Here is a 144,179-nt window from a genome sequence, read left to right as displayed (position 1 = left end):
ACCAATAAGAGTTAAGCTTAAAGCAGGAGCAGTAATTCCCAGTAGACCACAATACCCCTTAAAGCCAGAAGCTGAACAGGGGGTGTTCCCAGTAATCCAAGAATTACTACAACAGGGGGTGTTGGTTAAAACCCAGAGCCAGGCCAATACGCCCATCTTCCCTGTGACAAAGAGTAATGGGCGTGGTTATCGCTTAGTTTAGGACTTGAGGGCAATTAATGCAATCGTTGAACCCTTGCACCCAGTGGTACCAAACCCAGCTACCATATTAATGCAGATCCCCGCAGACAGCACTCATTTCTCAGTGGTTGATCTGTGTTCAGCATTTTTCTCCATACCAATACATCCAGACAGTCAATACCTTTTTGCATTTACCTATAGAGGTAACCAGTACACCTGGACAAGGATGGTCCAAGGCTACCTTAATAGCCCTACAATTTTTAGCCAGTCCCTTGCTGAATACCTTCAAAAACTCATCCTACCAGGTGGATCTACATTAATTCAGTATGTAGACAATTTGTTACTTTGTTCCCCAGATTTTGAAACATCAATTAAAGACACAGCTGAGCTCTTAAGGTTCCTTGCAACAAATGGACACAAGGTGTCAAAAGATAAATTGCAACTATGTCAAACAAAGGTGTCATATATAGGCCACTGTTTATCTGAAGGCCTCAGACACCTGTCCCCAGATAGAATTGCAGCCATCCAAAACATAAGGCTGCCCATCAACAAAAGGAAGCTAAGGGGTTTCCTAGGAATGGTGGGTTACTGTAGAAACTGGGTACCTAACTACTCACAGCTAACTGCACCCTTGTATGAGCTGACCAAAGCTTCTGTGCCAGAGCCCCTCATACATACAGAACAAACAACTATGTCATTTCAACAACTTAAAGATGACCTGACAGCGGCCCCTGCCCTGGGCCTGCCTAACTATAAACAAGTATTTTCTCTCTTTTGCCATGAACACCTAGGCCATGCCACAGGTGTCCTTACACAGTTTCATGGGGAAAAGCAAAGACCTGTCGCTTATTACAGTGCCCAATTAGACCCAGTACGTGGCCTACCTGTTTGCCTGCGAGCCATAGCAGCAGCTGCACTGCTGGTAGACAAGTCAGCAGACATAGTATTGGGCTGTGATCTAAAAGTTTATGTTCCCCATGCTGTAGCAGCCCTGCTTACCTGCCAAAAGACAAGACATGTCACTGCAGCACGCCTGACAAAGTGGGAATTAGCCCTCATTATGCCCACAAACATCACCCTCATTAAGTGCAATATTTTAAACCCTGCAACACTTTTACCGGTAAATGAAACTGATGAGTTTCAGAGAGAGGAGTGGGGGGTGGTAGAACAACATGTCCCACATGATTGCTTAAAATATGTTGATGAGCAATCCACCCCTAGGGTGGACCTGGAGGAAACACCACTCCAGAATCCTGATCTGGTTTACTATGTTGATGGTAGCTGCCACAGACAAACAGAAACGGGTGCTACTCAATCAGGATATGCTGTGGTGGATGATACACAAACTGTTTTTTCCTCCCCACTTCCACCACCACACTCAGCCCAATTGGCAGAGCTCAAAGCTTTAACTAAAGCATGTCAAATAGCTGAAGGAAAGACTGTAAATATATATACAGACAGCAGATACGCGTTTGGTGTTACACACGATTTTGGTGAACTGTGGAAACATAGAGACTTCCTAACAGCAACAGGCAATCCAATTGCACATGCAGAGGCAGTAAAAGAATTACTAGATGCTATACAACTGCCCTCACAGATAGCAGTTATTAAATGTCAAGCTCACATGACTGGCCATGATGAAGTTACAAAAGGGAACAGAAGGGCAGATGCTGCAGCAAAAGTGGCAGCCCAACAAAAGGTTATAGTGGAAAATGTTTGTATGGTAACAGAACGGCTCATATTGGGAAAACAGAGGCTCTGTTTGTCCTATGGGATCTGAACATGGGGCCTAATTCTGAGTTGATCGCAGCATCAAATTTGTTAGCAGTTGGGCAAAACCATGTGCACTGCAGAGGGACAGATATAACATGTGCAGAGAGAGGTAGATTTGGGTGTGGTGTGTTCAAACTGAAATCTAAATTGCAGTGTAAAAATAAAGCAGCCAGTATTTACCCTGCACAGAAACAAAATAACCCACCCAAATCTAACTCTTTCTGCACATGTTATATCTGCCCCCCCCTGCAGTGCACATGGTTCTGCCCATTTTCTAACAAACTTGCTGCTGCGATCAACTCAGAATTACCCCTATGGTTGGGGCTACTGCTTCCAAGCAGACTATTGCGCGCTGGATCTGTGCTGCGATTCAGCAGACTCATTCTATGGCAGGATTGCCGTTACCGAAATTGGGGAAGACCCATTCTACTAGAAAGGTGGGCTCATCCTGGGCGGCTGGCCGAGGGGTCTCGGCATTACAGCTTGGCCGAGCTACTACTTGGCCGGGATCAAACACCTTTGCGAAGTTTTACAAGTTTGATACCCTGGCTGATGAGGACCTCTTGTTTGGTCATTCGGTGCTGCAGAGTCGTCTGCACTCTCCCGCCCGTTCTAGAGCTTTGGTATAAACCCCATGGTTCTTGAAGCATCCCCAGCATCCTCTAGTACGTATGAGAAAATAGGATTTTAATACCTACCGGTAAATCCTTTTCTCTTAGTCCGTAGAGGATGCTGGGCGCCCGTCCCAGTGCGTACTGTATCTGCAGTCATTGGGTATGTTTACACACATGGTGTGTTGTGTTTAAGTCAGCCTGTTGCTGATGATGTTCATGCCCTGGCATGCGTTGTGCTGTTATTGGTTGTGTTTACACACACAGGTTGTGTTACGCTTTCTGTCAGCGTATTGCTGCATATTCTTCATGCTGTCGGCTGGTGTTCTATTGAATGCCACGTTCTGATGCATACTGAGGTGTGAGCTGGTAAGATGCTCACCGTGGTTTAACAAAAAATTATTTCCTCGAAATGTCCGTCTCCCTGGGCACAGTTACTTAAACTGGAGTCTCGAGGAGGGGCATAGAGGGAGGAGCCAGTTCACACCCAATCAAAGTCTTAAAGTGTGCCTATGTCTCCTGCGGATCCCGTCTATACCCCATGGTTCTTGAAGCATCCCCAGCATCCTCTACGGACTAAGAGAAAAGGATTTACCGGTAGGTATTAAAATCCTATTTTCAGGCTTCAAACTTTTTCATAACAGTATTACACTGTGGATATAATTATATAAGACTGAACTCAAATTTATTACCATTTCTGATATTTTCACCAATATTAGGAGTTTTATTCTATTTGTTAATCTTTATGTGAAATTTATCTCAGAGTCTATGATATATCTATTCTAACGGTATTTAATTAAAAGTTTTAATTATTTAATTCTTCATAGACAGGAGTGCCCCAAACAAGAGAGTTTCTTTCTGTCTGTTCTGTTTATATTAAGGACAGACTGGGTGGTCTTCAGTATGCCGCCAGCCGGGATCCCGGCCACCGGCATGCCAACACATTCTCCCTCTTGGGGGTCCACGACCCCCCTGGAGGGAGAATAAATAGTGTGGGTAGTGCGCCACCATGCCCGCAAGGGGCTCATTAGCGCTCGCCCAGCTGTCGGTATGCCGGCAGTCGGGATCCCGGCTGTCGGCCACTCATACTACACCCGACAGACCATGTGTATATACAGACCATGAAATTCCAAGGTGTCCATAGATATTCATATATACTACAGGTAAGGGAGGAGGAGGAGGAAACATCTACAACACACTCTCATTTGGAAGGCGATCTTCATATCCAAGTGTGTTGTCATCAATGACTGGCAGATACTCCATCATAAACATAAAACGGATATCATAGACCTCAAGGCATTCTGCCATTCTTAGTGCTGGCCTGAACCGTTCTCTGTCTCAATATACTTACTGAACATATAACATGCTTCCAATTTTTTACTTAAAAAAGCAACCATTTACATTTAAATGTATTATGGTTATATAAAAGTATGCACTTTCCTGGTTTGCAGGGATGCCAGAAATTCTCTAGAAAAGTGTCTAAGGGAAACTAATAACACTGGAGATTACTCATTTCACAGGACAGGGATAGGAGGAGATTCAATTAAGTGTGATTTGCCTCAGGGCTATCCAATTTAATTACTTTCAACACACGTAAACACATGTGCAATATAACTTGAAGACAGAAGAATCACCCCTGTAGTATGCTCTTTTTGCAGTGTACATGCTCCCATTGGGCGAAATAATCAGGCGCCATGGCCTGGTCTACCACTGCTATGCAGATGATACACAACTGTACTTGTCCTTTGCTCCGGGCACTGATAACCCAATAGCAACCCTAAATGGCTGTCTAGCTGAGCTACAGGAGTGGATGAGCGCCAGTTGGCTGCGACTGAACCCGGATAAAACAGAGGTCCTTATGATACGACCGCAACATCAAAGGACAAGACTGCAGCATAGCCAACCAACTGGACTTACACTCGGGGATTCAGAATTACAGACCACTGATCGTGTGCGGAATCTTGGCGTTGTCCTGGATGGTGGCTTGACACTTAAACATCAGATATCAGCCACAAGCTTGACATTGTGGTTTACGAAGGTCTTATACGCACAGGGGCGATAATATCAATTGCAGCCATAACATCCCTATTATAATAACGGACTAGGGAACAGGGATCTTCACAGGCACCCAGTATAGCAGAGAGATCCAGATTTGCTGCAAGAGCCTGGGGAGTCATAACCCTCCTTGGACGATATATGGTCAACTCCACGGGCAGAGATCTTATTTGAGGGCAGAGGCGTAACTAGGGTTTTTGGAGCCCAGGGCAAGATCAATAATGGCGCCCCCCCCCCCCCCAAAAAAAAAAAAATAATAATAATAATTTTTTCTTAATAAAAATAATAAATTAATAAAATGATAATAAAAAAAAAATACAAAAGGAAAGTATGTGCAGACGCCACCGGTGTGTATGTATGTGTATGTAGGTGCAGTGGTCGAAGTTGAATTTTTGAAGGTGGAATGAAAGAGTGCAGATAGCAATTATGCGCGCGCCTTCGGCGCGCGCGCTCCGGAAAAGGGGCGTGGTCACTCAAAAGGGGCGTGTCCTTCAGTGTAGTAGGACCCCTTATACTATCTAGTACTGGTGCCCCTTTCACATTATAGCACACGGTATGAGCCGAAATTCACATTATAGCACACAGTATGAGCCGAAATTCACATTGCCCCACACGGCATGAGCCGAAATTCACATTATAGCACACAGTATGAGCCGAAATTCACATTACTCCACATGGTATGAGCCAAAATTCACATTATAGCACACGGTATGAGCCGAAATTCACATTATAGCACACGGTATGAGCCAAAATTCACATTACTCCACATGGTATGAGCCAAAATTCCCATTATAGAGTTAGGGGATCCTACCCCCAGAATTAACATGGCCTGTGGGGCACTATGATGATGGGAGCCCACCCCCTTAATAGACTAATTGCAGAGTTTAGCAGCGGAAGGGCTGCAGCGGTTTCTCACCCCAAGCTGCGGCGCTTCTGCCACCTCCGACACTCCACATCTTCGGCACCACCCGGGATGCAGAGCACCGCACCGGGTATGCACCCTTTTCAGTGTGGCCTGCTGCGCTCTGAAGGGGTTCTTGTTTCATGCTGCAGGATCCCGATGTGCGCCTTCCTCCCCGCTGTTACTGTCACGGTAAGCATTAGTATCGTTTACCGCAGAGGCCATTTTCTGAGGCATATGTGTTAAACCTCAGGAACTGAGATGCCCTTCTCACCATACAGCTGTGTGGCCGAGCCGGGCGGGGGACAGCCAGCAGCAGCATGCCGGATATCAGCAGCAGAGGGTGCGGGCTGTACATACTTGAGGCAGCTGGATATTCAACAGTGCTGAAAGCCTCCGGAGCCCGCACCCCCGGAGCTGCAGTACACCGGCAGAGGACACCCATCCCCCGAACCCTGCGTAGCCCAAAGCCGGAGATCAGCAGCATGTTGAACGCGGAAGCAGAAGCTGCTTATTGCCGGTCAGCATGCTGCTGATCTCCGGCTTTGGCCTCCGCATGTGCATTACAGCCCCCACCCTCGGCTGCTGATATCCGGCATGCTGCCCCTGCTGCTGGCTTTCCACCCGCCCGGCTCGCCCACCCAGCTGGATGGTGAGTGAGAAGGGCATCTCAGTGCCCGTGGTTTAATACATATCTCTCTTCGGTAAATGGCCATTAGTACATCCCACACACACTGATTACACACACACAGACTGGCCACCCCCAAATCCTACACACACCCACTCAGACTACACACACACACATTCTCATACTTTCCTCTCCCCCACACACACACTGGACTGCAAAAATGTACACACACTGACACTGTTCCACACACACACAATTAACACACACTCACACTGTCCCACACACACAATTAACACACACGCACACTGTCCCACACACCAGTGGCGTGCGGTGAGGTCAGTGGCGTGCGGTGAGGCACTACAGCCATAATGTCCGCCGAATCCTGTCGATGAACCCTACCGCCACCGAGCCAATGCCCGCCACTGCCTCTGAGCCGATGCCCGCTGCCACCACCAATGGCTTACAAACTCGCCCACCATCAACTGACCCAGCCCTCCGCCACTAATTTGCAACTCAGTCCAAAGTCGCCAATGCCCGCTGCATGCCTGCTCATCATACTTGTGATATATTGTACATTTTTATAGAAAAAAATAATAATCAGTGTTTGGGACTGGGAAGGGAGTGGGAGGAGGACATGAATGCAATTTTGTTGTCCAGGGTTTCCATTAACTTAATGGAGAAGGGTCTGAATGGGTTAAAAATGTAAAAAAAAAACTGCGTGAGGTCCCCCTCCTAAGTATAACCAGCCTCGGGCTCTTTGAGCCGGTCCTGGTTGTTTAAATACTGGGAAAAAATTGGACAGGGGTTCCCCATATTTAGACAACCAGCATCGGGCTCTTAGTCCGGTCCTGGTTTCAAAAATACGGGGGACAAAAGATGTAGGGGTCCCCCCGTATTTTTAAAACCAGCACCGGGCTCCACTAGCCAGGGACATAATGCCACAGCCGGGGGACACATTTATGTAGGTCCCTGCGGCCGTGGCATTACCCCCCCAACTAGTCACCACTGGCCGGGGTTCCCTGGAGGAGTGGGGACCCCTTAAATCAAGGGGTCACCCCCCCTCCAGGCACCCAAGGGCCAGGGGTGAAGCCCGAGGCTGTCCCCCCCATCCGTGGGCTGTGGATGGGAGGCTGATAGCCATGTAAGTAAAAAAAGAATATTGTTTTTTGTTGTGGAACTACAAGGCCCAGAAAGCCTCCCCCGCTTGCTGGTACTTGGAGAACCTCAAGTACCAACATGCAGGGAAATAACGGGCCCGCCGGTACCTGTAGTTCTACAACAGAAAAAATACCCAAATAAAAACACAACTCACACACCGTGACAGTAAAAATTTATTAAAGCACACTGACACACTCACACATACTTACCTATATCCCACGCCAGTCACGTCCACTTGTCCAGTAGAATCCAATAGGGGTAGCTGTAAAAATGAGAGACACATTACTTACCTACATCCCACGCCGGTCACGTCCACTTGTCCAGTAGAATCCAGTAGGGGAATCTGTAAAAATGAGAGACAGATTACTTACCTACATCCCACGCTGGTCACGTCCACTTGTCCAGTAGAATCCAGTAGGGGAATCTGTAAAAATGAGAGACAGATTACTTACCTACATCCCACGCTGGTCACGTCCACTTGTCCAGTAGAATCCAATAGGGGTACCTGTAAAAATGAGAGACAGATTACTTACCTACATCCCACGCCGGTCACGTCCACTTGTCAGTAGAATCCAATAGGGGTACCTGTAAAAATGAGAGACAGATTACTTACCTACATCCCACGCTGGTCACGTCCACTTGTCCAGTAGAATTCAATAGGGGTACCTGTAAAAATAAGAGACAGATTACTTACCTACATCCCACGCTGGTCACGTCCACTTGTCCAGTAGAATTCAATAGGGGTACCTGTAAAAATGAGAGACAGATTACTTACCTACATCCCACGCTGGTCACGTCCACTTGTCCAGTAGAATCCAGTAGGGGAATCTGTAAAAATGAGAGACAGATTACTTACCTACATCCCACGCCGGTCACGTCCACTTGTCCAGTAGAATCCAATAGGGGTACCTGTAAAAATGAGAGACAGATTACTTACCTACATCCCACGCCGGTCACGTCCACTTGTCCAGTAGAATCCAATAGGGGTACCTGTAAAAATGAGAGAGAGATTACTTACCTACATCCCACGCCGGTCACGTCCACTTGTCCAGTAGAATCCAATAGGGGAATCTGTAAAAATGAGAGACAGATTACTTACCTATATCCCACGCTGGTCACGTCCACTTGTCCAGTAGAATCCAGTAGGGGAATCTGTAAAAATAAGAGACAGATTACTTACCTACATCCCACGCCGGTCACGTCCACTTGTCCAGTAGAATTCAATAGGGGTACCTGTAAAGATTAAAATGATACTTACAAACTGCAAATCCACAGGAGGAGAGAGAGAGAGAGAGAGAGAGAGAGAGAGAGAGAGAGGGGGGGGGGGGGGGGAGACTAACCTGCTGCTGCTGCTGGGGAGACCGGCACACACTGCAGGGCCACGACGGGAGGACGGAGCCGGCGGAGGAGGGGGAGAGCCGCACACCGCCGCTCCTGTCAGCGGCAGCGGAGGAGGATGGGGCGCACACTACAGACGCCAATAACCGCCGGGACAATTAACACACACAATTAACACACGCACACTGTCCCACACACAATTAACACACACGCACGCACACTGTCCCACACACACAAATAACACACACGCACACTGTCCCACACACAATTAACAAACACGCACTGTCCCACACACACACACAATTAACACACTCACACTGTCCCACACACACACACTTAACACACGCACACTGTCCCACACACACACAATTAACACACACGCACACTGTCCCACACACACACAATTGATACACACGCACACTGTCCCACACACACACAATTAACACACACGCACACTGTCCCACACACACACAATTAACACACACTCAAATTGTCACACACACAATTAACACACTCACACTGTCCCACACACACACACCCACACAATTAACACACTCACACTGTCCCACACATACACAATTAACACACACGCACACTGTCCTACACACACACAATTAACACGCACTCAAAACTGTCCCACACACACAATTAACACACTCACACTGTCACACACACACACACACAATTAACAAACACACACTGTCCCACACACACAATTAACACACTCACACTGTCACACACACAATTAACACACACACACTGTCCCACACACACACACACAATTAACACACGCACACTGTCCCACACACTCAAACTGTCCCACACACACATTAACACACTCACACTGTCCCACACACACACAATGTCCCACACACAACACACACGCACACTGTCCGACACACACACACTTAACACACACACACAAAATGTCCCGCACCCCCTTCCCGCTCACCTGCACTCACTGCTGTTCAGGGCAGGGGCCGCACGCCCCCCCGAGGTCGCGCACGCGCATGCGCGCACCTCCGCGGTCGCGATCGCGCACACGAACGCGTACACACAGTCACTCACTTTGCAGGGGGAGTAGGGGGAGGCTCCTGGCTGCCGCTGCCTGTCTATTGTGACAGGCACAGCAGCCGGGGAGACAGGGAAAGCGCCGCGGGTAGCGCCGGCGGAATCCCTGAAGCATGGGGCGAGTGGGCCGTGCAGGTGCCGGTGGCGCCCCCCTCTGTTGGGGCTGCCATGGCGCCCAGGGCACGTGCCCTGCTCGCCCCGTGCTAGATACGCCTCTGTTTGAGGGGTTGCAACTGAGAACCAAAGGGAGTAGTGGTCTGACCAGATGACTGGGTTTATTTTTAGGTCAGTGACTTCTAATCCAATCTGAAAGACAAGATCGAGAGTGAGACCATTTTATGTGTGGCAGAAGGAATGACCTGTGTGAAGCCCAGACCATTCATTGTGCACAGGAGGTCTTGGCCAAGGTGTGAGAGCTCATCATCCACCCATGCATTAAAATCCCAGAGGATGAGCCATCTTTGATGTTCCAGAACCAGGCCAGCAACAGTGTCTGCAATTTCTTGTATAAATATCTTTCCATCTCCAGGATGCCGGTATATGAAAAGTACTCTGAAACCTAATCCTGTCGAACTCCGGGCAGCAATGCACTCGAATAAGCAAGTAATTTCAATAGGGTGGACCCTAAGTTTAAGTTCTTTTTTGAAGCAGATAGCCACCCCGCCACCCCTGCGGTCCAGTCTTGGGTTGTGGATGACAGAGTAGTTTGTTGGTATCGCAGCCTCCAATATAGGTGCTGCATTTTCATCTAGCCAGGTCTCTGTAATACAGGCTAGATCTGCAGATTCAATAAGGTCAGCAATTGTTGCAGTCTTGTTTCTTATAGATCTGGCATTACAAAGGACTGACCTGATTGGGCATACCAGAGGGCCTTCAGTCTTCTTTATGATAAGTGCAGGAGGTCTGGGTATGGGGGTCACAAAGCGAGAGTTGACAGTTCTGTTCTTCCAAACACAGGGCCATCTCTTGGGTATCACTTATATTTGATTGTTCTTTGAATGTGGGGGTGAGCAAGTGGGCAAAGGACTTAGATGGTTACCGGGGGGAAAACATTTCCGGCCTGCTCGCTTCCCACAAATGCGCCTGTTTTCTTTTTAAAATGCCAAGGGATTGGAGAATAGAAGCCTGTGATGGTGTGATAGGAACTGCGGAACATGGTGGGCGGATTGAAAGAATGAAGCTGGATACATATACATTTGTTCATCAATGACAGATTACTATAAGTATGAGCTGCATATGATGATGAGAGAGGGAGAGAAAGCAAAGGGGTTTTTTTGTGTTTTGTTTTCCCCCAATTCAGTATGTGATCCAAAATTATAATGGGTTTATGAACAAAGTTATTGCTATAACCTATTGGGTATATTTAAAGCAAGTGATAAATAAAATAACTGCTGATTTAGTCAATTATCCTAGGATAGGCAGTCTTGTGGAAAGGTGTCAGAAGACAATTCTTACTGTGTAGGTGTGAAAAGTCTCAGTGTTAGAGGCCTTTGAAGTAGATTTCTTGTGGGGGTAGTGATAACGTGTCCTGGGGAATGGATCCTGATTTGAAACAGTGAGCCTTCAGCAATTCAGAGCCTGAATATGCTGATATTAGTTGATTAATGCAATAAGTCGGTTATTTGTTGCTCAGAGAACAGAGGTGAATGATGTCTAAGTGAGGGGCTGGATGGAGCCAAAGATAGGTTGTAGTCCACAGTACCTTATCTGGGATGTCCAATGCAGAGTACAGCAGCTGCTAAACTGAAGGACTTCTCAGTGGAGGTATGCAGAGGATTCAATCCAGTGTGTATCTCAGCGCAGGAATGCAATCCGTTGGTTTTGAGATGTCCGCGTAGAGTAGTACAAGTTAAAGGTAAGTCCTTGGATATTCATGATGATTCATAGGTCGGGTGTGGTGAATTTAAGCTGTTTTATGGAGATGATCAGGAGCATGCAAAAGGTGAGGCAGCCATCTTGGGTGCCAGTTTACCAAATCAGCCCTTTATACACATAATGTCCACAGTAGTAGTGGCCCTTACATATAATGCACACAGTAGTGGTGCCCCTTATAATCATAATGCCCACAATAGTAGTACTCATTATAAACATAATAAACACCACAGTAGTAGTGCCCCTTATACACAGTGCCACACAGTAGTGCCCCCTAAACATAATGCCCACAGTAGTAGTGCACCTAAAACACATAATGTCCCAAGGACTGGTGCCCCTTTCACATGATGCTAACTGTACTAGTGCCCCTTACACATAATGTCCACTGGAGGGAATGGAAAAGGGGGACAGTGCTGAAGACTGAAAGTGCCTGCCGCTGCTGCCTGTCATTCAGGTGCAGGGGAGAGAGGAGGCCAGGGGCAAATTCAGGATAGTTAAAGGGAAGTTTCCAAATCTTCACACACGGAACAAAGAAAAAAACTAGGGGTTGTGTAGGACAGGTGCCAGCGCTGCCTATTTTCTTAAAATGTTTAAAAAAATCATAGTTATTTTAATTTGGTATGAATAGAGATAAGCATTGAGGCAGATCCAAAGCCAGAACTGCGCTGTAAAGAATACTATATCCTCCATGTTTTTCTTTTTGTTAGTTACTGCCATTAAAGCTCACTTACTAGAGTACAAACAAATAATACTTTGGTGCGAATGCCTTTGTAATTAAAATCAAGCATATTGCTAATACTGTCTTATACTCAGCCCACTTTGTCCATCATGGTATGTGAAAATTGTGTTCATCATCATCCTTGCGTGTGCAGGGAATCGGCAAGAAAAGCAGGCGGTCATTATATCGACCCCGGCATCCCGATCACAACAAACCCGACTTTTCCTACTCCTTAACCCTCCCTGTCCGCAGCCTAACCTCCCTTATTGGTGCCTAAACCTAATGCTCCCATTCCTGCAGCCTAAACCTAACTCTCCACACCTTAGTGCCTAACCCTAACACCCCCCCCCCTCCGTGGTGCCTAACACTATCCCCCCTCTCTGCAGCCTAACCCCCCCCCCGCCCGCCCCAATCCCTCCCTGGAGTGTGCCTAAAACTAATCCTCCTCTGGCAGCCTAAACCTATGCCAGTTGTTAATACATACCTTTGGGATCTAGCCTGTCCGGATTCCATCATCGGGATCCTTATCCTTTTGGGATGCAGTTGTCAGTGTTGTGACGGCTGTTGGGATTCCGCTGTCGGTATTAAACATAGAATTTGACGGTAGATAAGAACCACTTGGCCCATCTAGTCTGCCCCCTTTTTTTTTATCCTTTAGGTCAGGGGTGGGGAATCTCCTGCCCGCGAGCCATATAAGGCCTGCAAAGCCGTTTGTTCCGGCCCACCAGCTTGTGTCAGCGAAACACGCCACTGCTCAGTACGACGGCGGCGGCGTGTCTCAGCTGTCAGGGCAGAGAGGAGAGCGCAGCTACATGTCCGGCGGCAGCGGCGGGTAGGATCTAAATCCAGCCGCCGGTTTGTGAGCCAATCAGAGCTCGCGGACCGGCAGCCAATCACGGAGCCGCCACTGCCAGTCCACGAGCTCCAATTGGCTCACGAACCGGCGGCTGGTTTGAGATCCTACACGGTGCCGCCGCCCGACATAGACACGCTCTCCTCCCTGCCCCGAGCCCCGACAGCTGAGACACGCCGTTGCCGGACGGAGCAGCAGTAGTGGTGAGAAGCACAGTGGGGTGGGGGGCACTGTGGGGGCATTTGTGCATCTATCACTGAGGGAATTTGCGGATCTGGCGCTGTGGGGTCATTTGTGGCTCTGGCACTGTGGGGGCATTGGTGGATCCGGCACTGTGGGGGCATTTGTATATCTGGCACTGTGGCGGTATATGTGTATCTGGCACTGCACTATTGTGGGCATGTGTGTATCACGTCCCATTTTATACATATCCAAATGGCCCTTGGTAGAAAAAAGGTTCCCCACCCCTGCTTTAGGTAATCTCAACCCTTTTTGAACCTTAATTCTTTGTAAGGATATTCATATGTCTATACCAAGCATGTTTAAATTGCTTTACAGTCTTAGCCTCTACCACCTCTGATGGGTGGCTATTCCACTTATCCACTACCCTTTCTGAGAAGTAATTTTTCCTTAAATTTCCCCTGAACCTGTCCCCCTCCAGTTTCAGTGTATGTCCTCGAGTTCTAATACTTCTCTTCCTTTGAAGAATGTTTCCCTCCTGAACTTTGTTAAGACCCTTGGTATATTTTAAAGTATCTATCATGTCCCCCTTTCCCTTCTCTCCTCCAAATTATACATGTTAAGATCTATTAGCCTTTCCAAGTAAGTTTTGTGATATAGGCCATGCACCATTTTAGTTGCCCTTCTTTGCACACTCTCTAATGTATTTATATCCTTCTGGAGATATGGTTTCCAGAACTGGACACAGTATTCCAGATGAGGCTGTACCAATGACATATACAGTGACATTATTACTTCTTTTTTCCTGTACCGATTCCTCTCCCTATGCAACCAAGCATCTGACTTTCCTTTCTCATTGCTTTGTTGCACTGCTTCCCTGCCTTTAAGTCACTTGATATAGTGACTCCTAAATCCCTTTCCTCCTCCGTAGTTTCCCTTATAGTACCCTTGATACTATGTTTAGCCTTTGGGTTTTTTGAGACCCAAGGGGGTAATTCCAAGTTGATCGCAGCAGGATTTTTTTTTAGCAGTTGGGCAAAACCATGTGCAGTGTAGGGGAGGCAGATATAACATGTGCAGAGAGAGTTAGATTTGGGTGTGGTGTGTTCAATCCTAACCTACCGGTAAATCTTTTTCTCATAGTCCGTAGAGGATGCTGGGGACTCCGTAAGGACCATGGGGATAGACGGGCTCCGCAGGAGACATGGGCACTTTAAGAAAGATTTTAGGTCTGGGTGTGCACTGGCTCCTCCCTCCATGCCCCTCCTCCAGACCTCAGTTAGAGAAACTGTGCCCAGAGGAGACGGACAGTACGAGGAAAGGATTTTAGTTAATCCAAGGGCAAGATTCATACCAGCCACACCAATCACACCGTATAACTTGTGTATCTATTAAACAGTTAACAGTATGAAAAAACAACGTAGCATCAGTCCAAAACCGATGAAACTATAACATAACCCTTATGTAAGCAAAACTATATACAAGTGTCGCAGAAGTAGTCCGTACAAGGAACGGGCGCCCAGTATCCTCTACGGACTGCGAGAAAAAGATTTACCGGTAGGTTTAAAATCTTATTTTCTCTTACGTCCTAGAGGATGCTGGGGACTCCGTAAGGACCATGTGGATTATACCAAAGCTCCCAAACGGGCGGGAGTGTGCGGATGACTCTGCAGCACCGATTGAGCAAACAGGAGGTCCTCCTCAGCCAGGGTATCAAACTTATAGAACTTTGCAAAGGTGTTTGAACCCGACCAAGTAGCAGCTCGGCATAGTTGTAGTGACGAGACCCCTCGAGCAGCCGCCCAAGACGAGCCCACTTTCCTAGTGAAATGGGCCTTGGCCAATTTTGGTAACGGCAATTCAGCCGTAGAATACGCCTGCTGAATCGTGTTACAGATCCAGCGAGCAATAGTCTGCTTTGAAGCAGGGGCGCCAACCTTGTTGGCTGCATATAGGACAAACAGTGCTTCTGTTTTTCTGGCTCTAGCCGTTCTGGCCACGTAAATTTTCAAAGCCCTGACTACATCAAGGGACTCGGAATCCTCCAAGTCTCGCGTAGCCTACAGGCACCACAATAGGTTGGTTCATATGAAAAGATGACACCACCTTAGGCAAGAATTGAGGACGGGTCCGCAATTCCGCTCTATCCATATGGAAAACCAGATAGGGGCTTTTATGAGACAAAGCCGCCAATTCCGACACTCGCCTAGCCGAAGCCAAGGCTAATAACATGACCACCTTCCAAGTGAGATATTTTAACTCCACCGTTTGAAGTGGTTCAAACCAGTGCGACTTAAGGAAACTCAACACCACGTTAAGGTCCCAAGGAGCAACCGGAGGTATAAAAGGAGGCTGAATATGCAGCACTCCCTTCACAAAAGTCTGTACTTCTGGGAGAGAAGCCAATTCTTTTTGAAAGAAAATGGATAAGGCCGAAATCTGAACCTTAATGGAGCCTAATTTTAGGCCCAAATTCAATCCAGTCTGTAGGAAGTGAAGGAAACGGCCCAGATGGAATTCTTCCGTAGGAGCATTCCTGGCCTCACACCAAGAAACATATTTTCGCCATATACGGTGATAATGTTTTGCCATCACGTCCTTCCTAGCCTTTATCAGCGTAGGAATGACCTCATCCGGAATGCCTTTTTCCGCTAGGATCCTGCATTCAACCGCCATGCCGTCAAACGCAGCCGCGGTAAGTCTTGGAACAGACAGGGCCCCTGTTGCAACAGGTCCTGTCGTAGAGGAAGAGGCCACGGATCTTCTGTGAGCATTTCCAGCAGATCCGGATACCAGGTCCTTCGTTGCCAATTTGGAACAATGAGAATTGTTCTCACTCCTCTTTTTCTTATTATTCTCAACACCTTGGGTATGAGAGGAAGAGGAGGAAACACATAGACCGACTGGAACACCCACAGTGTCACTAGGGCGTCCACAGCTACCGCCTGAGGGTCTTTTGATCTGGTGCAATACCTCTGTAGCTTTTTGTTGAGGCGGGACGCCATCATGTCTATCTAGGGCAGTCCCCACTAACTTGCAATCTGTGCGAAGACTTCCTGATGAAGTCCCCACTCTCCTGGATGCAGGTCGTGTCTGCTGAGGAAGTCTGCTTCCCAGTTGTCCACTCCCGGAATGAACACTGCTGACAGTGCGCTTACATGATTTTACGCCCAGCGAAGAATCCTGGTGTCTTCCGCCATTGCCACTCTGCTCCTTGTGCCGCCTTGGCGGTTTACATGAGCCACTGCAGTGATGTTGTCTGACTGGATCAGAACTGGTTGGTCGCGAAGTAAGGTCTCCGCTTGACGTAGGGCGTTGTATATGGCCCCCAGTTCCAGGATGTTGGTGTGAAGACAAGTCTCTTGACTTGTCCAAAGTCCTTGGAAGTTTCTTCCCTGTGTGACTGCTCCCCACCCTCTGAGGCTCGCGTCCGTGGTCACCAGGATCCAGTCATGAATGCCGAACCTGCGGCCTTCTAAAAGGTGAGCACTCTGCAGCCACCACAGGAGAGACACCCTGGCTCTGGGGGACAGGGTGATCCGCTGATGAATTTGTAGATGTGACCCGGACCACTTGTCCAATAGGTCCCATTGGAAAGTCCTTGCATGGAACCTGCCGAAGGGAATGTCTTCGTATGTTGCCACAATCTTTCCCAGAACTTGAGTGCAATGATGTACTGACACTTGTTTTGGTTTCAATAGGTTCTTGACTAGAGTTAGGAGTTCCTGAGCTTTTTCTATCGGAAGAAAAACCCTTTTCTGGTCCGTGTCCAGAATCATGCCCAAGAAGGTCAGACGGGTACCAGCTGCGACTTCGGGATGTTGAGAATCCAGCCGTGTTGCTGTAACACCCTCAGGGAAAGTGACACGCTGTTCAGTAACTTCTCTCGTGATCTCGCTTTTATGAGGAAATCGTCCAAGTATAGGATAATTGTGACATCCTGCTTGCGCAGGAGCACCATCATTTCCGCCATTAGCTTGGTGAAAATCCTCGGGCCGTGGAAAGCCCAAACGGCAACGTCTGAAATTGGTAATGACAATCCTGTACCGCAAATCTCAGGTACGCCTGGTGGGGCGGATAAATGGGAACATGAAGGTATGCATCCTTTATGTCCAGAGATACCATAAAATCCCCCCCTTCTAGGCTGGCGATGACCACTCTGAGCGATTCCATCTTGAACTTGAACCGTTTTAAATATAGGTTTAGGGATTTTAAATTCAAAATGGGTCTGACCGAACCGTCCGGTTTCGGGACTACAAACAGAGTTGAGTAGTGACCCTTTCCTCTTTGAAGCAGGGGAACCTCGACCACCACTTGTTGAAGACACAATTTGCGAAACGCATTTAACACTAACTCCCTTTCTAGGGGAGAAGTCGGTAGAGCCGATTTGAAAAACCGGCGAGGAGGCACCTCTTCGAATTCCAGCTTGTATCCCTGAGAAACAATTTCTATTGCCCAGGGATCCACCTGTGAGTGAACCCAGATGTGGCTGAAAAGTCGAAGACGTGCCCCCACTGGGGCGGACTCCTGTAGCGGAGCCCCAGCGTCATGCGGTGGATTTTGCAGAGGCCGGGGAGGACTTCTGTTCCTGGGAACTAGCTGTGTTGTGCAGCTTTTTTCCTCTGCCCTTACCTCTGGCAAGAAAGGACGATCCACGTACTCTATTGCTTTTATTTGAATGAAAGGACTGCATTTGATAATGTGTCGCTTTCTTAGTCTGTGAGGGAACATAAGGCAAAAAATTCGATTTACCTGCCGTAGCTGTGGAGACGAGGTCCGAGAGACCTTCCCCAAACAATTCCTCACCCTTGTAAGGCAAAACCTCCATATGCCTCTTCGAGTCGGCATCACCTGTCCACTGCCGGGTCCATAAGACTCGCCTAGCAGAAATAGACATAGCGTTTATTCTGGAACCCAGTAGACTAATGTCTCTTTGAGCATCTCTCATATATAAGACAGCATCTTTTATATGCCCTAGGGTCAATAAAATGGTATCCTTATCTAGGGTCTCAATATCCGCTGATAATGAATCTGTCCATGCTGCTACAGTGCTACAAACCCAGGCCGACGCAATCGCCGGTCTGAGTAATGTACCAGAATGTGTGTAAATGGACTTCAAGGTAACCTCCTGCTTGCGGTCAGCAGGATCCTTGAGGGTAGCCGTATCTTGGGATGGCAGCGCTATCTTTTTTGATAAGCGTGTCAATGCTTTGTCTACCCTAGATGAGGATTCCCACCGTATCCTGTCCGTTGGCGGGAAATGATACGCCATAAGAATCCTTTTGGGAATCTGCAGTTTTTTGTCTGGAGATTCCCAAGCTTTTTCACATAATTCGTTCAACTCATGTGAGGAGGGAAAGGTTACTTCAGGTTTCTTTCCCTTATACATGTGTACCCTCGTGTCAGGGACAGGGGGTTCCTCCGTGATATGCAAAATATCTTTTATTGCAATAATCATATAACTAATGCATTTTGCCACTTTTGGCTGTAACTTTGCATCATCGTAGTCGACACTGGAGTCAAAATCCGTGTCGGTATCTGTGTCTCCTATTTGGGATAGTGGGCGCTTTTGAGACCCCGAAGGTCCCGGCGACATAGGGACAGACATGGGTTGACTCCCTGACTGTTCCCTAGCTTCAGCTTTGTCTAATCGTTTGTGCAATAAATTGACATTAGCACTTAAAACATTCCACATATCCATCCAGTGCGGTGTCGGCGCTGCCGACGGAGACCTCACATTCATACGCTCCCCCTCCACCCTAGGCGAGTCTTCCACCTCAGACTTGTCGACACACGCGTACCGACACACCACACACAGGGAAACTCTTATCTGAAGACAGTTTCCCCACCAGGCCCTTTGGAGAGACAGAGAGAGACTATGCCAGCACACACCCCAGCGCTATATGACCCAGGAAAAAACACCAAATGTTTACCCAGTAGCGCCTTATTATATGTATAGGCGCCAATTATGTGCCCCCCTCCTCTTGAAAACCCTCTGTCACCGTGTCACGATCCGGGTATCTGGACGCCATTTCTTACCTATCAGATGCCTCCTAAGGCTGGCTCAGCGCTCCAGGACCGGATCCCATCTGTTATCCTGATGTGCACATTCCCGCATCCTCTCCTGTCTCTCTGGACGCAGTCACAGTAACGCCTTATACATCTGGCATGGCGTCTCCCGCGGCCTCCGCCGCCGTCCCTGAGCTTCTGCATTCAGAGTGGCGATTACGTCAGCCGCGGCCTCCGCTGTGTCCGCGTGGTCGGATGTGCATCTGTCAGCCTGGCGTCTCCTGTCTCCGGTGGCCGGCGCCGCCATTACTGTTTTTCTGACCACATGGATTACAATCCAAACTTCCCTCCAAGTGTCTGCATGGGCGCAGCCATCTTGGATTCTGTCAGCTGATCATTCCTACCAATCCGTTGTCAGTATTATTAATTTGCATAATTGCCTAGCCAATGCCTTCCTTGCTGCAGGTATAAATAGGTTGTGCCTGAGCAAGGAAGGCGTCAGTGCTTTGGTTGTCAAACCTAGTTCCAGTTTGTCTCTCTTCTGTGAATGTCTTTCAGGTTCCAGCTCCTGTCTCCAGACTTCTGCTATAGAGACCCGCACCAGCATTCCATCTGCGGTGTAGCCTGACTCTCCGATCCATTCTGGACTCACCTGTTTCCAGCTACAACATCACCTGCTTCCAGCTCAGCTTCCAGCAGTGTACAGCTTCTCTTAAAGGGCCGGTGTCCTTTCTGCAGTTTACCACTCTCCACCGGTATTATTATTTCTCCGCTCTCAAATTCTACATTTCATCTACATTGCATCGCTCTCAAGCTTTATTTATTATTTAACTGGTTCCAGCCAGTATCCACTCCGTGCCAACACCTGTCTGGTTTTAACCAGTACCCACAGCAGCATTTTATCTACAGCAGTCCAGCTTTCCCTGGAACACCAGCTGGTACGACCCTGGGCTTTCCTCATTGCTACAGTTGAGCCTGGTAAGGACTTTCCAACTTGCAGATAATAAGAACTGTCTCATACCACCAGAGCTCTGTGGCCCCTGCCACCCTGTAGTACCCAGGAACTGTATTATTATTTCTCTGCTGATTTTTATGTTACTTTTTACTGCTACTGTGATGCATGGAGTTTGTCATAAATAAATATCATTGACTTTTACTCAAGTTGTCGTGGTCACGCCTTCGGGCGGTTTCTCTTCATGTTACTTACATGTCCAGGGGTCTGATACAACCTCCCAGGTTCCGGTACATCTCAGCCCCTACAACTGAGGCTGCCTTCCATCAGCTCAGGCCCTCAGTTGTGACACACCGTGAGTAAGCAGGGGAGAGTCCAGGGAGCTTCCTCTCAGCGCTGTGCTGTGGAGAAAATGGCGCTGGTGAGTGCAGAGGGAGAAGCCCCGCCCCCTCGGCGGCAGGCTTCTGTCCCGCTCAAAATTCTTAAAAAACTGGTGGGGGCTCTTTATATACATGTACAGTGCCCAGCCGTACATGTATATATGTAATTTTGCCAAAGGAGAGGTTTATGTGCTGCCCAGGGTGCCCCCCCTGCGCCCTGCACCCTTACAATGACAGCCGTGTGTGAGGTGAATGGGAGCAATGGCGCACAGCGTTACTGCTGTGCATTACCTCTGTGAAGATCAAGAAGTCTTCTGCCGCCTCTGAAGTCTACTTTTCTTCTCATACTCACCCGGCTTCTATCTCCCGGCTCTGCGAGGAGGACGGCGGCGCGGCTCTGGGACGGACGGCGAGGGTGAGACCTGCGTACCAATCCCTCTGGAGCTAATGGTGTCCAGTAGCCTAAGAAACAGAGCCTTGAAACTCACAGAAGTAGGTCTGTTTCTCTCTCCTCAGTCCCTCGATGCAGGGAGTCTGTTGCCAGCAGGCTCCCTGAAAATAAAAAACCTAACTAAAATTCTTTCTAACAGGAAACTCAGGAGAGCTCCCTGAAATGTACCCAGTCTCCACTGGGCACAGTATCAAACTGAGGTCTGGAGGAGGGGCATGGAGGGAGGCGCCAGTGCACACCCAGACCTAAAGTCTTTCTTAAAGTGCCCATGTCTCCTGCGGAGTCCGTCTATCCCCATGGTCCTTACGGAGTCCCCAGCATCCTCTAGGACGTAAGAGTAATAAAGCAGCCAGTATTTACCCTGCACAGAAACAAAATAACCCACCCAAATCCAACTCTCTCTGCACGTTATATCTGCCTCCCCTGCAGTGCACATGGTTTTGCCCAATTGCTAACAATCTTGCTGCTGCGATCAACTCAGAATTACCCAAGTGCATGATTTTGCATTTGTTAGCATTAAACTGTAGTTGCAACGTTCTTGACCATTTCTCAAACCTAGCTAGGTCATCAATCATTTGTTTTACCCCTCCCAGTGTGTCTACCCTATTGCATATATTTGTATCATCTGCAAAAAGGCATACTTTCCCTTCAATACCATTTGCAATGTCACCAACAAAAATATTAAAGAGAACTGGTCCAAGTACAGATCCCTTGGGTACTCCACTGGTAACATTTCCCTCCATAGATTGCACTCCATTTACTACAACAGTCTATTTCCTATCCTGCAACCAGGTTCTTATCCATTTAACTGTTTTATAATCCACCCCCACACTTTCAAGTTTATTTAGCAGTCTGTAATGTGGTACAGTGTCAAATGCCTTACTAAAGTCTATATATGCTACATCTACACCTCCCGCTTGATCTATTATTTTCATCACAGAGTCAAAAAAGTCAATAAGACTTGTTTGGCATGATCTCCCACCAGTAAATCCATGCTGTTTTGGATCCTGTAAGTTGTTTGATTTAAGATATTCCACAACACTTTCTTTTATATGTTTTTCCATTACTTTCCCTACTACTGATGTAAGGCTTACTGGTCTGTAGTTACTTGCTTCTTCCTTGCTTCCTACTTTTGTACAGTGGAACTACAGTCGCTCTTTTCCAGTCCTCTGGAATGGCACCTGTATTTAGTGACTGGTGTCGAAGTCAAAAATATTACATAAAGAGAACATACAAACTACACACATTTAAGTCGCTATACTCTCAAATACGCGCAGCAAGCACAGCCATATATGGTAACGCACGCATTTACACGGACATGCCACAGAGATGGATTCGACACTTATTTCATACAGTACATAATTATAATAATATCAATCGCCAGACATCATGATGATTTAAAATTACCTAATGAATTAATGTCATGAATGTGTATTATTTGAACGGAACCAGATACACCTGTCATGTTTACTATTAAAACAAGCAGATTGGTGTGTAGATTAATTTGATACTTGTTATTAAGTTGTGGGACATTGCAGCGGATAATTAGGATTACATGTATAAAAGCTAAAATCACTTTGTTAGAACAATGAATGTTACAGTGGACAGGGAACTCAGGCCAGCCCTTTGGCAGTCTTCAAGGCTGAACCTGATCAGCATATACAAAGAGAATAGTGACTCATCATGAACCCCTCCCCCAGAAACTAGTTAACACATTTTGCTGGTCACACAGGAAGGTAGTTCCTGTTTCTTTTGGTCTCAGAGTTACTTGCTTTTTGGTCTCAGAGGAAGATGGAGTCCCAGCATTACTTACAGAGAGAGAGAGTGATATAGAAAGACAAATCTATATAACTTAAGAATAATGGTCTTGTATCGCTGGCATGTAACTGTATGTAACTTTATGTATTAACTGCTTACTCTATGAGTTGTAACTATAGGTATACTGTACTTTGTAATATATATTGAATCCATATCCTTTTTGATAACAAATATATACATCAATGAGCGTTGGAACTCAGATAATGTGTGGGTGTATTGTTTTCTCTTATGGGATGCAGTGTTTTGCAATGTATAGCGCACATTCATAGGATATGGTAATAAGAGGTGCAGGCATTTACAATATATATTAGAGCGGGCATTTTAAATATTTGTGAGAAATCAATTTGGCATTCTTAGATGAGGGCTCTTACGGGATATCAGGGTCTTAATGATGCACTGTACATTACAAATGTGGCTGTAATTGACCGGCTCCAATGGACGCATTGAGAAGCTGATGAAAATAACATTCACGTTAATGTATTTTTGTGTTATCAGTAAGCCAATGATCTGAAATTCAAGGGACAATGCGTTTCTCATAATATTTAAGATGCTAAAATGTATTTTTATTGTTGCAAAACAAGGTTCAAATAAGTCATATTGTGTTTGATTCAGATTGGATTGTTTATCTGTTTAAGTAGGTTTGAAAGTATATTTAAAAGTTGCTGCATAGCCTTGATATAGTGTTTTTTTTAACTCAGGCCTAAAATAACTTCAGGTGCTTGTATGATGTGTGATTTCTTTGTGACAAAGGAAGCCGCATGGTCTGTCCTCCATTTTGGACTAACCACATGGCCTGTCCACCATTTTGTGTAACCCTCATGGATGTGAAAGGGGGAGGGGCAGCGGCCATTTTGGGAAAGTCATTTTTCTAAATGGCGGATTTTCACTGCCCAGAATAATCAGCTCTCCTTGGTCACAGCAATCACCATTTATGAGTTACCAATGCATTTATTTAACCCATGCCATAGTCAATTACAAATAGTTTCCGCTGGGCCTAGTGAGAGTTAAGAGATTAATACTTAGTGTAAGAATTACACACAGAAAAAAAAAAGTTTTTTTTTCTTTTACCTCTATGATTCAGTTAACTCTGCTTGCTAGTTTAGGATAGACATTGAAATGTTAATTAACCTGTCCCACTACCCTCTTGAACAGGCATATGAACCTCTGTTGATATGCAAATTAGAGACTTTAAAGGAAATGCATTCATTCAGTAGGTGTGTACTGTGTGGGGGTTCTATGAGAGTCAAGTGATATATATTATATAAATATATATTATATATAATATTATTATAATTATGTGTATATTTATATCACTGTATGTTCTGCAAGATAGCTATCCAATTTGAATCATATCATTTAAATTATTGATTATTGCTAGAGTCATTATAGATCTGTGTGAAATAGGATACATTTGTTGCTATATAGGTAAATTTATAGGTACATTTGAAATAACAGTATTTTAAGGAAGTAAGCGTAAAGACACAAACGCAGTTCTGCATAAAAGTTTATACAGAACAAGTTGTGTCTAGTGGGCAATAGTAATTAGTATTGTTCACATTTATAGAGCTATGTGATTTACTGCGGACGCAGGGTTTTGTACACGTGTCTCAGACAAAGTACAGGACTGCGCACGCAGCGTAAGACAAGCACGGTCGCGTGTTTGCGCAAAGTGCGTAAGAATGCGGGCGCTAAGTACAAATTATACAATAGTGTCGTTTAGGTCAAAGGTGGGATAGTAGACATTTAATACAATAGCACATAACTATCAGATTTCAAAAGCAGGTTACTCTAAATTTAGTTTAAAAAAAACTGTATTGCCTCTGGGGTAAAGCTGCCTATCTGAATGAATTTACATTTTCTGTACAGAAAAACAAAGTATACCTGAGTGAGCGAACGTAGGAGTGAGTGAAATTCGAACCCCGGGAAATCGGAATCCCGTCGTTTGGTACATCAAGTGAGTGGAGATTTGGTGGCGTGAGGCGGCTGACTCACGTTAGTATAAGATTGAAATACGCAAATCGTGAGGTGATTTGTAGAGGAGCGTGATAGTGCATTGTAATGCGAAGTATTGAAGTTAAAAGGTTTTTGTATTACGCTCCAGACTGAGGGTCCCAGTTTGTATAACGACCCGTGGTCGTACGGCAGATAAATAACAAGTACCTATATGCTGTGCGATTGGACCGCGCGTTTGTGGGTGTGATAGATAGCGCAACTTGATATCCTTTTCACAAGCTTTTGCGTAAAATCGCGGTACCATTAGCGCTGTATAGAGCATATGCAAGTGTGATTTGTGTATAAGGTTATAGGGAGTTTTCGCTGGTCTCTCTCAGGAAAATCTCCAGCGGTGTATATTCATTGGAATAGGTAAGTCACTCCTAAACACTTCCAGTGAATAGAAATCAGATAGGGGCCTTGCTGGGTACGCGGTGTTTATTATTGGAGTGAGTCGTGGTACTTAGTGGAGAAGGAGTGGGTGAAAGCGCTCTAAGAACTTTCACAGTCTATTCGTATTGTGCATTGGGGATTGCGTAAAAGGAAAAAGTCCGCGATGGGATCCAATTGCACAAGCGGTGGACGTCTTGTAGCCAGGGTTCAGGTTGAAGAGCCGCGGCCCAGGGGGTCAGCAAAGTTAAAGGAAAAAGTATTATGTGTGGGAAATATGGTCCACACGCTGAAGACTTTTTGTCTGAATGGGAATGTATGACTGACAAAGATATGGTACCATTCCCTAGGGTGGACAGCTTTGAACCAGAGGTATTGCAGAACTTAAGGATAAGAATATGTCTGATAAAGTCCCAAAAACAAAGGGTCAGACATACAAATTGTTTAAACCTGTGACAGCAAGAGGAGTTGGTGAGTTTGATCCTAAGGTATTGCAGGTGGTATGTCTAACCAAAGTCATATAAGACAAGAATGGAAATATAAGAACTGTTTGAACTTGTAGCAACAATAAATAAGTAGGAAAAAAAAAAGAATGCAAGTACACCGCCGTATGTAGATGTGGAAGCAGTTACGGCCAGCATACAAACTATAGAAAATAATAAAAATATGAAAAATATGACTGTACCCTATATATGTACTAATGAATGTTGAAGTTTTATTTAGGAGGAGAAGGTGACCTGATCGTTTTCAGCCATTTCTCATGCACCCAGAGGAGTATCCAACCGGTAAAAGAAGAGCAGTAGCCTGTGGGGGAAGTGGCTGAGACCAGTGGAACAGGTAAGTATGGATCATTCGTGTACATATATAGTAAAACCCAAATTTAAAACAAAAACAAAAATCAAGAAAGTAACGTCAGAAATGGAGAAAAATTTGTCCGCACATTAGTATTTGCCAGTAGGAACGCGGACAGAGAAAAGGTAACCCCAGGGTATTTCTTTCAGTCACCATATAAGAAGTATTCATTCCTAGTAATGCCCCTAGTAAAGATGAGCTTGGAAATGTTTGTTGGACCACGTACAGTCCCTTAATACGGGATGAGAAGGATTTAATGAAATACTTTGCATGACCTAGAAGCTTGTTAAATTTTTGTTTTTGTCTTTTGCAGAAATAGAAAACTCTCCATCTGGATAAGACCACTGGTAAACACTAATTCGGAAAGTGGGAGGTGGCTGTCTCTGTGCAAATTGACGGGCTCAATAAGGCATTGAGTGTCAGGGTGCAGACTTCTTTGCAAAATTGGAAAGGGGTCACAGTAGCTAATCTTAGATAGTGTGCTATTGAACATCACAAGAATAGTGCTAGGCGCAGAGAACAACAGGTGGAGAGGTTGAGGACGGTAAGTATACTGGCACATACAGGAAAGACCCATCAGTCCAAACCCCAGATCCCTAATGGTCAATAATATGTTACACTTGTAGGAAGGAAGGGCATTTTTCCAGAGATTGTAGGAGTAGTAGGACACATAGTCAATATAGATCCCCTAGACAGAAAACACAAGCCACATTATTAAACACATAGACGGGACCAAGGGACATATAGTAAGGAATCATAAGCCATATAGAAAACACAGATTCGGTTAATGGGAAGAACAGAATAAATGCAACTTACTAATGTTACATTTCGCTGTTCTAGATGCATGTCCATCACAGGTAGAGAAAATTAATTCACAGATACCGGGTTCCCTATGAACTTAGGATGGACAGGACACTGGATTGATGGCTGGGATAGTCCCAATAGAGATAAGAAAACACAAATTTTTTTTTTTTAAGGGGTATAGACCAAGTAGAGAATCACTTCCCGTAGTGCCCAATCCAGTTGTCAAATTTTTTATAAAATCTTCTCCACCTCTACAAACTCATCTGTCACCAACCTCTATTCTGTTTCTCTAGTTTTCCTCTTCATCTTTTGCGTTCACAGAGGGTGGTACAATACATGGACCCAATTACAGTTCAAACTCCATATGCCTACGTCCTTCAGAGTTCTGCCCAAACCCAGTATATCTCAACAGCACGATGACACCAGTATTACTGCAGTGTGCCTTGTCATGCACAAAGGGTGGAGAATGGGAATACTGGTGAAGGGAAATTTTGTATAGACACTGATATGCCTGTTGGTGAATGGCAAACCTGACATTTTCATTTTCTTCTCTCTTCTAGAGATATTTCTTTTGAGTTATGCTCATGGTACTCTACATTGCAAACACACGATAGTTAAATTAAGATACAAAAATTTGTGTTCCGTGCAGGAAGAGGCAGTCTGGAGGACAAAGGGGTATGGCCAGGAGTCCTCAGGACTGTGGGCAGGTGGACACGGTAAGCCAGTAGCCCTCAGAGCATACCTTCCAAGTCTAGCTGAGGTGGCACACGGTCTGACTCATCTAGGCAAAGAGGGTAGGTGCAGGCTGATGAGCGCCTACTGGTGTGCGCCAGGATTCTATTCTCATGCAGGTAAGAGAGCAATGACCTGTCTTACTTGCTTGAGGAAGAATATTGGTAAAGCAATACCAACAGAGCCATCCCATATCGCTCCTGCAGACGGATCTTTGCAGGAAATACAAATCGACTTCGTACAGTTAACACCTCTTAGGAATTATTGTTATGTATTGGTGTGCACTGATGTTTTCTCAAACTGGGTAGAGGCATTTCCTGCCACCACGGATGCTGCTGTTAACCGCAAAGAAAAATTGCGCAGAAATTTGTGTGTAGATAATGGTACCCCTAGAAGTAGGAGCAAAGCTTGAAATTGTACTATTGTGATCATAGATACTGCCACTAGTATTATGTAGCTTCGGAACCACTCACAGATCTTCACTCAACGAATCACCCTCTTCGAAATTTTTGTTTTGGTATTTGTGTCTTTTTGGGTTGTTTTTGGAAGACAACCTCATGTCATGATTGATCCGCACAATGATCAGAAATACACCAATGAGGTGACAGTACAGTACCTTGTTGAGATGAGCCAGCATTTGAGAACTTGACAAAAGAAATTGAAACTGTTGATTGCTGGTATGCCAAATGCTAACTGTATTGACTATGAACCAAGAGACTGTGTGATTGCCCTTACGCTCAGGTTTCCTAATAGACAGGTGGGAAGGACCATACCAAGATTTGTCGACAGCACTAAAGGTCGCCGAAAGAGAGACTTGGGTCCACTCGTCCCACTGCAAGAAGGATGCTGACCCGGAGAGAACTCGTGACAAAGTAGTTTATTGCTCACATTCATTGAGTTTGAGAACTGTGTGTTTGAAGTGAACTGTGTGTTCCAAGTGAACTGTGTGTTCAAAGAGCAAGGTGGAGAGCAAAGTGAACTGTGTGTTCCAAGTGAACTGTGTATTCAAAGAGCAAGGCAAAGAGATCGCAAAAAGTATCACCAGAGACTCTGTTCCGTGAAGACTGAGAGGCGGCACTGTTGGACACTACCTGAGCGTACTAATGGACTGCAGAAAGACCAGTCATTGTAATTGATTTGTTATGAACAAGAGTTGTTTTGTTCTATTTCTCATTTCTCTCTTTCCCGCTGACAAACATTTTCTTTCAGGATATTCTATTTTTGCGAGTTTTTTTTTATGAGGAGTCGAGTATGGGACTGGTACTGGTTCTGTAGGAAGGAGTGATTTCCTTATAGGATCCCAGGATTAGCCGATCAGTTTGTTAAAGTCAGAGAAAAATCAAAGTTCTAGTAGTTATGGAGTTCAGAGGTAATCAGGAAGTCAGACAATGGCTATTCACACATTGCAGATAAAGAGCTCATTAATATATGTGGAAGAAAGGTTTATGAGTGGCTCTCCCCGAACGTTTACGTTATTTAGGAAGGACACTACTTATAACCCTTGTTCAATGATTAAACAGACCTAGCATACGTTCCAGAAAAGGAAACAATGTTCAGAAAACGATAGGAATATGTAGATCATGAAAATTTTATGTCACTGTCACGATTTGTTTGTGTCTTCTTCACCTACCCAGCAGAACCTCAATCGAATCCAAACATCAGTGTACAAAGACGTAGGTACATGTATGTGTGAAATGTTCGTCGCAAATCAGACATTATAGGCCAAAGCACTGTCCCAGCATACTCTATAGGTTGAATGTTGTCCCACACCCAACCAGTGGTCCCGTGACCGCCGAGTGCATATGGAGGATGTCTCGTCCTCCTCCCTGTCTTCCCCAAATATAGTCAAGTGTCTGATTTGCGAAATGCATACATACTTGTGTCTAGGTCACCGATTATGGTATGAAATATTTTTTTCTTATGTTAATAATTGATGGCAGTTATTGTTTACTGCCAAAGGGTGGACTGTCGAAGTCAAAAATATTACATAAAGAGAACATACAAACTACACACATTTAAGTCGCTATACTTGCAAATACGCGCAGCGAGCACAGCCATATATGGTAACACACGCATTTACAGACATGCCACAGAGGTGGATTCGACACTTATTTCATACAGTACATAATTATAATAATACCAAGACAGACATCATGATGATTTAAAATTACCTAATGAATCAATGTCATGAATGTGTATTATTTGAACGGAACCAGATACACCTGTCATGTTTACTATTAAAACAAGCAGATTGGTGTGTAGATTAATTTGATACTTGTTATTAAGTTGTGGGACATTGCAGCGGATAATTATGATTACATGTATAAAAGCTAAAATCACTTTGTTAGAGCAATGAATGTTACAGTGGACAGGGAACTCAGGCCAGCCCTTTGGCAGTCTTCAAGGCTGAACCTGATCAGCATATACAAAGAGAATAGTGACTCATCATGAACCCCCCCCCCCCCCCCCCCCCCCAGAAACTAGTTAACACATTTTGCTGGTCACACAGGAAGGTAGTTCCTTTTTCTTTTGGTCTCGCATTACTTTACAGAGAGAGAGAGAGAGAGAGAGTGATATGGAAAGACGAATCTATATAACTTAAAGATAATGGTATTGTATCGCTGGTATGTAACTTTATGTATTAACTGCTTACTCTATGAGTTGTAACTATAGGTATACTGTACTTTGTAATATATATTGAATCCATATCCTTTTTAATAACAAATATATACATCAATGAGCTTTGGAACTCAGATAATGTGTGGGTGTATTGTTTTCTCTTATGGGATGCAGTGTTTTGCGCTGTATAGCGCACATTCATAGGATATGGTAATAAGAGGTGCAGGCATTTACAAAATATATTAGAGCGGGCATTTTAAATATTTGTGAGAAATCAATTTGGCATTCTTACTGGTTAAATAATTCTGTTAATGGTGCCCCCAGCACATCTTTTAGTATCCTTGGGTATATCCCATCTGGCCCTATTGATTTATCCACTTTTAGTTTTGAAAGTTGTTAGGACTTTCGCCTCTGTAAATGTACTTTCATCTACCTTATTTTTATGAATGGCCTTGTAACTTAACTTTGGCCCGTTCCCATCTCCTTCTGTAGTAAATACTGAGCAAAACTAATTATTATGGCTGTCGGTTTGCCGACAGCCGTGATCCTGAACATACACCATGTGTATATGGCACGGATGCAACAAGATAGGAGCACGCAGTCACAAAACAGACGTTTGTGTTGGTCTGTTTTTGTGTGTGTGCGAGAAAGATATATATATGATGGACATAACGCTCTGGTAAAAAAAAGAAATCAGAAGGATACACCTGCAACAGGAGCTTTCATGAGCAATTACTGTAGAAAACATCAAGGATTTCAAAGCGTTAAACTCACTACTGAGAATGTCGGTCTTTCCTGAACACTGAAAGCTCCCGTGCAGCATGTAGCGGGGGAGGGCACAGAGATCGGAGTGCACAGAGAATGCTCCTTACCTCATATCACGTCTCAGCAGGAACATAAAAGTTCAGTGACAGGAGAGAGCCTGTGCAGACGGTGTTGCCGGCTGTTAGTGTCTGAGAAGGGAGAGGGGGAGAATATCCCAACTGCGTGCGCTCCTGGGAGGGAGGAAGTGACTGGAGAATCTGGCGCCGCTGCCTGTCATATTTCTAACGGGTGCAGCAACAGCGCAGACAGCAGAGTAGAAGCGCAGGGAGAGGGCCTCTCCAGCACGGCACCTCCCCACTTTGCAGACTCTGCTGGCCTGGCCGGACGCTAATACTGCGCAGGCAGTGCTGAAGCTGGCGGCTGTGGATACACAGGCGTGCGGGTCCGGGTGGACTGGATAGCACCTCTCATGTTTTGAGGGGGGAAGCAAGCTGCCCTCTTGCCCCCCTCATTCCAAAGCCCCTGACTCCAGCCATGGGATAACAGTAAGAAACTTCCTACTAAACATCCACACCTAACAGGAAATTGCAATAGAACCTTAATCACGACACACATAAAACAGTACATAACCTTGGGGCTGATTGGCCACTTCTAAGAGGTGAATGGTACAATCCTGCAAGGAGCAGCATGAAAGCAAAATGAAAGCAAAATGAAGACATCTGTTCCACTTGAATTAAGACAGTGACTTAGCACTGACCATGTAAAATGATGTAGAAACTCAGAGAGTAATTGGTTATTGGATGTATAAGCCAAATAACTGCTTTTTCAGAGATGGAATTCCTTTATTCAAAATCACAAGAGATCCTGTTGCTGTAGCTTCCACACAACACGGCTGCACACAGTGGTAAAGCTATATGGTGAATTTTAGGCACTTTCATTGTTCAGAATTGAATGACTACTAACCCCAACGTAAAAGGTTGCCCTATACAAAAGAGCCTTTACTCACATGACTTAAATATGGTAAACGAGAATATACTTGAAAGCTCTTGATGTCCCTAAATCACATTGCAGCCAGCATTTGCAGAAAAAGGCAAAACAGAATAAATAGGATTTTAATTACCTACCGGTAAATCATTTTCTCTTAGTCCGTAGAAGATGCTCAGGTCCATATTAGTACCATGGGGTATAGATGGGTCCACCAGTAGCCATTGGCACTTTAAGAGTTTAACAGTGTGGGTTGGCTCCTCCCTCTATGCCCCTTCTACCAGATTCAGTCTAGAAACTGTGCCCGAGGAGACAGACTTCTTCGAGAGAAGGATTTTACACAGATAGCGGCAAGCTTCATACCAGCTCACACAACAAGGCAAACCAAGCAACTAGCTTGAAACTCAGCAACAGCTGAACATTACTAAACCAAGTAACAAGGCAGTACTTAACGAAGAACAAAGCAGTACTGAACCAGATAACCACTGCAGGATAACGAAGCGCTGGGTGGGTGCCCAGCATCCTCAACGGACTACGAGAAAAGGATTTACCGGTAGGTAATTAAAATCCTATTTTCTCTTGTGTCCTAGAGGATGCTGGGGTCCATATTAGTACCATGGGAATGTACCAAAGCTCCCAGAATGGGAGGGAGAGCGCGGAGGTTCTTGCACAACTGATTGGCTTCTGAGGACCTAAAGTTTAGTCAAAGCATCGAACTTGTAGAACTTAGCAAACGTGTTCGACCCTGACAAAGTAGCCGATCGGCAAAGCTGTAAAGCAGACACCCCGGGCAGCCGCCCAGGGAGAACCCACCTTACGAGTAGAGTGGGCCTTCACAGATTTTGGACACGGCAATCCTGGATAGTGAACCTGATCGAGCGAGAGATCGTCTGCTTAGAAGCAGGTCACCCAATTTTCTTTGGATAATACAGAACAAACAGAGAGTCCGATTTTCTGTGACGAGCAGTCCTCTTTACATAGATTTTCAGAGCCCTTACAACATCCAAAGACTTTGAAGTAATTAAGGAGTCAGTAGCAACTGGCATCACAATAGGTTGATTGATATGAAAAGCAGACACAACCTTAGGAAGAAAGCGGACGTGTCCTTAGCTCAGCTCTATCTTCATGGAAGATCAAGTAGGGGCTCTGACAAGACAAAGCCCTCAATTCCGACACACATCTAGCAGAAGCTAAAGCCAACAACGTGACAGCCTTCCACGTGAGAAACTTAACCTCAACCTCCGGTAGAGGCTCGAACCAATCCGTTTGGAGGAATTGTAAACCACGTTAAGATCCCAGGGTGCCGTAGGTGGCACAAAGGCAGGCTGGATGTGCAGAACCCCTTTCAAGAAAGTCTGAACCTCAGGGAGGAAAGCCAATTGTTTCTGGAAGAAAATGGATAGGGCCGAAATCTGGACCTTTACGGATCCCAACCTCAGGCCCATCTCCACACTTGCTTGCAGGAAGAGGAGAAACCGTCCCAGTTGAAACTCCACCGTAGGAAACTTCTTGGATTCACAGCAAGAGACATACTTTTTCCAAATGCGATGGTAATGTTTAGACCAGGCATGTCCAAACTGCGGCCCTCCAGCTGTTGAGAAACTACACATCCCAGCATGCCCTGACACAGCTTTAGCATTCTCTGATAGCAAAAATGTGTCAGGGCATGCTGGGATATGTAGTTTCACAACAGCTGGAGGGCCGCAGTTTGGACATGCCTGGTTTAGACGTTACTCCTTTCCTAGCCTGTATCAGGGAAGGAATAACTTTGCTCGGAATGCCCTTCCGAGCTAATATCTGGCGTTCAACTTTCATGCCGTCAAACGTAGCCACGGTAAGTCTTGATAAGCGAACGGCCCCTGTTGCAGTAGGTCCTCGGATCTTCCAGCAGAAGACCCAGAAGATCCGCATACCAAGCACTTCTTGGCCAGTCCGGAGCAATGAGGATTGCCTGAACTCCTGTTCTCCTTATGAGTTTTAGAACTCGTGGAAGGGGAGGAAACATGTACACCCACGGAGAAACTAGGGCGTCCACTGCCACGGCTTGCGGGTCCCCTTGACCTGGAACAATACCTCTGAAGCTTCTTGTTGAGACGGGAGGCCATCATGTCTATTTGGGGTACCCCCCAAAGATCTGTCACCTCCTTAAACACCTCCGGATGGAGACCCCACTCTCCTGGCTGGAGATCGTTTCTGCTGAGGAAGTCCGCTTCCCAGTTGTCTACTCCCGGAATGAAGATTGCTGACAGCGCCAACGCGTGTTTTTCTGCCCAGAGGATGATTCTTGTTACCTCTGACATTGCAGCTCTTCTCTTCGTTCCGCCCTTTCGGTTTATGTAGGCCACCGCCGTTACATAGTCCAACTGCACTTGAACGGCTCGATCTCGCAGAAGATGGGCCACTTGGAGAAGACCGTTGTAGACGGCTCTTAGCTCCAGAATGTTTATTGGAAGGCTGGATTCCAGGCTTGGCCACCTTCCTTGGAAGGTTTCCCCCTGAGCGACTGCGCCGCAGCCCCGGAGACTTGCATCCGTGTTTAGAAGGATCCAGTCCTGAATCCTGAACCTGCGGCCCTCCAGAAGGTTTGGTAGTCGCAGCCACCAGAGGAGTGAAATCCTGGCTTTCGGCGACAGATGTATTCTCTGGTGCATGTGTAGATGAAACCTTCCGTACTGTAGAGCCTCGTAAGAGGCCACCATCTTCTCCAGAAGGCGAAAGCACTGATGAACAGATACCCGGATTGGCTTCAGGACGTCCTGGACCATTGTTTGAATCACCAATGCTTTCTCCTCTGGCAGAAACACCCTCTGCACTTCCGTGTCGAGGATCATTCCCAGAAAAGACAACCTCCTTGTCGGCTCCAAATGTGATTTCGGAAGTTAAAGGATCCAACCGTGTTCCCTGAGCAGATGAGTCGTGAGAACAATGGACTGCAAAAACGTCTCCCTGGACGATGCCTTTATCAGCAGATCGTCCAGATATGGGATTATGTTCACCCCTTATCTGCGGAGAACCATCATCTCTGCCATCACCTTGGTGAACACCCTCTGTGCTGTGGAGAGGCTGAATTGCAGTGCCTGAAAACAAGAATTTACTCACCGGTAATTCTATTTCTCGTAGTCCGTAGTGGATGCTGGGAACTCCGTAAGGACCATGGGGAATAGACGGCTCCGCAGGAGACTGGGCACATCTAAAGAAAGATTTAGGACTATCTGGTGTGCACTGGCTCCTCCCCCTATGACCCTCCTCCAAGCCTCAGTTAGGACACTGTGCCCGGAAGAGCTGACACAATAAGGAAGGATTTTGAATCCCGGGTAAGACTCATACCAGCCACACCAATCACACGTATAACTCGTGATAGGAACCCCGGTTAACAGTATGATAACAAAAGGAGCCTCTGAACAGATGGCTCGCAATAATAACCCGATTTGTGTAACAATAACTGTTTACAAGTATTGCAGACAATCCGCACTTGGGATGGGCGCCCAGCATACACTACGGATTACGAGAAATAGAATTACCGGTGAGTAAATTCTTATTTTCTCTGACGTCCTAGTGGATGCTGGGAACTCCGTAAGGACCATGGGGATTATACCAAAGCTCCCAAACGGGCGGGAGAGTGCGGACGACTCTGCAACACCGAATGAGAGAACTCCAGGTCCTCCTCAGCCAGGGTATCAAATTTGTAGAATTTTGCAAACGTGTTTGCCCCTGACCAAGTAGCAGCTCGGCAAAGTTGTAAGGCCGAGACCCCTCGGGCAGCCGCCTAAGAGGAGCCCACCTTCCTTGTGGAATGGGCTTTTACAGATTTAGGCTGCGGTAGTCCCACCGCAGAATGCGCCAGCTGAATAGTGCTACAAATCCAGCGCGCAATAGACTGCTTAGAAGCAGGAGCACCCAGCTTGGTGGGTGCATACAGGATAAACAGCGAGTCAGTTTTTCTGACTCCAGCCGTCCTGGAAACATAAATTTTCAGGGCCCTGACTACGTCCAGCAACTTGGAATCCTCCAAGTCCCTAGTAGCCGCAGGCACCACAATAGGTTGGTTCAAGCGAAAAGCTGAGACCACCTTTGGGAGAAACCGAGGACGAGTCCTCAATTCGGCCCTATCGATATGGAAAATCAGATAAGGGCTTTTACAAGACAAAGCCGCCAATTCTGAAACCCGCCTGGCCGACGCCAGGGCCAACAGCATGACCACTTTCCACGTGAGATATTTTAAATCCACAGTCTTAAGTGGTTCGAACCAATGTGATTTTAGGAATGCCAAAACCACATTGAGATCCCAAGGTGCCACTGGGGGCACAAAAGGAGGCTGAATATGCAGAACTCCTTTGACAAAAGTCTGAACTTCAGGCAGTGAAGCCAGTTCTTTCTGGAAGAAAATCGACAGAGCCGAAATCTGTACCTTTATGAACCCCAATTTGAGGCCCAACGACACCCCTGCTTGCAGGAAGTGCAGGAATCGACCCAGTTGAAATTCCTCCGTCGGGGCCTTCATGGCCTCACACCAAGCAACATATTTTCGCCAAATGCGGTGATAATGTTTTGCGGTGACATCCTTCCTGGCTTTGATCAGGGTAGGGATGACTTCCTCCGGAATACCCTTTTCCTTCAGGATCCGGTGTTCAACCGCCATGCCGTCAAACGCAGCCGCGGTAAGTCTTGGAACAGACAGGGTCCCTGCTGCAGCAGGTCTTGTCTGAGCGGCAGAGGCCAAGGGTCCTCTGCAAGCATCTCTTGAAGTTCCGGGTACCAAGCTCTTCTTGGCCAATCCGGAACCACGAGTATGGTTTTCACTCCTTGCCTTCTTATTATTCACAGTACCTTTGGTATGAGAGGTAGAGGAGGAAACACATAAACCGACTGGTACACCCATGGTGTCACTAGAGCGTCCACCGCTATCGCCTGAGGGTCTCTTGACCGGGCGCAATATCTTTTCAACTTCTTGTTGAGGCGGGACGCCATCATGTCTACCTGTGGTTTTTCCCACCGGTTGACCAGCATTTGGAAGACTTCTGGATGAAGTCCCCATTCTCCCGGGTGGAGGTCGTGCCTGCTGAGGAAGTCTGCTTCCCAGTTGTCCACTCCCGGAATGAACACTGCTGTCAGTGCTAACACATGATTCTCTGCCCATCTGAGAATCCTTGTGGCTTCTGCCATAGCCATCCTGCTTCTCGTGCCGCCCTGTCTGTTTACATGGGCGACCGCCGTGATGTTGTCTGACTGGATCAGTACCGGCTGGTTTTGAAGCAGGGGTCTTGCCTGGCTTAGGGCATTGTAAATGGCCCTTAGCTCCAGGATATTTATGTGAAGAGAAATCTCCTGATTTGACCACAGTCCTTGGAAATTTCTTCCCTTTGTGACTGCCCCCCAGCCCCGAAGGCTGGCATCCGTGGTCACCAGGACCCAGTCCTGTATTCCGAATCTGCGGCCCTCTAGTAGATGAGCCCTCTGCAGCCACCACAGCAGCGACACCCTGGTTCTGGACGATAGGGTTATCCGCTGTTGCATCTGGAGATGGGACCCGGACCATTTGTCCAACAGGTCCCACTGGAACGTCCTTGCGTGGAACCTTCCGAATGGAATTGCTTCGTATGAAGCTACCATTTTTCCCAGGACTCGTGTGCATTGATGTACCGACACTTTTCCTGGTTTTAGGATGTCTCTGACCAGAGATGACAATTCCTCGGCTTTTTCTAGTGGAAGAAACACTCTTTTCTGGTCTGTGTCCAGAATCATTCCCAGGAACAGAAGACGTGTCGTCGGGACCAGCTGTGACTTTGGAATATTGAGAATCCAGCCGTGCTGTTGTAGCACTTCCCGAGAAAGTGCCATCCCCACTATCAACTGTTCTTTGGACCTCGCCTTTATCAGGAGATCGTCCAAGTACGGGATAATTAAAACTCCCTTCTTGCGAAGGAGTATCATCATTTCGGCCATTACCTTGGTAAAGACCCTCGGTGCCGTGGATAACCCAAACGGCAGCGTCTGGAACTGATAATGACAGTCTTGTACCACAAATCTGAGGTACTCCTGGTGCGGAGGGTAAATGGGGACATGCAGGTACGCATCCTTGATGTCCAGGGAGACCGTGTAATCCCCCTCCTCCAGGCTCGCAATAACCGCCCTGAGCGATTCCATCTTGAACTTGAACCTTTTGATATAAGTGTTCAAGTCTTTTAAATTTAAGATGGGTCTCACCGAACCGTCCGGTTTCGGTACCACAAACATTGTGGAGTAGTAACCCTTTCCTTGCTGAAGGAGGGGTACCTTGACAATCACTTTCTGTGAATACAGTTTTTGAATAGCCACCAACACTGCCTCCCTGGCAGAGGGAGTTGCCGGCAAGGCAGATTTTAGGAAACGGCGGGGGGGAGACGTCTCGAATTCCAGCCTGTACCCCTGAGATACTACTTGAAGGACCCAGGGATCCACCTGTGAGAGAGCCCACTGTGTGCTGAAAAACCTGAGACGTGCCCCCACCGTTCCCGGTTCCGCCTGAGCAGCCCCAGCGTCATGCTGTGGACTTACCGGACGCAGGGGAGGACTTCTGCTCCTGGGAACTAGCTGTGGGCTGCAGCTTTTTCCCCCTTCCTCTGTCCCTCGGCAGAAAGGATGAGCCTCTAGCCCTCTTATTTTTCTGGGGCCGAAAGGACTGTACCTGATAATACGGTGCTTTCTTTTGCTGTGGGGTAGCCTGTGGCAAAAAAGTCGATTTCCCAGCAGTAGCTGTGGAAACGAGGTCTGAAAGACCTTCCCCAAAAAGTTCCACCCCTTTATAGGGTAAAACTTCCATGTGCCGCTTGGAGTCGGCATCACCTGACCATTGCCTAGTCCATAACCCCCGTCTGGCGGCAATGGACATGGCACTTATTTTTGATGTCAGCCGGCAGATATCCCTCTGTGCATCACGCATGTATAAGACCGCGTCTTTTATATGGTCAATCGTTAACAAAATATTGTCCCTATCCATGGTATCAATGTTTTCCGTCAGGGAGTCTGACCACGCAGCTGCAGCACTGCACATCCAAGCTGATGCAATAGCGGGTCTAAATATAATGCCAGTGTGTGTGTATATAGCTTTTAGGGTACTTTCCTGCTTTCTATCAGCAGGTTCTTTTAAGGCGGCCGTATCCGGAGATGGTAGTGCCACCTTCTTTGATAAGCGTGTCAGCGCTTTATCTACCCTAGGGGGTGATTCCCAGCGTGACCTATCCTCTGGCGGGAAAGGGTACGCAGCCATTAACCGTTTAGAAATGATCAATTTCTTATCTGGGGAAGTCCACGCTTCGTCACACACCTCATTTAATTCGTCAGATGCAGGAAAAACTACTGGTAGTTTTTTCTCACCAAACATAATACCCTTTTTTGTGGTACCAGGGGTATCATCAGAAATGTGTAAAACATTTTTCATTGCCTCAATCATGTAACGGGTGGATCTATTGGAGGGTACACTCGTCTCATCATCGTCGACACTGGAGTCGGTATCCGTGTCGACATCTGTATCTGTCATCTGAGGTAGCGGGCGTTTTATAGCCCCTGATGACATTTGAGACGCTTGGACAGGCACAAGCTGAGTAGCCGGCTGTCCTATGTCGTCAAACCTTTTATGTAAGGAGCTGACACTGTCACGTAATTCCTTCCATAAGTCCATCCACAATGGTGTCGACCCCGCAGGGGGTGACATCACATTCACAGGCATTTGCTCCGCCTCCACATCATTATCCTCATCATACATGTCGACACAGCAGTACCGACACCCAGCAGACACACAGGGAATGCTCTTACAGAGGACAGGACCCCACAAAGCCCTTTGGGGAGACAGAGGGAGAGTATGCCAGCACACACCAGGGCGCTATATAACACAGGGATATCACCTATACAGAGTGTTTTCCCTTATAGCTGCCTATATAATATATATATTGCGCCTAAATTGTGCCCCCCCTCTCTTTTTTACCCTTTCTGTAGTGCAGGACTGCAGGGGAGAGCCAGGGAGCTTCCTTCCAGCGGAGCTGTGAGGGAAAAATGGCGCCAGTGTGCTGAGGGAGATGGCTCCGCCCCTTTTTCGGCGGGCTTTCTCCCGCTATTTTATCGTTTCTGGCAGGGGTTAATATACACCTATATAGCCCCTGAGGCTATATATGGTGTTAGTTTTGCCAGCCAAGGTGTTAATATTGCTGCTCAGGGCCCCCCCCCCCACCAGCGCCCTGCACCCATCAGTGACCGGAGTGTGTGGTGTGCATGAGGAGCAATGGCGCACAGCTGCAGTGCTGTGCGCTACCTTGGAGAAGACAGAAGTCTTCAGCCGCCGATTTTCCGGACCACCTTCTTGCTTCTGGCTCTGTAAGGGGGACGGCGGCGCGGCACCGGGAACGGACGACGAGGTCGGGTCCTGTGTTTGATCCCTCTGGAGCTAATGGTGTCCAGTAGCCTAAGAAGCCCAAGCTACCACCAGTTAGGTAGGTTCGCTTCTTCTCCCCTTAGTCCCTCGCTGCAGTGAGCCTGTTGCCAGCAGGTCTCACTGTAAAATAAAAAACCTAAACTATACTTTCTTCTAGGAGCTCAGGAGAGCCCCTAGTGTGCATCCAGCTCAGCCGGGCACAGAAATCTAACTGAGGCTTGGAGGAGGGTCATAGGGGGAGGAGCCAGTGCACACCAGATAGTCCTAAATATTTCTTTAGATTTGCCCAGTCTCCTGCGGAGCAGTCTATTCCCCATGGTCCTTACGGAGTTCCCAGCATCCACTAGGACGTCAGAGAAATTGATATGGACTGTCCAACAGTGCAAATCTGAGATAAGCCTGGTTCGGCGGCCAAATCGGAATGTGGAGGTACGCATCCTTGATATCCAGGGATACCAGAAACTCTCCCTCCTCCAGACCTGAAATCACTACTCTGAGAGATTCCATTTTGAATTTGAACACCCTCAGATAGGGGTTCAACGATTTCAAGTTCAAAATTGGTCTGACCTAACCATCCGGTTTCGGTACCACGAAAAGGTTTGAATAATAACCCTTGTTTTGCATATGAGGCGGAACTGGAACAATGACCCGTGACTTTTCCAATTTTAGGATGGCTTTCTGCAGGATAGCCCTGTCTGTCAGCAAAGCTGGCAAGCCTGATTTGAAGAATCGGTGAGGCGGGAGTTCTTGAAACTCCAGTCTGCACCTCTAAGACACAATAACCTGTACCCAGGAATCCAGGCCGAAGGACACCCAGACATGTCTGAAATACCCGAGTCTCGCACCCACCAGCCCGTCCTCCAGGCTTTGTGGTCCACCGTCATGCTGAGGATTTTGAGGAACCAGAAGCAGGTCTCTGGTCCTGGGAGCCTGCGGGTGCAGGCTTTTTGGATTTTGCACGACCACCTCTAAAGAAAGTGGTAGGAGGCTTGGACTTTTTTGCATAAGCGGTCCGAAAGGACTGCGGCACAGCTGAAGAAAATGGTTTCTTCGTAGAAGGTGTAGCAGAGGGAAGGAAAGGTGACTTACCTGCAGTTGCCGTGGAAATCCACACATCCAACGCTTCCCCAAATAGAGCCTGACCTGTGTAGGATAGGTTCTCCACACTTCTCCTGGATTCCGCGTCTGCAGACCAGTGGCATAGCCAGAGTCCCTTGCGGGCTGAGACCAACATGGAAGATATCTGTGCAGTCAGCATACCCAGGTCTTTCATGGATTCCACCATGAACCATCCTGTATGTTACGTAAAAACAATTCAATGTCACTTCTATCCATTGTATCCAAATCCTCTAATAATGTGCCTGACAACTTTACTATGGCTTTAGAAATCCATGTACAGGCAATAGTGGGTCTTAACGCCACCCCTGATGCAGTGTAAATGGATTTGAGCGTAGTGTCAATCTTACGATCAGCCGGTTCTTTTATTGCGGTAGATCCAGGGACAGGTAAAACCACCTTTTTAGACAGTCAGGAGACAGATGCGTCAACAATGGGTGGTTTTTCCCATTTTTTTCCTATCCTCCTCAGGGAAGGGATAAGCAACTAGAACCCTTTTTGGGATTTGGAATTTTTTCTCCGGGTTTTCCCAGGATTTTTCAAATATAGCGTTTAATTCTTTAGACGCAAGGAAGGTTAGTGAGGCTTTCTAATTGTCAGTGAAGTAAGCCTCCTCAACGTGCTCAGGTGGCGTGTCATTAATGTTTAACACATCTCTAATGGCCTCAATCATGAGTTGCACGCCCTCAACACATCCCCATCACCGTCTGCAGTATCAGAATCGGTATTCGTGTCATCTTGCACAATTTGGCCAAGTGCACATTTCTGTGGGAACATGCTAGGGGATTTTGCAGGAATAGGAACAGAGCCTGACCAAACTGCCATAGACTTCAACACCTGAGTTTCAGTCTCCGTATTAGCTACCCTAGTAGAGATCGGAGAGATCATTTCTTTGATAGAAGTTAACCACTCAGGCTCAACAATAGGTGTCTGAGACAAAGCATTACAATCCTGTGTGCATGGAATGGATCCCTCCTGAGAGGAAACATCTTCTGCAGCATATGACACAGGCTATGGGAGATAATAAGAATTTACTTACCGATAATTCTATTTCTCGTAGTCCGTAGTGGATGCTGGGGACTCCGTCAGGACCATGGGGAATAGCGGGCTCCGCAGGAGACAGGGCACATCTAAAAAGCTTTTTAGGTCACATGGTGTGTACTGGCTCCTCCCCCTATGACCCTCCTCCAAGCCTCAGTTAGGTACTGTGCCCGGACGAGCGTACACAATAAGGAAGGATCTTGAATCCCGGGTAAGACTCATACCAGCCACACCAATCACACCGTACAACTTGTGATCTGAACCCAGTTAACAGTATGATAACAAAACGAAGTTGCCTCCGAAAAGATGGCTCACAACAATAGTAATAACCCGATTTTTGTAACAATAACTATGTACAAGCATTGCAGACAATCCGCACTTGGGATGGGCGCCCAGCATCCACTACGGACTACGAGAAATAGAATTATCGGTAAGTAAATTCTTATTTTCTCTAACGTCCTAGTGGATGCTGGGGACTCCGTCAGGACCATGGGGATTATACCAAAGCTCCCAAACGGGCGGGAGAGTGCGGATGACTCTGCAGCACCGAATGAGAGAACTCCAGGTCCTCCTTAGCCAGAGTATCAAAATTTGTAAAATTTTACAAACGTGTTCTCCCCTGACCACGTAGCTGCTCGGCAAAGTTGTAATGCCGAGACTCCTCGGGCAGCCGCCCAGGATGAGCCCACCTTCCTTGTGGAATGGGCATCTACATATTTCGTCTGTGGCAGGCCTGCCACAGAATGTGCAAGCTGAATTGTACTACAAATCCAGCGTGCAATAGACTGCTTAGAAGCATGAGCACCCAGCTTGTTGGGTGTATACAGTATAAACAGCAAGTCAGACTTTCTGACTCCAGCCGTCCTAACTATATATATATATATATATATATATATATATTATATATATATATATTTTTAGGGCCCTGACCACGTCTAGTAACTTGGAGTCCTCCAAGTCCCTAGTAGCCGCAGGCACCACAAGAGGTTGTTTCAGGTGAAAACGCTGACACCCCTTCATGAAGAAACTGGAGACGAGTCCCAGTTCTGTCCTGTTCAAATGGAAAATTTTAATATGGGCTTTTGTAAGACAAAGCCGCCCATTCTGACAATCGCCTGGCCGAGGCCAGGGCTAACAACATGGTCACTTCCCATGTGAGATATTTGTCAACAGCATGGTCACTTTCCATGTGAGATATTTCAAATCCACAGATTTGAGCGGTTCAAACCAATATGATTTTAAGAAATCCCAACACTATGTTGAGATCTCACGGTGCCCCTAGGGGCACAAAAAAGCTGTATATGCAATACATCCTTTACAATCTGGACTTCAGGAACAGAAGTCAATTCTTTCTGGAAGAAAATCTACAGGGCCGAAATTTAAATGTTAATGAACCCCAATTTGAGGTCCAAAACACTCCTGTTTTCAGGAAGTGTAGAAATCGACCTAGTTGAATTTCCGTCGTGGAGCCTTCCTGGCCTCACCCACGCAACATATTTTCACCACATGTGGTGATGACGTTGTGCGGTCACCTCCTTCCTGGCTTTGACCAGGGTAGGTATGACCTCTTATGGAATGCCTTTTCCCCTCAGGATCCGGCATTCAACCGCCATGCCGTCAAACGCAGCCGCGGTAAGTCTTGGAATAGACATGGTACTTGCTGAATCAAGTCCCTTCTTAGCTCCCCAGGCCCTTAGTCCTCTGTGAGCATTTCTTGAAGTTCCGGGTACCAAGTCCCTCTTGGCCAATCCGGAGCCACTAGTATAGTTCATACTCCTCTATGTCTTATAATTCTCAATACCCTGGTTATGAGAAACAGAGGAGGGAACACATACACAGACTGGTACACCCACGGTGTTACCAGAACATCCACAGCTATCGCCTGAAGGTCTCATGACCTGGCGGAATACCTGTCCCGTTTTTGTTCGGGCGGGACGCCATCATGTCCACCTTTGGTCTTTGCCAACGGTCCACAATCATGTTGAAAAACTTCCCTATGAAGTTTCCACTCTCCCGGGTGGAGGTCATGCCTGCTGAGGAAGTCTGCTTCCCAGTCGTCCACTCCCGGAAAGAACACTGCTGACAGTGCTATCACATGATTTTCCGCCTAGCGAAAAATCCTTGCAGTTTTCACTGCCCTCCTGCTTCTTGTGCCGCCCTTCTGTTTACGTGGGCGACTGCCGTGATGTTATCCCACTGGATCAATACCGGCTGACCTTGAAGCAGAGGTCTAGCTAAGTTTAGAGCATTATAAATTTGCTCTAAGCTTATTTATGCGGAGAGAATTCTCCAGACTTAATCACACTTCCCTGGAAATTTTTTCCCTGTGTGACTGTTCCCCAGCCTCTCAGGCTGGCCTCCGTGGTCACCGGCATCCAATCCTGAATGCCGAATCTGCGGCCCTCTAGAAGATGAGCACTCTGTAATCACCACAGGAGAGACACCCTTTTCCTTGGATATAGGGTTATCCGCTGATGCATCTGAGGATGCGATCCGGACCATTTGTCCAGCAGATCCCACTGAAGAGTTCTTGCGGGAAATCTGCCGAATGGAATTGCTTCGTAATAAGCCACCATTTTTACCAGGACTCTTGTGCAATGATGCACTGACACTTTTCCTGGTTTTAGGAGGATCCCGATTAGCTCGGATAACTCCCTGGTTTTCTCCACTGGGAGAAACACGTTTTTCTGGACTGTGTCCAGAATCTTCCCTAGGAACAGTAGACGTGTCGTCGGAAAAAGCTGCGATTTTGGAATATTTAGAATCCACTCGTGCTGTCGTAGAACTACTTAAGATAGTGCTACTCCGACCTCCAACTGTTCTCTGGACCTTGCCCTTATCAGGAAAGCGTCCATGTTTCTTTTAAGAAAAATCATCATTCCGGCCATTACCTTGGTAAAGACCCGGGGCGCCGTGGACCATCCAAACGGCAGCGTCTGAACTGATAGTGACAGTTCTGTACCAGGAACCTGAAGTACCCTTGGTGAGAAGGGCAAATTTGGACCTGTAGGTAAACGTCCCTGATATCCAGTGACATCATATCGTCCCCTTCTTCCTGGTTCGCTATCACTGCTCCGAGTGACTCCATCTTGATTTGAACGCTTGTATGTAAGTGTTCAAATATTTCAGATCTCACCGAGCCGGTTGGCTTCAGTACCACAATATAGTGTGGAATACTACCCCCTTCCTTGTTGTAAGAAGGGTACTTTGATTATCACCTGCTGGGAATACAGCCTGTGAATTGTGTGAGGGGGAGACGTCTCGAATTTCCAATGTACACCTGGGATATTACATGTAGGATCCCGGAGTTCCCTTGCGAGTGTTGCTGAAACTCTTGAGATGACCCCCTACCGCACCTGAGTCCGCTTGTACGGCCCCAGCGTTATGCTGCGGACTTGGCAGAAGCCGTGAGGAGCTTCTGTTCCTGGGAATGAGCTGCTTGCTGCAGTCTTCTTCCCTTTCCTCTCCCCCTGGGCAGATATGACTGGCCTTCGCCCGCCTGCCCGTATGGGGACGAAAGGACTGAGACTGAAAAGACTGTGTCCTTTTCTGCCAATATGTGACTCGGGGTAACAAAAGGTGGATTTTTCAGCTGTTGCCATGGCCACCAGGTCCAATGGACCGCCCCTTTATACGGCAATACTTCCATATGCCGTCTGGAATCTGCCTCACCTGACCACTGTCGTGTCTTCGTCTGGCAGATATGTACATCACATTTACTCTTGATGCCAGAATGCAAATATGCCTCTGCGCATCACACATATATAGAAATGCATCCTTAAAATGCTCTATAGACAATAAAATCCTGTCCCTGTCAAGGGTATCAAAATTTTCAGTCAGGAAATCCGACCAAGCCCCCTCAGCGCTGCACATCCAGGCTGAGGCGATTGCTGGTCGTAGTATAACACCAGTATGTGTGTATATACTGTTATGATATTTTCCAGCTTCCTATCAGCTGGCTCCTTGAGGGCGGCCGTATCTGGAAACGGTAACGCCATGTTTTTTATAAGCGTGTGAGCGCCTTGTCCACCCTAAGGTGTGTTTTCCAACTCGCCCTTACTACTGGCGGGAAAAAGGGTATACCGCCCATAACTTTCTGTCGGAGGAACCCCACGTATCATCACACACTTCATTTAATTTATCTGATTTAGGCAAAACTACAAGTAGTTTTTTCCCACCCTACAAAATACCCTTATTTGTGGTACTTGTGGTATCAGAAATACGTAACACCTCCTTCATTGCCCTTAACATGTAACTTGTGGCCCTAAAGGAAAAATACGTTTGTTTCTTCACCGTCGACACTGGGGTCAGTGTCCGTGTCAGTGTCTGTCGACCGACTGAGGTAAATGGGCGTTTTTACAAGCCCCTGACGGTGTCTGAGACGCCTGGACCGATACTAATTTGTCCGCCGGCTGTCTCATGTCGTCAACCGGCTTGCAGCGTGTTGACATTATCACGTAATTCCATAAGTAAGCCATCCATTCTGGTGTCGACTCCCTAGAGAGTGACATCACCATTACAGGCAATTTTCTCCGTCTCCTCACCAACATTTTCCTCATACATGTCGACACACACGTACCGACCTACAGCACACACATACAGGGAATGCTCTGATAGAGGACAGGACCCACTAGCCCTTTGGGGAGACAGAGGGAGAGTTTGCCAGCACACACCAAAAGCGCCATAATGTATATAACAACCCTAGAAGGTGTTGTTTCTATATATGGGCTCTTAATATATAATTATATCGCCAATTTATGCCCCCCTTCTCTTTAACCCTGTTTCTGTAGTGCAGGGGAGAGTGGGAGCCTTCCTCACCAGCGGAGCTGGTCAGGAAAATGGCGCTGAGTGCTGAGGAGAATAAGCTCCGCCCCTTTCACGGCGGGCTTTTCTCCCGGTTATTAGGAAAACTGGCCTGGGTTAAATACATACATCTAGCCTTAATGGCTATATGTGATGTATTTATTTGCCAAATAGGTATTTATATTGCTGCCCAGGGCGCCCCCAGCAGCGCCCTGCACCCTCCGTGACCGTGTCAGTGAGCCGTGTAGCAACAATGGCGCACAGCTGCAGTGCTGTGCGCTACCTCTCTGAAGACTGTGAAGTCTTCTGCCGCCTGTTTCCGGACCTCCGTTCCGCCGTCTTTCTTCAGCGTCTGTAAGGGGGATCGGCGGCGCGGCTCCGGGACGAACCCCAGGCTGACCTGTGTTCCGACTCCCTCTGGAGCTCAGTGTCCAGTAGCCTAAAACTTCAATCCTCCTGCACGCAGGTGAGTTGCAAGTCTCTCCCCTAAGTCCCTCGTTGCAGTGATCCTGTCGCCAGCAGGAATCACTGATTAGAAACCTAAAAAAAAACTTTACTAAACAGCTCCTTAAGAGAGCCATCCAGTTTGCACCCTTCTCGGACGGGCACAAAAACCTAACTGAGGCTTGGAGGAGGGTCATAGGGGGAGGAGCCAGTACACACCATGTGACCTAAAAAGCTTTTTAGATGTGCCCTGTCTCCTGCGGAGCCCGCTATTCCCCATGGTCCTGACGGAGTCCCCAGCATCCACTAGGACGTTAGAGAAATTAAACACACACACAGGGAGATGGCAGACACAGTTTCCCCCCAAGTATGCCGGTATCCGTTCACATGGTTGACCATGTTATGGACGACAGTCACTAGGTCGACCACTATTGGTCGACACATGAAAATGGTCGACACATGAATGGTCAACACAAGAAAAGGACGACATGAGTTTAACTTTTTTTTTCTTTTGGGGAACTTTTCCATACTTTACGATCCACGTGGACTACGATTGGAACGGTAATCTGTGCCGAGCGAAGCGAGCCATGCGAGGGGACACGGTGCACTAATTGGGGTTCCCAGTCACTTTATGCAAAAAACGACACCAAAAAAAGAAAAAAAACTCATGTCGACCTTTCATGTGTTGACCATTTTCATGTGTCGACCGTGTGTCCATGTCGACCATGTCAATGTCGACCAATAGTGGTCGACCATAACATGGTCGACCATTCATACCGGAACCAAGTATGCCAGAGAGACACAGAGATTGGTGCCAACCCACACACAGCGCTTTCTGAGGTAGAACTAATAAAACTACCAGTGCTATCTGTGTGCCTTAATAGACTACACAGACTTTACACAGGCCCCCCCCCCCACCACTTCTACAACCCCCTGGTACCGCACAGGATAGCTGGAGTTGCTTGGAGGGACAGCTCTCCCTGTCAGCATCTGTCAGGAACTGCAGGCAGGAAAATGGCGCTGAACGCTGAAGCTGCTCTGAGCAGCTCTGCCCCCCAAACAAGGTGCTGCTTCCCGCTCTTCATTTTATTATACTGGCCTGAGGATGTCTGCTGGCAGTGATCCGGGGACCCCGACAGGCTTGCTGGCCAGTGTAAAGTCTAGGCGCTGGCTCAGGGCGCCCCTCACAGCGCCGCACTATGTACCACTGAGCCCCGGAGCGCAGTTAGTACTGCGCTCCCTACCCTGTTGCCGCCATCTTCACATTGGCTCCCCGCTTGCCAGGGGGGGGGGCCAAAGTCTTCTGGCTCTGTAAGGGGGTGGCGGCATGCTGCGGGAGTGATCGGTCACCTGGAGCGGCTAACAATCAGCACCCTCAGGAGCTCAGTGTCCTGTCAGCGGAGATAGTGGCTTAGACCCCTCAGGGCGGACACTACTCCCCAACTTAGTCCCACGAAGCAGGGAGGCTGTTGCCAGCAGCCTCCCTGTGCCTAAACTAACTCTTAGAAAAAAGAAAAAAAAAAACTAAAGAAGCTCTAGGAGCTCCCCTAGCTGTGACCGGCTCCTCCGGGCACATTTTCTAAACGGCGTCTGGTAGGTGGGGCATAGAGGGAGGAGCCAGCCCACACTCTCAAACTCTTAAAGTGCCAATGGCTCCTGGTGGACCCGTCTATTATACCCCGTGGTACTAATATGGACCCCAGCATCCTCTAGGACATAAGAGAAAAAGCTTGAATGTAACTACACAGCAAATGCAAATACAGTACAATTTTAAGTATCTCAACTTTTGTCAAGTAATAGAAACCTTTAAGCTGGCACACATAGTGTGATAACGACGGCTGCCTATAATCTAGCATAATGCCTTATAAAGGCATATCAAAAATGTAGTCAAAGAGTGACTATTATTGCATGGTTAGTTTCTTACAGGCCCAAACTGGTCTGGAAGAAATCTGGCAGCTTGACTTAAGCAATCCGCGATTCCAAATCTTATACAACTAGACTACCAATCCATGTGACCAAATGTGGGAAGTGATTCTGTTTGGCCCAGCTTTACACACATCTTTCCTCCAGCTCTCAGACTAGCAGTGAGGTTAATAGTAGCTCCTTTATATCAAACAACCTTTAAAGCTTGCATGTTTCATCTACAACAATTCTCTATCCTCTGAATACTTCTGCCTTGTAAAAACAAAAATAACCCTTTCAGATATGAAAACCACAGATGGAAAATGCAAGAAATCCGCATTTGCATGTTTTTTTTTTTTGTTTGTTTTTTAAATTATACAACTTTAGGAAACAAACAGGTGCAGGAACAAAAAAATAGAAAAACTATGTACAGAAATGTAGTTACTTTTTCAGAGACTGTTGTAGAAAAAGTAATATGCATAGTTTATTTTATACCTATAAATATACCATGTTTGCAGTCCCATCACCTCCTACTTGCAGGAGATGTTCAGAGTTAAATCCTACAGCCTTCTGCTTCCTTGTCTACAGGGTGCTGATCACCGGATGTCCTCTGACCTTGGTACATATGGGCAGTGCCTTCAATCTCACACTCTGTTCTCAGACATCTTTTGCTAAAAATATCTGTGCCAGTGCACCAACATCTACCTGCTCCCCCTCCTGCAACCCTGTCAGCTGAATGCTAATTATACCCCCATCCTCGGTATGCATCGGAAGAACATGATATCCAGTCACAGTGTTGGTGTCCTCTGTCTCACTGATCACAAAGTGGATTTGTGTCTCCTGATCAGTAGGAAGCATTTGCCATACAAATGGCTGCTCTTGTGTCTTGTTCATTGGTTCATTCTCCAGCAGATGTAGTGTCTGATGCTAAAAGTAATAAAAAAAAAAAATAGTATTGTTAGGTATTCTTAGCCCAGCAAGAACAGAAATCGAATAACTCCACAATGCTTAATGTAAATATAGTGATGTACATTATAATTATATTTATAATTATAATGCAATAATTATTATTTATTATCCTTTATTTATATGGCGCCACAAGGGTTCCGCAGCGCCCAATTACAGAATACATAAACAAAAAATCAAAACAGGAAAACAGCAACTTACAGTTGACGACAATATAGGACAAGTACAGGGTAATAAACATAGCTACATCAGCAGATGACACTGGAATAAGTATCAGGTGGCAGAAGACTGCTGGATGTGGTGCAGTTGAAGATTATTAAAGTAAGAAAAAGGATAAGCACATGAGGGAAGAGGACCCTGCTCGTGAGAACTTACATTCTAAAGGGGAGGGCTAGACAGACAGGGGTGACACAGACGTGGTACATAGAGAGCGTGGAACAGAGGGTTAGGATGAGATTTGGATGGGTTTGGTAATAATGCTAAAATAATAATAATATTATAGTCGAGGCGGAGGTGGAGCGCAGCACTGGGAGCAGTAAATCGCTAATAGGATAGCCCTCGGCGATATCATTAACGCACGTAACAGCATACCGCCCTATATTTCTTAGCCATTGAAATTTGTAAAACAAAACCAATTCCTATAAACAACCTCAGACATAACAAATGAAGCGAGAATGTATGGCTGGTTATACTGGTTTTAAGGAATATGGGGAGGAAGGAACAATTGCAGGTACAGGTTGAGTATCCCTTATCCAAAATGCTTGGGACCAGAAGTATTTTGGATATCGGATTTTTCCGTATTTTGGAATAATTGCATACCATAATGAGATATCATGGTGATGGGACCTAAGTCTAAGCACAGAATGCATTTATGTTTCATATACACCTTATACACACAGCCTGAAGGTCATTTTAGCCAATATTTTTTATAACTTTGTGCATTATACAAAGTGTGTCTACATTCACACAATTCATTTATGTTTCATATACACCTTATTCACACAGCCTTAAGGTCATTTAATACAATATTTTTAATAACTGTGTATTAAACAAAGCTTGTGTACATTGAGTCATCAAAAAACAAAGGTTTCACTATCTCACTCTCACTCAAAAAAGTCCGTATTTCGGAATATTCCGTATTTCGGAATATTTGGATATGGGATACTCAACCTGTAATAACAAATGTAACACTTCTCCTAATGACTTTTTAATCTCTCACTATCGTCCCAGTTTTTTTTTCCATTTCCTCACCTTTTCCATGCCAGTCTCTTTCCTATCTCTTTTCCGTTTGCAGCTGATCCCTGATCCATTAGACCTTACACTCTTTTCATTCCGGTGCGTTTTTTGGTGCTGCCGGAGGACAAATCGCTCATGAAATGTTTCTGGGCAGAAGCGGCATTTCATCTCAGTCTCTGAGTGGGAGTGTTGCTTCCTTATGTGAATCTCTGCAAAATGAGAATACTGGACTGAACAAACACTAAAACAGGAGATAATTACACTACAGAGTAGAGACTAAACATTAAGGGGGGTATTTATTAAAGCCAAGAGAGATAAAATCGTGAGAGATAAAGTACCAGCCAATCAGCTCCTAACCGCCATGTTAGAGGCGGTGTTTGAAAAATGACAATTTGGAGCCAATTGGTACGTACTTTCTCTCACACAACTTTCTCGCTCTACAAGCTTTGATAAATACACCGCCCCCCCTCCTAGTCTCTGAAATGAAGCATGTGTTTCTCCTCATACTGAGATGAAGAGACTCCTCGTGCACTTGCAAAGAAAGGTCTTAAAGCTCTGGGGGTAGAAACCTAAAAGAACCTCTGAGTCTATACCAAAGTACTCACTCAAGGACTCCACTAGACCATTCAAGTGTAATGCTCTATCAGGGACTTGCTTCTCATACAGGATAACTGTAGTAACACTGACTCCAGGAGAGAATTGTTCTTCAAATCTGACATCAACAGTTCCGAACAAAGAGCTTCCAGAGGTCTTTAATGACAACACAATCTACCAACATCACATTTTACATTTACCAAACTATTACTACAGTACTTGTTGATTTTCAACCCCTCACTGACCCATGGCCATCACTAAAGTGATTTTACACTGGACACCATGACAAACGCTGTCCTAGAGAAAGTAAGCAGTTCAGACAGTACAGGGCTGTGGGGATACATCAGAGACTGATGTAATGGTACATTCCCTACCTAACTCACAAATGACCTTTTCATGTAAGGTGCACAGCATCTCCTTTTCTTACGTTCTTATAAACAGAAAAACAAAGGATGTAGGCAATGCTGTATATTTATTATTTTTGCTATAACAGGTGTTTTTCAATTAAAATGTCCTGAAAATAATAAAAATAAGAATTTACTCACCGGTAATTCTATTTCTCGTAGTCCGTAGTGGATGCTGGGAACTCCGTAAGGACCATGGGGGATAGCGGGCTCCGAAGGAGGCTGGGCACTCTAGAAAGATTTAGGACTACCTGGTGTGCACTGGCTCCTCCCACTATGACCCTCCTCCAAGCCTCAGTTAGGACACCGTGCCCGGACGAGCAGACATAATAAGGAAGGATTTAGAATCCCGGGTAAGACTCCTACCAGCCACACCAATCACACCGTACAACTCGTGATACTATATCCAGTTTGACAGTATGAAAAACAACTGAGCCTCTCAACAGATGGCTCAACAATAACCCTTTAGTTAACAATAACTATTTACAAGTATTGCAGACAATACGCACTTGGGATGGGCGCCCAGCATCCACTACGGACTACGAGAAATAGAATTACCGGTGAGTAAATTCTTATTTTCTCTAACGTCCTAGTGGATGCTGGGAACTCCGTAAGGACCATGGGGATTATACCAAAGCTCCCAAACGGGCGGGAGAGTGCGGATGACTCTGTAGCACCGAATGAGAGAACTCCAGGTCCTCCTCAGCCAGGGTATCAAATTTGTAGAATTTTACAAACGTGTTTGCCCCTGACCAAGTAGCTGCTTGGCAAAGTTGTAAAGCCGAGACGCCTCGGGCAGCCGCCCAAGATGAGCCCACCTTCCTTGTGGAATGGGCATTTACAGATTTTGGCTGTGGCATGCCTGCCACAGAATGTGCAAGCTGAATTGTACTACAAATCCAGCGAGCAATAGACTGCTTAGAAGCAGGAGCACCCAGCTTGTTGGGTGCATACAGGATAAACAGCGAGTCAGATTTTCTGACTCCAGCCGTCCTGGAAACATATATTTTCAGGGCCCTGACAACGTCTAGCAACTTGGAGTCCTCCAAATCCTTAGTAGCCGCAGGCACCACAATAGGCTGGTTCAGGTGAAACGCTGACACCACCTTAGGGAGAAACTGGGGACGAGTCCTCAATTCTGCCCTATCCATATGGAAAATCAGATAAGGGCTTTTACATGATAAAGCCGCCAATTCTGACACTCGCCTGGCTGAAGCCAAGGCCAATAACATGACCACTTTCCACGTGAGATATTTCAGATCCACGGTTTTTAGTGGCTCAAACCAATGTGATTTTAAGAAACTCAACATCACGTTGAGATCCCAAGGTGCCACAGGAGGCACAAATGGGGGCTGAATATGCAGCACTCCTTTCACAAATGTCTGAACTTCAGGTACTGAAGCTAGTTCTTTTTGAAAGAAAATCGACAGAGCCGAGATCTGTACTTTAATGGAACCTAGTTTTAGGCCCATATTCACTCCTGCTTGCAGGAAATGCAGAAATCGACCTAGTTGAAATTCCTCTGTTGGGGCCTTTTTAGCCTCGCACCATATTTCCGCCATATTCGGTGATAATGCTTTGCCGTAACATCTTTCCTGGCCTTAATAAGCGTAGGAATGACTTCTTCCGGAATACCCTTTTCCTTTAGGATCCGGTGTTCAACCGCCATGCCGTCAAACGCAGCCGCGGTAAGTCTTGGAACAGACAGGGCCCCTGTTGTAGCAGGTCCTGTCTGAGCGGTAGAGGCCACGGGTCCTCTGAGAGCATCTCTTGAAGTTCCGGGTACCACGCTCGTCTTGGCCAATCCGGAACCACGAGAATGGTGTTTACTCCTCGCTTTCTTATTATTCTCAATACCTTTGGTATGAGAGGCAGAGGAGGGAACACATAAACCGACTGGTACACCCACGGTGTCACTAGAGCGTCCACAGCTATCGCCTGAGGGTCCCTTGACCTGGCGCAATATCTTTTTAACTTTTTGTTGAGGCGGGACGCCATCATGTCCACCTGTGGTTTTTCCCAACGGTTTACCAGCATCTGGAAGACTTCTGGATGAAGTCCCCACTCTCCCGGGTGGAGGTCGTGTCTGCTGAGGAAGTCTGCTTCCCAGTTGTCCACTCCCGGAATGAACACTGCTGACAGTGCTAGAACATGATTCTCCGCCCATCGGAGAATTCTTGTGGCTTCCGCCATCGCCATCCTGCTTCTTGTGCAGCCCTGTCGATTTACATGGGCGACTGCCGTGATGTTGTCTGACTGGATCAGCACCGGCTGGTGTAGGAGCAGGGATTTTGCTTGACTTAGGGCATTGTAGATGGCCCTTAGTTCCAGAATATTTATGTGAAGGGAAGTCTCCTGACTCGACCATAGTCCTTGGAAGTTTCTTCCCTGTGTGACTGCCCCCCAGCCTCGAAGGCTGGCATCCGTGGTCACCAGGACCCAGTCCTGTATGCCGAACCTGCGGCCCTCTAGAAGATGGGCACTCTGCAGCCACCACAGTAGCGACACCCTGGTTCTTGGAGACAGGGTTATCAAGCGATGCATCTGAAGATGCGATCCGGACCACTGGTCCAACAGGTCCCACTGAAAGATTCTGGCATGGAACCTGCCGAAGGGAATTGCTTCGTAAGAAGCCACCATCTTTCCCAGGACCCGCGTGCAGCGATGCACTGATACCTGTTTTGGTTTCAGGAGGTCTCTGACTAGAGATGACAACTCCCTGGCTTTCTCCTCCGGGAGAAACACTTTTTTCTGGACTGTATCCAGAATCATACCCAGGAACAGTAGTCGTGTCGTCGGAACCAGCTGTGACTTTGGGATATTCAGAATCCAGCCGTGCTGGTGCAGCACCTCCTGAGATAGTGCTACTCCCACCAACAACTGTTCCTTGGACCTCGCTTTTATTAGGAGATCGTCCAAGTACGGGATAATTAAAACTCCCTTTTTTCGAAGGAGTATCATCATTTCCGCCATCACCTTGGTAAATACCCTCGGTGCCGTGGACAGTCCAAACGGCAGCGTCTGGAATTGGTAATGGCAATCCTGTACCACAAATCTGAGGTACTCCTGGTGAGGATGGTAAATGGGGACATGCAAGTAAGCATCCTTGATGTCCAGGGATACCATGTAATCCCCCTCGTCCAGGCTCGCAATAACCGCCCTGAGCGATTCCATCTTGAACTTGAATTTTTTTTTATGTATGTGTTCAAGGATTTCAAATTTAAAATGGGTCTCACCGAAATAGTGTGGAATAGTAACCCCGGCCTTGTTGAAGTAGGGGTACCTTGATTATCACCTGCTGGGAATACAGCTTGTGAATTGCCGCTAGCACCGCCTCCCTGTCTGAGGGAGCAATCGGCAAGGCAGATTTTAGGAACCGGTGGGGTGGAGACGCCTCGAATTCCAGTTTGTACCCCTGAGATACTATTTGAAGGATCCAGGGATCCACCTGTGAGCGAGCCCACTGATCGCTGAAATTCTTGAGGCGGCCCCCCACCGTACCTGGCTCCGCCTGTGGAGCCCCACCGTCATGCGGCGGACTTGGAAGAAGAAGCGGGGGAGGACTTTTGCTCCTGGGAACCTGCTGTTTGTTGCAGTCTTTTTCCCCTACCTCTGCCTCTGGACAGAAAGGACCCGCCTTTTCCACGCCTGTTTTTCTGGGTCCGAAAGGACTGAACCTGATAAAACGGCGCCTTCTTAGGCTGTGAGGGGACATGGGGTAAAAATGCTGACTTCCCAGACGTTGCTGTGGAAACTAGGTCCGAGAGACCATCCCCAAATAATTCCTCACCCTTATATGGTAACACTTCCATGTGCTTTTTTGAATCTGCATCTCCTGTCCACTGGCGAGTCCATAAGCCTCTCCTAGCAGAAATGGACAATGCACTTACTTTAGATGCCAATCGGCAGATTTCCCTTTGTGCATCTCTCATATATAAGACTGAGTCTTTTATATGGTCTATGGTTAACAGGATCGTGTCTCTGTCTAATGTGTCAATATTTTCTGACAGTTTATCTGACCACGCAGCGGCAGCACTGCACATCCAAGCTGACGCAATAGCTGGCCTAAGTATAATGCCTGTGTGTGTATATACAGACTTCAGGATCGCCTCCTGCTTTCTATCAGCAGGTTCCTTGAGGGCGGCCGTATCCGGAGACGGTAGTGCCACCTTTTTAGACAAACGTGTGAGCGCTTTATCCACTCTAGGGGGTGTTTCCCAACGTGACCTATCCTCTGGCGGGAAAGGGAACGCCATTAGTACCTTCTTAGGAATTACCAATTTTTTTTCAGGGAAAGCCCACGCTTCTTCACACACTTCATTTAGTTCATCTGATGGGGGAAAAATTACGGGTAGTTTTTTCTCTCCAAACATAATACCCTTTTTAGTGGTACCAGTAGTTATATCAGAAATGTTTAACACCTCTTTCATTGCCTCAATCATACAGTGAATGGCCTTAGTGGGCATCAGGTTTGACTCATCGTCGTCGACACTGGTGTCAGTATCCGTGTCGACATCTGGGTCTGCTTGAGGTAGCGGGCGTTTTAGAGCCCCTGACGACCCATGCGACGCCTGGGCAGGCACGAGCTGAGAAGTCGGCTGTCCCACATTTGGCATGTCGTCGATTTTCTTATATAAGGAGTCTATACGTGCACTCATTACTTTCCATAAGCCCATCCACTCAGGTGTCTGCCCCGCAGGGGGTGACATCCCTTCTAAAGGCATCTGCTCCGCCTCCACATCATTATCCTCATCAAACATGTCGACACAGCCGTACCGACACACCGCACACACACAAGGAATGCTCAGAATGAGGACAGGACCCACAAAAGCCCTTTGGGGGGACAGAGTGAGAGTATGCCAGCACACACCAGAGCGCTATATAATGCAGGGACTAACTAAGTTATGTCCCCTATAGCTGCTTTTTATATTATATATGTATTGCGCCCAAATTTAGTGCCCCTCCTCTCTGTTTTTACCCTGTTCTGAAGTGTAGACTGCAGGGGAGAGCCAGGGAGCTTCCTTCCAGCGGATCTGTGAAGGAGAAATGGCGCCAGTGTGTCTGAGGGAGATAGCTCCGCCCCCTTTCCGCGGCCTATTCTCCCGCTTTTTTCTGGATTCTGGCAGGGGAATTTACCACATATATAGCCTCTAGGGCTATATATTGTGGTATTTTTGCCAGCCAAGGTGTTTTTATTGCAGCTCAGGGCGCCGCCCCCCCCCCCCCCCCCCCCCCCCCCCCCCAAGCGCCCTGCACCCTCAGTGACCGGAGTGTGAATTGTGCATGAGGAGCAATGGCGCACAGCTGCAGTGCTGTACGCTACCTTGGTGAAGACTGATGTCTTCTGCCGCCGATTTTCCGGATCTCTTCTTGCTTCTGGCTCTGTAAGGGGGACGGCGGCGCGGCTCCGGGACCGAACACCAAGGACTGGGCCTGCGGTTGATCCCTCTGGAGCTAATGGTGTCCAGTAGCCTAAGAAGCCCAATCCGGCTGCAAGCAGGCGAGTTCGCTTCTTCTCCCCTTAGTTCCTCGCTGCAGTGAGCCTGTTCTTTCTAAGGGCTCAGGAGAGCCCCTAGTGTGCATCCAACCTCGGCCGGGCACGAAATCTAACTGAGGCTTGGAGGAGGGTCATAGTGGGAGGAGCCAGTGCACACCAGGTAGTCCTAAATCTTTCTAGAGTGCCCAGCCTCCTTCGGAGCCCGCTATTCCCCATGGTCCTTACGGAGTTCCCAGCATCCACTAGGACGTTAGAGAAAGGGGATTTTTGTTACTTACCGTAAAATCTCTCTCTGATTCCATCTGGGGGACGCTGCGCACTTACTGATGGGTTAGTGTGTGGGATGGGGAGTTTGGCACGGAACCTATAGAAACTAACTCCTCCCTCTAACCCCACCCATCTCCAGCCTGACTAGCAGATCACCTCTGTTTATGTTTAGCAAAGCCGGAAGAGTCAGAACAGAACATAACCAATAATTCCAGACAAAACTACGGGAGGGATCGCAGCGTCCACCAGATGGAATCAGAGAAAATAGGATTTTAATACCTACCGGTAAATCCTTTTCTCTTAGTCCGTAGAGGACGCTGGGGTCACCATTAGAACCATGGGGGGGGGGGGGGGGGTGTATAGACGGGATCCGCAGGAAACAGGGGCACTTTATGACTTTGAACGGGTGTGCACAGGCTCCTCCCTCTATGCCCCTCCTCCAGACTCCAGTTATAGGAACTGTGCCCAGGGAGACGGACATTTCGAGGAAAGGATTTATTGTTAACTAAGGTGAGATTCATACCAGCTCACACCTCAAGCATGCCTCACAACGTGGCATTCAACAGAACACAAGCCAACGGCATGAACAATTTCAGCAACAGGCTGACAATAACCGTAACACAACATATGTGTAACCATAACTATTAACTGCAGATACAGTACGCACTGGGACGGGCTACGGACTAAGAGAAAAGGATTTACCGGTAGGTATTAAAATCCTATTTTCTCATACGTCCTAGAGGATGCTGGGGTCACCATTAGAACCATGGGGTTATACCAATGCTCTAGAACGGGCAGGAGAGTGCGAATTACTCTGCAGCACCGATTGACCGAACTTAAGGTCCTCATCGGCCAAGGTGTCAAACTTGTAGAACTTTGCAAAAGTGTTTGACCCCGACCAAGTAGCTGCTCAGCAAAGTTGCAATGCCGAGACCCCACGGGCAGCCGCCCAGGACGAGCCCACCTTCCGAGTGGATTGGGCCTTCACTGATTCCGGTAATGGCAGTCCAGCCGTGGAATGCGTCTGCTGAATCGTGTTACAGATCCAGCGCGCAATGGTCTGCTTGGAAGCAGGACACCCAATCTTGTTGGGAGCATACAGGACAAACAGAGCCTCTGTTTTCCTAATCTGAGCCGTTCTGGCGACATAAATCTCCAAAGCTCTGACGACATCCAGAGATTTTGATTCAACGAAGGAGTCAGTAGCCACAGGTACCACGATAGGTTGGTTTATGTGGAAAGAGGAAACCACCTTCGGTAAAAATTGCCGACGTGGTCTCAACTCAGCTTTATCTTCATGGAAGATCAAATAAGGGCTCTTGTGAGACAAGGCCGCTAACTCAGACACCAGCCTTGCAGATGCCAAGGCCAACAGGATGACCACTTTCCAAGTGAGGAATTTCAACTCCACCTTCCGCAAAGGTTCAAACCAATGTGATTGAAGGAACTGCAACACTACATTAAGGTCCCAAGGTGCCACCGGAGGCACAAATGGAGGTTGGCTGTGCAACACTCCTTTCACGAAAGTCTGAACTTCTGGAAGGGAGGCCAATTGTTTCTGAAAGAAAACAGATAAGGCTGAAATCTGTACCTTAATTGAGCCTAATTTTAGGCCAGCATCCACACCTGCTTGTAGAAAATGGAGAAAACGCCCCAGGCGAAACTTTTCTGTAGGAGCCCCTTTGGCTTCACACCAAGAGATATAGTATTTCTCCAAATACGGTGGTAATGTTTAGCCGTTACCCCTTTTCTGGCCTGAATAAGTGTGGGAATGACTTCACTGGGAAGACCCTTACGGGTTAGGATTCTGCGTTCAACCGCCATGCCGTCAAACGCAGACGCGGCAAGTCCTGATACACGCACGGCTCCTGTCGTAACAGGTCCTCACGCAGAGGAAGAGGCCAGGGATCTCCTATGAGTAATTCCTGAAGATCTGGATACCAAGCCCTCCTTGGCCAGTCTGGAACAATGACGATCGCACTGATCTTTTTTCTTCTTATGATCTTTAGAACTTTCGGAATTAGAGGAAGTGGAGGGAATACATACACCGACTGAAACACCCACGGTGTCACCAGTGCATCCACTGCTATTGCTTGAGGGTCCCTTGACCAGGAACAATATCTCTGAAGCTTCTTGTTGAGACGAGATGCCATCATGTCTATTTGAGGAACTCCCCAACGACTTGCTATCTCTGCGAAGACTTCTTGGTGGAGGCCCCACTCTCCTGGATGGAGATCGTGTCTGCTGAGGAAGTCCGCTTCCCAGTTGTCCACTCCTGGAATGAATATCGCTGACAGAGCGCTTGTATGTTTTTCCGCCCAGCGGAAAATCCTTGTGGCTTCTGACATTGCCGCTCTGCTTTTCATTCCGCCCTGACTGTTTATGTACGCTACTGCTGTTACATTGTCTGACTGGATCAGTACCGGCAGATCTCGAAGAAGATGTTCCACTTGTAGGAGGCCGTTGTAAATGGCCCTTAACTCCAGAACATTTATGTGGAGACAAGTTTCCTGACTTGACCATCTTCCTTGGAAGCTTTCTCCCAGTGTGACTGCCCCCAACCTCGGAGGCTTCCATCCGTGGTCACCAGGATCCAATCCTGTATCCCGAACCTGCGCCCCTCTAGGATGTGAGAGCTGTGCAGCCACCACAGGAGCGATACCCTGGCCTTGGACGACAGGATTATTCTCTTGTGCATGTGTAGATGGGATCCGGACCACTTGTCCAACAGGTCCCACTGAAACATTTGGCATGGAACCTGCCAAACCGAATGGCCTCGTAGGCCGCAACCATCTTCCCCAGCAACCGAATGCATTGATGGATTGACACTCTTGCTGGTTTCAGAATTTGTTTGACCAGACTCTGAAGTTCCAGCGCCTTTTCCACAGGAAGAAAGACTCTGTAGTTCCGTGTCCAATATCATTCCCAGAAATGACAACCGCGTCGTCGGAATAAACTGTGATTTTGGCAAGTTTAGGAGCCAACCATGTTGCTGGAGAACCGTCATGGAGAGTGCAACGTTTTGGACCAACTGGTCCCTGGATCTCGCTTTTATCAGGAGATCATCCAAGTATGGGATAATCGTGACTCCTTGTTTGCGAAGGAGAACCATCATCTCCGCCATCACTTTGGTGAAAATCCTCGGAGCCGTGGAAAGACCAAATGGCAATGTTTGAAATTGGTACTGACAATCCTGAATTGCAAATCTCAGGTAAGCCTGATGCGGAGGATAAATGGGAACATGTAAGTAGGCATCTTTTATGTCCACCGACACCATATAATCCCCTTCATACAGACTGGAGATCACTGCTCGGAGAGACTCCATCTTGAATTTGAATCTCTTTAGGTAGAATTTCAGGGATTTCAGGTTTAGGATCTGTCTGACCGAGCCGTCCGGCTTCAGGACCACAAACAGGCACGAATAAAACCCTTCTCCCTGTTGTGACTGGGGAACCCTTATGATAACCCGATTTAAAACACAATTTTTGTATTGCGTCGCAAACTACCTCCCTGTCGGGAAGAGAAACTGGTAAGGCCGATTTGAAAAAACGTCGAGAAGGGGCGTCTTGAAACTCCAGCTTGTACCCTTGGGATACTATTTGTAATATCCAAGGGTCTAGGTTCGAAAGAACCCAAAACTGACTGAAGAGTTTCAGACGGGCCCCCACCGGTGCGGACTCCCGCATAGGAGTACCAACGTCATGCGGTGGAGGTGGCAGAAGCCTGGGAGGACTTCTGCTCCTTGGAGCCTGACAAGGCTGGAGATCTTTTACCTCTTCCCCTTCCTCTAGTAGCAAGGAAGGAAGAACCCCGGCCCTTTCTGAATTTATTTGTCCCAAAGGACTGCATCCGATAATGGTGCGTTTTCTTTTGTTGTGGAGGAAAATAAGGTAAAAAGGATGACTTACCCGCGGTAGCCGTAGACACCAAATCATCAAGGCAGTCTCCAAATAAGGCCATAGCTTTATATGGTAAAGCTTCCATACTTTTCTTGGAGTCAGCATCAGCATTCCATTGGTGAATCCACAAGGCACGCCTAGCTGAGACAGCCATGACATTGGCCTTTGATCCCAAAAGGCCAATATCCCTTGCAGCTTCCTTTAGATATGCTGCGGCATCCCTGATATTACCTAGAGTCAAGAGAACGCTATCCCTATCTAGGGTATCTATATCAGATGACAAGCTATCTGCCCATTTTTCGATTGCACTACTCACCCACGCAGATGCAATGGCTGGCCTGAGCAGCGTACCTGTGGTGACATAAATGGATTTCAATGTATTTTCCTGCCTACGATCCGCAGGATCCTTAAGGGCTGCCGTGTCCGGGGACGGAAGAGCCACCTTTTTGGACAGCCGGGATAGAGCCTTGTCCACAATGGGGGGTGACTCCCACTTATCCCTATCCCCAAAAGGGAAGGGGTACGCCACCTGAATCCTTTTGGGAATCTGAAACTTTTTGTCAGGACTTTCCCAAACCTTATCAAACAGAGCGTTCAGTTCATGAGAGGGATGAAACGTTATCTCAGCTTCTTTCCCTTAAACATACAGACCCTTTTGTCAGGAACAGCAGGGTCCTCCGAGATCTGTAATACGTCTTTTATCGCCACAATCATGTACCGAATGCTCTTTGCCAATTTTGGATCTAATCTGGCATCACTATAGTCGACACTGGAGTCAGAGTCCGTGTCGGTATCCGTGTCTGCCAACTGGGCAAACAATCTTTTTTGTGACCCCGAAGAGGTCTGGACTTGCAACAACGCGTCCTCCACAGACTTCTTCCATGCCTGGTTCGGAGACTCAGATTTATCCAATCTCTTACTAATAAGAGCCACATTTGCATTCAAGGCATTCAACACATTAACCCAATCACGAGTCGGCGGTGCCGACAGGGTCACTCCCACAGCCGTTTGTGTCCCCAACACAGTCTCCTCCTGGGAAGAGCACTCCGCCTCAGACATGCCGACACACGTGTACCCAACAATCACAGACACACTGGGCATATAGGGGACAGACCCACAGTAAAGTCTGTCAGAGAGACACAGAGGGAGTTTGCCAGCTCACAACCCAGCGCTTCACCAACGGTTCTGAAACCCAAATGAATGCCTCAGACCTGCAGCGCTATTATAATAATAATAATAATATGCAACAAAATTACTGTGCCCCTCCCCCCCCCCCCCTGTTTTGCACCCTGTTACTTGTACAGCAGTGTGAGGAAGGACCAGCGTCTCTGCAGCCTGTGTAGAGAAAATGGCACTGAGCTGTGTGGGCTGAGAGGACTAAGCTCGGCCCCCGCAATGGCGCGCTTCAGACCCACTTTTTTCAGTAAATGTTTATACTGGCGGGGGTAGGACAGTGTCTCCGCACCTATGTCCCCTCTTGCCAGTCTGTGAGAGAGAGAGAGAGAGAGAGAGAGAGAGAGAGAGAGAGAGAGAGAGAGAGAGAGACACACACATACACTGCCCAGGCCCCCCCCCCCCCCCCAACGCGCCCCCCCTCCCCACGCCCTGCAGTGCCTCTGTGTGTGGGAGCATGGCGTGCAGCGCGATTGCTGTGCGGTACCATAGAAGTAGTCACTGAAGTCTTCTTTACTTCTACTCACCTGTCTTCTGACTTCTGGCTCTGCAAGGGGGGTGACAGCCGGCTCTGGGAACGAGCATCTAGGCGTACCTAGCGATCAGACCCTCAGGAGCTAATGGTGTCCTGTAGCCAAGAAGCAGATCCTTTAAACGCACCAGAAGTAGGTCTGACTTCTCTCCCCCAAGTCCCACAAAGCAGGGAGACTGTGCCAGCAGTCTCCCTGAAAATAAAAAAACCTAACAAAAGTATTTTCCAGAGAAACTCTGTAGAGCTCCTCAGTGTGCATCCAGTCTGCCTGGACACAATTCTAAAACTGGAGTCTGGAGGAGGGGCATAGAGGGAGGAGCCAGTTCACACCCATTCAAAGTCTTAAAGTGCCCATGTCTCCTGCGGATCCCTTCTATACCCCCCCCCCCCCCCCCCATGGTTCTAATGGTGACCCCAGCATCCTCTAGGATGTATGAGAAGGAGATTTTACGGTAAGTAACAAAAATCCCCTTTTCGCTTTCATCCATCTGGGGGACGCTGCGCACTTACTGATGGGATTTCCCAAAGCAAGCTAATTAGAGGAGGGAGATGTAGACGGCATAGCTGTCTGCAAAATTTGACGCCCAACAGAGGCAGTCTCCAAACCGAAAGTATGAAAACGGTAAAACTTAGGGAAGGTATGCACGGACGACCAGGTCGCCGCCCTACACAGCTGCTCGACGGAAACACCACCGCGAACAGCCCAGGAAGCTCCAACAGCCCTAGTCGAATGAGCCCTCAATGAGTCAGGAACAGGCAACGCCGAAGAAATATAAGCCTGCCGAATAGCAGACGTAATCCAGCGTGCCACCGTATTCTTAGAGGCCGGCCAGCCTCGCTTGGGTGCATCGATCAAAACCAACAAGGTATCCGTACGACGAATATCCTTAGTACGGGACAAATAAATTCGTAAGGCTCTAACATCTAATAACTCTAAATGACAATCCTGTCCAGAAGACTCAGGAACAAACGCTGGAAAGACTATGTCCTGATTCATATGGAAAGCCGACACAACCTTTGGCAAGAAGGAAGGCTTTGTACGTAAGATCACTCGATTTTCATGAAAGACCAACAAGGGCGGTTTGCAAGAAAGCGCTGCTAACTCGGAAACACGCCTGGCCGAAGCAATGGCCAAAAGAAAAACCACCTTTAGAGTAAGATAGCGAAGCTCAACAGAGTCCAGCTGCTCAAATGGAGGCTGAAGAACCAGATTTAAATCCCACGGCGGAACCGGAGGAACAAAAGGAGGCTGAATCCTGACTACACCCTGAAGGAACGTTTGAACCTCCGGAACAATAGCCAATCTTTTCTGAAAGAGAACCGACAATGCCGAAATCTGTCCCGTAAGGGAAGACAAACGAAGTCCTTTAGTCAGACCATCCTGAAGGAAAGATAACAGATGAGGTAAACGAAAGAGGTGCGGTGACAACCCCCGTCTTTCACACCAAGCAATGTAAATACGCCATACTCTGTGATAAATACGAGAAGTGACCGGCTTTCTAGCCTGAAGCATAGTCTTCACCACCGGTCGAGATAACCCTTTTGCTCTTAAAATGCTGTATTCAAGAACCAAGCCGTCAAAGCCAGACGATTTAAATCGTGGTGGCGACAAGGACCTTGTAGCAGATGGAACGGTCCCTTGGTCACCATGCTGCGGAGAAGAGTGTACCACTGACGAGGCCAGTGTGGTGCTATAAGAATGACCAAAGACCCTCTCTCCGGATATGTTGAAGTAGACGCGGTATCAAGGGAATTGGTGGAAACACATATCCCAGTCGAAATTGCCACGGAGCTGTTAATGCATCGATTAATGCTGCTTGAGGGTCCTGAGTTCGTGATCTGTACTGAGGTAGCTTTCGATTTAGATGGGATGCCATGAGATCGATGTCGGGTGTTCCCGAAAGAGACACTAGGGCTACAAAGACCTCCTGATTAAGTTCCCATTCTCCCGGATGAATCGTGTGACGGCTCAAGAAATCAGCTTCCCAGTCTACACTGAAGAAATCTGTGCCTGTACTCCTCAGGCACAAAACTAAAACTGAGGTGATCTGCTAGTCAGGATGGAGATGGGAGGGGTTAGAGGGGGGAGGAGTTAGTTTCTATAGGTTCTGTGCCAAACTCCCCATCCCACACACTCTAACCCATCAGTAAGTGCGCAGCGTCCCCCAGATGGATGAAAGAGAAATCTTGAAGACATGCTGGGATCATTACTAATTAATGTAACGTCTCATTTGGTCATTAGGTTTGGCTGGATAGATACAGTACCATAAAACTACCTGGCACTGTAGGAACAATACAATATTTCTAAAAATAAAATGCATAAAATAACTTTCACGCCTGTGTTTCAGAGAACTTCTCCCCCCCCCTGACTCCACGCATAAAATGATGAATTAGGAAATGTGGATGAATGAGCGCGCTAACAAGTACTTACTAAGACTGTGCTTCCCCGTGAGAATGGTGTTACAGATCGGGCAGTGAAGTTTGGGTAGCTCCTTTGTATGTTTCCGCAGAACATGCATCTCCATGCTAGTCTTTTGTGTGAACTTAGCCTGACATAAAGAACATGCGAACGGCTTCTCACCTGTGACAGGGAAAGTACACCAGTTAAACAGAGAGGTGGATCATTTAGGATAACATGTTATGTATAAAACCGTATGTAGCACGCTGTATAATTTTCTTTATCATTTGCATTTATTTTGTCTACCTCATACTGTATGTCCCCATTTTATGTATTTAATAATATTATCATTAGTAGTATTATTAATAATAATTTTTCAAACAGGGAACGTTTACCTCATCACCGATAATCACCCCTCTGATGTGTCACCCAGGCTCTTGCTTTTGTACTGTCCCTTGGCTCTTATCACACAACATGGACACAGGAAGCACAACCATGATCACTACCTCCTTCAAAGAGGGCACTTTGTTACGGAAGGATTCCCTAATGGGTGCTGATGGCTTGATGACGTCCCCAAGGTGCCATATACCCCAATGCAATGATTGAGAAAAATTATATTTTTGTACTTGTTAAAATCTTTTTCTCAACATCAGCGGAAACGCATCTGTGAATGCATGGACCAGACATTATGGGGTAAATTCAATTAAAGTCGAAAGCTGCCGTTTGTCAAAAAGTCGGCAATTTTCGACTTCTTAAAGTCGAATCGTTATTCAACCTATTCAATATATCCCAAAATTTTTCGACAAGTAGATTTATTCGACTTGTCGAAAAGCATGTGGATCGGCGGAATAGCTGCCGATCCACGTGCTTGTGTCGAAAACGGGGCCAAAACCGACAAGTTTTGGCCCCCTTTTCGACCATCTCATTACGAAATAAAAAAATGTCGGACTGAGATGAGGGATTATAGCAGGAGAGGGGAAAGGGGGAGCCGCAGGGAGACGGGGGGACAGCCGTGGGCATATATAGATGATGAGCGCTGCAGCAGGATGTCACACAGCCGCGCCGCTCACGGCAGCTTCCACCCGGTTGGACACTGCCATGAGGTCTGGCGGCTGTGTGACATCCTCCTGCAGCGCTACTATAGCGCTGCTCTCCTCCGTCTGGCGGCTGTCCCCGCTGGTATCCCTGTGGCTTCCCCCCCCTCTCCTCCTCTGGGTCCCTCATCTCAATTCGACTTGAAAAAGTCGAATTGAGATGAGATTAGAATAGGGGTTGTCGGATCCATTCCGACAAATGCATGTCGGAATGGATCAGACGCTAATTGAATATACCCCTATGTATAGAGTAAATTAGGTTGACAATTCCCATGCAGGCAATAGCCAATGCCTGACACTAGCTAAATCAGTATGTACCAAAGCAAAGCAATGCAATAATAGAAGCTAAGACAACAGACAAACAGTAGTGTGGTGTAAGAGTTATTTCATGAAGATGTATTGGTGAAACAAAATGAATAACCACAGACTTCCCAAAATAAAAATATATACCCTCATTTATCAACAGCCCAGCAGTGAAGTGCCATTTACTGTTTTCACTCACCGTGGTATATACATTTTATCTATTTGAGATGAGCTCATACCACGGTGAGCGTTATCTGTATTTACCCTGTCAGTGCTACGTTTACAATCCAGCAGCGCTGACGGTGAAAATTAGCGCTGCGAGAGCTAAAACATACAAAAAAAAATGATAAATAAAAGATTAATATACTTAGAGAAAGTGTGAGTGTGAACGGGTGAAAAAATTAGCAAAAACCAAAAACAGCGCTGGGGGGTATTAATAAATTAAGAAAAACCCTAATTATCATTTTAAGCTAAATTTTGGACCAAATTTTGCTTGATAAATGAGGGCAATAGTTTGAAGAAAAACAACAACAAAAAAAATACACTGTAGATTTTAGTCCTATAGTTGTCCTATATCAAGACAAAGACCTCTCTGGAACTACTACTGTCTGAAAACAGCTTTTACGGCTCTAAACTCCCAGCAGGAGCCAATGTCATGTGAAACGACATGAAGTTTAAGAGCACAACTAGTGACATATACAGTGAATAGGCAATGTCTACAGACACCCTTCACATATGACAAGTGCCTGTCAAGTTTAGGATACCAAAGTGGGATAGAAATAAGAAGGAAATACGTGGACTGGATAGAATAAGAGTTTGTGGGTAGACAGACAGGTAAAAAAGGAGATTTATGGTAGATTTACCATGGTTAAATCTCTTCCTGCAAGGTACACTGGGTTCCACAGGGAATACATCGGGGTGTAGAGATGGCTCTTGATCCTGAGGCACCAACAGGCTAAAGCTTTAGACTGTCCCAGAAAGCATTGCGGGGCCTCCTCTATAAACCTGCCACCAAGCACTGTGAGCTCAGTTTTGTTAACCAGCCCAATGCAGAAGCAGGTAAAAGAGAAGGCAGATGTTAGTCACATAGAACCACATTTTCACGACAGGAGAAGGGACTAGCGGCTAATGCCAAACAAACCCAAAGAAGCTAAGTGCGACAGAGATTTAACAATGGTAAGTCTACCATAAATCTCCTTTTCTGCAGCGGGTTACACTGTGTTACACAGGGAATACATCGGGGATGTCCTAAAGCAGTTCCTCAAGGGAAGGGATGCACCTTAGCAGGTATGAGAACCTGGCATCCAAAGAAAGCATCCTGGAAGGCGGAAGTATCAAAGGCATAGAACCTAATAAAACGTGTTCGCTGAGGACCACGTAGCCGCCTTGCACAATTGTTCTGCAGACGCGCCACGACGGGCCGCCCAGGAGAGTCCAACAGACCGAGTAGAATGGGGCTTTAATAGCAGCAGGAGCTAGGAGTCCAGCCTGCGCATAAGCTTGTGCAATCACCATTCTAATCCATCTGGCCAAGGTTTGCTTATTCGCAGACCAGCCATGTTTGTGGAAACCAAACAGTACGAAGAGGGTATCTGACCTCCTGATAGATGCAGTCCTCTCTACATATATACAGAGAGCCCGTACCACATCCAAAGACCGTTCCTTAGAGAACAATTCGGAAGAGATGAAGGCTGGAACCACAATATCTTGATTAAGGTGAAAAGAAGACACCACCTTAGGTAAAATAACCAGGGCGACTTCTAAGAACTGCTCGGTCACGATGAAATAAAAAGGGTGGGCGACAGGACAAAGCGCCTAAGTCTGACACCCTTCTAGCAGAAGCAATAGCCAGCAGAAACAGGACCTTCGCCGTGAGCCATTTAAGGTCCACTGACTCAAGAGGTTCAAATGGAAACTCTTGCAGGGCATTAAGGACAGACAGACAAATCCCATGGAGCCTCAGAGGGACATAGGGAGGCTGAATCCGCAGTATGCCCTGAGTGAATGTATGAACGTCAGGTATTGACGCAATGTTTCTCTGAAACCACACTGACAAGGCAGATATGTGAACCTTGAGGGAGGCCAGACGAATTCTTAAATCCATGCCTTGTTGCAAAAAAGCCAAAAGTCTGGAAGTACTAAACTTGGAAGCATCGTAATTCTTAGCAGCACACCAGGTGAAGTTAGAATTCCAGACCCTATAATAAATCTGTGCAGAAGCCGGTTTGCGGGCCTTTAGCATAGTTTGGATAACCGCCTCGGGGAATCCTTTGGCTCTCGGGAGTGAAGCTTCAAAAGCCACGTTGTCAAAGCCAGTCTGGCCAGGTCCGGGTAGACACAAGGGCCCTGAATGAGGAGGTCTGGGCATTGAGGAAGCAGAAGAGGACGCTCTATCGATAGACCCTGCATGTCTGAGAACCAATGCCGTATGGGCCACGCTGGAGCGACTAGAAGTAGTATTCCTCCTTCTTGCTTGAACTTCTGTAGTACCCTGGGCAGAAGTAACACTGGAGGGAACACTTAGGGCAGCCGAAAGTTCCATGGAATTGCCAGTGCGTCCACAAACGCGGCTTGAGGATCCCTTGTTCTTGATCCGAAGACCGGAACGTTGTGATTGTGTCGTGACGCCATCAGGTCTACATCTGTTAGACCCCACTTATCCACTAGGAGTTGAAAGACTTCCCGATGAAGACTCCACTCTCCGGCATGTACGTCCTGACGACTGAGGAAATCTGCTTCCCAGTTGAGGACTCCCGGAATGAACACTGTCGATATTGCTGGCAGATGGCGTTCCACCCAACAAAGGATTTTTGACACTTCCATCATTGCCATGCGGCTTCGAGTGCCGCCTTGGCGGTTTATGCCACCATGGTGACATTGTCTGATTGTACTTAAACAGGCCTGTTCTGTATCAGAGGCAGGGCAAGAGTGAAAGCATTGAACACTGCCCGCAATCCCAGAATGTTTATCGGGAGGAGAGATTCCTCCTTGGTCCACCGACCCTGGAGAGAGTGTTGCTCCAGCACCACGCCCCAACCCCACAGACTGGCGTTCGCAGTCAGTAGGACCCAGTTGGGACGGCCCTGCTCAACTGCTGGTCCTGTAGCCACCGGCTCAGTGACAGACGAACCTCCGGAGTCAAGGAGATCATTTGAGACCTGGTCCGATGAGGCAGGCCATCCCACTTGGAAAGGATTAACCTCTGTAGAGGGCGGGAACGAAATGGAGTGTACTCTACCATGTCGAAAGCAGACACCATGAGGCCTAGTACTTGCATCGCCAAGTGTATAAACACTCTTGGGCGAGAGAGGAAGTATCTGATCCTGTCCTGAAGTTTCAGGACATTCTCTGGAGACAGAAACAGTCTTTGGCCATGTGTGTCCGGTATTGCCCCATGCACCTAGCAGGGACCAGCGAGGACTTCTTCCAGTTGATGAGCCACCCGATGGCTTGTAGGAAGTTTACCGTCCATTGTAGATGACTGAGGAGGACATCGTGGGAGTTTGCCAGAGTCAGCAAATCGTCCAGTCACGGCAGGATCCTGACACCCTGACAACGGAGATGAGCAGTCATCACGGCCATAACCTTGCTGAAGATCCGAGGGGCCGGGGCTAGTCCAAATGTCAGCGCCTGGAATTGATAGTGAAGGTTGCCAATAGCAAACCGCAGATATTGCTGAGGCGATATGGCAATAGGTATATGCAGAGAAGCATCTTGTATATCCAGGGATACCATATAGTCTCCAGGTTCCATGGTCAGTACAAATGAGTTCAGTGTTTCCATACGGAACTTGGGACACTCTCGCAAACTTGTTCAGTGATTTGAGGTTGAGAATAGGCCCATCAGGTTTCGGGACTAGAAACAGGGTCAAGTAGTATCCTCTGCCTCTCTGGGACAGAGGTACCGGCACTACCACTCCTGTATCCAGGAGGGAACGCACAACCATCTGTAGAGCTTGCGCCTTTAACAGATCCGAAGGGATAACCGTTGTGCAGAACTGGCGAGGGGGACGTCTCCTGGAAGAGACTGCGTACCCGTGAGAGACAACTTCTCGCATCAATGCGTCTGAAGTGGTCATAAACCACACCTGGATGAATCGTAGAAGTTGGCCCCCCACCCTGGGATCCCCCAGAGGGAGGCCTGTCCCGTCATGCAGCAGGCTTGTCATGAGAAGCAGGCAGACAAGCCACCCAGGATTGTTTGGCCTTGGGCCTAGTGGTTGTTGGGAGCAAGAGACAATCTCGGGTATGCCTGACCTTGGCTTCCCCTTAAGGCCGAAAGCAGGAAAAAGTGGTACCTTTTGTCTTCTGTGCAGAAGGAGTTGCATTTGGGAGAAAGGCAGTCATAGTAGCTGCCGATTCAGATCCAATTTTTAATTAGGTCTTCCCCAAATAAGATGTCCCCAGTAAAGGGGAATACCTCCAAGGACTTTTGGAGTCCAGGTCCACCTTCCATGACCTCAACCACAGAATACGGCGAGCCAGGACAGACGTATTCAATGCCTTGACAGCCAACACACCAGCCTCAGCGGACGCCTCCTGGTATAGAAAAAGGTGGCAGTGGTATTGGGAGACAGGGAATGTCTGGCATTTGTCAGATATATCTTCCAGCAGCTCTTCCTCTAATGCTTGATTCAGTCATCAATCTATTTTTCAGCCCCAACAGAACGCAATCGTGGTCTATGTACAACACCCGTAAGGGAGTAATAGACTTCAGGTATCCCTCCACACGCTTATCTGTCGGTTCCTACAGTGAGGGTACAGTGGTGAGAGGCAGAGTGGACGACACCCGATGGGTGACACATGAGTTCACTAGCAGTGAATTACCTACTTGTTATACAACTCTGCAGGGGGAGGATATCGAGCTAATGCCAGTTGAAGACCGGGGGAATGTATTCCCTGGATTAGACCAGGGGTCTTGTCTGATGTACACTTAATGGTCAGATTGTGGTAACAGAGTTTTAATTACCCTCTGACGTGTGAACTTATCAGTTTGCTTAACCACAGTAGGAGAATCCTCTTATCAGTGATTTGTAGGATTTGTTTCCCAGTAACCACAAGGGCCGTGGTATCATTTAGCAATGGAAAATCCTTGTCAGAAACACCTAATATAGGGACTGACAGGACAGCATGATCCCCCTCTCTCCAGATAGAATATCAGAGAGATTATTGGATAGGGAGGAGGGAGCAGCCCGCTTAGATGACCCAGAGACCCGAGAGTGACCTGGAATATGGTTTTGCCTGAACAAGGAATGAGTCATACACTACAACCCGTGAGGCAAAATGTTCCCGTCCACAGCGGAGTAACCATGGGGACATCAGTGACTAATGTTACAGGTGGTCCCATAGGGGCCATAAAGCGTTCAACTAGAGTACCCAGTAGATTTGAGAACGCAGCCCAGGTTGGCTCCTGATTGATTACAGGAGCTGCGGACTGACTGGGAGATGTATGAGACATAGTACACAGACCATCACACAAACTTCCCCCTCAGGTAAATCCGTTGCGCATGCTCTGCAGGATGCAGGAGTGTCCACAGACTTACTGCCCTACATGTTAAACATTATACACAAATGCAACAGAGAGCGGTTTAGTACGATGAAGCCAGACAGAGTACCATACCTGCAAATAAATCCGTTAGCATGTGACTGAGGACCCAGTACACAACACTTGCGAATAAATCCGGTATTATGTGACTGAGTACACAGTAGAATACACGTAATAGGTAAATACTGTGAAGCACTATATATTGACCCAGACGCACCTAGACCCCTAGGGTACAATATACAGTGATAGATATATCTGGAATACACCGCAGTGAAATCACATAGCAGTTATAGGCACGCAGTCATGTTTGCAATGCGGGTAATTATTTTCATGACAATAAAATTGCATTGGATTATTATTCCTATTATTGCCATTTCTAGGAAAGGTTATTGAGAAAGTGGTTGCAAATCAACTGGAAACCCGCCTGACAACCCATGATATTTATGATCCATTCCAATCAGGTTTCAGGAGAAGACATAGCACTGAAACAGCGTGTGTGTGTGTTAAATGACCTTCTGATGGCAAGACAGAGGTGACTGTTCAATATTAATCCTTCTGGATCTCTCTGCAGCATTTGATACCGTGGACCATGGGCTTCTGATTGAGCGACTAATACATTTTTGTGGACTGGATGGCACAGTCCTAAGCTGGTTCAAATCATTTCTCACAGGCAGGTCACAGAGAGTATCGTCTGGATTATACTCATCAGCATCAGTGCCATTACCATGTGGTGTCCCACAAGGTTCTATACTATCTCCCATGCTTTTTGCAGTATCCATGCTCCCGCTGGGTGAAATAATCAGGCACAATGGCCTGATCTATCACCTCTTATGCAGATGATACACAACTATACTTGTCCTTTGCACCGAGCACTGATAACCCAATAGCAACCCTAAACGGCTGTCTAGCTGAGCTCCAGGAGTGGATGAGCGCCAGTTGGCTGCGACTGAACCCAGATAAAACATAGGTCCTTATGATAGGACCGCAACATCAAAGGACAAGACTGCAGCATAGCCAACCAACTGGACTTACACTCGGGGATTCAGAATTACAAACCACTGATCGTGTGCGGAATCTTAGCGTTGTACTGGATGGTGGCTTGACACTTAAATGTCAGATATCAGCCACAATCAAATCCTCATTCTTTCACCTGAGGAACAAGGCCAGAATCAAGCACTTAATTCCCTCAGATGATTTGCCAGAAGTCATACATGCATTTGTATCATCTCGATTAGACTACTGTACTGCCTTCTACCTTGGTCTCCCAGCAAAAGAATTGCACCGCTTACAGCTAATGCAAAACACAGCTGCCAGGCTGTTAACCAACCAGCACCGCACTAGCCACTTAACACCCATCCTCTACTCCCTTCACTGGCTGCCTGTAAGATGGCAAATCATCTTCAAGATTGGCTTACTGAGTTTCAAAGCACTACATGACCAGGGCCCAAGGTACCTGAAGCAGCTTCTGACCCCATACAGCCCCACTCGATTACTGCGATCTATAGAAGGACTTTTAGCAGTACCCACAATCTCCCGTAATTCATCTGGGGGTCGATCTTTTAGTCATGCGGCTCCGACTCTATGGAACTCACTTCCCCGCACAGTGCGAGAGGCCCCAACTATAGAATCCTTCAAAAGTAGACTCAAGACTTTCCTGTTTACTCAAGCATTTCCATATTGTCCCTTTAGTATCTTCATGCTTCTGTATTTTATGAAAAGCTGTTCTGTACTTCATTATTTTCTGTACTATATTATGCTGTGTATCTGTTAAGTGCCTCGAGTCCTATGAGAGAAAGAGCGCTATATAAATAGTTATTATTATTATATGAACACACACACAATATATATATATCTATATCTATCTATCTATCTATCTATATATATATATATATATATATGATGTGTGTTTTTATTCATTGTTGTACACCTTGACAAAGGGGCATGAGAGCCCTGAAACGTCGGACTTCTTGATGTGTTGCTTTAATACAAGTTTTTGACTTTAAGACGCCGAGTGCCGCTCCTTCTTCCCTGCTTATGTGAACACTTTGTATTGAGAAGGCACCGATGCCCGTTTTGCATATACATGGGAGTGCCTATTCATTTGCTCTTTGTTTTATAATATAATATATATATATATATATATATATATATATATATATATATATATATATATATATATATATATATATATATATATATATATACACGTGTTAATATGCAGCACTCCTGGCGTCTTTGAGAAATCACACGACTATTGCACTATCATATGGCAACGTTTCAGTGCCGTTTATTGTGGCACTTTCGTCAGGTTTAACAAAGATAAAAGAACAATCACTTACCTATATACCCCTAACCACCAGTGTGAAGGCGCTGCTCCGTTGGCGGGATCGGTTCCCGTGCGAGTGGCGCGTAGTGTGTGACGTCATCGGCCGATGCGTCATCACTGTGCTCCCCATCACCATGACTACCAGAATAACAACAGATCGTAATATCATAAGTAATGGCTCACATAGCATATCGCAGTGACTGTACAGTAGATGATCATGATTTGCACAACATTAATATAAACAAATATTAGAATAACATATGATTGTTTAAATAGCATATGAATCTAAATATTTTCTTAAAGAAAAACAATCACTATAATAAGCTTTGATTATTAATGTAGTTGCAAAAGCTCATAGAGCCATGTTAAGGAGAAATTAGTAATATTAATGACACATCTTAATTACTACCTGTACTAATTACAAGTATAATATTATCTTAATCACATGGTACTCTGTATTAGGGTAAACTACCATATAATGCCCATTACCGGTTTATAAAAAACTATTGAGGCCCAGGTTCTCATTAAGCCCCTTGGGTTGCAAAGTACCCAACTGGTGGATCCAACGAGTCTCCAATCGCAGTAGTTTCAAGCCTCTATTTCCTCCCCTCAGGGTCTGGGGGACGTGATCTATCATGCGATATCTCAGGGATACCAAGGGGTGTCTGGCTGTTAAAAAGTGTCTTGCGACCGGTTGGTCGCTATGGCCAGTAGTGATGGCCGCCTTGATAGCCGATCTGTGGGCTGCCATACGTTCCTTGAACATTCGTTCGGTCTTACCTACGTATGACAGCCCACAGGGGCATATCAACTGGTAGACCACATATTTGGATGAACAGGTAAGTCTGAACTTAATGGAGATGGTACTACCTGTAAGAGGATGTTTAAATTGGTCGCCAGGGATCAGAAATTGGCATGTGGTGCAAGTACACCTAATGCAGCCTTTTCTACTACTAAGGAAGGTAGTAGTATCACGAGTGCTGGTGATGTCGGCCTTCACTAATATATCTCGTAGATTGCGATTTCTTGAGTAACAGCACATAATTCTAGTATCCTGTAGAGGTAGATCTGTATCGGACTGTACCACTGGCCATAATTTTTTTACTTTTTGTTGGATGGCTCGACTTTGACAGCTGTATCTGTTAACCCATGGTAGGTACTTATCTGTTCTGGCATTCTTGCTAGAGAGCAATAATTGCTGACGATCCTTGCTGAGGGCTTTGGCTTTAGCTATCTGTAAATCTTGCCTTGGGTATCCCCTGGCTATAAATTTATCTAGCATAGTATTCATTTGGGCTTCAGCTAGTGTAATATCTGATGTAATACGCCTAATGCGGATAAACTGGGAGTATGGGAGCCCACGTTTGAGTGGTCCAGGGTGACAGCTCTCAAAATGCAATAAATTATTCCTATCAGTAGGTTTTGTATACAAGGAGGAGTTTTTTATAAACCGGTAATGGGCATTATATGGTAGTTTACCCTAATACAGAGTACCATGTGATTAAGATAATATTATACTTGTAATTAGTACAGGTAGTAATTAAGATGTGTCATTAATATTACTAATTTCTCCTTAACATGGCTCTATGAGCTTTTGCAACTACATTAATAATCAAAGCTTATTATAGTGATTGTTTTTCTTTAAGAAAATATTTAGATTCATATGCTATTTAAACAATCATATGTTATTCTAATATTTGTTTATATTAATGTTGTGCAAATCATGATCATCTACTGTACAGTCACTGCGATATGCTATGTGAGCCATTACTTATGATATTACGATCTGTTGTTATTCTGGTAGTCATGGTGATGGGGAGCACAGTGATGACGCATCGGCCGATGACGTCACACACTACGCGCCACTCGCACGGGAACCGATCCCGCCAACGGAGCAGCGCCTTCACACTGGTGGTTAGGGGTATATAGGTAAGTGATTGTTCTTTTATCTTTGTTAAACCTGACGAAAGTGCCACAATAAACGGCACTGAAACGTTGCCATATGATAGTGCAATAGTCGTGTGATTTCTCAAAGACGCCAGGAGTGCTGCATATTAACACGTGTATATTGATTTCCTCCTCATGCGGGCACCCGGCGCAGAACCAGAGCATTAAGTGAGAGCCGGACATTGGATAAATTATATATATATATATATATATATATATATATAAACAATGCGTGGTCTGAGACCCCCGGATGTGTATATCAGAATACTCGTACAGTATATTCTGTCACAGGTACACTTGTTCTTAACTAGCACCGTCTTAATATCGACATGTAGAATACTTAAGTGTTTGTGAAACCATGACGCTGTTGTACAGGTGGGTTTACAAAGGAGATCTTGCCCTGCAGTCCCGGAGACCAGTCGCATCTATTTTAGAAAATGGCGCCCAGCGTCTCAGTCAGGGAGTGAGGGAGAGTGTGAGGCAGCTCCAGGGCGAGAACACCAGCAGTAGATGGCGCCCTGGGTCAGGGGAGAAGCTACAGGTCAAGCGCCGGCTCCTCTATGCTGGACTTCACCACCTGGTACTGTGGAGACTTATTAAAATGGATATTAGTATATACGACCTGTACTCCTATGCCCTGGTGGATATAGTGTGGTCCCTGCTCGGTGACAGTGTCCACGCCAGCTTCGCAATACGTCTCCCTAGACTGCGATTTGAACACGATTTAATGGCGAGTCCCGCCAGGGGGACCCTCTTACCTCCTCCCTTCTGTAGCAGCGATGTGAACCAGGAGAGCGTCTGTGACCATATGCCTAGAGCCGTAGCGTCTCCGCCGCAAGTACCCGGGAACAGAGCCAGCGGGCGTATGCGATGCCGCTGAGGAGGTGATGGAGCCCCAGCACAGTATGACATATGAAGTGCTGCAGCCCTTGAAGTATTCTAAAAAGCTTTTCAGGGCTGCCTAGCGCAGCCCCCCTGTTAAGTAACCTGCTTCATGCAGGCACCAACGCTAAACCTGAGCTCACATTGCCTGGAGGCGGGGTTATAGAGGAGGCCCCGCAATCCATTCTGGGACAGTCTAAAGCTTTAGCCTGTTGGTGCCTCTGGATCAAGATCCATCTCTACACCCCAATTTATTCCCTGTGGAACACAGTGTATCCCGCTGCAGAAAGTAGCAACTAAATGCATGTTACATAGTATTTTCCTTTACAGATTTCTTTAACCCTATAGTCTGTGACCATCGGGGAACAAGTTTTACACCAAATACAACAAAATAATTTTTGGTCCTGGTATTGAAGGGTCAATTCTTAAAGTTTCAGGCTAGCTTAGGTGTGGCCACTAGTCCATCAATAGTTCCCAGCTCTCACTGACCTGTATGTGTCCTCATGTGTCTCGAAAGTTTGAAGGCATCAGTGGTTGCAAAACTGCACTGATCGCAAGTGAATGGACGACTTTCATTATGAAGCTGAACATGAAGTATCAGATCAGCAGCCTATGAACACAAAGACACAACATTATAATCTACTTTAGGAAACACATATCAAAAATGACACAACAGGACACAAGAGGTCTCTCTCAAGGGCCTAGACATGGGTAACCATTACAGCTCCTAACTGGAGGAGATGTAGTATGCCTTCGAGCGTGATAAAGTGTAGAGTGATAAAGTACGAGCCAATCAGCTTCCTAACTGCCATGTTACAGGCTGTGTTCGAAAAATGACAGTTAAGAGCTGATTGGTTGTTACTTTCTCTCTCTCCAAAGTTTAGTACATCTGTCCCAATGGGGTAGATGTATTAACCTGGAGAAAGCAAAAAGAAGTGATAAACCAGTGATATGTGCAACGTGATAAACGCACCAGCCAATCAGCTCCAATATGCAAATTGACAGTTAGGAGCTGACTGGCTGGTGCGTTTAACACCTTGCACTTATCACTGGTGTATGAATTCCTTATGCTTTCTCCAGGTTAATACATCTGCCCCAATGTTTCCTAAAGATGCCCTACTGATTAAAAACACAAAGCCCCACCAAGATGACTGTATCCAAAACATAAAATAAGGTTTATTTTTCCCTTCATACACAGTTACAATGCAGCTTGAATCATTTTATTGCACGTCCTGCTGCACCTACATACCTCTGCGACCTCATGGTCACAAAAAGGACACTTAAACAGGTTTTCGGATTTATGCTTTTTTTTGTGCTTGAGGAGTTCCATGCCGGTAGCAAAGGCCTTTTCACAGTCTTTACATCGGTGCAGCTTTACTTCTGTCAGAATGAATAACATATTAACAACAACAATTATTATTATTATTATTATTATTATTATAAATGGTATAAAACTTTCTAGTTAGATATGGAATTATTCCCTTTATCAAACATCACAGACAGAATGGGAAATGAATCTTGCAGAGACAGCCACAGCAAGAGCCCACACAGAACACCTCCTGTATCTGACCGTTTTGGACAGCTTACCTTGGTGAAGAAATCCTTCCATGACTTCCATGGAGAGGCTAGGTTGCCTAGGATTTAGTACCACCCCCCCAAGTGTACTGCACATAGCGGAATTATGGATCACTATTGGACAGACTGTGTCTAATTAGGGGCACCCCCACCTAACCTGCATCCCTAGCATCGGGAACTCTGCATTTCTGTGCAAGCTCCTGTTGTTGGGGCTGACCATGACAGAGGGAGCTCACTTAAGGCTACACCTCCAAAGACATAGCCACACCAGGGGCAGTCCTTGTAAGCAGCCTGAAAAAGCAGGACGAGGCACTCAAACAGTACGTCCACATCCCACCCAATCTAATGGCAAAGGGTATAGAAGCAGAAGGAATTTCTGACTTAATGGGAGATGTATCAAAGCTTGGGGAGAGAAAAAAAAGTAACAGCCACTCTGTTTCTGACATTTTACAGACAGTTTAAAAAAAAATGTCTGGAGCTGATCGGTTGGTACTATGTCTCGCCAAGGTTTGATACATCTCCACCTTAGTTTTGAAAATCCAGATACCCAAACTTCTGCCTTCTATGCCGCATCGCCAGTGCCCACTATATACAAAAAGAAAAACAGATTGGCAGACCTCACAATGGCTAAGCAATCTTAAGTTAGATAGTGACTAATATAATATAATATAATACAATATATATAATATTCTCCAGAATATATATTGCAGCTCCTGCTGTTTCCATGTAAAATAGCTGTATAAGGCTTAACATTTCCATCACCGCAGTGCAGCCAGGACACCTGATTATAGTACTTGCAGCCAGGACACCTGATTATAGTACTGATTTTGGTTTGTTCTAGTACTGAGGAAAAGATTGGTTGATACATATCTGACCAGTTATTTGGGATTATTGTCTTTAGCTAGTTAATAGCATTATATTGCCAGGCGTTGGGGCATTTGGCTTGTATGCCCCATTGTGATAGGCTGCCATGTATTAATGAAAGATGTCTTTTTATTGTCATCACTCTACCTCCAAAATGTTGTGAGATGAAAACCATAACTGGATAACTATGGAAGGGGAAGCCCCAAGAATGAGAAGGTATTTGTAAGCCACCCTATGCTTCTCCTATATGGTGAGTTATCAAATATGGTATGTGCCTCCACCCAAGTATGTGTGATGGATTATGAGAAATATGTGCCTACTTGGGAAAACCCTTGTTACACCAGATTACCACAGTACATACATATACATATATATATATATATATATATATATATATATATATATATATATATATATATATATGACAGTATTTCCCAAAATAGTGGGAATGATAGCACTCTCCAGACTTCCAAATAGAAAATATCAAAAAAACATTTATTTAAAGAAATGGAATTTATATCTCACGGTTCCATATGGTATGCAAATGTTCACCAACGTTTCGGTCCACGCCAGGACCTTTCTCAAGGTATTTGCAGCACAGTCAACGCATCAACAGCAGTCACAAGTGTCAAACAGGGAACTGGAATACGGAGCAGCTGGTTGCTCACGTCACTCTTTTCACTGCTTCATGAATAGACTCCTTAGATGCACATTGTAACAAATGTAGTGTGCCCAACAATACACGTCTCTGATGAACTTGAAAGGACCTCTCCTAATAGTCTCTGATGAACTTCAAAGGACCTCTACTAATACTTCTCCCCCATTATGTGTCATCCATTCCAAGCATTGCCTATTCTGCCCAGTGTAATCCTATGTAGTGCACCTAAAAAAGGCTGCCTCACCAGAATCCTTCTTGGGTAGGATGTATAATCCTTGCATTGTATAATGGCTGCTGCACCCTTTGTATGGTCTCTGTATTCAAGCAAAGCTAAACCTCTTTATTATGTCCATAGTTACTGTACTGTAATATGTTCATACTACCTATAAAGCACCTTGGTAAAGGAGCGCTATATAAATAAAAATTATTAGTAATTATTATTACTTAGCACCTGATATGTTTCAGCTTTATCCTGAAGTTATGCTGGGGGCAAAGTAACAGGAAACACAACTTACTTGGTGATGCCCTAAAAAACTGAGCCACTGTGGAGTAAGGTGTACACTAGCCAATGTTAGCACTCTCTCAACTCCAACAGCTCACCTCTACGTAAGACACAACTTAAATATATCTAATGTGCTATTTATGTATAGATGTTTTTATTAAAAAAAAGATATTATTTCGCTTTAGCAGATCAATTATACTTGCCTATCTGCGCTTCTGGGGTGACTAGCTGAATCCGCTTTCCCTTCCTCGCCGTTATTTGGGCCTCAGAAGTGTCTGTTTCCTGGAGGTCACACTCAGGGGTCACACTCTTGAAACAGATAACACAATATAGCAATTATGGAGCACATATTATAAAACATGTTAGGCAGAGTATAAAACTTCTATTCATTCATCCAACGAGGTTGTTGTTAAAGCGCTTTGTACACAGAGTACAATGGCTACCTTGCACCAACAAGCCCTAATAAAAGAAACCATATCTGTACACAAGAATTTGCTCTCTGCTCTAGACCCAGTCATGCTCTGGACAAAAAAAAAAAAATCAGTGTTGGCAATTTTGACTAGACAGAATGCCACACAAACTGCAAAAATGCCACAATATGATCCTGGTATTTTCTTTTTTTTTTTTTTATATATATGCATGATTGCCTGATGTTGGCAAAACGGGTTGGGTTCAGGTGACCAGCAGTCTGGATACCGGCGGTTAGCATACGTCTGGATCCCGGCCGCCAGGGGGAGCGAGTGCAACGAAGCCCTTTGCAGGCTCGCTGCGCTCACCACGCTGCGGACTCGTTGACTGCTGCGCTCGTCACAGGTTCTATCCCCACTCGTGGGCACCCACGAGTGGGAATAGTCCTGGGCCCCCTGTTGGTATCCTGGCAGCTGGAATTTCAGCGTCTCTATGCTGACCACCGGGATCTCGACCGCTGGCCACCTGACTATCTCGGCAAAACATAGGAACTTCAACATGTACAAATGTCTCCTAAAAACCTTATTTACTGTTACAATGCATTCTGCAGGACACTTACAGTGTTGTCAGTATTATGAAATACTACTGTGACATTGTATAAATGCTCCTGTCCACATACCTGCTCCTCTCCACTTTGTGTGGGCTGAGTAATGGAAGGGTCCATGGATATGATTACGGGTTCAGAGGCGTGAGGTACAACCAGTGGCTGCAAGACATGTGCTATATCCTGCACTTCATACACTGCAGTGTCCACCTGGTCAGCGCTCTGCATAACTATAGCTTGTACGATGCTGCCATCCTCCGCATGCATGGGGATGCTGTGTAATTCAGTCACTGTGCCAGATTGATCACCGTCATCAATCAAAAACAGCTGCGTCTCCCCATTCGCAGGAACAATGCTCCAGGCAAATCCATCTTTTTCAGTCTCTGAATCTTGTCCATCCACCTAATAGTACATAAAAAAACCCCACAAAGAACCTTACACTACTATGTTATGACAACTTTCTAATTAAAACATTGCATTCAATGAACAATGATAGTAGATGTAGGGGACATCCAGCCTCCTCCCCCTGTCCTAAGCCATGGTCATACTTTTACTTGACATCTGACATTTCTGCAATATCCGCCAGTGCTTTGGACTCATTTTAAAATGTTGTGCAAACAGATATTAGTATATAACTGGAGTTGTGGAAGCAGATTACAAGTCTTACCTTATTGCCCCTGGCATTTTTCCCAGATTTAACTCCTACTTGCATCTCAACTCTGTGACTCAGCTGATGCTGCCGGAGAATGTAGCGCTCATGAAAGGTTTCAGGGCAGAAGCGACACTTCAGCGGCGTCTCCAAGTAGGTATGTTGTTTGCGGATGTGAACCTCTGCAAACAAGGTCATCAAATAAGACTTTGAAATGTCCAAGTTACAGGTTACACAACATTTACATCGAATATAACAGCTAACAAACTATTTGCGAAAGCCACAGGATTACTTTAAAGTCCATACTATGAGAGAAAATAAATAATTTGGCTTTGTATTGACATTTGCTGCGCAGACGAGAACAGGCTTGTGTTCTCACTTAGCCTCAGTGAGTAAACCCTTGCACAAGGCACCACAGCTAAACATCTTGTGGTACTGGTACTCTGACATCTGATCTCTAGTGATATAAACACAAACAAATGATCTATACCTCTGCTCCTTTCTCAAATACGGTCACAATTATGTATAGAACTAAAATCTGCATCCAGTTGAAGGGGTTTATAAAGATTTCCAATACTCCAATATAGCAGTGGAAAAATAGATGCCAAGTGAAATTAAAAACAGAAAAAAGTGGTAACCCTACAAAAGCATATCAGTGCCATCTATTTTATCTTTACGTCTAAGTCTAAACTTGTGGACCACTACATGCATTTATAGTGCCAGATTCAGTAATGGACACAGGAGTGATTGGTGCTGCGTTTTAGGTAGCAGCAGATCTGAGAAGGTATGTTAATGATGCAGGTGTCATCTTTGAAAATAGGATTTTAATACCTACCGGTAAATCCTTTTCTCTTAGTCCGTAGAGGATGCTGGGGACGCTTCAAGAACCATGGGGTATAGACGGGATCCGCAGGAGACATGGGCACTTTAAGACTTTTCAATGGGTGTGAACTGGCTCCTCCCTCTATGCCCCTCCTCCAGACTCCAGTTATAGGAACTGTGCCCAGGGAGACGGACATTTCGAGGAAAAGGATTTATTTAATTTAAACTAAGGTGAGATACATACCAGCTCGCACCACAAACATGCCGTACACCATGGCATTCAACACAACGCATGCAACGGCATGAATAACGTCAGCAACAGTCTGACTTAACGCAACACAACATGTGTGTAACCATAACCAATAACTGCAGATACAGTACGCACTGGGATGGGCGCCCAGCATCCTCTACGGACTAAGAGAAAAGGATTTACCGGTAGGTATTAAAATAATATTTTCTCATACGTCCTAGAGGATGCTGGGGACGCTTCAAGAACCATGGGGTTTATACCAAAGCTCTAGAACGGGCGGGAGAGTGCGGATGACTCTGAAGCACCGATTGACCAAACAAGAGGTCCTCATCAGCCAGGGTATCAAACTTGTGAACTGCGTAAAGGAGTTTGATCCCGACCAAGTAGCTGCTCGGCAAAGCAGTAATGCCGAGACCCCTCGGGCAGCCGCCCAGCAGGATGGTAGAATGGGAAGAATGGGCCTTCGCCGATTTCGGTAACGGCAATCCCGCCGTAGAATGGGCCTGCTGAATCGTATTACAGATCCAGCGTGCAATAGTTTGCTTGGAAGCAGGAGCCCAAATCTTGTTGGGAGCCCACAGGACAAACAGAGCCTCCGTTTTCCTAATCTGAGCCGTTCTGGCGACATAAATTTTCAAAGCTCTGACCACATCGAGAGACTTCGATTCTGCCAAGGCTTCAGTAGCCACTGGCACCGCAATAGGCTGGTACACGTGAAACGATGAAACCACTTTTGGCAAAAATTGCTGACGAGTTCTCAACTCCGCTCTATCTGCATGGAAGATTAAATAGGGGCTTTTGTGAGACAAAGCCGCTAATTCAGACACCCGCCTTGCGGATGCCAAGGCCAACAGCATGACCACTCTCCAAGTATGGTATTTCAATTCAACCTTACGTAAAAGGTTCAAACCAATGAGATTGCAGGAACTGCAACACCACATTAAGATCCCATGGTGCCACTGGGGGCACAAAGGGAGGTTGAATGTGCAGCACTCCTTTCACGAAAAGCTGAACTTCTGGAAGGGAGGCCAATTCTTTTTGAAAGAAAATTGATAAGGCTGAAATTTGTACTTTAATGGAGCCTTCTTGGATTCACACCAAGACACACATTTTCTCCAAATACGGTGGTAATGTTTCGCCGTTTCTTCTTTTCTAGCCTGAAGCAGTGTGGGAATGACTTCATTGGGAATACCCTTTCGGGCTAAGATTTGGCGTTCAACTGCCATGCCGTCAAACGCAGCAACTCTTGATACACGCACGGCCCCTGCTGCAACAGGTCCTCTCGTAGAGGAAGAGGCCAGGGATTTCCTATGAGTAATTCCCGAAGATCCGGATACCAGGCCCTCCTTGGCCAGTCTGGAACAATGAGTATCGCATGAACCCTTGTTCTTCTTATGATCTTTATCACTTTTGGAATGAGTGGAAGTGGAGGGAACACATAGACCGACTGAAACACCCACGGTGTCGCTAGGGCGTCCACCGCTATTGCTTGAGGGTCCCTCGACCTGGAACAATATCTCTGAAGTTTCTTGTTGAGGCGAGACGCCATCATGTCTATTTGAGGAGTTCCCCAACGACTTGTCACTTCTGCAAAGACCTCTTGATGAAGACCCCACTCTCCTGGATGGAGATCGTGTCTGCTGAGGAAGTCTGCTTCCCAGTTGTCCACGCCTGGAATAAAGACCGCTGACAGAGCGCTTGTATGTCTTTCCGTCCAGCGGAGAACTTTTGTGGCCTCTGCCATTGCCGCTCTTTGTACCGCCCTGGCAGTTTATGTACACCACCGCTGTTATGTTGTCCGAGTGAATCAAGACGGGCAGACCGCGAAGAAGATGTTCCGCTTGCAGAAGGCCGTTGTAAATGGCACTTAATTCCAGAATGTTTATGTGCAGACAAGCTTCCTGGCTTGACCATTTTCCCTGGAAATTTTCCCCGTGCGACTGCTCCCCAGCCTCAGGGACTTGCATCCGTGGTCACCAGGATCCAATCCTGAATCCCGAACCTGTGACCGTCTAAGAGATGAGAGCTGTGCAACCACCACAGGAGGGAGATTCTGGTCCTTGAGGACAGGATTATTTTCCAGTGCATGTGCAGGTGCGACCCGGACCACTTGTCCAACAGGTCCCACTGAAACACCCTGGCATGGAATCTGCCAAACTGAATGGCCTCGTAGGCCGCCACCATCTTCACCAGCAACAGAGTGCATTGATGAATCGACACTCTTGCCGGTTTCAGAATCTGTTTGACCATGTTCTGAATTTCCAGAGCCTTTTCCACTGGAAGAAAGACTCTCTGGAAGTCTGTGTCCAGAATCATACCCAAGAATGACAGCCGTGTTGTCGGAACCAACTGTGATTTTGGCAGGTTTAGGAGCCAACCACGTTGTTGCAGAATTGTTAGGGAGAGCGTAATGTTCTGTAGTAATTGCTCCTTGGATCTCGCCTTTAATCAGGAGATCGTCCAAGTACGGGATAATTGTGACTCCCTGCTTGCGCAGGAGAACCATCATTTCCGCCATTACTTTGGTGAAAATTCTTGGAGCCGTGGCCAGACCAAACGGCAACATCTGAAACGGATAATGGCAATCCTGCATCGCAAACCTCAGATAAGCCTGATGTGGAGGATAAATGGGAACATGCAAGTAGGCATCCTTTATATCTACCGACACCATAAACTCCCCCTCCTCCAGACTGGAGATCACTGCCCGGAGAGATTCCATCTTGAATTTGAATTTCCTTAGGTAGAAATTGAGGGATTCGAGGTTCAGGATTGGTCTGACTGAGCCGTTTGGCTTCGGGACCACGAACAGGCTGGAATAAAAGCCTTCTCCCTGCTGCGACAGGGGAACCCTGACAATGACCTGATTTAGACACAATTTTTGTATTGCTTCACATACTACCTCCCTGTCCTGAAGGGAAGCTGGTAAGGCCGATTTGAAAAATCGGCGAGGGGGAACGTCTTGAAACTCTAGTTGGTAACCCTGGGACACTATTTCTAAAACCCATGGGTCTAGGGCCAAGCGAGCCCAGAACTGACTGAAAAGTTTCAGACGTGCCCCCACCGGTGCTGACTCCCTCAGAGGAGCCCCAGCGTCATGCGGTGGATTTGGCAGCAGCCGGGGAGGACTTCTGCTCTTGGGAACTTGCCACAGCCGGTGACCTTTTTCCCTTTCACCTTCCTCTAGAAGTAAGGAAGGAAGTCCCTCTGCCTTTTTGTATTTATTGGGCCGAAAGGACTGCATCTGATAGTGGTGCGTTTTCTTTTGTTGTGCAGGAACATAAGGTAAAAATAACGACTTACCCGCGGTAGACGTAGATACCAGGTTAGTGAGGCCGTCACCAAACAATACACCACCTTTATACGGCAGAAACTCCATAGCCTTCTTAGAGTCCGCATCAGCATTCCATTAATGAATCCACAATGCTCTCCTGGCTGAGACTGCCATGGCATTGGCCCTTGATCCCAAAAGGCCAATATCCCTCGCAGCTTTCTTTAGATAGGCTGCAGCGTCCCTGATATGACCCAGTGTCAAAAGAACGCTATCCCTATCCAGGGTATCTATATCAGATGACAAGTTATCTGCCCATTTCTCTAACGTCCTAAGTGGATGCTGGGGACTCCGTAAGGACCATGGGGAATAGCGGCTCCGCAGGAGACTGGGCACATCTAAAGAAAGCTTTAGGACTATCTGGTGTGCACTGGCTCCTCCCCCTATGACCCTCCTCCAAGCCCCAGTTAGATCTTTGTGCCCGAACGAGAAGGGTGCACACTAGGGGCTCTCCTGAGCTTCTTAGTGAAAGTTTTAGTTTAGGTTTTTTTATTTTCAGTGAGACCTGCTGGCAACAGGCTCACTGCATCGAGGGACTAAGGGGAGAAGAAGCGAACTCACCTGCGTGCAGAGTGGATTGGGCTTCTTAGGCTACTGGACATTAGCTCCAGAGGGACGATCACAGGCCCAGCCTGGATGGGTCCCAGAGCCGCGCCGCCGGCCCCCTTACAGAGCCAGAAGGCAGAAGAGGTCCGGAAAATCGGCGGCAGAAGACGTCCTGTCTTCAACAAGGTAGCGCACAGCACTGCAGCTGTGCGCCATTGCTCTCAGCACACTTCACACTCCGGTCACTGAGGGTGCAGGGCGCTGGGGGGGGGGCGCCCTGAGACGCAATAAAAAACACCTTGGATGGCAAAAAATGCATCACATATAGCTCCTGGGCTATATGGATGCATTTAACCCCTGCCAGAATACATAGAAAAACGGGAGATAAGGCCGCCGATAAGGGGGCGGAGCCTATCTCCTCAGCACACTGGCGCCATTTTCCCTCACAGCTCCGTTGGAGGGAAGCTCCCTGTCTCTCCCCTGCAGTCACTACACTACAGAAAGGGTTAAAAAAGAGAGGGGGGGCACTAATTACGCGCAGTATTAAAAGATACAGCAGCTATAAGGGGAAAAACACTTATATAAGGTTATCCCTGTATATATATAGCGCTCTGGTGTGTGCTGGCAAACTCTCCCTCTGTCTCCCCAAAGGGCTAGTGGGGTCCTGTCCTCTATCAGAGCATTCCCTGTGTGTGTGCTGTATGTCGGTACGTTTGTGTCGACATGTATGAGGAGAAAAATGATGTGGAGACGGAGCATTGCCTGTAATAGTGATGTCACCCCCTAGGGGGTCGACACCTGAGTGGATGAACTGTTGGAAGGAATTACATGACAGTGTCAGCTCTGTATAAAAGACAGTGGTTGACATGAGACAGCCGGCTACTCAGCTTGTGCCTGTCCAGACGTCTCATAGGCCGTCAGGGGCTCTAAAGCGCCCGTTACCTCAGATGGCAGATATAGACGCCGACACGGATACTGACTCCAGTGTCGACGGTGAAGAGACAAATGTGACTTCCAGTAGGGCCACACGTTACATGATTGAGGCAATGAAAAATGTTTTACACATTTCTGATAATACGAGTACCACCAAAAAGGGGTATTATGTTCGGTGAGGAAAAACTACCTGTAGTTTTCCTGAATCTGAGAAATTAAATGAGGTGTGTGATGATGCGTGGTTTTCCCCCGATAACAACTGATAATTTCTAAAATGTTATTGGTATTATATCCTTTCCCGCCAGAGGTTAGGGTGCGTTGGGAAACACCCCCTAGGGTGGATAAAGCGCTCACACGCTTGTAAGGGCTCTACCCTCTCCTGAGATGGCCACCCTTAAGGATCCTGCTGATAGAAAGCAGGAGGGTATCCTAAAATGTATTTACACACATACTGGTGTTATACTGCGACCAGCAATCGCCTCAGCCTGGATGTGCAGTGCTGGGTTGGCATGGTCGGATTCCCTGACTGAAAATATTGATACCCTAGATAGGGACAGTATATTTTTGCCTATAGAGCATTTAAAAGATGCATTTCTATATATGTGTGATGCACAGCGGAATATTTGCCGACTGGCATCAAGTCTAAGTGCGTTGTCCATTTCTACCAGTAGAGGGTTATGGACACGTCAGTGGTCAGGTGATGCGTATTCCAAACGGCATTTGGAAGTATTGCCTTATTAAAGGGAGGAGTTATTTGGGGTCGGTCTTTCAGACCTGGTGGCCACGGCAACAGCTGGGAAATCCACGTTTGTACCCCAGGTCGCCTCTCAACATGAGAAGACGCCGTATTATCAGGCGCAGTCTTTTCGTGGACAAGCGAGCAAAAGGTTCCTCATTTCTGCCCCGTGACAGAGGGAGAGGAAAAAGGCTGCAGAAATGAGCCAGTTCCCAGGAACAGAAACCCTCTCCCGCCTCTGCCAAGCCCTCAGTATGACGCTGGGGCTTTACAAGCAGAATCAGGCACGGTGGGGGGCCCGTCTCAATGAATTTCAGCGCGCAGTGGGCTCACTCGCAAGTAGACCCCTGGATCCTTCAGGTGATATCTCAGGGGTACAAATTAGAATTCGAGACGTCTCCCCCTCGCCGTTTCCTAAAGTCGGCTTTACCGATGTCTCCTTCTGACAGGGAGACTGTTTTGGAAGCCATTCACAAGCTGTATTCCCAGCAGGTGATAACAAGGTACCCCTCCTGCAACAGGGAACGGGGTATTATTCCACACTGTTGTGGTACCGAAGCCGGACGGCTCGGTGAGACCGATTCTAAATCTAAAATCTTTGAACACTTACATACAGAGGTTCAAATTCAAGATTGAGTCACTCAGAGCAGTGATTGCGTACCTGGAAGAAGGGGACTACATGATGTCTCGGGACATCAAGGATGCTTACCTTCATGTCAAAATGTACCCTTCTCATCAAGGGTACCTCAGGTTTATGGTACAGAACTGTCACTATCAGTTCAGACGCTGCCGTATGGATGGTCCACGGCACCCCGGGTCTTTACCAAGGTAATGGCCGAAATTATGATATTCCTTCGAAGGAAGGGAATTTTAGTTATCCTTTACTTGGACGATTCCCTGATAAGGGTAAGATCCAGGGAACAGTTGGAGGTCGGTGTAGCACTATCTCAGGTAGTGTTGCGGCAGCACGATTGGATTCTCAATATTCCAAAATCGCAGCTGGTTCCGACGACTTGTCTTCTGTTCCTAGGTATGATCCTGGACACAGTCCAGAAAAAGGTTTTTCTCCCGGAGGAAAAAGCCAGGGAGTTATCCGAGCTAGTCAGGAACCTCCTAAAACCGAGCCAAGTCTCAGTGCATCAATGCACAAGGGTTCTGGGTAAAATGGTGGCTTCCTACGAAGCAATCCCATTCGGCAGATTCCACGCAAGAACTTTCCAGTGGGACCTGCTGGACAAATGGTCCGGGTCGCATCTTCAGATGCATCAGCGGATAACCCTGTCACCAAGGACAAGGGTGTCCCTCCTGTGGTGGTTGCAGAGTGCTCATCTTCTAGAGGGCCGCAGATTCGGCATTCAGGACTGGGTCCTGGTGACCACGGATGCCAGCCTGCGAGGCTGGGGAGCAGTCACACAGGGAAGGAATATCCAGGGCTTATGGTCAAGTCTGGAGACATCACTTCACATAAATATCCTGAAGCTAAGGGCCATTTACAATGCTCTAAGCTTAGCAAGACCTCTGCTTCAAGGTCAGCCGGTGTTGATCCAGTCGGACAACATCACGACAGTCACCCACGTAAACAGACAGGGTGGCACAAGAAGCAGGAGGGCAATGGCAGAAGCTGCAAGGATTCTTCGCTGGGCGGAAAATCATGTGATAGCACTGTCAGCAGTATTCATTCCGGGAGTGGACAACTGGGAAGCAGACTTCCTCAGCACGACCTCCACCCGGGAGAGTGGGGACTTCACCCAGAAGTCTTCCACATGATTATAAACCGTTGGGAAAAACTCGACAGGTATTGCGCCAGGTCAAGGGACCCTCAGGCAATAGCTGTAGACGCTCTGGTAACACCGTGGGTGTACCAGTCAGTGTATGTGTTCCCTCCTCTGCCTCTCATACCCAAGGTACTGAGATTGATAAGATGGAGAGGAGTAAGCACTATATTCGTGGCTCCGGATTGGCCAAGAAGGACTTGGTAACCGGAACTTCAAGGAGATGCTCACGGAGGATCCGTGGCCTCTACCTCTAAGAAGGGACCTGCTCCAGCAAGGACCCCGTCTGTTCCAAGACTTACCGCGGCTGCGTTTGACGGCATGGCGGTTGAACGCCGGATCCTGAAGGAAAAAAGGCATTCCGGATGAAGTCATCCCTATCCTGATCAAAGCCAGGAAGGATGTAACCGCAAAACATGATCACCGCATTTGGCGAAAATATGTTGCGTGGTGCGAGGCCAGTAAGGCCCGACGGAGGAAATTCAACTGGGTCGATTCCTACATTTCCTGCAAATAGGAGTGTCTATGGGCCTGAAATTGGGGTCCATTAAGGTTCAAATTTCGGCCCTGTCAATTTTCTTCCAAAAAGAACTAGCTTCAGTCCCTGAAGTTCAGACGTTTGTAAAAGGGGTACTGCATATACAGCCTCCTTTTGTGCCTTCAGTGGCACTTTGGGATCTCAATGTAGTTTTTGGGTTCCAAAAGTCACATTGGTTTGAACCACTTAAATCTGTGGAGTTAAAATATCTCACATGGAAAGTGGTCATGCTGTTGGCCCTGGCCTGGGCCAGGCGCGTGTCAGAATTGGCGGCTTTATCCTGTAAAAGCCCTTATCTGATTTTCCATTCGGACAGGGCGGAATTGAGGACTCGTCCTCAGTTTCTCCCTAAGGTGGTTTCAGCGTTTTCACCTGAACCAACCTATTGTGGTGCCTGTGGCTACTAGGGACTTGGAGGACTCCAAGTTGCTAGACGTTGTCTATATGTTTCCAGGACGGCTGGAGTCAGGAAAACTGACTCGCTGTTTATCCTGTATGCACCCAACAAGCTGGGTGCTCCTGCTTCTAAGCAGACTATTGCTCGTTGGATTTGTAGTACAATTCAGCTTGCACATTCGGTGGCAGGCCTGCCACAGCCAAAAATCTGTAAATGCCCACTCCACAAGGAAGGTGGGCTCATCTTGGGCGGCTGCCCGAGGGGTCTCGGCTTTACAACTTTGCCGAGCAGCTACTTGGTCAGGAGCAAATACGTTTGTAAAATTCTACAAAATTGATACCCTGGCTGAGGAGGACCTGGAGTTCTCTCAATTGGTGCTGCAGAGTCATCCGCACTCTCCCGCCCGTTTGGGAGCTTTGGTATAATCCCCATGGCCCTTACGGAGTCCCCAGCATCCACTTAGGACGTTAGAGAAAATAAGAATTTACTTACCGATAATTCTATTTCTCGTAGTCCGTAGTGGATGCTGGGCGCCCATCCCAAGTGCGGATTGTCTGCAATACTGGTACATAGTTATTGTTACCAAAAAATAAGAATTTACTTACCGATAATTCTATTTCTTGTAGTCCGTAGTGGATGCTGGGGACTCCGTCAGGACCATGGGGAATAGCGGCTCCGCAGGAGACAGGGCACAAAAGTAAAAGCTTTAGGATCAGGTGGTGTGCACTGGCTCCTCCCCCTATGACCCTCCTCCAAGTCTCAGTTAGGATACTGTGCCCGGACGAGCGTACACAATAAGGAAGGATTTTGAATCCCGGGTAAGACTCATACCAGCCACACCAATCACACTGTACAACCTGTGATGTGAACCCAGTTAACAGCATGATAACAGCGGAGCCTCTGAAAAGATGGCTCACAACAATAATAACCCGATTTTTGTAACAATAACTATGTACAAGTATTGCAGACAATCCGCACTTGGGATGGGCGCCCAGCATCCACTACGGACTACGAGAAATAGAATTATCGGTAAGTAAATTCTTATTTTCTCTGACGTCCTAAGTGGATGCTGGGGACTCCGTCAGGACCATGGGGATTATACCAAAGCTCCCAAACGGGCGGGAGAGTGCGGATGACTCTGCAGCACCGAGTGAGAGAACTCCAGGTCCTCCTCAGCCAGGGTGTGCCCCTGACCAAGTAGCAGCTCGGCAAAGTTGTAAAGCAGAGACCCCTCGGGCAGCCACCCAAGATGAGCCCACCTTCCTTGTGGAATGGGCATTTACATATTTTGGCTGTGGCAGGCCTGCCACAGAATGTGCAAGCTGAATTGTACTACACATCCAACTAGCAAACGTCTGCTTAGAAGCAAGAGCACCCAGTTTGTTGGGTGCATACAGGATAACAGCAAGTCAGTTTTCCTGACTCCAGCCATCCTGGAAACCTATATTTTCAGGGCCCTGACAACATCTAGCAACTTGGAGTCCTCCAAGTCCCTAGTAGCCGCAGGTACCACAATAAGCTGGTTCAGGTGAAACGCCGACACCACCTTAGGGAGAAACTGGGGACGAGTCCGCAGCTCTGCCCTGTCCGAATGGACAATCAGATATGGGCTTTTGTGAGACAAAGCCGCCAATTCTGACACTCGCCTGGCCGAGGCCAGGGCCAACATCATGGTCACTTTCCATGTGAGATATTTCAAATCCACAGATTTGAGCGGTTTAAACCAATGTGATTTGAGGAATCCCAGAACTACGTTGAGATCCCACAGTGCCACTGGAGGCACAAAAGGGGGTTGTATATGCAGTACTCCCTTGACAAACTTCTGGACTTCAGGAACTGAAGCCAATTCTTTCTGGAAGAAAATCGACAGGGCCGAAATTTGAACCTTAATGGACCCCAATTTGAGGCCCATAGACACTCCTGTTTGCAGGAAATGCAGGAATCGACCGAGTTGAAATTTCTTCGTGGGGCCTTCCTGGCCTCACACCACGCAACATATTTTCGCCACATGTGGTGATAATGTTGTGCGGTCACCTCCTTCCTGGCTTTGACCAGGGTAGGAATGACCTCTTCCGGAATGCCTTTTTCCCTTAGGATCCGGCGTTCAACCGCCATGCCGTCAAACGCAGCCGCGGTAAGTCTTGGAACAGACATGGTACTTGCTGAAGCAAGTCCCTTCTTAGCGGCAGAGGCCATGAGTCCTCTGTGAGCATCTCTTGAAGTTCCGGGTACCAAGTCCTTCTTGGCCAATCCGGAGCCACGAGTATAGTTCTTACTCCTCTACGTCTTATAATTCTCAGTACCTTAGGTATGAGAAGCAGAGGAGGGAACACATACACCGACTGGTACACCCACGGTGTTACCAGAACGTCCACAGCTATTGCCTGAGGGTCTCTTGACCTGGCGCAATACCTGTCCAGTTTTTTGTTCAGGCGGGACGCCATCATGTCCACCTTTGGTCTTTCCCAACGGTTCACAATCATGTGGAAGACTTCCCGATGAAGTCCCCACTCTCCCGGGTGGAGGTCGTGCTGAGGAAGTCTGCTTCCCAGTTGTCCACTCCCGGAATGAACACTGCTGACAGTGCTATCACATGATTTTCCGCCCAGCGAAGAATCCTTGCAGTTTCTGCCATTGCCCTCCTGCTTCTTGTGCCGCCCTGTCTGTTTACGTGGGCGACTGCCGTGATGTTGTCCCACTGGATCAATACCGGCTGACCTTGAAGCAGAGGTCTTGCTAAGCTTAGAGCATTGTAAATTGCTCTTAGCTCCAGTATATTTATGTGGAGAGAAGTCTCCAGACTTGATCACACTCCCTGGAAATTTTTTCCTTGTGTGACTGCTCCCCAGCCTTTCAGGCTGGCATCCGTGGTCACCAGGACCCAGTCCTGAATGCCGAATCTGTGGCCCTTTAGTAGATGAGCACTCTGCAGCCACCACAGAAGAGACACCCTTGTCCTTGGAGACAGGGTTATCCGCTGATGCATCTGAAGATGCGATCCGGACCATTTTTCCAGCAGATCCCACTGAAAAGTTCTTGCGTGAAATCTGCCGAATGGAATCGCTTCGTAAGAAGCCACCATTTTCCCCAGGACCCTTGTGCAATGATGCACTGACACTTTTCCTGGTTTTAGGAGGTTCCTGACTAGCTCGGATAACTCCCTGTCTTTCTCCTCCGGGAGAAACACCTTTTTCTGGACTGTGTCCAGAATCATCCCTAGGAACAGCAGACGTGTCGTCGGAGACAGCTGCGATTTTGGAATATTTAGAATCCACCCGTGCTGTCGTAGAACTACTTGAGATAGTGCTACTCCGACCTCCAACTGTTCCCTGGACCTTGCCCTTATCAGGAGATCGTCCAAGTAAGGGATAATTAAGACGCCTTTTCTTTGAAGAAGAATCATCATTTCGGCCATTACCTTGGTAAAGACCCGGGGTGCCGTGGACAATCCAAACGGCAGCGTCTGAAACTGATAGTGACAGTTTTGTACCACGAACCTGAGGTACCCTTGGTGAGAAGGGCAAATTGGGACATGGAGGTAAGCATCCTTGATGTCCAGGGACACCATATAGTCCCCTTCTTCCTGGTTCGCTATCACTGCTCCGAGTGACTCCATCTTGATTTGAACCTTTGTATGTAAATGTTCAAATATTTCAGATTTAGAATAGGTCTCACCGAGCCGTCTGGCTTCAGTACCACAATATAGTGTGGAATAATACCCCTTTCCTTGTTGTAGGAGGGGTACTTTGATTATCACCTGCTGGGAATACAGCTTGTGAATTGTTTCCAATACTGCCTCCCTGTCGGAGGGAGACGTTGGTAAAGCAGACTTCAGGAACCTGCGAGGGGGAGACGTCTCGAATTTCCAATCTGTACCCCTGGGATACTACTTGTAGGATCCAGGGGTCCACTTGCGAGGGAGCCAACTGCGCGCTGAAACTCTTGAGACGACCCCCCCTCGCACCTGAGTCCGCTTGTACGGCCCCAGCGTCATGCTGAGGACTTGGCAAAAGCGGTGGAGGGCTTCTGTTCCTGGGAATGGGCTGCCTGCTGCAGTCTTCTTCCCTTTCCTCTATCCCTGGGCAGATATGACTGGCCTTTTGCCTGCTTGCCCTTATGGGGACGAAAGGACTGAGGCTGAAAAGACGGTGTCTTTTTCTGCTGAGATGTGACTTGGGGTAAAAAAGGTGGATTTCCCAGCTGTTGCCGTGGCCACCAGGTCCGATGGACCGACCCCAAATAACTCCTCTCCTTTATACGGCAATACTTCCATGTGCCGTTTGGAATCTGCATTACCTGACCACTGTCGTGTCCATAAACATCTTCTGGCAGATATGGACATCGCACTTACTCTTGATGCCAGAGTGCAAATATCCCTCTGTGCATCTCGCATATATAGAAATGCATCCTTTAAATGCTCTATAGTCAATAAAATACTGTCCCTGTCAAGGGTATCAATATTTTCAGTCAGGGAATCCGACCAAGCCACCCCAGCGCTGCACATCCAGGCTGAGGCGATCGCTGGTCGCAGTATAACACCAGTATGTGTGTATATACTTTTTAGGATATTTTCCAGCCTCCTATCAGCTGGCTCCTTGAGGGCGGCCGTATCTGGAGACGGTAACGCCACTTGTTTTGATAAGCGTGTGAGCGCCTTATCCACCCTAAGGGGTGTTTCCCAACGCGCCCTAACTTCTGGCGGGAAAGGGTATAACGCCAATAATTTTCTATCGGGGGAAACCCACGCATCATCACACACTTCATTTAATTTATCTGATTCAGGAAAAACTACAGGTAGTTTTTTCACACCCCACATAATACCCTCTTTTGTGGTACTTGTAGTATCAGAAATATGTAACACCTCCTTCATTGCCCTTAACATGTAACGTGTGGCCCAAATGGAAAATACGTTTGTTTCTTCACCGTCGACACTGGAGTCAGTGTCCGTGTCTGTGTCGACCGACTGAGGTAAATGGGCGTTTTAAAGCCCCTGACGGTGTTTGAGACGCCTGGACAGGTACTAATTGGTTTGCCGGCCGTCTCATGTCGTCAACCGACCTTGCAGCGTGTTGACATTATCACGTAATTCCCTAAATAAGCCATCCATTCCGGTGTCGACTCCCTAGAGAGTGACATCACCATTACAGGCAATTGCTCCGCCTCCTCACCAACATCGTCCTCATACATGTCGACACACACGTACCGACACACAGCACACACACAGGGAATGCTCTGATAGAGGACAGGACCCCACTAGCCCTTTGGGGAGACAGAGGGAGAGTTTGCCAGCACACACCAAAACGCTATATTATACAGGGACAACCTTATATAAGTGTTTTCCCTTATAGCATCTTAATATATAATAATATCGCCAAATAAGTGCCCCCCCCCCCTCTGTTTCTGTAGTGCAGTGCAGGGGAGAGCCTGGGAGCCTTCCTAGCAGCGGAGCTGTGTAGGAAAATGGCGCTGTGTGCCGAGGAGAATAGGCCCCGCCCCCTTTTCGGCGGGCTTCTTCTCCCGTTTTTCTGACAACCTGGCAGGGGTTAAATACATCCATATAGCCCCAGGGGCTATATGTGATGTATTTTTAGCCAGCATAGGTACTTTCATTGCTGCCCAGGGCGCCTCCCCAAGCGCCCTGCACCCTCAGTGACCGTTGGTGTGAAGTGTGCTGAGAGCAATGGCGCACAGCTGCAGTGCTGTGCGCTACCTCATGAAGACTGAGAAGTCTTCAGCCGCCGATTTCTGGACCTCTTCTCTCTTCAGCATCTGCAAGGGGGTCGGCGGCGCGGCTCCGGTGACCCATCCAGGCTGTACCTGTGATCGTCCCTCTGGAGCTAGTGTCCAGTAGCCTAAGAAGCCAATCCATCCTGCACGCAGGTGAGTTCACTTCTTCTCCCCTAAGTCCCTCGTTGCAGTGAGCCTGTTGCCAGCAGGACTCACTGAAAATAAAAAACCTAACAAAACTTTTACTCTAAGCAGCTCTTTAGGAGAGCCACCTAGATTGCACCCTTCTCGGCCGGGCACAAAAACCTAACTGAGGCTTGGAGGAGGGTCATAGGGGGAGGAGCCAGTGCACACCACCTGATCCTAAAGCTTTTACTTTTGTGCCCTGTCTCCTGCGGAGCCGCTATTCCCCATGGTCCTGACGGAGTCCCCAGCATCCACTTAGGACGTCAGAGAAAATCGGGTTATTGCTGTAGTGAGCCATCTTTTCTAGAGGCTCCTCTGTTATCATGCTGTTAACTGGGTTCAGATCACAAGTTGTACGGTGTGATTGGTGTGGCTGGTATGAGTCTTACCCGGGATTCAAGATCCTTCCTTATTGTGTACGCTCGTCCGGGCACAGTATCCTAACTGAGGCTTGGAGGAGGGTCATAGGGGGAGGAGCCAGTGCACACCAGATAGTCCTAAAGCTTTCTTTAGATGTGCCCAGTCTCCTGCGGAGCCGCTATTCCCCATGGTCCTTACGGAGTCCCCAGCATCCACTACGGACTACGAGAAATAGAATTATCGGTAAGTAAATTCTTATTTTTTCAATAGCGCTACTTACCCATGCCGAAGCCACGGCAGGTCTGAGCAGCGTACCCGTAGTGACATAAATGGATTTCAAAGTATTTTACTGCTTACGATCCGCAGGTTCCTTTAGGGCTGCCGTTTCAGGGGAAGGCAGCACCACCTTTTTGGACAGCCGTGATAAAGCTTTGTCCACAGTGGGGGGTGACTACCACTTTTCCCTATCCCCCGAGGGGAACGGATATGCCACCGGAATTCTCTTGGGAATCTGAAACTTCTTGTCAGGATTTTCCCAGACCTGTTCAAAAAGCGTGTTCAGTTCATGAGAGGGAGGAAACGTTACCTCAGATTTCTTTCCTTTAAACATACAGACCCTTGTATCAGGAACAGCAGGGTCCTCCGTGATCTGTAACACGTCTTTTATCGCCACAATCATGTACTGAATGCTCTTAGCCAGTTTTGGATTTAATCTGACATCACTATAGTCGACACTGGAGTCAGAGTCCGTGTCGGTATCTGTATCTGCTATCTGGGTAAATGAACGCTTTTGTGACCCCGAGGGGGTCTGAACCTGGGATAACACATCCTCTACGGATTTTTTCCATGCCTGGTTTTGAGACTCAGATTTATCCAATCTTTTATTCAACCGAGCCACATTCAAAGCACTCAGAACATTTACCCAATCAGGAGTCGGCGGTGCCGACAGGGTCACTCCCACAGCCGTTTCTTTCCCTAATCCAGTCTCCTCCTGGGAAGAGCACTCTGCCTCAGACATGTCGACACACGTGCACCGACACACACAAACACACTGGGCATATAGGGGACAGACCCACAGTAAAGCCTGTCAGAGAAACACAGAGGGAGTTTGCCAGCTTACCACCCAGCGCATATCCCGGTTCTGAACACTTTATATAAAGTCCCAGACCTGTTAGCGCTTTATATTACATTAAATAGCACCAAATATACTGTGCCCCCCCCCCCCCTTTTTTTTTTTTTGCACCCTGTTACTTGTACAGCAGAGGAGAGGAAGGTCAGCGTCTCTGCAGCTCTGTGGAGAGAAAATGGCGCTGGCGAGAGCTGTGAGGGCTAAGCCACGCCCCCTCAATGGCGCGCTTCAGCCCCGCTATTTTATTCAATATTTATACTGGCGGAGGCCCGGATTCAGTGCCTAGGCACTTAAAAACCACTTTTGCCAGGTCTATAGAAAATTTACATGCTGCCCAGGGCACCCCCCACCCCACCCCGCGCCCTGCACCCTGTAGTGCCGCTGTGTGTGGGAGCATGGCGCGCAGCGCGGCCGCTGTGCGGTACCTCCAAGCCGTTACTGAAGTCTTCTTTACTTCTTCTACTCACCCGTCTTCTGGCTCTGCAAGGGGGGCGACGGCGAGCTCCAGGAACGAGCATCTAGGCGTACCTAGCATTCAGACCCTCAGGAGCTATTGGTATCCTGAAGCCTAAGAAGCAAAGCCTTGAAACTCACAGAAGTAGGTCTGCTTCTCTCCCCTAAGTCCCACGATGCAGGGAGACTTGCCAGCAGTTCTCCCTGAAAATAATAAACCTAACATAAGAATTTTTCTGAGAAACTCTGGAGAGCTCCCTAGTGTGCAACCAGTCTCACTGGGGACAGATTCTAAACTGGAGTCTGGAGGAGGGGCATAGAGGGAGGAGCCAGTTCACACCCCTTTGAAAATCTTAAAGTGCCCATGTCTCCTGCGGATCCCGTCTATACCCCATGGTTCTTGAAGCGTCCCCAGCATCCTCTAGGACGTATGCGAAAATAGGATTTTAATTACCTACCGGTAAATCCTTTTCTCGTAGTCCATAAGGGATATTGAGGGAATCTAGAACGATGGGGTATAGACGGGGTCCAAAGGAGCCGGTGCACTTTAAATTTCTTCAGCTGGGTGTGCTGGCTCCTCCCTCTATGCCTCCTCCTACAGGCAGTTATAGGTAAAAATGTGCCCGAAGGAGAAAGGGCATATATGAGAGAAGGAAATATGATAACAAAGAGTGGTGAGATTTACATACCAGCACACCACTAACATATAACAACCAGCAATGGCTAGTAACAACAATAGCAACAGCTGAACAGGTAACCACATAACAAGAACCTGCAGAAAAGTCCACACACTGAGGCAGGCGCCCAATATTCCTTATGGACTACGAGAAAAGGATTTACCGGTAGGTAATTAAAATCCTATTTTCTCTAGCATCCATAAGGGATATTGGGGGAATCTAGTACGATGGGGATGTCCCAAAGCTTCTAGAACAGGTGGGAACGTGCGGAGACTTCTGCAGCACCGCCTGCCCAAACTGGGTATCCTCTTTGGCCAGGGTATCAAACTGGTAGCTCTTCACAAAGGTGTTCTTCCCCGACCAGGTAGCAGCTCGGCATAGTTGCAAGGACGAGACTTCTTGGGTAGCCGCCCAGGAAGAACCCACTGATCTTGTAGAGTGGGCCTTCAGAGATTTATGAACAGGTAAGGCTGCCTACACATAGGCCTGTTGGATAGTAAGCCTAATCTAACAAGCAATGGAATGCTTTGAAGCAGGACAACCCTTTTTCTGTGCATCATAGAGCACGAATAAAGAATCCATCCTTCTGATCCAAGCCGCTCTCTTGACATAGATCTTAAAGACTCGCACAGCATCCAATGCCTCCAGAGGAGCAGAAGGACGGAAACAAAGCTTCTCGTTGAGTCGAGAAGCCATCATGTCTATTTGTGGGCAGCCCCACCGGTCGATGATCTGCTGAAACGCCTGATGGTGAAGTCCCCACTCTCCCGGTTGGAGATCGTGACAACTCAGGAAGTCCGCATCCCAGTTGTCTACTCCCGGAATGAAGACTGCAGACAGTGCTCTTGCATTTCTTTCTGCCCAGAGGAGTATCTTTGACACCTCTCGCATGCAAGCCCTGCTTTTTGTTCTTCCTTGTCGATTGTTGTCCGACTGTACTTGGATCGCGTGATCCCTGAGCAGAGGATAGGCCTGAAACAGAGCATTGTAGATCGCCCAAAGTTCCAGAATGTTCATCGGAAGGCGGGCTTCATGGGCTGACCACCTGCCCTGGAACTGAGCCCCCTGGGTGACAGTTCCCCATCCTCTCAGACTCACATCCATCGTGTGGAGGATCCAATCATGAATCCTAAAACTTCGTCCTTCCAGTAGGTTGGAGGACTGCAGCCACCACAGGAGGGAAATCCTGGCCTGAGGTGACAGCCGTATTATCCAGTGCATCTGAAGATGTGATCCGGACCACTTGCTCAGGAGAACCAATTGAAGTGTTCTGGCACGGAACCTTCCATACTGGATCGCCTCGTACGAGGCAACCATCTTCCCCAACAATCTTATGCAAAGATAGATGGATATTCAGGTAGGCCAGAGAACCATGCGGACCATCTCCTGAAGTGTTCTCATTTTGTCTTCTGGAAGGAACACTTTCTAGGCCACAGTATCCAGCAACTTTCCCAGGAATGATGAGTTGGCTCCACGTGGGACTTCTGTCACACCATGGGTGTATCCTCAATTTACAGAAGTTGGATAGTGCGGTCTATATGGAGCAATAAAAGCTCCCCGGATCTTGCTTTTATCAGGAGATCGTCCAGGTAAGGGACAATATTGACCCACAGGACCCGGAGTTGGAACATCATCTCCCCCATCACCTTCGTGAACACCCTTGGAGCTGTGGACAGGCCGAAAGGTAGCGCCTGGAACTGGTAGTGATCGTTCAAGCAGGGCAAACCTCAGGTAAGCCTGATGAGGAGGCCAAATCGGGATATGGAGATAGGCGTCCCCGATATCCAGGGAGACCATGATCTCCTGTTCTTCCAGACCCGCAATCACTGCTTGCAAGGATTCCATCTTGAACCCGAAAACCTCTAGTAAGGGTTGAAGGATGTCAGATTCAAAATAGGTCTTACTGAACCACCCGGTTTCGGTACCACTAACAGGTTGGAGTAATAGCCCTTGCCCTGTTGTTGCAGTGGCACTGGAACAACGACTCGGGACTGGACCAATTTTAGGATGGCCTGTTGCAGCGTAACACGCGTACCCTCCAAAGCTGTTAAGTTTGATTTGAAAAATCGGTGGGGAGGAGCACCGTCAAACTTCAGCTTGTAGCTCTGAGAAATGAGGTCCTGTACCCAGGTATCCTAGCAGGAACTTTCCCAGATGCGGCTGAAGTGACGCAGCCGAGCTCCCACCACGAGATCCCCTCGGAATGGGCAGGCACCGTCATGCTGAGGCCTTAGTGGAAGCTGAACTGGTGCTTTGTTTCTGGAACCTGCAGTTGCTGGCTTTTTTGCCTTACGTCTGGTGCCTTGTGCAGCATTTGAGGCGCCTCTGGTTCAAGATCGAAACATAGCGGTCCAAAAGGACTGAGTAGATGGCCCCGAGTAGGAACGCCTAGCCAACGGGGCCCCAGAGGGGAGAAACGTGGAATTCCCCACAGTAGCTTTGGAAATCCACAAAACCAACAAAACCCCGAATAGCCACTCCCCTGAGAAAGGGAGAGACACCACACTATGCTTGGAATCTGCGTCCGCTATCCACTGGCGCAGCCATAAAGCTCTGCGTGCCGACACTACCATGGCAGTAGTACTCACATTAATAGCGCCTATCTCTTTAATAGAGTCGCACATGACGCGTGCAGTATCCTGAATGTGTTTGATCAACGTAACCATACTCAGACATATCCCCGCGAGGCCCTCTTGAACTGACCCGCCCAGGTGTGAATGACATGCGTCAACAAGCAACCCACTATCACAGGTCTTTGTGATACACCAGCTGCTGTGGAACAGACTTCAGTGTAGTCTTTTAGTTTTCTATCCTCAGGGTCCTTCAAAGCCAAGGAGCCAGGGACCAGCAACACCACCTCTTTATACAGGCGTGAGACAGAGACGTCAACAGCCGGGGGATTTTCACAGTTTTTCCTGCCTTCATGAGAAAATGGTAAAGTGTTAAGAAGCGTCTGGCCACCTGGAATTTTTTATCAGGATTTTTCCAGGTCAACTTTAAATATATCATCTAATGCCTTAGAATCAGAGAAAGTGACGCTAACCTTTTTCTGTGAGAAGAAAAGCGACTGCTTTACTGCATCGTCTTCTACTGGGAGTTTTAACACATCCCTCATAGCAATTATGAGGGGCTCAAGCCCTTGTGTAGGAGAAGAATCCTCAATAATAGGGTCCAGTTCCTCCCCCCTCCTTCTGTCCCTCTTCATCAGTTACGGAGAGTTAGCAGGCAACCCATGTGTATGTGGCCCTAGGCTAGGGAGAAGGGTCTGTCCTCTGCCTCTTGCAGCCAGGTCTGCTATACAGCTATTTGCAGAGGGCTGACAGAACATGTCCGCCATCCAGGGAGTTTAACCAGGATGGATGCTGCGGGCTCACTGCGTTCGCCATGCTGCGGGCTCGGTGGCGACCTGCGGATGCCACGAGTTCTATTCCCACCATACGGCAACCTATGGTTGCCACGAGTTCTATTCTCACTCTACGAATGGGAATAGTCCTTGATGGTCGGCATGCCGTGGGATTCTGAGTGGGTGGGATGTAGGGGGAGGTATTGTGACCAGCGATCACCTATGCCACATTATGCACTAGTGGTAATAAAGTAATGTAAAAAAAACAAAAGACGAAGGCTCCAATAGCAAAAAAATATTGGGAGGAGTAAGGAGAAAATACTTAAATGGTAGGAAGAGGAGTCAGACCTTTTTTTTTTTCTCTTAGTGGGCTGTGTTCAACCTCTTCTTCCTACTACTTGTATGTGCTAAAAGAAACATTTTACAACAGATATAACATACAGAAAGCTTTAATGCGCACAGATGCAAATTATCTTTGTGTATAAGTAACCACAAAATATAAGTTTATAGTATTACAAAATTCAGAGCAGTGCTATGTTTCTTACCAACCTTAATGACAGGACCCAACACTTTCAGGTATGTCGCTTTAAAAGCTAATAGACTGGAAAAAAAATACTTACGTACGTCGTTCTTCCCAAACAGGGCAGCGTTACATATAGCGCAATGTTCCTTTGGCACGTTCTCTGTATGTTTCCTTAATATGTGCATTTTCATACTGGTGTTCTGTGTGAACTTGGCCTGACATAGATGACATGTGTAGGGCTTCTCACCTACAACACAAAGTAACATATGTATTTAACGCATAAAGAAAACTAGAAGATTCAGCTTAATCCAATGGGAATAACTGTGTAACAGTATTTATCTATTTACTCATTTATCATTTTATATGGAGTAGCCTGCAGCTCTCTCAGTTTTTTTATAATGATGTTTAGTCATCTGCAGACCAGTAGGCTATGGAGGGTTTTACTCTCCATTACAAAGTATCCATGATCTTTATATCTAAAGACCCGTAGCATTTCCCACATACCCGTGTGTGTTCGCATGTGTCTTCTCAACTTGAAGGCATCAGTAGTGGCGAAAGAACACAAGCTGCAAGTATATGGTCGCTCCCCAGTATGGGAGCGAATATGTACTTTCATCCTATTTGCCTAAAGAGACAAGACAAACGAGAGATAATAGCAGTAACAAATTAAACAAATCAATTAGAAAATCTTTCATGCTATGAAGTTGGGAATCCTTAAATATCCTAGTTGTAAAGAGACGACATCATCCACATCTAGATGGTGTATCTGGATGATCCATTAATATATAAAAGCAGAAAAGATTGAATATTCATTCACTTATAGAACTTTGGCATAGCCAGGTTTGGTCTATTCAAGCCACCAACAAAATGAGCCCGACAGCGCTAGGGAGTGAAAATGTGGTGGTGGAGGGTGGTAGGACCCTGGTCCAAGTTAGAAGGAGAGGAAGTCCTGAAAGGAAATAACACAGGATTATATGACAATTTGCACATACCTCCACACTTGCATAATCGCAGTAACAACACCGGAAAGGTTTCTCCAATGTATGTGCAGATCTTGTGTGGCGCAGGAGATCTGCTGCTGTCCCATATGCCATGTCACACTCTTTGCACTTGTGAGGCCGAATCCCTGCAATACATATAATGCTGTAATATTAACTACTTTCTGAGCGATGACTTAAAGTGGCAGACACATCATGGCAAGCAGAAGATGGTACAGTCAGTCAGTTATGAGTGACAGCAGGGTCTGCTGCAGAGTGTGCCAGCGATGATCCCAGGGAGATCCAGACTCCACATTAGGGCTTCTTCATTTTAAAAGACAATGCTATGACTGAAGTGACAGTCCAATGACCAGGTTATTACTAACACTCTTAGATCAATGTAGAATCAACTCTATTAAGTCCAGTTTATACTGCATCCTTCAGCAGTGCAAGGGAAGACTAATACAACATGTGTATATTGCAAATCTTGGGTATAGAAGGCACTGGTGAAGGAGCTGGCACTACATGCAAACTAAACTTGTCAGTACTTTTGCAAATCCCCTTTACACACCTTTCCCAACAGGAGCGCAGTCTGCAGACTAACAAAGAAAGGAGCCATACTAAACAAACAATCAAGTATAACAGAATTGAAAACATATAGAAGCTCAGTTCCCCCGAATCAATATAACGGTAAGTGCAAAAACCTTATTTTCTCATTCCTCAACTTTGGATGAAACTACTAACCTTGAGGACTTTCCAAAGCTGAGCCCCTTAGAGGGGGATACGTTCAGCATGCCAGCGGTCGGTTAGAAGGTTAAGGCACCACCTGAGAGGGTTAGGATTAGGCTGCGAGGATGGGATGGGGGGAGTTCGGTCTAGGCACTAGGGTTAGACTGCAAGGGGGGCTGGTCTTATGACCGCCGACATCCCAAACGCCGGTAGCGCATATCACACCCCTTAGAGGCACTACAGGACAGTAAAATGACCAAAGTTTGCATTTTTAGAAACATAGACATTATATGTGTATAAGTAGATTCATTTAAGTAGGAATGGAACTATCCGCATTGGCCACGGTTCTTAGCCACATCCTGAATGGCAACTGAGACCCACAGTTCTCCAAATTGGATACATTTTTCATAGTGTTAGTTTTGACACTATGAATCACTAAAGCGTTATGTATTTCAGTCACAATGTTAATCAAAAGTATCATAAATCTGGTCACAATGGTATAGTACTAGAAATATGCTTACACTCTAGACATGACGACTTCTAAATTACTAAGTTCATTGTCTTAGGCAAGTTGACCAGCCCTGCAAAATGTATCCTCTGCAGTTTATAAAGAAGGGTTATGTGAGGTACTGCGCCACTCCTAGATGCGGCTATAGGGTCTGGGTAGCAGCTGTAGAACAAATGGAGAGTGTACTATAAACACCCCCTAGAGTTATATAAGGTGCAAAGAAAAAATGTTCAGCGCTCCCCCTTTCCCCCTTCCTGAGAGTTTATATATACAATATAATTTGCTGTTAAATAATATTCACAATCAATAGAGTTAAAAAAAAATATATTTTTATTCAAAGTATATAAGGTTGTTATATGTAAAAAAATATAAATATAAATTGTTCTCAGATAATTGATCAATTAATTAATTAAGATACAATTAAATTTATGAAGTGTGAAGAGGACCTATAAGGTTATAAAATGCAGTTTACCAATCCTAATACCAAGTTGATGTCAGATAAAACTAATAATGAACCAATTAAAAATAAAACTTTGTTAAAAGTAAATAGACCTGTATAAATAAATATATTACAAACCTAATACCGGTATACAAAAACAGACATGCAACACAGATGTGGACACAAGTGGAGGCTGCAGTATTTTCACCTGTGGGTACACTTTTTAGCGTTTTACCCCATTAGGTGCATGTAAAGTCTCTATAAGGTACAGTCTGAATTTCACCTATGGGCAGTCTGTGGTTGTAGCGTGATAAGATTCACTTAGATCTTTAAAAGTAATCAAAGGCTCCTGGAAGGTACTAAATTCCTTGCATGGAATATGTCCTGTTAGTACCTTAATCCGTTGGTGGAGTGGTGAGGTTCTCGTGGTCTGCCGGCAGACACCCGCTGCTCCGTGTCTCTCTGTCTCCGGACTCCGTGCAGGGATCGATTGTTCCGCAATCGACGCGTTTCGCCTTGGTACAGGCTTCCTGACGAAGGTACTAACAGGACATATTCCATGCAAGGAAATTAGTACCTTCCAGGAGCCTTTGATTACTTTTAAAGATCTAAGTGAATCTTATCACGCTACAACCACAGACTGCCCATAGGTGAAATTCAGACTGTACCTTATAGAGACTTTACATGCACCTAATGGGGTAAAACGCTAAAAAGTGTACCCACAGGTGAAAATACTGCAGCCTCCACTTGTGTCCACATCTGTGTTGCATGTCTGTTTTTGTATACCGGTATTAGGTTTGTAATATATTTATTTATACAGGTCTATTTACTTTTAACAAAGTTTTATTTTTAATTGGTTCATTATTAGTTTTATCTGACATCAACTTGGTATTAGGATTGGTAAACTGCATTTTATAACCTTATAGGTCCTCTTCACACTTCATAAATTTAATTGTATCTTAATTAATTAATTGATCAATTATCTGAGAACAATTTATATTTATATTTTTTTACATATAACAACCTTATATACTTTGAATAAAAATATATATTTTTTTAACTCTATTGATTGTGAATATTATTTAACAGCAAATTATATTGTATATATAAACTCTCAGGAAGGGGCAAAGGGGGAGCGCTGAACATTTTTATCCTCTGCAGTGTCTGAGCATACAACCATGTTGTTAGGAGAGGGTAGAAAGTTTTTTACATACTTTGTTTTTTTTAATACCATGAATCTGTGAGTTCTTCACTTGGACGATGTGTCCCTAGCCAGCATATAGGATCCCGTGTACAGAATGAATGACGTAATGAAGATCGGAGCGACATATCGCTCCTTCCTTCATTACAAAGGCCGCGATCACTAGCGTTATCGCTAAGTTTGATGTGCAGCACATCAAACCTGGTGATGACACTAGCGACCGCGGGCATCTGCATATTGGGCATACACACTGAGCAATACACTCGATATGTTGTTCTGAAACAGCCCAAAACTACATATAGGGCCAATACGGCCCAACGTGGTATTGCATAAGATAGATTTTTTATGTATAGCAAGCCAATAACAGAAGCCAAAAAGCATACAAACAGTGTATGTAGTGAATACAACTGAGAATCGACAAGAAATAAGAAAACATATTAGATACCAACACATTTTGGTAAGATGGGGGAGAGGAGAGGAAGGGGGATGGGGGAGAGGAGAGGAAGGGGGAAGAGGAGGGTAAGGAAGGGAAAGTTAGGGGTCCATTAGTAAAAGGGAAGGAAAAATGGGGTGGGGGGGGGGGGGGGGGGGGTTCTAGCGTCTGCTGGTGCCACTGTGCACGATGGCACTCTATTGTTTAATACACACACACACACACACACACACACACACACACATATATATATTTTTTCCACATACACACACACACACACACACACACACACACACACACACAGATTAGGTCGATGCCCAACACAAAAACTCCACTGAGGCACAATGCCACACTGCTCAGTAGGTACCGTCACTCTGGTAAAGTGTACAAAGAAAAGGTTGGCAGAATAACCACCCAAGCTTGTTTGCTCTTATGAGACTGGGACAATAACTCCCAACGATAGTAGGGACTGGATGATCCTTTGACATGAAGGCTCAGTTTCCTGGTCTCTTCTCTAAGATAGGAATGGAAAAGAACTACCTAAGGGCAACCATAAGAGGTCCAAGACATAACCTCCTTCTATAATGCTTCTGACAAACAGATTGAAAGATTATCTGATCCTCTGGCTCCTACCACAGACCTGTCTGGGTGTGGAGGAGTATCTAAAAAGTCTAGATGGGCAGGAGAAGTACATGGGATATGGGTGATCCAGGTTGTAAGCCTTCATCTACATGTGCAGTCTGATTTTGTATCACTTTATTGATTCAATTTGCTTGGAGTATCAGACAAAACAAATAAGGTATTCGTACGACGAATAGATTCTGTACGGGACAAATAAATGCGTAAGGCTCGAACATCATCCAATAACGCTAAATGGCAAACCCCTCCAGAAGACTCTGGAACAAACGCTGGAAGAACTATGTCCTGATTCATATGGAAAGCCGACACAACTTTAGGCAAGAAGGAAGGCTTTGTACGCAAGACCACCCGATTGTCGTGAAAAACCAACAAAGGTGGTCTGCAAGAAAGCACTGCTAACTCTGAAACACGCCTAGCCGAAGCAATGGCCAAGAGGAAAAACACTTTCAGAGTAAGAAAGCGTAACTCGACAGAATTCAATGGTTCAAACGGAGGCTTCTGGAGAGCCTGAAGAACCAGATTTAAATCCCACGGTGGAACCAGAGGTACAAAAGGAGGTTGAATCCTGATTACACCCTGAAGGAAAGGCTGAACCTCCGGAATGAGAGCCAATCTTTTGTGAAAAAGTACAGACAGTGCCGACACTTGTCCCTTAAGGGAAGACAAACGAAGTCCTTTAGTCAGACCATCCTGGAGAAAAGACAACAGACGAGGTAAACGAAAGGTGCGGTGACAACCCACACTTTTCACACCAAGCAATGTAAATATGCCATACTCTGTGATAAATACGAGAGGTGACTGGCTTCCTAGCCTGAAGCATAGTTTTCACTACTGGTCAAGATAACCCTTTAGCTCTTAAAATGCTGGATTCAAGAACCAAGCCGTCAAAGCCAGACAATCTAAATCGTGGTGGCGACAAGGACCTTGTAGGAGGAGGTCGGGTCGTAGAGGAAGACGGAACGGTTCCCCGAACCACCATGCTGCGTAGAAGAGTGTACCACTGACGACGAGGCCAGTCAGGTGCTACAAGAATGACTGGGATACCTTCTCTGCGGATGCGTTGAAGAAGTCGTGGTATCAAGGGAAATGGTGGGAACAGATATCCCAGACGAAATTGCCATGGAGCTGGCAATGCATCGATTAGCGTTGCTTGAGGATCCTGAGTGCGAGAGCCGTACCGAGGTAACTTTCGGTTGAGGCGGGATGCCATGAGGTTGATGTCGGGTGTTCCCCACTGAGACACCAGGGTCAGAAAGACTTCTCGGTGAAGTTACAAATTCTCCCGGATGTATTGTGTGACGGCTTAAGAAGTCTGCTTCCCAGTTGTCCACACCTGGAATGTGAACTGCAGAGATGGTCGGAATCCACTTTTCCGCCCACTGGAGAATATGTGTGACCTCCTTCATGGCTCTCCAACTGCGAGTTCCTCCTTGTTTGTTTATGTAAGTTACTGCCGTGGCGTTGTCTGATTGAATGCGTACTGGATGACCCCTGACACTGGCCTGTACTTGAACTAGAGCATACCGAACTGCTCGTAACTCTAGAATGTTGATCGGTAACTTTGATTCTTGACCACTCCAAAGCCCCTGGAAATGCTGAGATTGAAACACCGCCCCCCAACCGATGAGGCTGCCATCCGTGGTGACCATCATCCAAGACCAAACAGTGAACGGTGCCCCCTTGGTTAGATTGGGACTGTGAAGCCACCAAAGTACAGACTGTGGAGTCTGAACAGACAGCCGGCACAATTGCAAGTCCAGAAGTGGACCAGTCTGATTCCAAGAGCCTAGAATCTGAGCCTAAAGGGCCCGAGCATGGAATCCGGCATATGGTATCGCCTTGAATGTCGCCACCATTTTGCCCAACACCTGCATACATCTGAGAACCGAGACCCGAGACCCTTGGTAATTGCAACAGGGAGCGAATCCTGGATCCTGAAGTTTGTCCTGAGGTAGAAAAACCTTCTGACTTCTCGTATCTAACAGTAGACCTAGAAATAAAAAATAAAAAACACACTATCTCCTGAGAGTGGGTCAGGGAAGATTTCTGGAAATTCACAATCTATCTGAAGGATTGTAGAGTGGTTGTGGTGTGTTGTAGGTGTTGTTGAAGTTCCGGTGACAGAGCTTTTAGTAATAAGTCATCTAGGTAAGGGGTAATGTTGACCCCTTGACATCTGAGGATCGCCACCATGTGACCCAATATTTTTGTAAATACTCGAGGGGCCGTGGAAAGACCGAAAGGAAGAGCCTGAAACTGGAAATGCCAAGGCCCTAGTGCGAACCTCAGACGATGACGACCCGACCAAATTGGAACATGGAGATAGGCGTCCTTTATGTCGATAGATGCCAAGTACTCCTCCGGTTCCATGGCCGTGATGATCAAACGAATTAGTTCCATTTTGAATTTCTGGACAGAAAGATACGGATGCAGGCATTTTAGATTTAAAATGGACCGAAATTAACTGTCCGGTTTGTTTACTAGAAAAAGACTTGCGTAAAAACCTCGACCGCGTTGAAGTCTGGGAACTGAAAGAATAACTCCCCGTCTCAGAAGTGTGGAAGTAGCCTAAAGTATAGCTTGTCGTCTGGAGGGATCGCTTGGGAGAGGAGTGATGAAAAAGTGGTCTGGAACAGGTTCCTCGAGATCCTCTGCGTGGAAATCTCAAAAAGGCTCGAAAGGACTGGAAACCGCCACGACTGAGAACGAAAGGACCGAAATCTAGTCGCTTTTGACTTCTGAGGAGCAACTGGAAGAAACGGACTCTTACCACCCGTAGTATCAGAGATAATCTTCTTAAGTTCGGAGCCAAAGAGGAACTCTCCCTCAAATTGAACCGCTGTCAATGTCTGTTTTGGATCAGAGTCAGTGTTTCAAACACGAAGCCATAGCGCACGCCTCGCTGTAACTGCTACAGCAGATACCCGCGACTGTAGTGAGGCAGAGTCCAGTAAGGCCTCACCAACATAAGTGAGAGCCTCAGAGATCTGTTCAGCTAGCTGAATAGCCTCTGATGGGTCATCCGACTGCATGCCAGATACCACCTTGGCCAACCAGTCAACAACGGCCTTAAGGACCCAGGCACCAGCAAGTATTAGATGCAGAGAAATACCCGATAAAGCAAAAATTGATTTAAGAATTGCCTCAATCTTCTGATCCATTGGATCCTTTAACGTCACTGATTGTACCGAAGGGAATAGGAGCATCCACTTTCGGAGCAGTTTCCCAGAACTGTGTGTCTTCCTCTGCAAAAGGATGCAAAATGCTTAATTTTTTAGGAGACTGAAAGCGTGAATCTGGCTTAAGCCAAGGTTCTTTCAAAATGTCTGCAAAATGTGTATAAGATGGAAAGACCGTTACTTGTCTTTTCTGACGTTTGAAGAAGACCGACAAAGTCTCCACCTCCGCCGTATCTTGAAGATTAAGAGTCTGACAGATGGCCTCAATCAATAATCTGACACCTGAACTTGTAGATAATTCCTCTTCTTCCCAGGCGGAAGCATCCTTCCACTCAGACTCCAGTTCACCTTCCTCCAGAGGAGCGGATACCGGATCTAAGGCCTCTCCTGGGAAGGTGAAAGTGGGCAGCGGATGTTGTCGTTTAGTGGCCGCTGAGCTTGAAGCAGTCACAATCTTGTTAATAGACTGTGCTAAGTCTGCAATACTTTTACCCATATTTCTTGCCCATGGTGGCTCCATAGCAGATTGACTGGAGTCAATACCTGACTGGGATTGACGCAAACCAGCAATAGCAACGGCCATGTTCCTGGCCCATAGAGGGACTGACTGATCAGTTGACACACTAGGCTGCTCTACTGCAGGTGTCACGGAGCATGTAGTGCAGAGGGAACCAAGATCCGTGCCACCCTTTGAAAGCTTTGAACCACACTGAGAACGGTGGATATCTTATTTAAAACATTAATGAAATTAACAGCCCACCGCTGCCTCTGTAGGTTGTGGGCGGCTGTCCTAGGTGACAGATCGCCTCCTCGGATTTGAGACAGGAATAAGTAAGCCCCAGTGACAAAGTATGGTGACTTCCCAGAGGCCAAATAGAGTGGGTAAAATCCATGACTGACTAACCCCACTCCTTTTATACTTGTCACCTGTATACAGGGACTAAGTATAGTTGAAAACCCTAAAATAAATAAACGAAACCTAACTAAAATCTATAGACAAGGAAATATGTGCCTGTACTCCTCAGGCACAAAACTAAAACTGAGGTAATCTGGTAGTAGGCTGGAGATGGGAGGGGTTAGAGGGCGGAGGCGTTAGTTTTGATAGGTTCTGTGCCAAACTCCCATCCCACACACTCTAACCCACAAGTAACAGCTCAGCGTCCCCCAGATGGATGAAAATAAGATTTTACTTACCGATAAATCTATTTCTCGTAGTCCGTAGTGGATGCTGGGACTCCGTAAGGACCATGGGGAACAGCGGCTCCGCAGGAGACAGGGCACAAAATAAAAGCTTAAGGATCAGGTGGTGTGCACTGGCTCCTCCCCCTATGACCCTCCTCCAAGCCTCAGTTAGGATACTGTGCCCGGACGAGCGTACATAATAAGGAAGGATATTGAATCCCGGGTAAGACTCATACCAGCCACACCAATCACACCGTACAACTCGTGATCTGAACCCAGTTAACAGTATGATAAACGCAAAGGAGCCTCTGAAAAGATGGCTCACAACAATAATAACCCGAATTTTTGTAACAATAACTATATACAAGTATTGCAGACAATCCGCACTAGGGATGGGCGCCCAGCATCCACTACGGACTACGAGAAATAGATTTATCGGTAAGTAAAATCTTATTTTCTCTGACGTCCTAGTGGATGCTGGGACTCCGTAAGGACCATGGGGATTATACCAAAGCTCCCAAACGGGCGGGAGAGTGCGGATGACTCTGCAGCACCGAATGAGAGAACTCCAGGTCCTCCTCAGCCAGGGTATCAAATTTGTAGAATTTAGCAAACGTGTTTGCCCCTGACCAAGTAGCTGCTCGGCAAAGTTGTAAAGCCGAGACCCCTCGGGCAGCCGCCCAAGATGAGCCCACTTTCCTTGTGGAATGGGCTTTTACTGATTTTGGTTGTGGCAATCCTGCCACAGAATGTGCAAGCTGAATTGTACTACAAATCCAACGAGCAATCGTCTGCTTTGAAGCAGGAGCACCCAGCTTGTTGGGTGCATACAGGATAAACAGCGAGTCAGATTTTCTGACTCCAGCCGTCCTGGAAACATATATTTTCAAGGCCCTGACAACGTCAAGCAACTTAGAGTCCTCTAAGTCCCTGGTAGCCGCAGGTACCACAATAGGTTGGTTCATGTGAAATGCAGAAACCACCTTAGGTAGAAATTGAGGACGAGTCCTCAATTCCGCCCTGTCAGAATGAAAAATTAAGTAAGGGCTTTTACATGATAAAGCCGCCAATTCTGACACACGCCTGGCTGAAGCCAAGGCTAACAGCATCGACACCTTCCATGTGAGATATTTTAAGTCCACAGTGGAAAGTGGTTCAAACCAATGTGACTTTAGAAAACTCAACACAACATTGAGATCCCAAGGTGCCACTGGAGGCACAAAAGGAGGCTGTATGTGCAGCACCCCTTTTACAAAAGTCTGAACTTCAGGTACTGAAGCCAGTTCTTTCTGGAAGAAAATCGACAGGGCCGAAATTTGAACCTTAATGGACCCCAATTTTAGGCCCATAGACAGTCCTGTTTGCAGGAAATGAAGGAAACGACCCAGTTGAAATTCCTCTGTAGGGGCCTTCTTGGCCTCACACCACGCAACATATTTACGCCAAATGCGGTGATAATGTTTTGCGGTTACGTCCTTCCTGGCTTTGACCAGAGTAGGGATGACTTCTTCTGGAATGCCTTTTTCCCTCAGGATCCGGCGTTCAACCGCCATGCCGTCAAACGCAGCCGCGGTAAGTCTTGGAACAGACAAGGCCCCTGCAGTAGCAGGTCCTTTCTTAGAGGTAGAGGCCACGGTTCGTCCGTGAGCATCTCTTGAAGTTCCGGGTACCAAGTCCTTCTTGGCCAATCCGGAACCACGAGTATAGTTCTTACTCCTCTCCTTCTTATGATTCTCAGTACTTTTGGTATGAGAGGCAGAGGAGGGAACACATACACTGACTGGTACACCCACGGCGTTACCAGAGCGTCCACTGCTATTGCCTGAGGGTCCCTTGACCTGGCGCAATATCTGTCCAGTTTTTTGTTTAGACGTGACGCCATCATGTCCACCTTTGGTTTTTCCCAACGGTTTACAATCAGGTGGAAGACTTCTGGGTGAAGTCCCCACTCTCCCGGGTGAAGGTCGTGTCTGCTGAGGAAGTCTGCTTCCCAGTTGTCCACTCCCGGAATGAACACTGCTGACAGTGCTATCACATGATTTTCCGCCCAGCGAAGAATCCTTGCAGCTTCTGCCATTGCCCTCCTGCTTCTCGTGCCGCCCTGTCTGTTTACGTGGGCGACTGACGTGATGTTGTCCGATTGGATCAACACCGCCTGACCCTGAAGCAGAGGTTTTGCTTGACTTAGGGCATTGTAAATGGCCCTTAGTTCCAGAATGTTTATATGAAGAGATGTTTCCATGCTTGACCACAAGCCCTGGAAATTCCTTCCCTGTGTGACTGCTCCCCAGCCTCTCAGGCTGGCATCCGTGGTTACCAGGATCCAATCCTGAATGCCAAATCTGCGGCCCTCTAGTAGATGAGCACTCTGCAGCCACCACAGGAGAGACACCCTTGTCCTTGGCGACAGGGTTATCCGCTGATGCATCTGCAGATGCGATCCGGACCATTTGTCCAGTAGATCCCACTGAAACGTTCTTGCATGGAATCTTCCGAATGGAATCGCTTCGTAAGAAGCCACCATTTTTCCCAGGACCCTCGTGCACTGATGCACTGAGACCTGTCCTGGTTTTAGGAGGTTCCTGACTAGCTCGGATAACTCCCTGGCCTTCTCCTCCGGGAGAAACACCTTCTTCTGGACTGTGTCCAGAATCATTCCTAGGAACAGTAGACGTGTCGTTGGAATCAGCTACGATTTTGGAATATTTAGAATCCACCCGTGCTGACGTAACACTACCTGAGATAGTGCTACTCCGACTTCTAACTGTTCCCTGGATCTTGCCCTTATCAGGAGATCGTCCAAGTAAGGGATAATTAAAATGCCTTTTCTTCGTAGAAGAATCATCATTTCGGCCATTACCTTGGTAAAGACCCGAGGTGCCGTGGACAATCCAAACGGCAGCGTCTGAAACGGATAATGACAGTTTTGTACTACAAACCTGAGGTACCCTTGGTGAGAAGGGTATATTGGGACGTGGAGATAAGCATCTTTGATGTCCAGAGACACCATATAGTCCCCTTCTTCCAGGTTCGCTATCACTGCTCTGAGTGACTCCATCTTGAATTTGAACCTTTTTATGTAAGTGTTCAAGGATTTCAGATTTAAAATTGGTCTCACCGAGCCGTCCGGCTTCGGTACCACAAACAGCGTGGAATAATACCCCTTTCCCTGTTGCAGGAGGGGTACCTTGATTATCACCTGCTGGGAATACAGCTTGTGAATGGCTTCCAAAACTGCCTCCCTGTCGGAGGGAGACTTTGGTAAAGCAGACTTCAGGAACCGATGAGGGGGAAACGCCTCGAATTCCAGTTTGTACCCCTGCGATACTACCTGTAGAATCCAGGGATCCACTTGCGAGTGAGCCCACTGCGCGTTGAAATTCTTGAGACGGGCCCCCACCATATCGGAGTCTGCTTGTAAAGCCCCAGCGTCATGCTGAAGACTTGGCAGAAGCAGGGGAGGGCTTCTGCTCCTGGGAAGCGGCTGCATGGTGCAGTCTTTTTCCTCTTCCTCTGCCCCGGGGCAGAAAGGAGTGGCCTTTTGCTCGCTTGTACTTATGGGAACGAAAGGACTGAGTTTGAAAAGACGGTGTCTTTTTCTGCTGATGTGGAGTGACCTGGGGTAAAAAGGTGGATTTTCCAGCCGTTGCCGTGGCCACCAGGTCCGATAGACCAGCCCCAAATAACTCCTCCCCTTTATACGGCAATACTTCCATGTGCCGTTTGGAATCCGCATCCCCTGACCACTGTCGCGTCCATAACGCTCTTCTGGCAGAGATGGACATAGCACTTACTCTTGATGCCAGGGTGCAAATATCCCTCTGTGCATCACGCATATATAGTAATGCATCCTTTAAATGTTCTATAGTTAACAAAATATTGTCCCTATCCAGGGTATCAATATTCTCGGTCAGGGAATCCGACCATGCGACTCCAGCACTGCACATCCAGGCTGAGGCGATTGCTGGTCGCAGTATAACACCAGTATGTGTGTATATACTTTTTAGGATATTTTCCAGCCTTCTATCAGCTGGTTCTTTGAGGGTAGCCGTATCAGGAGACGGTAACGCTACTTGTTTTGATAAACGTGTGAGCGCCTTATCTACCCTAGGGGGTGCTTCCCAACGCGCCCTAACCTCTGGCGGGAAAGGATATAATGCTAATAATTTTTTAGAAATTAGCTGTTTTTTATCGGGGGAAACCCACGCTTTTTCACACACCTCATTTATTTCCTCTGACTCAGGAAAAAATATTGGTAGTTTTTTCTCACCCCACATAATACCCTTCTTTGTGGTACTTGTAGTGTCAGAAAGGTTCAATGCCTCTTTCATTGCCGTGATCATGTAACGTGTGGCCCTACTGGACATTACGTTTGTCTCGTCACCATCGACACTAGACTCAGTATCTGTGTCAGGGTCTGTGTCGACCCACTGAGGTAACGGGCGTTTTAGCGCCCCTGACGGTGTTTGAGACGTCTGGACAGGCACTAATTGATTTGCCGGCTGTCTCATGTCGTCAACAGTTTTTTGCAAATTGCTGACATTATCACTTAATTGTTTAAATACAATCATCCAGTCAGGTGTCGACTCCCTAGGGGGTGACATCACCAACACAGGCAACTGCTCCGCCTCCACATCATTTTCCTCCTCATACATGTCGACACACGCGTACCGACACACAGCACACACACCGGGAATGCTCTGATAGAGGACAGGACCCCACTTAGCCCTTTGGAGAGACAGAGGGAGAGTCTGCCAGCACACACCCAGCGCTATATATATATATAGGGATAACCTTATATAAGTGTTACTCCCTTATAGCTGCTGTTAATATATTTATTTGCTGCCAAACGTGCCCCCCCTTCTCTTTTTTACCCTGATTCTGAAGCAGGACTGCAGGGGAGAGTCAGGGAGCCGTCCTTCCAGCGGAGCTGTGAGGGAAAATGGCGCTTGTGTGCTGAGGAGATAGGCTCCGCCCCTTCACGACGTCCTTATCTCCCGCTTTTTTGTGTAAAATGGCAGGGGATTAAAATACATCCATATAGCCCAGGAGCTATATGTGATGTATTCTGTTTTGCCACCTAAGGTATTCTGTTATATTGCGTCTCAGGGCGCTCCCCCCCCAGCGCCCTGCACCCTCAGAGACCGGAGTGTGAAGTGTGCTGAGAGCAATGGCGCACAGCTGCGGTGCTGTGCGCTACCTTAGTCTGAAGACAGGATGTCTTCTGCCGCCGATTTCACCGGACCTCTTCGTCTCTTCTGGCTCTGTAAGGGGGACGGCGGCGCGGCTCCGGTGACCCATCCAGGCTGAACCTGTGATCGTCCCTCTGGAGCTAGTGTCCAGTAGCCTAAGAAACCCGATCCACTCTGCACTCAGGTGAGTCCGTTTCTTCTCCCCTTAGTCCCACGATGCAGTGAGCCTGTTGCCAGCAGGACTCACTGAAAATAAAAAAACCTAACTAAAAACTTTTATTCTAAGCAGCTCAGGAGAGCCACCTAGATTGCACCCTTCTCGGCCGGGCACAAAAATCTAACTGAGGCTTGGAGGAGGGTCATAGGGGGAGGAGCCAGTGCACACCACCTGATCCTTAAGCTTTTATTTTGTGCCCTGTCTCCTGCGGAGCCGCTGTTCCCCATGGTCCTTACGGAGTCCCAGCATCCACTAGGACGTCAGAGAAAGATAAAAAATACTGTACTAAAATAAAAACTGGGCTCTGATTGGCCCAGAGTAGAAGCAAAAGTATAAATAATATTTGCAATTAGTGCTAGCTTCTGCACCAACACCAGCACTACCCAAGGTTATCAAGTGTTTCACAAAGCTGATGAATGAGATTATTTCAATGCCACTTCTGAAGTAGCACTAGAGATTAATCTAAAATCAGACCGATCTCAGAGTACGCAGAACTCCGCATAGCCGGAAATATTGTCTACACATCCTCACAACACTTGTCCTAAACAAGAACGTCACACTGCCGACCAGTTATACCCATGCAGCTGCAAGTGGAGATGTGACCGAATTGTGTGCGACTCTGAATTGCTCATAGTTGCATATGCTCAGCAACGGAGCAAGAACAGTGCAGGACGTTGTAAGACCAGGTCACTGTGTGCAGCTCTGAATCAACCCAATTATTAGCAAGCTGGTTACCTTGCACCCAATAATGTTGTCCATGCAATGAGTTTTAGGTTAGTTGGCCCTCAAAAGGGTATTTAGACCAATAATCCTTGTTTTTGTCCAATTTCCTTGTCTTTCCATGTTTTATAAATTATAGCAGTATCTACAAAGGTTGAGTATGCTGGTTATAATTTATCATAGATTGGTATGCCACAGTTTGATGTAGACAAGGCACCAGACCCTGCAAAGCTGTAGTCTCGGTATGCGCTCTCTACGAAGAGGCTGTTAGCAGAAGAAAGGGCTAAGGGCCTAATTCTGAGTTGATCACAGCAGCAAATTTGTTAGCAGTTGGGCAAAACCATGTGCACTGCAGGTGTGGCAGATATAACATTTGCAGAGAGAGTTAGATTTGGGTGGGGTGTATTCAAACTGAAATCTAAATTGCAGGGTAAAAATAAAGCAGCCAGTATTTACACTGCACAGAAACAAAATAACCCACCCAAATCTAACTCTCTCTGCACATGTTATATCTGCCTCCCCTGCAGTGCGCATGGTTTTGCCCAATTGCTAACAAACTTGCTGCTGTGATCAACTCAGAATTACCCCCTAAGTGTGTGCATTGCACTGGGTGCTCTAATAACTTCCTTACTCTAGAGTGAAGACCTATGCTCCAAGTGTGTGCACCATACCTTAACAAGGGAAGTATCCCCAGTAAGACGTAGCATCCCATGAAGGAAGAAGTTGGTGGAGGATAGGATGAGCTCTCCGGGTGAGCAATAAGGATGCTCAATGTAACACATTCAAAATATAAGGAAACAAAATCGCCCAGCTAATCCAGTAAAAATTATGCAGACCCCAGATCATTATATCGGAAGACAATTAAAATGGATACTGCCGGGCAGTGAAGGGATGAACTAATAAATGTCATTTTCTGTATTTCCAGTTTGCCATTCTCTTGCTATTGCCACTCATTGTTATCTACAGTTTCATTTACTCAATCTTAGCCATCCACCCTTATTGATGATTAAACCATTTTACAGCTAACTCCACACTGGCTCCAGCTAATTTATTTACTTCTGCTAACGTATCTCCCTCCTTTCCTGTCAGACAACTGTACTCTACTTCAAAACTCTGACTGCACAGTCTCTTACGCCTTGGTTTCCCACATGGACCACTAAGCTCACCATCCCACCACTCCTTCTAGAATGTAGCTCCCATTGTCTTGTGCCTGTCCCCTATCCTCTTTGGGGGTAATTCCAAGTTGATCGCAGCAGGAATTTTGTTAGCAATTGGGCAAAACCATGTGCACTGCAGGGGAGGCAGATTTAACATGTGCAGAGAGAGATAGATTTGGGTGGGGTGTGTTCAATCTGCAATCTAATTTGCAGTGTAAAAATAAAGCAGCCAGTATTTACCCTGCACAGAAATAAAATAACCCATCCAAATCTAACTCTTTCTGCACATGATATATCTGCCTCCCCTGCAGTGCACATGGTTTTGCCCAACTGCTAACAAAATGCCTGCTGCGATCAACTTAGAATTACCCCCTTTGTACATCCTTCCATGTCTTATGCGGATTTCCTGTTTGCTATGCTATGGTTAAATTGCATCCATTCATTTTATTCTGCTGAACTAAAATAATCAGACTTTTCTTGTTTGTCTTCTGTTAAATTCTTCTGTTTGCCATGCAATTTGAACAAAACTGCATCCAATCAATTTTATTCGCCTGTAGTTTCCATGCAGTTTGTCTGCATGCCTTGTATTTGGTTATTACTTGTATCTATACACTTATTCTTCTCCAGTACTTTCCTTGTAGGTGATATCTGTATCACTATGTAGAGCGCTGCAACATCTATGGAGCCTTGTTAAACTTATAAGGTTTTCACTTACCCAAATGGACATTCACATGGATGCGAAGTTCTGTAGTGGAACCAAAGGTCTTTTCACACAGGTGACATTTGTATTTATCGGAATGCCTCCGCATATGGCGCCTCAATGCCGTGAGATTGCATGAAGTGAATGAGCACTCTGCACACCGGTACAGCATCTTCACTCCTGCAGAGTGGAACGAGTTAAGTATTCCAATACTAATAAAAATAAGAATTTACTCACCGGTAATTCTATTTCTCGTAGTCCGTAGTGGATGCTGGGAACTCCGTAAGGACCATGGGGAATAGCGGGCTCCGAAGGAGGCTGGGCACTCTAGAAAGATTTAGGATTACCTGGTGTGCACTGGCTCCTCCCACTATGACCCTCCTCCAAGCCTCAGTTAGGACACTGTGCCCGGACGAGCTGACATAAGAAGGAAGGATTTTGAATCCCGGGTAAGACTCATACCAGCCACACCAATCACACCGTACAACTTGTGATACTTTATCCAGTTTGACAGTATAAAAACAACTGAGCCTCTCAACAGATGGCTCAACAATAACCCTTTAGTTAGCAATAACTATTTACAAGTATTGCAGACAATCCGCACTTGGGATGGGCGCCCAGCATCCACTACGGACTACGAGAAATAGAATTACCGGTGAGTAAATTCTTATTTTCTCTGACGTCCTAGTGGATGCTGGGAACTCCGTAAGGACCATGGGGATTATACCAAAGCTCCCAAACGGGCGGGAGAGTGCGGATGACTCTGCAGCACCGAATGAGAGAACTCCAGGTCCTCCTCAGCCAGGGTATCAAATTTGTAGAATTTTACAAACGTGTTTGCCCCTGACCAAGTAGCTGCTCGGCAAAGTTGTAAAGCCGAGACCCCTCTCGGGCAGCCGCCCAAGATGAGCCCACCTTCCTTGTGGAGTGGGCATTTACAGATTTTGGCTGTGGCAGGCCTGCCACAGAATGTGCAAGCTGAATTGTACTACAAATCCAGCGAGCAATAGTCTGCTTAGAAGCAGGAGCACCCAGCTTGTTGGGTGCATACAGGATAAACAGCGAGTCAGATTTTCTGACTCCAGCCGTCCTGGAAACATATATTTTCAGGGCCCTGACAACGTCTAGCAACTTGGAGTCCTCCAAATCCCTAGTAGCCGCAGGCACCACAATAGGCTGGTTCAGGTGAAACGCTGACACCACCTTAGGGAGAAACTGGGGACGAGTCCTCAATTCTGCCCTATCCATATGGAAAATCAGATAAGGGCTTTTACATGATAAAGCCGCCAATTCTGACACTCGCCTGGCTGAAGCCAAGGCCAATAACATGACCACTTTCCACGTGAGATATTTTAGATCCACGGTTTTTAGTGGCTCAAACCAATGTGATTTTAAGAAACTCAACACCACGTTGAGATCCCAAGGTGCCACAGGAGGCACGAACGGGGGCTGAATATGCAGCACTCCTTTCACAAATGTCTGAACTTCAGGTACTGAAGCTAGTTCTTTTTGAAAGAAAATCGACAGAGCCGAGATCTGTACTTTAATGGAGCCTAGTTTTAGGCCCATATTCACTCCTGCTTGCAGGAAATGCAGAAATCGACCTAGTTGAAATTCCTCTGTTGGGGCCTTTTTGGCCTCGCACCATGCAACATATTTCCGCCATATGCGGTGATAATGATTTGCCGTAACATCTTTCCTGGCTTTAATAAGCGTAGGAATTACTTCTTCCGGAATACCCTTTTCCTTCAGGATCCGGCATTCAACCGCCATGCCGTCAAACGCAGCCGCGGTAAGTCTTGGAACAGACAGGGCCCCTGCTGTAGCAGGTCCTGTCTGAGCGGCAGAGGCCACGGGTCCTCTGAGATCATCTCTTGAAGTTCCGGGTACCACGCTCGTCTTGGCCAATCCGGAACCACGAGAATTGTGTTTACTCCTCGCTTTCTTATTATTCTCAATACCTTTGGTATGAGAGGCAGAGGAGGGAACACATAAACCGACTGGTACACCCACGGTGTCACTAGAGCGTCCACAGCTATCGCCTGAGGGTCCCTTGACCTGGCGCAATATCTTTTTAACTTTTTGTTGAGGCGGGACGCCATCATGTCCACCTGTGGTTTTTCCCAACGGTTTACCAGCATCTGGAAAACTTCTGGATGAAGTCCCCACTCTCCCGGGTGGAGGTCGTGTCTGCTGAGGAAGTCTGCTTCCCAGTTGTCCACTCCCGGAATGAACACTGCTGACAGTGCTAGTACATGATTCTCCGCCCATCGGAGAATTCTTGTGGCTTCTGCCATCGCCATCCTGCTTCTTGTGCCTCACTGTCGAATTACATGGGCGACTGCCGTGATGTTGTCTGACTGGATCAGCACCGGCTGGTGTAGGAGCAGGGATTTTGCTTGACTTAGGGCATTGTAAATGGCCCTTAGTTCCAGAATATTTATGTGAAGGGAAGTCTCCTGACTCGACCATAGTCCTTGGAAGTTTCTTCCCCGTGTGACTGCCCCCCAGCCTCGAAGGCTGGCATCCGTGGTCACCAGGACCCATTCCTGTATGCCGAACCTGCGGCCCTCTAGAAGATGGGCACTCTGCAGCCACCACAGTAGAGACACCCTGGTTCTTGGAGACAGGGTTATTAAGCGATGCATCTGAAGATGCGATCCGGACCATTTGTCCAATAGGTCCCACTGAAAGATTCTGGCATGGAACCTGCCGAAGGGAATTGCTTCGTAAGAAGCTACCATCTTTCCCAGGACCCGCGTGCAGTGATGCACCGATACCTGTTTTGGTTTCAGGAGGTCTCTGACTAGAGATGACAACTCCCTGGCTTTCTCCTCCGGGAGAAACACTTTTTTCTGGACTGTATCCAGAATCATACCCAGGAACAGTAGCCGTGTCGTCGGAACCAGCTGTGACTTTGGGATATTCAGAATCCAGCCGTGCTGGTGCAGCACTTCCTGAGATAGTGCTACTCCCACCAACAACTGTTCCTTGGACCTCGCCTTTATTAGGAGATCGTCCAAGTACGGGATAATTAAAACTCCCTTTTTTCGAAGGAGTATCATCATTTCCGCCATAACCTTGGTAAATACCCTCGGTGCCGTGGACAGTCCAAACGGCAGCGTCTGGAATTGGTAATGGCAATCCTGTACCACAAATCTGAGGTACTCCTGGTGAGGATGGTAAATGGGGACATGCAAGTAATCATCCTTGATGTCCAGGGATACCATGTAATCCCCCTCGTCCAGGCTTGCAATAACCGCCCTGAGCGATTCCATCTTGAACTTGAATTTTTTTATGTATGTGTTCAAGGATTTCAAATTTAAAATGGGTCTCACCGAACCGTCCGGTTTCGGCACCACAAATAGTGTGGAATAGTAACCCCGGCCTTGTTGAAGTAGGGGTACCTTGATTATCACCTGCTGGGAATACAGCTTGTGAATTGCCGCTAGCACCGCCCCCCTGTCTGAGGGAGCAATCGGCAAGGCAGATTTTAGGAACCGGTGGGGTGGAGACGCCTCGAATTCCAGTTTGTACCCCTGAGATACTATTTGAAGGATCCAGGGATCCACCTGTGAGCGAGCCCACTGATCGCTGAAATTCTTGAGGCGGCCCCCCACCGTACCTGGCTCCGCCTGTGGAGCCCCACCGTCATGCGGCGGACTTGGAAGAAGAAGCGGGGGAGGACTTTTGCTCCTGGGAACCTGCTGTTTGTTGCAGCCTTTTTCCCCTACCTCTGCCTCTGGACAGAAAAGACCCGCCTTTTCCACGCTTGTTTTTCTGGGTCCGAAAGGACTGAACCTGATAAAACGGCGCCTTCTTAGGCTGTGAGGGGACATGGGGTAAAAATGCTGACTTCCCAGACGTTGCTGTGGAAACTAGGTCCGAGAGACCATCCCCAAATAATTCCTCACCCTTATAAGGCAAAACTTCCATGTGCCTTTTAGAATCTGCATCTCCTGTCCACTGGCGAGTCCATAAGCCTCTCCTAGCAGAAATGGACAATGCACTTACTTTAGATGCCAGCCGGCAGATTTCCCTCTGTGCATCTCTCATATATAAGACTGAGTCTTTGATATGGTCTATGGTTAGCAGGATCGTGTCTCTGTCTAGTGTGTCAATATTTTCTGACAGTTTATCTGACCACGCAGCGGCAGCACTGCACACCCATGCTGACGCAATAGCGGGCCTAAGTATAATGCCTGAGTGTGTGTATACGGACTTCAGGATCGCCTCCTGCTTTCTATCAGCAGGTTCCTTGAGGGCGGCCGTATCCGGAGACGGTAGTGCCACCTTTTTAGACAAACGTGTGAGCGCTTTATCCACCCTAGGAGGTGTTTCCCAACGTGACCTATCCTCTGGCGGGAAAGGGAACACCATTAGTACCTTCTTAGGAATTACCAATTTTTTATCAGGGAAAGCCCACGCTTCTTCACACACTTCATTTAATTCATCTGATGGGGGAAAAACTACGGGTAGTTTTTTCTCCCCAAACAAAATACCCTTTTTAGTGGTACCTGTATTTATATCAGAAATGTGTAACACCTCTTTCATTGCCTCAATCATGCAGTGAATGGCCTTAGTGGGCATCAGGTTAGACTCATCGTCGTCGACACTGGTGTCAGTATCAGTGTCGACATCTGGGTCTGCGGTCTGAGGTAGCGGGCGTTTTAGAGCCCCTGATGACCTGTGAGACGCCTGGACAGGCACGAGCTGAGAAGTCGGCTGTCCCACATTTGGCATATCGTCAAATTTCTTATGTAAGGAATCTATACGTGCACTCATTTCTTTCCATAAGCTCATCCACTCAGGTGTCTGCCCCGCAGGGGGTGACATCCCTTCTAAAGGCATCTGCTCCGTCTCCACATCATTATCCTCATCAAACATGTCGACACAGCCGTACCGACACACCGCACACACACAGGGAATGCTCCAACAGAGGACAGGACCCACAAAAGCCCTTTGGGGGGACAGAGTGAGAGTATGCCAGCACACACCAGAGCGCTATATAATGCAGGGACTAACTGAGTTATGTCCCCTATAGCTGCTTTTTCTATATAAATGTATACTGCGCCTAAATTTAGTGCCCCCCCTCTCTTTTTTATTCTTTTCTGTAGTGTAGACTGCAGGGGAGAGCCAGGGAGCTTCCTTCCAGCGGAGCTGTGAGGGAAAAATGGCGCCAGTGTGCTGAAGGAGATAGCTCCGCCCCTTTTCCGGGGACTATTCTCCCGCTTTTTCCTATATTCTGGCAGGGGTATTTTCCACATATATAGCCTCTGGGGCTATATATTGTGGTATTTTTGCCAGCCAAGGTGTTATTATTGCTTCTCAGGGCGCCCCCCCCCCAGCGCCCTGCACCCTCAGTGACCGGAGTGTGAAGTGTGTGTGAGGAGCAATGGCGCACAGCTGCAGTGCTGTGCGCTACCTTGGTGAAGACTGATGTCTTCTGCCGCCGATTTTCCGGACCTCTTCTTGCTTCTGGCTCTGTAAGGGGGACGGCGGCGCGGCTCCGGGACCGAACACCAAGGCTGGGCCTGCGGTCGATCCCTCTGGAGCTAATGGTGTCCAGTAGCCTAAGAAGCCCAAGCTGGCTGCAAGCAGGCAGGTTCGCTTCTTCTCCCCTTAGTCCCTCGCTGCAGTGAGCCTGTTGCCAGCAGGTCTCACTGAAAATAAAAAACCTAATTTCTATACTTTCTAAAGGCTCAGGAGAGCCCCTAGTGTGCATCCAACCTCGGCCGGGCACAAAATCTAACTGAGGCTTGGAGGAGGGTCATAGTGGGAGGAGCCAGTGCACACCAGGTAGTCATAAATCTTTCTAGAGTGCCCAGCCTCCTTCGGAGCCCGCTATTCCCCATGGTCCTTACGGAGTTCCCAGCATCCACTAGGACGTCAGAGAAAGAATATTAAAATGCTATAATACTTCTCAGAACTATATAATACAATCATACCAGTCTCTTCTGTGGTTTCAGATGGTGGAGTACTTAAGTGTTCTGGCTCTGACGTTACTTCAGGCACTGCTGTTAATACCGACTGGCCTTCATATTCCTGGATTGTACTCTGCAAGGGAAAGCAAAATGTACAATCTGTGGAGCACGGGTTTAAAAGGTGGCTTGACATATATGAAATCTACTTATAATACTCATTTGGATCTTGTGGTACAGGTTGAGTATCCCTTATCCAAAATGCTTGGGACCAGCAGTATTTTGGATATGGGATTTTTCCGTATTTTGGAATAATTGCATACCATAATGAGATATCATGGTGATGGGACCTAAATCTAAGCACAGAATGCATTTATGTTACATATACACCTTATACACACAGCCTGAAGGTAATTTTAGCCAATATTTTTATAACTTTGTGCATTAAACAAAGTGTGTGTACATTCACACAATTCATTTATGTTTCATATAGATCTTATACACACAGCCTGAAGGTCATTTAATACAATATTTTTAATAACTTTGTGTATTAAACAAAGTTTGTGTACATTGAGCCATCAAAAAACAAAGGTTTCACTATCTCACTCCCACTCAAAAAAGTCCGTATTTTGGAATATTCCGTATTTCGGAATATTTGGATATGGGATACTCAACCTGTATTATATAAATATAATTGTTAGATAAACTACACCACTAATTTATTATAGGTTGTTTTGAAAACATGTTCTCTTTTGTGTGGTCTCAAAATTGTCATGTGATAAGCATACAGCAAGATGTGAGGAGTAACTAATCGCAAGGGACTTAGTGAATACATAAGATGTGTAACTTCTCCTTAGCATTTGTGTGTGTATGCTGAGGGCTATTCCTGACAACTTCACCTTCTCTAAGGCTGGGGCAGTAGGATAATATTGTACATCAGTTCACAATACAAAAAATTCTGCCATGTGATCAAATTGTGTAACACACACATAAAATCAAAAAGCCAATGAAGCAGACGGGAAACCCCAGAATCCCCTTCCCTCCTGTCAGTACTTAGTCCAGTCTGGTCCATGCACAAAATGGAATTTGTGACTAGCATCCTTTACAATTCAGGACCTTAATGCAGCAGGCTGTGGAAATCATGCCACTCAATTCACTGGATAACGTCACTCGTCTCAGGCAGATCATATAGAAACTCCCAAGGGACAGACATGACATCTACCTGCAGAACCCTCACCCAGAAGTGCTCCACTTTGTGTGTCAACCAAAATACAATCATGTCAACATTTGGTAGACCACATGGTGTACCAGCTGTTGAAAGATCTCCAGGTGAAGGCACCGTTGCCTACGGTGAATGGTTTGTCTAGATAGGTAGTTTACTTCCCAGCTTTACATTCCAGGGATGAAAACCGCTGCAATAACTGAAATGTTTTGCTCCACTCAATCCATTATCCTGCTGGTCTCTCCCATATCTAGGAGCCTCTTGGCACCCCCTTGATGCTTTATGTAAGCCACGTCCATGTCTTTGTCGGGCTGGATTTTGATGGACCTCCCTTCCGCACAAGAACTGGCGCTTGCTGACCAGAAAGTTGAAATCCGCTCAGAGCTCCAATTATTGGGAACAAAGATCTTGTAACCAAGACTGAAGAATGACAAACTCCAAGACTTAAAGGCTAGCGACCTTCAAACCAGAAGAATATCACTATATTATATACACACATGCATTTTTCTTTATTTAACAGCCCTACACCTACCTGGTTGACTTCACCCTGAACGGGCTGATACTCAGAAGAACTCACACACTGGACACTCACTTCCTGGTGTGCCTGCTCAATGTGAGGATGCAAAGTTTCTTCCAAATCCTGTAATTCAAACACTTGTGTCTGCAAGGTCTGGCTATCGTCCTCATCTCGCTGTATTCCTGTGACCTGTATGCTTACAATAGAGCCATCCTCACCCTGCACAGGTACTACATGGAATTCAGATACATTAGTGAATGCCTCATTGCCATCTAGCATCTTGTAGACCCGGAAAGCCAATTCCGCCTCATCATGTGTTGGCTGTGTTTGCCAAATAACTTCCTCTTCCTGTTTCTTCAAAAGAATGTCTTGCCCATGCACCTCCATAATGTCACCCTAATGATAAAAGGATGGTTAGACTTCACTGTAATCATACTGTAAAATAGCATGTTATAAAGCCAGTCAACTATTTCTGGTATTTATATTAAACCCTATATATTGCTGAACTAACAATCAGTCCAGCATACTGATTGCTTAGGAGTGTGTTGCATGTATGTTTTGTATAAGCGCGGAGTGAGTGCTTGAGTATCTGGCTAGGAAACTCCTAGGTAACAGAATGTTATGTTAGACTGACATGCTGCGATAACCATTTTCCCCTGTAAGTTGTTTGCTACAGATAAGCCCCCACAAATAAATGTGGCTTTTGCTGACTTGCAAAGCTGCATTGGAAAGTCAACATTACACTTTCGTGCCTTTATTATATATATATATATATATATATATATATATATATATATATATATATATATATATATATACATACACACACACACACACACACACACCCCATCAATCGTGAATAAATATTATAGACAGTACACAAAACCACCCACATCTGAATAAACCATCAGAACTTAATTTTGTCTCGGTTTGTGAAAAACTTAGAAATCTGAGTCAACAAATGAAAAATGTATGTTGGATGTCCACAAGTAATTTAACTTTCTCTTTAAAGGTAATTGAACAGAGCCAAGAACATCACTTCACAGCCAATGAAAGCAGGAAATATTGGCATCGTTTGGGTCCAGCAGAGGATGTATGGCCTGCACCCATCTCTATATATGCTGTCAATTATTCTTGCTGGAAAAATAAGTGTCATGGACATTTATTATACTAATGTAAAGCAAAAAGCTGATCTAACCCAGGCAAGCTAGTACACTTCAGTAGCCACATGTGCAACAAGCTAACTTTCAAAAGGCCGTTCTTTACCCATAATGTCAGTAAGAATTGTAAAAAATACATTTATTACAATAACCACCGATCTGTAATAATATATCAGCAGGTATTTTAAACCAGCTATAACAAATAAATCTGGCAATAAAGCAGGAAGGAGATGTGAACGGCAGGTAACGGCTCAAAAGGCTGCTTGTTGCCCATCATGGATCTAGCTCAAACGTTACCATGATATACAATAACTTTATCCTTTTGCAACAGATTTCAGAAATGTCCACTAGTATCTTCAGTGTAAGAGTTACTGCATCCTGTGTGGTAATAGTGACCAGAACATAAACCACACAAAACACCTGAACAAGACACTACTCTAATTAGCTGATAAAAAACAACAACATGACTGGAGACATCTTATGTAAATAGACGTGTCCTGACGTCTTCTCTGATCTGTTGCTGTGTCAAGGAGCAGCACTGGATCATCTGTGTGAACATTGACTTCAATATGGCCATTGTTTTCAGGCATCCGGGTCCAGTGAAGGTGTCCAAAGACTCAGCCACTAGCCACCACCATATCCAGAAAATGAGCATGACACGCCCCCATTTTCTTGAATGCTGGCGATCACCTCCATTTCACCAAATGGCTGCCGTCTGTCAATTAGGCTGTAGCTTAGGGAGCACTGCAAGCGATCTCACAGAAAGTCCTGCAAACGCACAGATCTCAAAACATCGGAGAGGTTTGCTTACATCTCTGAATCTGGTCCTATATACCCTTTTATCTACAACAGAAAGAATAAGCAACAATCGCCTATACACAACACCACACAATGATTACCTCCATCATTTACTAGCCTTACCCAGAAGCCTGATAGACCCATGTCTGCCAGCACAAAAAAATTGTACTGTCCACAAATCAACAACTTCCAGAATCAGCACTGGATTACAATAGATAAGACTAATATTAACCAAAATGAATAAACACGTGGCGCTACTACAGCACACTGTCTCAACAGTACGTCACTCAGACAACATCTTATTACACTATGCATCACCTGTCTCTATATTACCACAATGAAATCCATGCATACAGGGGGCCTGTCCCATGGATCGCTACACTGGCATCTGTTTGTCCCATAGGTCAGTGTATGTCCATAGCTACCTATACATGAGTGTATTCTATAGATCACTACTTAGATGTGTGTCCCATAGTTCCCTACACAGGAGTGTCCCATGGAGCACTGCATTTATGTGATCACGTGCCCTTATACATCCATATACCCCCCTTATACCTGCCCCAAACAGAGGCTTACTCAGAAGTGCCCCATAGGTCCCTATGTTCTTGTGTTCCTCTGAGCCCACTAGATCATTATAAAAGAGTGTCCCTGACCCTCACATATCTCCACATACATGTGTCCCCTTGCTGCCAGGTGTGCCTGGCCTGGGCTCCTGTGCCCTGAGAGGGATCACACTCACAGGTAGCACAGCGGCGACAGCAAAAGCAGAGGCTCTCCTCCAGCAGCCGGAACTAAACTCTACTTCCTGTCAATGGACCGCTGACGTCCCCGGCAACCCAGATCACGTGGTGGAGGCGCAGATGGTGACGCCAACCGCAAGGGGATGTAGGAGGCAAACCAAAGTGACTCGTCACAGGTCACGCTGCTTCAAGCAAGTTAGGAAGTGCTAACCCTGCTCAGCCCCCCCTCACCCGTTGGGCTACGAACGATTTTTTTCATGGCTGAGAAATTAGTTACGCCACGCCCCCATATAGCACAGGCTCCGCCCATCGCAGTCAACTTTACAAAAAACAACAACAAAAACAAGTTCCCGCCCTTTGATGTAGGGATATCAAAAGAAACCTCGGTTAGAAAACATTGCATACCTATCAACATGACCCTTTCAGTGAGGAACAAATTGACGTAACAAATTGCTCTGTTCTTGGACTTTTCTCTTAATTTATGACATACATTACGTGCCCGCTCTCCTAGACTGCACTAATTGGGGTTCCCGGTCACTATATGAAGAAAACGAACTCTCTCCCCCCCCCCCCCCCCCCCCCCCCAAAAAAACCCTCATGTCAACCTTTTGACCCATCCACCTTGCCCATGTCGACCTAATACTTGTGTCAACCAAATTTAGGTGTCGACCTAGACACTGTCGACCTAAGTGTAGTCGACCCTAGGAACCACACCCTATCTCCCCATAACGACGCTATCCCATACCTCCCAACATTGAAGTACAGGAAGGAGGGACATCTTGGCGCGCGCCCGAAACAGGGGCGTGACTTTGCAGGAGGGTCCGTGATCGCGAGCCACGCCCCCATTTCTCTGACGTCCTAGTGGATGCTGGGAACTCCGTAAGGACCATGGGGAATAGACGGGCTCCGCAGGAGACTGGGCACTCTAAAAGAAAGATTAGGTACTATCTGGTGTGCACTGGCTCCTCCCTCTATGCCCTTCCTCCAGACCTCAGTTAGATTTCTGTGCCCGGCCGAGCTGGATGCACACTAGGGGCTCTCCTGAGCTCCTAGAAAGAAAGTATATGTTAGGTTTTTTATTTTACAGTGAGACCTGCTGGCAACAGGCTCACTGCAACGAGGGACTAAGGGGAGAAGAAGCGAACCTACCTGCTTGCAGCTAGCTTGGGCTTCTTAGGCTACTGGACACCATTAGCTCCAGAGGGATCGACCGCAGGACCCGTCCTTGGTGTTCGTTCCCGGAGCCGCGCCGCCGTCCCCCTTACAGAGCCAGAAGCATGAAGATGGTCCGGAAAATCGGCGCAGAAGACTTCAGTCTTCACCAAGGTAGCGCACAGCACTGCAGCTGTGCGCCATTGCTCCTCATACACACTCCGGTCACTGAGGGTGCAGGGCGCTGGGGGGGGGCGCCCTGAGCAGCAATAAAAACACCTTGGCTGGCAAAATAATTACAATATATAGCCCCAGAGGCTATATATGTGATAATTACCCCTGCCAGAATCCATAAAAAAGCGGGAGAAAAGTCCGCGAAAAAGGGGCGGAGCTATCTCCCTCGACACACTGGCGCCATTTTCTCTTCACAGTGTAGCTGGAAGACAGCTCCCCAGGCTCTCCCTGTAGTTTTCAGGTTCAAAGGGTTAAGAAGAGAGGGGGGGCACTAAATTTAGGCGCAATATTGTTTATACAAGCAGCTATTGGGGAAAATTCACTCAGTGATAGTGTTTATCCCTACATTATATAGCGCTCTGGTGTGTGCTGGCATACTCTCTCTCTGTCTCCCCAAAGGGCTGTGTGGGGTCCTGTCCTCAGTCAGAGCATTCCCTGTGTGTGTGCGGTGTGTCGGTACGGCTGTGTCGACATGTTTGATGAGGAGGCTTATGTGGAGACGGAGCAGATGCCGATAAATGGGATGTCGCCCCCTGTGGGGCCGACACCAGAGTGGATGGATAGGTGGAAGGTATTAACCGACAGTGTCAACTCCTTACATAATTGCTGGATGACGTAACAGCTATGGGACAGCCGGCTTCTCAGCCCGCGCCTGCCCAGGCGTCTCAAAGGCCATCAGGGGCTCAAAAACGCCCGCTCCCTCAGATGGCAGACACAGATGTCGACACGGAGTCTGACTCCAGTGTCGACGAGGTTGAGACATATACACAATCCACTAGGAACATCCGTTACATGATCCCGGCAATAAAAAAATGTGTTACACATTTCTGACATTAATCCAAGTACCACTAAAAAAGGGTTTTATGTTTGGGGAGAAAAAGCAGGCAGTGTTTTGTTCCCCCATCAAATGAGTGAATGAAGTGTGAAAAAGCGTGGGTTCCCCCGATAAGAAACTGGTAATTTCTAAAAAGTTACTGATGGCGTACCTTTTCCCGCCAGAGGATAAGTTACGCTGGGAGATATCCCCTAGGGTGGATAAGGCGCTCACACGTTTGTCAAAAAAGGTGGCACTGCCGTCTTAGGATACGGCCACTTTGAAGGTACCTGCTGATAAAAAGCAGGAGGCTATCCTGAAGTCTGTATTTACACACTCAGGTACTAGACTGAGACCTGCAGATAGTGCTGCTGCAGCGTGGTCTGTAACCCTGTCAAACAGGGATACTATTTTGCGAACATAAGACGTCGTCTTATATATGAGGGATGCACAGAGGGATATTTTGCCGGCTGGCATCCAGTATTAATGCAATGTCCATTCTGTCAGGAGGTTATTAGAGACCCGACACTGGACAGGTGATGCTGACTTTAAAAGGCACATAGAGCCTTATAAGGGTGAGGAATTGTTTGGGGATGGTCTCTGGGACCTCGTATCCACAGCAACAGCTGGGAAGAAATTTTTTTTACCTCAGGTTTCCTCACAGCCTAAGAAAGCACTTTATTATCAGGTACAGTCCTTTCGGCTTCAGAAAAGCAAGCGGGTCAAAGGCGCTTCCTTTCTGCACAGACGAGGGAAGAGGGAAAAAGCTGCACCAGTCAGCCAGTTCCCAGAATCAAAATTCTTCCCCCGCTTCCTCTGAGTCCACCGCATGACGCGGGGGCTCCACAGGCGTAGCCAGGTACGGTGGGGGGCCGCCTCAAAAATTTCAGCGGTCAGTGGGCTCGCTCACAGGTGGATCCCTGGATCCTTCAAGTAGTATCTCAGGGGTACAGGCTGGAATTCGAGGCGTCTCCCCCCCGCCGTTTCCTCAAATCTGCCTTGCCGACAACTCCCTCAGGCAGGGAGGCTGTGCTAGAGGCAATTCACAAGCTGTATTCCCAGCAGGTGATAGTCAAGGTGCCCCTACTTCAACAAGGACGGGGTTACTATTCCACACTGTTTGTGGTACCGAAACCGGACGGTTCGGTGAGACCCATTTTAAATTTGAAGTCCTTGAACACATACATAAAAAAATTCAAGTTCAAGATGGAATCGCTCAGGGCGGTTATTGCAAGCCTGGAGGAGGGGGATTACATGGTATCCCTGGACATCAAGGATGCTTACCTACATGTCCCCATTTACCATCCTCACCAGGAGTACCTCAGATTTGTGGTGCAGGATTGCCATTACCAATTCCAAATTGGCAGAAATGATGATACTCCTTCGAAAAAAGGGAGTTTTTAATTATCCCGTACTTGGACGATCTCCTTATAAAGGCGAGGTCCATGGAGCAGTTGTTGGTCGGAGTAGCACTATCTCGGGAAGTGCTACAACAGCACGGATGGATTCTATACATTCCAAAGTCACAGCTGGTTCCTACCACATGCCTGCTGTTCCTGGGGATGGTTCTGGACACAGAACAGAAAAAAGTGTTTCTCCCGCAGGAGAAAGCCAAGGAGCTGTCATCTCTAGTCAGAGACCTCCTGAAACCAAAACAGGTATCGGTGCATCACTGCACACGAGTCCTGGGAAAAATGGTAGCTTCTTACGAAGCAAAATTCCTTTCGGCAGGTTCCATGCAAGAACCTTTCAGTGGGACCCCTTGGACAAGTGGTCGGAATCGCATCTTCAGATGCATCGGCTGATAACCCTGTCTCCAAGGGCCAGGGTATCTCTACTGTGGTGGCTGCAGAGTGCTCATCTTCAAGAGGGCCGCAGATTCGGCATACAGGACTGGGTCCTGGTAACCACGGATGCCAGCCTTCGAGGCTGGGGGGCAGTCACACAGGAAAAAAATTTCCAAGGACTTTGGTCAAGTCAGGAGTCGTCCCTACACATAAATATTCTGGAACTGAGGGCCATTTACAATGCCCTAAGTCTGGCAAGGCCTCTGCTTCAAAACCAGCCGGTACTGATCCAATCAGACAACATCACGGCAGTCGCCCATGTAAACCGACAGGGCGGCACAAGAAGCAGGATGGCGATGGCAGAAGCCACAAGGATTCTCCGATGGGCGGAAAATCACGTCTTAGCACTGTCAGCAGTGTTCATTCCGGGAGTGGACAACTGGGAAGCAGACTTCCTCAGCAGACACGACCGACACCCGGGAGAGTGGGGGACTTCATCCAGAAGTCTTCCAACTGTTGGTGAACCGTTGGGAAAGGCCACAGGTGGACATGATGGCGTCCCGCCTAAACAAAAAACTAGATATTGCGCCAGGTCAAAGGACCCTCAGGCAATAGCTGTGGACGCTCTAGTGACACCGTGGGTGTACCAGTCGGTTTATGTAATCCCTCCTCTGCCTCTCATACCAAAGGTACTGAGAATAATAAGAAAACGAGGAGTAAGAACGATACTCGTGGTTCCGGATGGGCCAAGAAGAGCTTGGTACCCAGAACTTCAAGAAATAATATCAGAGGACCCATGGCCTCTACCGCTCAGACAGGATCTGCTACAGCAGGGGCCCTGTCTGTTCCAAGACTTACCGCGGCTGCGTTGGACGGCATGGCGGTTGAATTCCGGATCCTAAAGCAAAAGGGCATTCCGGAGGAAGTCATTCCTACGCTGATAAAAGCCAGGAAAGGAGTAACCGCAAACCATTATCACCGTATTTGGCGAAAATATGTTGCGTGGTGTGAGGCCAGGAAGGCCCCAACAGAGGAATTTCAGCTGGGTCGTTTTCTGCACTTCCTACAGTCAGGAGTGACTATGGGCCTAAATTTGGGTTCCATTAAGGTCCAGATTTCGGCTCTGTCGATTTTCTTCCAGAAAGAACTGGCTTCACTGCCTGGAGTTCAGACATTTGTAAAGGGAGTGCTACATATTCAGCCCCTTTTTTGTGCCTTCTGTGGCACCTTGGGATCTCAACGTGGTGTTGAGTTTCTTAAAATCACATTGGTTTGAGCCACTTAAAACTGTGGATTTGAAATATCTCACGTGGAAAGTGGTCATGTTATTGGCCTTGGCTTCGGCCAGGCGTGTGTCAGAATTGGCGGCTTTGTCATGTAAAAGCCCTTATCTGATTTTCCATATGGATAGGGCAGAATTGAGGACTCGTCCCCAGTTTCTCCCTAAGGTGGTATCAGCTTTTCACTTGAACCAACCTATTGTAGTGCCTGCGGCTACTAGGGACTTGGAAGATTCCAAGTTACTGGACGTAGTCAGGGCCTTAAAAATTTATATTTCCAGGACGGCTGGAGTCAGGAAAACTGACTCGTTTTTTATCCTGTAGGCACCCAACAAAATAGAAAACCAGCAATTTGAAACTCTGTCATATACCACAAGCGCTAAGATCAATTATCACCATAACGTCCCTTTAAGACTGAGTGATGAATCCTTTCCTCTCAGACGTCTCTCCCATTCAGGTAGACAACACAGGATTCCCAAATGTCGATGTCATAAAAAAGAAGAAGTAGACAACCAATGTGTAGTACGTAATATCACAACCTATTATTGTACATATGCTGTCTTTAGATGGATGAAGTTAATTCAGAGCGTACCCCACTCACACTAAAAGTGGAAGTATGAAACGTATCAAGGTTTCTTTTATGACGGTGCCCTTTATTCATTCATATCGCAGCCAATGTATTGAAGATAGGGTCACACTTAAAACTCTAGGTTAATTATGATGATTCTCTGTGGCAGACAAGTGATGCGTACCCCAACACTCACGCTCTATAGGTGGGCTGTAAGCATGTAAAGGTATCTTTCTCTCCTTTAGGGATAGTCCAAAGAAAATGCGTACCAAAACTCACAGTATGGGGAGCTGTATGACTCCTATCAAGGTATCTTTCAATTTTCGTGTGTAGATAACCACTGGAAACTTCTAGTGTAGTCTCCCGGCGTGAGTCATAAAGAAATGGAAATAAACCAATGTGTGACAACACCGCATGTGTCAAACACTTAAAGTATGCTACAATTTTCTTCCTAGTTAAATATTCACAGGTTTCAGACACACTTCAGTAGGTATAAGCTGATGCGTACCCAAACACTCACACTTCAAAGGTGGGTGATAACCACATAAAAGGTATCTTTTGTTTTTCCCAAAGTGATAGATGGCAGTTATTGTTGCGTACCCCAACTCACAGTTTAGTATGTTTGGAAGACTCCTATCAAGGTATCTTTAAGCTTCAAATGGCCAATGCCGCTTGTGTATTCGAGTCATGCAGTTTTCCGTTCACCCCAAAAAAATTAAACAAATGCTCTTACCACAATGAGTAAAAGAAGGGGGTGACAGATTTTATTTGACAATACATACTATAAAAATACATGCCAGAGCAATCCTGCACGGTAGTGCACAAGGTAAAGACCAAATATATAAAACTAGCAAGGAGAGATGACCGACTCTTGCAGAAAAAAGTCTTTCCTTAAAAATTAAACAACAAAAATATAAATTAAAAAAACGGATAAAAACAGCTACTTACACTCCTGTTAGTCGACGCGTTTCAGCCCACATCTGGGCCGATAAAGGCCCAGATGTGGGCTGAAACGCGTCGACTAACAGGAGTGTAAGTAGCTGTTTTTATCCGGTTTTTTAATTTATATTTTTGTTGTTTAATTTTTAAGGAAAGACTTTTTTCTGCAAGAGTCGGTCATCTCTCCTTGCTAGTTTTATATATTTGGTCTTTACCTTGTGCACTACCGTGCAGGATTGCTCTGGCATGTATTTTTATAGTATGTATTGTCAAATAAAATCTGTCACCCCCTTCTTTTACTCATTGTGGTAAGAGCATTTGTTTAATTTTTTTGGGGTGAACGGAAAACTGCATGACTCGAATACACAAGCGGCATTGGCCATTTGAAGCTTAAAGATACCTTGATAGGAGTCTTCCAAACATACTAAACTGTGAGTTGGGGTACGCAACAATAACTGCCATCTATCACTTTGGGAAAAACAAAAGATACCTTTATGTGGTTATTACCCACCCTTGAAGTGTGAGTATTTGGGTACGCATCAGCTTATACCTACTGAAGTGTGTCTGAAACCTGTGAATATTTAACTAGGAAGAAAATTGTAGCATACTTTAAGTGTTTGACACATGCGGTGTTGTCACACATTGGTTTATTTCCATTTCTTTATGACTCACGCCGGGAGACTACACTAGAAGTTTCCAGTGGTTATCTACACACGAAAATTGAAAGATACCTTGATAGGAGTCATACAGCTCCCCATACTGTGAGTTTTGGTACGCATTTTCTTTGGACTATCCCTAAAGGAGAGAAAGATACCTTTACATGCTTACAGCCCACCTATAGAGCGTGAGTGTTGGGGTACGCATCACTTGTCTGCCACAGAGAATCATCATAATTAACCTAGAGTTTTAAGTGTGACCCTATCTTCAATACATTGGCTGCGGTATGAATGAATAAAGGGCACCGTCATAAAAGAAACCTTGATACGTTTCATACTTCCACTTTTAGTGTGAGTGGGGTACGCTCTGAATTAACTTCATCCATCTAAAGATAGCATATGTACAATAATAGGTTGTGATATTACGTACTACACATTGGTTGTCTACTTCTTCTTTTTTATGACATCGACATTTGGGAATCCTATGTTGTCTACCTGAATGGGAGAGACGTCTGAGAGGAAAGGATTCATCACTCAGTCTTAAAGGGACGTTATGGTGATAATTGATCTTAGCGCTTGTGGTATATGACAGAGTTTCAAATTGCTGGTTTTCTATTTCTTGATTTAAATGTGGTGACATTTACTCTGAAATCTGTAACAACTGAGCAGCTTAGCGCCAGTTAGGACCACCCCGACACACTCTGACCCAACAAAATAGGTGCTCCTGCTTCTAAGCAGACAATTGCTCGCTGAATTTGTAGCACAATTCAGCTGGAGCATTCTGCGGCTGGATTGCTGCATCCTAAATCAGTAACAGCCCATTCCACGAGGAAAGTGGGCTCATCTTGGGCGGCTGCCCGAGGGGTCTCGGCTTTACAACTTTGCCGAGCTGCAACTTGGTCAGGGGCAAACACGTTTGCCAAATTCTACAAATTTGATACCCTGGCTGAGGAGGACCTTGAGTTCTCTCATTCGGTGCTGCAGAGTCATCCGCACTCTCCCGCCCGTTTGGGAGCTTTGGTATAATCCCCATGGTCCTTACGGAGTTCCCAGCATCCACTAGGACGTCAGAGAAAATAAGATTTTACTCACCGGTAAATCTATTTCTCGTAGTCCGTAGTGGATGCTGGGCGCCCATCCCAAGTGCGGATTGTCTGCAATACTTGTATATAGTTATTGCCTAACTAAAGGGTTATTGTTGAGCCATCTGTTGAGAGGCTCAGTTATATTTCATACTGTTAACTCGGTATAGTATCACGAGTTATACGGTGTGATTGGTGTGGCTGGTATGAGTCTTACCCGGGATTCAAAATCCTTCCTTATTGTGTCAGCTCTTCCGGGCACAGTATCCTAACTGAGGTCTGGAGGAGGGGCATAGAGGGAGGAGCCAGTGCACACCAGATAGTACCTAATCTTTCTTTTAGAGTGCCCAGTCTCCTGCGGAGCCCGTCTATTCCCCATGGTCCTTACGGAGTTCCCAGCATCCACTACGGACTACGAGAAATAGATTTACCGGTGAGTAAAATCTTATTTTTCGTCACTGAGGGGGCATGGCCAGCGCTCTGTGAGCTGCTGGCATGCCCCCTCTCCCTCTAGCTCACTGGAATAGACGCTGTGCTCTGCTCTCAACTGAGCAGAACAGTGAGTGATCAGGAGCCTCCCAACTGCCCCACCCCCACCCCACCGCGGGACACTGCGGCCCGCGGGAGGGACAGCGGGACAGACCCAAAAAAACGGGACTGTCCAGCGAAAATCGGGACAGTTGGGAGGTATGCTATCCAAAGTGGGCGGTCCGCTGATGCAATTCGCGTACAATCACATACCCTCCAACTGTACCTTTTTGGCCGGTACAGTACCATTTTTTCATGGTCTGTACCTGCCAAAAAACATTTTTGTACCGGTTTAGGCATTTCCCAATACTATTGTTTCCTATGGGAGCGCCTCTGGGCCACACCCCCTTTGCACATGACCATGCCCCCTTCCCTTATTTGTACCGATTTCTGGCACAGCCGTGTTGGAGGGTATGACGTCTAATACTCGTCATTGTGTTGAGGGGGCGGGGCTGTGACATACCTCCCAACTGTCCCGATTTTCGCGGGACAGTCCCGTTTTTTGGGGACTGTCCCGCTGTTCCACCCGCGGGCCGCAGTGTCCCGCGGTGGGGGGGGGGGGCAGTTGGGAGGCGCCGTCTCTCGCTGCTCTGCTTAGCAGAGCAGCGGTGAATAGACGCTGTGCGCATGCGCACAGCGTCTATTCAGTGCAGACAGAGGGAGAGGAGGCATGCCAGCGGCTCACAGAGTGCTGGGCATGCCCCCTCAGTGATGAAAACGGGGGCGTGGCTCGCGATCGCGGGTCCTCCGCGAAGCCATGCCCCTTTTTCGGGAGCGCGCGCGGCTTCGCCGCGCGTGTGTCCCTCTTCAGGTAGGGTAGAAGTTGGGAGGTATGCTGTGATGATAAAATTGTGTAATCACGCCCCCTGCCCCCACCCCTATATAATACAATTTATGCATACCACACCCCCTTATGCCACACCACGCCCCCCAAACTGTTCCGACCTGGCTGCCAGAATGTTGGCAAGTTGATTTATGATTGCCACCATATGTGGTGAGACACCTTTATCAATTAACCTGTTCAAAACAGGTGACAGCAATCATAAATTAAGAGGGAAGTCCAGGAACAGAGCTTTTGATCCCTCCTGGAATGGGTCATGTTAGGAGGTATGCATTGTTTTGTCATCCTACACAAACGAACCGATGTAAATCAATGCTTTGTTTCTTTTCTTTCTCTGACGTCCTAGTGGATGCTGGGAACTCCGAAAGGACCATGGGGAATAGCGGCTCCGCAGGAGACTGGGCACAACTTAAGAAAGCTTTTAGGTCACCTGGTGTGCACTGGCTCCTCCCACTATGACCCTCCTCCAAGCCTCAGTTAGATTTTGTGCCCGGCCGAGGTTGGATGCACACTAGGGGCTCTCCTGAGCTTCTAGAAAGAAAGTATATAATTAGGTTTTTTATTTTACAGTGAGACCTGCTGGCAACAGGCTCACTGCAGTGAGGGACTAAGGGGAGAAGAAGCGAACCTACCTGCTTGCAGCTAGCTTGGGCTTCTTAGGCTACTGGACACCATTAGCTCCAGAGGGATCGACCGCATGGAACTGGCCTTGGTGTTCGGTCCCGGAGCCGCGCCGCCGTCCCCCTTACAGAGCCAGAAGCAAGAAGAGGTCCGGAAAATCGGCGGCAGAAGACATCAGTCCTCACCAAGGTAGCGCACAGCACTGCAG

The 144,179-nt window shown here is 46.9% G+C and overlaps 1 protein-coding gene across 3 annotated transcripts; it reads right to left on the bottom strand.

Moving 5' to 3' along the window:
• Positions 1 to 48,174: 48,174 nt before the first annotated feature.
• LOC135055188 (zinc finger protein 845-like) lies at positions 48,175 to 133,709 on the bottom strand. Of its 3 annotated transcripts, none has more exons than XM_063958935.1 (15): positions 133,469 to 133,709; positions 130,787 to 131,167; positions 129,060 to 129,168; positions 123,127 to 123,291; positions 106,831 to 106,964; positions 106,343 to 106,463; positions 105,936 to 106,085; positions 84,137 to 84,300; positions 83,545 to 83,871; positions 82,661 to 82,766; positions 80,108 to 80,238; positions 79,348 to 79,468; positions 66,796 to 66,945; positions 52,014 to 52,207; positions 48,175 to 50,723 (listed from the first exon to the last, which is right to left on the bottom strand). In XM_063958935.1, the coding sequence occupies exons 2-15, from the start codon at positions 131,156 to 131,158 to the stop codon at positions 50,454 to 50,456; spliced, it is 2,514 nt and encodes an 837-aa protein (XP_063815005.1). In that variant the 5' UTR covers positions 131,159 to 131,167; positions 133,469 to 133,709; the 3' UTR covers positions 48,175 to 50,453. The 3 variants fall into 3 exon arrangements, with proteins under 3 accessions (XP_063815005.1, XP_063815006.1, XP_063815004.1); XM_063958936.1 differs by having other exon boundaries at positions 133,403 to 133,481; XM_063958934.1 differs by lacking the exon at positions 133,469 to 133,709 and adding an exon at positions 133,383 to 133,462.
• Positions 133,710 to 144,179: the final 10,470 nt, after the last annotated feature.

This window comes from Pseudophryne corroboree, chromosome 3 (genome assembly GCF_028390025.1).
Source record: "Pseudophryne corroboree isolate aPseCor3 chromosome 3, aPseCor3.hap2, whole genome shotgun sequence".
Lineage (NCBI taxonomy): Eukaryota > Metazoa > Chordata > Amphibia > Anura > Myobatrachidae > Pseudophryne > Pseudophryne corroboree.
The sequence above is the reverse complement of the archived record's forward strand: the minus strand, read 5'-3'. Positions and strand labels throughout refer to the sequence as shown.

What these genes read in the sequence shown, in the direction of transcription:
- LOC135055188 (XM_063958934.1), bottom strand. An exon ending in GTTTGGGAAGAACGACGTAC is followed by an intron (nt 84,301 to 105,935) that starts GTAAGTATTTTT and finishes CCTTGTTTGCAG; the next exon opens with AGGTTCACATCCGCAAACAA. An exon ending in CACAAAGTGGAGAGGAGCAG is followed by an intron (nt 82,767 to 83,544) that starts GTATGTGGACAG and finishes ATCTGTTTCAAG; the next exon opens with AGTGTGACCCCTGAGTGTGA.